The sequence below is a fragment of the Balaenoptera physalus genome (genome assembly GCF_965194825.1).
Source record: "Balaenoptera physalus genome assembly, contig: HAP1_SCAFFOLD_1065, whole genome shotgun sequence".
In the NCBI taxonomy this organism is placed as follows: domain Eukaryota; kingdom Metazoa; phylum Chordata; class Mammalia; order Artiodactyla; family Balaenopteridae; genus Balaenoptera; species Balaenoptera physalus.
Window position 1 is genome coordinate 118179 of NW_028125728.1, and position 144179 is coordinate 262357.

General features: G+C 44.5%; 1 protein-coding gene, 1 long non-coding RNA gene and 2 pseudogenes across 4 annotated transcripts; 1 reads left to right on the forward strand and 3 right to left on the reverse strand.

The window, feature by feature from the left end:
• Positions 1-26019: 26019 nt before the first annotated feature.
• On the reverse strand, positions 26020-36681 carry LOC309653739 (myosin-13-like; the record flags this gene model as incomplete). Its single annotated transcript, XM_082478548.1, has 6 exons — positions 36330-36681; positions 31713-31856; positions 31471-31627; positions 29618-29645; positions 28700-28811; positions 26020-26148 (listed from the first exon to the last, which is right to left on the reverse strand). The coding sequence occupies exons 1-6, from the start codon at positions 36588-36590 to the stop codon at positions 26020-26022; spliced, it is 831 nt and encodes a 276-aa protein (XP_082334674.1). The 5' UTR covers positions 36591-36681.
• LOC309653742 (UBX domain-containing protein 4 pseudogene) lies at positions 32995-34918 on the forward strand (annotated as a pseudogene). The gene has a single exon. The product of its transcript is annotated as a UBX domain-containing protein 4 pseudogene (transcript).
• A 10906-nt stretch (positions 36682-47587) lies between the features above and the next one.
• Positions 47588-53370, reverse strand: LOC309653740. Its single transcript, XR_014259431.1, has 3 exons — positions 53222-53370; positions 49364-49485; positions 47588-48506 (listed from the first exon to the last, which is right to left on the reverse strand). It is a non-coding gene; the product is annotated as an uncharacterized lncRNA (long non-coding RNA).
• A 7069-nt stretch (positions 53371-60439) lies between these two features.
• On the reverse strand, positions 60440-86575 carry LOC309653741 (myosin-8-like; annotated as a pseudogene). The gene is made up of 30 exons: positions 86560-86575; positions 86203-86342; positions 85961-86117; positions 83254-83366; positions 83056-83119; positions 81972-82070; positions 81756-81880; positions 80275-80508; positions 80048-80197; positions 78753-78923; positions 77578-77850; positions 73000-73233; positions 70750-70996; positions 70481-70657; positions 70260-70405; positions 70085-70175; positions 69609-69998; positions 69049-69175; positions 68596-68714; positions 68272-68468; positions 66952-67135; positions 66698-66867; positions 66482-66638; positions 65237-65545; positions 64070-64273; positions 62970-63095; positions 62716-62886; positions 62423-62506; positions 61767-61862; positions 60440-60765 (listed from the first exon to the last, which is right to left on the reverse strand). The product of its transcript is annotated as a myosin-8-like (transcript).
• Positions 86576-144179: the final 57604 nt, after the last annotated feature.

Below are 144179 nucleotides of genomic sequence, written 5' to 3' on the forward strand. Positions count from 1 at the left end.
AGTTGCGGTAAGTGGGGGCGACTCTTCATCGCGGTGCGTAGGCCTCTCACTATCGCGGCCTCTCTTGTTGCGGAGCACAGGCTCCAGAGGCGCAGGCTCAGTGGTTGTGGCTCACGAGCCCAGTTGCTCCGCGGCATGTGGGATCCTCCCAGACCAGGGCTGGAACCCGTGTACCCTGCATTGGCAGGCAGATTCTCCACCACTGCGCCACCAGGGAAGCCCCAGTTCTGCTTTATTTTAAAGGAAGTACCCTTTTCAGGACTCCTAGGCCCCTCGGGTGTGCATCATTTTCCCTCCAAGATCAGTGAGTACCGCCAGACCCATGTGGGCCTGCTGAGCAACATCGAGGCCCAAAGGTCGGTCCCATGGAGGCCCTCTGTGTATGCCGAGTGATGGGCAACACACTGCTCGTTCCTTAAGGAGAGCTACATTTCCACAGCACTGGAACAGCCTCAGGACCACATTTCTAGCCAGTGCGACGTGCCATGGAAGTGCTCGTCATGGCCCCCGTCTGAGCTGCCATGAGAAAACACTCCGCTTAGGATTCTTCGAGGACCTCATACCTGAAGTCACTCTGCTCGAGGAGAAAGTCAGCATCCTACCATGCTGTGTCGCTAACGGGACACTCAGTGTGAGCAGTTGTCTCGAGGAAAGGCCCTGAATTGCCATGCAGAAGCGGAGGCGTGCAGCATTTTCCAGGAGGCCATAGCCGTTGCTCTGCATTATTTTAACGTCAGTACGCTTTGCAGGACATCTAGGAGCATTGCGTGGGCACCCTATTCCCTGCAAGAACACTGAGTACCCTCAGGCCCCCATGGGCCTGCTAAGCCATATCCAGGCCTGTAGCCCTTCGGAGCCACTCTGTGTATGCCGAGTGTAGGGCAACAGACTGCACTCTTTCTTTGGACAGCTTGATTTCCTCAACACTCCCACAGGTCAACAAACACCTTTCTAGCAGGTCCAACATTCCGTGCAAGTCTGCCTCATTGCCCTAGTCTGAGCTGCACTGAGAAAAACCCTCGGCTTCTCATTCCATCTGGGACCCCCTGCCTGAAGTTACCCTGCCTCCAGGAGAATGTCAGCCTGCGATCCGACTGCAACTAAAGCCCAGTTCGTCGTGTAACACTGCAGGCTTTTGAAGAGCCACGGGCCCAGAGGCCTAGCTGGGGCGATCCTTGGTTGAGACAGTTCGCTATTTGCAGAACACCCTGCTTCGAGGAGTTGATTCAGGGAAGGAACCACTGGGTAACCTGTGTCTGTTTGGACTTGTTAGAACGCACAGGGATGTATGCTGCGTGTGCCCGTGGAAATGGGGGCCTGATGGAACTAGCCTTGCTTTCCCATTTTGAAAGGTCCATTCATGCTGCCTTGAAGCTACTTGAAATTGACTGCTGTTGACAGGCCACTAGCCACTGTAGGCATGGCTCTGGGAAGAAAAGGAGTTTTCTCTAGCTAAGCCGGGTGCTTCGATGACCGGGGTGGAGCTCATCCTGCCATGCTCTGGAGCTAAAGGGAAACTCAACGTGAGTACTGGCCTCGAGGTAAGTCCCTGAGTAGCCGCGCAGAAATGGAGGCATGCAGCTCTTTCCCCGAAGTCTTAGTCGCTGTTCTTCTTTATTGTATTTTATTTTTTTAATGTTTTATTGTTTTTTTAAGATTTATTTATTGATTATTGATTGCTATGTTGGGTGTTCGTTTCTGTGCTAGGGCCCTCTCCAGTTGCCGTAAGTGGGGACGACTATTCATCGCGGTGCGTAGGCCTCTCACTATCGCGGCCTCTCTTGTTGTGGAGCACAGGCTCCAGAGGCGCAGGCTCAGTGGTTGTGGCTCACGGGCCCAGTTGCTCCGCGGCATGTGGGATCCTCCCAGATCAGGGCTGAAACCCGTGTACCCTGCATTGGCAGGCAGATTCTCAACCACTGCGCCACCAGGGAAGCCCCTATCCTGCTTTATTTTAAAGGAAGTACCCTTTTCAGGACTCCTAGGCCCCTCGGATGTGCATCATTTTCCCTCCAAGATCAGTGAGTACCTCCAGACCCCTGTGGGCCTGCTGAGCAACATCGAGCCCCAAAGGTCGGTTCCTGGGAGGGCCTCTGTGTATGCCGAGTGATGGGCAACACACTGCTCGTTCCTTAAGGAGAGCTACATTTCCAGAGCACTGGAACAGCCTCAGGACCACATTTCTAGGCAGTGCGACGTGCCATGGAAGTGTTCGACATGGCCCCCGTCTGAGCTGCCATGAGAAAACACTGTGCTTAGAATTCTTCGAGTACCTCGTACCTGAAGTCACTCTACTCGAGGAGAAAGCCAGCATCCTACCATGCTGTGGCGCTAATGGGACACTCAGCGTGAGCACTTGCCTCGAGGTAAGGCCTGAATTGCCGTGCAGAAGCGGAGGCGTGCTGCAGTTTTCAGGAGGCCGTAGCCCCTGCTCAGCTTTAGTTTAAGTATTTATTCATTTGTTTATCTATCTGTCTATCTATTTATTTATTTTTTTATGTAATTTATCATTTTTGTTTTACTGTGTTGGGTGTTCGTTGCTGCATGTGAGCTTTCTCTAGTTGTTTCGAGCGGGGGCTACTCTTCGTTGCGGTGCTCGGGCTTCTCATTGCGGTGGCTCCTCTTGTTGTGGAGCAGAAGCTCTAGGCACGTGGACTTCAGTAGTTGTGGCATGCGGGCTCAGTCATTGTGGCTCCCGGACTCTAGAGCGCAGGCTCAGTCGTTGTGGAGCACGGGCTTAGTTGCTCCGCAGCATGTGAGATCTTGGTGGACCAAGGCTCGAACCCATGTCCCCTGCATCGGCAGGTGGATTCCCAACCACTGCAGCACAAGCGAAGCCCCTGCTCTGCATTATTTTAACGTCAGTCCACTTTGCAAGACATCTAGGAGCCTCGCGTGGGCACCCTATTCCCTGCAAGAACACTGAGTAACCCCAGGCCCCCATGGGCCCGCTATGCCACATCCAGGCCCGTAGCCCTTCGGAGCCACTCTCTGTATGCCGAGTGTAGGGCAACACACTGCACTCTTTCTTGGGAGAGCTTGTTTTCCCCAGCACTCCCACAGGTCGACGAACACTGTTCTAACAGGTCCAACATGCCGTGCAGGTCTGGCTCATTGCCGAAGTCTGAGCTACACTGAGAAAAACCCTCGGCTTCGTATTCCACCTGGGACCCCCTGAGTGAAGTCACCCTGCCTCCAGGAGAAAGTCGGCTTGCATTCCGACTGCAACGAAAGCCCAGTTCCTAGGGTAACACTGCAGGCTTTTGAAGAGCCACGGGCCCGGAGGCCTAGCTGGGGCGATCCTTGGTTGAGGTAGTTCGATATTTGCAGATCACCCTGATTCGTGGAGTTGATTCAGGGAAGGAACCACTGGGTAACCTGTGTCTGTTTGGACTTGTTAGAAAGCACAGGGATGTATGCTGCGTGTGCCCGTGGAAATGGGGGCCTGATGGAACTAGCCCTGCTTTCCCATTTTGAAAGCTCCATTCATGCTTCCTTGAAGCTACTTGAAATTGACTGCTGTTGACAGGCCACTAGCCACTGTAGGCATGGCTCTGGGAAGAAAATGAATTTTCTCTAGCTAAGCCGGGTGCTTCGATGGCCGGGGTGGAACTCATCCTGCCACCCTCTAGATCTAAAGGGAAACTCAACGTGAGTACTGGCCTCGAGGTACGGCCCTGAGTAGCCGTCCAGAATGGGTGGCATGCAGTTGTTTCCATGAGGTCTTAGTCACTGTTTTGCTTTATTTTAAAGGAAGTATCCTTTTCAGGACTCCTAGGCCCCTCGGGTGTACATCATTTTCCCTCCAAGATCAGTGAGTACCTCCAGACCCCTGTGGGCCTGCTGAGCAACATCGAGGCCCAAAGGTCGGTCCCTCGTAGGCCCTCTGTGTATGCCGAGTGATGGGCAGCACACTGCTTGTTCCTTAAGGAGAGCTACATTTCCACAGCACTGGAACAGCCTCAGGACCACATTTCTAGCCAGTGCGACGTTCCATGGAAGTGTTCGTCATGGCCCCCGTCTGAGCTGCCATGAGAAAACACTCCGCTTAGGATTCTTCGAGGACCTCGTACCTGAAATTACTCTGCTCCAGGAGAAAGGCAGCATCCTACCATGCTGTGTCGCTAACGGGACACTCATCGAGAGCACGTGCCTCAAGGTAAGGCCCTGAATTGCCATGCAGAAGCGGAGGCGTGCAGCATTTTCCCTGAGGCCGTAGTCGCTGCTCTGCATTAGTTAATTAATTAAATTATTATTATTATTATTTTGAATGTGTTGGGTCTTCGATGCTGCATGTGAGCTTTCACTAGTTGCAGCGATCGGGGGCTACTCTTCGTTGCGGTGCGTGGGCTTCTCATTGCGGTGGCTTCTCTTGTTGTGGAGCAGAGGCTCTAGGCACACGGACTTCTGTAGTTGTGTCATGCGGGCTCAGTAGTTGTGGCTCCCGGTCTGTAGAGCACAGGCTCAGTTGTTTTGGCACTCGGGCTTAGTTGCTCCGCAGCATGTGAGATCTTGGTGGACCAGGGCTCGAACCCATGTCCCTTGCATCGGCAGGTGGATTCTCAACCACTGCACGATAAGGGAACCCGTGGTCTGCATTATTTTAACGTTAGTCCACTTTGCAGGACATCTAGGAGCCTTGCGTGGGCACCCTATTCCCTGTAAGAACACTGAGTACCCTCAGGCCCCCATGGGCCTGCTAAGCCACATCCAGGCCCGTAGCCCTTTGGAGCCACTCTGTGTATGCCGAGTGTAGGGCAACACACTGCACTCTTTCTTGGGACATCTTGATTTCCCCAGCACTCCCACAGGTGCACGAACACCGTCCTAGCAGGTCCAACGTGCCGTGCAAGTCTGACTCATTGCCCTAGTCTGAGCTGCACTGAGAATAACCCTCGGCTTCGCATTCCATCTGGGACCCCCTGCCTGAAGTCACCCTGCCTCCAGGAGAATGTTGGCTTGCGTTCCAACTGCAACTAAAGCCCAATTTCTTGTGTAACACTGCAGGCTTTTGAAGAGCCTCGGGCCCGAAATCCTAGCTGGGGCTTTCCTTGGTTGAGGCAGTTCTCTTGATGCTGTACCCCCTGCTTCGAGGAGTTGATTCAGTGAAGGAACCCCTGGGTAACCTGTGTCTCTTTGGACTTTTTAGAAAGCACAGGGATGTATGTTGCATGTGCCCATTGAAATGGAGGCCTGATGGAACTAGCCTTGCTTCCCATTTTGAAAGCTCCATTCATGCTGCCTTGAAGCTACTTGAAATTGACTGCTGTTGACAGGCCACTAGCCACTGTAGGCATGGTTCTGGGAAGAAAATTAGTTTTCTCTAGCTAAACCGGGTGCTTCCATGGCTGGGGTGGAGCTCATCCTGCCACGCTCTAGAGCTCAAGGGAAATTCAACGTGAGTACTGGCCTCAAGGTAATGCCCTTAGTAGCCGTGCAGAAAGGGAGTCGTGCAGCTGCTTTCATGATGTCTTCGTCACTCTTCTGCTTTATTTTAGAGGAAGTACCGTTTTCAGTACTCCTAAGCCCCCTGGTTGGCACCCTTTTCCCTACAGATCACTGAGTACCCCCAGACCCCTCTATGTTTGCTGAGCAACAGCCCGGTCATTTGGCCCTTCAGGTGCCCTCTGTGTATGCCGACCATAGGGCCACATGCTACACTCTTCCTTGAGAGATCTAGATTTCCTCAGCACTCCAACAGCTTTAGGAAAACGTTTCTACCCCATCTAACATGCAATGGAATTGTTCCTCATTGCCTTATTTTGAGCTGCAGTGAAAAAGCACTCTGCTAAGCATTCCTTCTAGGACTTCCTACCTGAAGTCACCCTGCCTCCAGGAGAAAGTCGGCTTGCGTTCCAACTGCAGGTAAAGCACATTTCTTCGTGTTACAGTGCAAGCTTTTGGAGCAAGCACAGGCCCAGAGGCCTAACTCAGGCATTCCTTAGTTGAGGCAGTTCGCTACATGCAGAACACGCCGTGTAGAAACGCTGATTCAGGGACGTGCCCAGTGTGTAGCTCGTGTCTCTTTTCACTTGTTAGAAAGCACGTGTAAGTGTGCTGCGTGTCCGCTCGGAAATGGGGGCCTGATGGCAGAAGGCATCTCATCAGAAGTGTCGGGAGTGTGTAGAGACCTTATATTCCTGTTGTGTGTCCTGCAGGCTTCCCATGAAAGACCGGAATCTAGGTCAACTTGGGCAAGCCACTTAACTGGGCCTCAGTTTTCTTTATTTGTAAGGTGGGCACCACAGCGCTTCCCTCCCATATTCATGGCGATAACCTGGCAACAAACGTACACCATGTGGCCCCACTTTGAAATCTTTAAAGAGGTCTGCCAATAAAAGTGTCTGTAGGTTGTACCTTCCCTGCAATGCGACACCTGGTCCAAGGTGGAGAGGTTCAGGAGTGAGCAGTTTGCCCTTGACATGAATGGACATAGCTCAGCCAGCGGCGTCCCTTCACTGAGATCCTGGCTGCCGAGGTCCACACTTTCCATGTATCCAGGCTAGTTTCAGATGGAGACTGAGAGGGAAAATAGGCAGGTGTAAGGATGCAGTCCTCAAATCTTTGGCTTCAAATAATCCATCCCAAACTGCTACCCGAGCCCCCCAGTATCAAAAAGGAAACATGTTATAGACCCAGAAAAATGTGTTTCCCAAAAGGCCTAGGTTTGCCCTCATAGTCATCAGTATCTAAAATAGAAGTAGCAGTACACTTAAAATCTTAAACTTCTATGTATTTAGGGACCAAAGGCATTTTCATCAGAAAGAAAAGGGATTTAATAATGAAAGCACAGAGAGATAAATTGTTTTCAAGCCCCTGATAAGAGAGGGGAGAAATGTCAACCTCATGGGAGTTGCAGAATCAGCAGTTAGGATTTTCGGATGCCAACTCTGGGGGAGAAGAGACTCCAGCCTGTACCCTCCCCGCCCCCCCTCCGCGGTGTGCCTGGTTAGCAGGTGAGTCCTGCAGGCGCGGTGGCCCCTGGGCTGGCCGGAGCGGCAGGATGAGTGCAGGGCTCCCTGAACAGAACAGTTTACCCTCCCTCCCCAGAGACACCTAGAAATGTCCGGAGGGTGGGCTAGCGGCAGGTGGCCAGGGACGCTGCTAAACACACTGCAATGCCCAGGACAAAGCCCACCACAGGGAGCGATTCAGCCCAGAATGTCAGCAGTGCTGAGGATGAGAAACCTATGCACGTGGCAGTGCTGGCCTCCAGGAGAAGCTCAGGAGACAGCGCAACCCCCTTCCTGCCCACAAGGGGGCGATGGTCCTCTCCTGTAGCTCGCTCCAATTTAAGGGCCTTTTGCTGTCCGCTGCTGGTGAGTGACCCGGTGCCCTGGCTTTAGGAGTCGGGGCCTGAGGGCCTCGTTAGCTCCCCGAATTCTGTGCACGCAGAGTGCGCTTCACCCCCGCGCTCCCCGCTGTTGTAGAGCAGGGTCTGCAAAGCCAGGAGGGGGGATTGCTGGATTTGGCGCTAGCAGGCTTGGTCTTGGCGTCACTGGTAATGCGCAGGGTGGTATATGGGGTAGAAAGAGACGAATCAGGCCGATTAGCAGCGAGGTGGCGGCTGCGGTGCGGAGCGCCCCTGAGTCGCGAGGCTCCGGGACCCGCTGGTCAGCAGCAGAGGCGTGACGACGACGCAGCCTCACACCGTGCCCCGCGGCCTGGGCCTTTCGGAGCTGCCCTCTTCAGAGGGCTCTCGCAGGCGCAGACCACCCCATCCCCAAGCCCCAGCACGCTGGCCACTCCGCACTGGACATCGAGGGGCAGTGCGGGGCGTGGTGTCCACGCCAGACTGACGTCCAGGTCAGAGGGGCTCAGCCTGAGGCTGAAAGGAGATGGGTGGATCAGTAGGTTAGTGGCGGTATCTCTTGGGAGGGAAGCACAGGGAATTTTTATTTCTCAGTTATCTTCTGCATTTTAAAAACTTCTGCCATGAGTATGCATTTCTGTAACCCTAACCTTATTAGAGTGGAAGCTTAGCGGGGCAGCTTTGCAAAAGGACCCTGCCTGACTCTTGACCCGCCTGTGTGCCTAAATGCGCATGCAGCTGGGGCTTGGTCAGCAGTGGTGACCTCCTGAAGCTATTTACAACCTGTAAGCGGTGTGTGCTCCTCCACGGGATGCCTCAGTTCTCTGACTCTCAGGTTCTTCTTCTGTGGAGAAAAAGGGCAGATATGTTCTACAAATGTCTACAGTTCCCCGTGGAGAAGGTACCTCTGGGCATGGACATGTGCTGGAGTGGCATGATGCTGGGGTCTGCCCCTCGCAGCTCAATCTCAAAGACTCCAAGCAGAGCTACCTACTTTATATTTTTCTTCCCTTCTGAAGACATTGGCTGGCACTTGGCCTTGGTCCAGGGTGTACGCCTTCCTCAACCTGTCGACTGCAGAGTCCTCACATTGCTCTGGGCTCGGTCCAAGTTTGTGCTTGAGTGGAGGACGGGGCCTTGAGAGGGTCCACACGCCCCTCCTTCCCAGCCACGCACCTTCTTTTCCTTGCCAAGCTCTCCCTTCTCCTACTGTGCCAACGAAGCAGCTGCTTCAACCTCTTCTGTAAGCTGGGCTCTCCCATCTGTCTTCAGTTTTTCCCGTGCTCATAGCTGGTTAGAAACCTGTTGGGGGGTGTTTTTCAGACGAACTTGAGTAACTTGCCCTCGTAGATTAGTTAAGAGCCTGTAGGTGTCGAAGGGATTTGTGGAAAAGACCCAGCAGAGTCTGCGAGAACCCGAGGCGGCTGTGGCTGGAGCCAGGTGAGCCACAGGTTAGGGGCGCCTGGGCCTCATCCTGTGTGAGGGTGGATGCGCTACTGCTGTCCTCTGCCTCGGGCCCTCATCTGTGAAATGGGGGAACAGTGAGGACTGCCCTCCCGAGGTCGTCATGAGGCTTAATGTGTGAACGCACCGACCACTCAGAGCAGCCCTCACCGCAGGGAGGTGTGTGTGTGTGTGTGTGCGTGTGTGTGTGTGTGTGTGTGTATGTGTTTGTGTGTGTGTGTGTGTGCGTGTGTGTGTGTGTGTCATTGTAGCCACCGGGCTTCGCTTTTCTCCACCAGCTCCTTCTTCACGGGGAAGCAAGGAGAGGCATGGGAGGGAGGGAGAAGACTAGAAAAAGAGGCAGAGGGACGTCCCTGGGGAAGCGTTTCTGCCACTCATGCATGGGTGGCCTGGGGTCCAAACTTGGGGTTTTACACCAGGGCGTGTGAGCAAGGGGCTGCGGCCAGGGGCAGAGCATTTACAGACCGCGCGTAGGTCTGGACAGAGCAGGAAGACGCCAAGGCTCTGCTTCCTCCCAGCTGTCAAGGCCCGAGGCAACAGGTCACCCCTTCTGAGTCCCTGAGAAATTGGGAGGTGCTAGTGCAAGGGCACAAAGTTTCAGTTATGCCATATGAAAACAAGTTCTGGAGTTCTGCTGTATAATATGGTGCCTGTAGTTAACAATACTGTATTGTGTGCTTAAAATTTACTGAAGATGGCTCCTATCTTAAGCGTTCTTACCATACACACAAAGAATGATGATAATAGGAATAATAATAAATAAAGGAATGAATAGGTCGGGAGGACACCTTTGGAGTGACACATATGTTTACGGTGTAAATTGTGGTGATGGTTTCATGGGTGTAATCTGTCTCCATACTCACAAAGTTGCATGTATTAATCATGTACAGATTTCTGTATGTCAATGATACCTTCATAAAGTGGTTTAAAACAATAAAATGGGGGGGGAATATAGTCACTCCAAGTACTGAGCACGTTGCCTGTCCCAGTAAATAAGTAAATAAATGTAATTATGGTTTAAGCTTAGCTCAGGACTGAGAGTGGGTCCCACAGGTACTTGGCAGGTGGTGTCTGTGGCCAGCTCCTCCACCCTGGCTCAGCACTGCTTCTGTGAAGCACAAGGGCTCCCCAAACACAGAGACCAGCCCCAGGTGCACACTCGTGACAGAGAAGGTGGGCTGGTCGCAGACACCTTGTTTTGGTTACTTGCTATTCCTTCCCCCACACGCCCTTTCATTGTCCTGGTCCTTACCCTTTAACTCCTGTATGAAGCTGGGTTTGCAGATTTCTGAAGACATTTTGCAGTGTGCAGACCTGTTTCACCTTTGTTCCCCATCCTTGGGTCTGGAGATAAAGGCAGAAGACAGTACTCCATGAAAGCAACAATCACAAACCTCAGGTATGCTCACCCTCAGGTGCCTCAGACTTCAAAGAAATGGCAAACGAGGCATCTCATTTTATACATGGCCCTCTTTAAGTACACTTGTATGTACATAAAATGAAATTGTACTGAAGTAAATCTTATTGCTGAACGTTTGCTTTCCGGAAGACACTTTGGTGTAAAAGTTCCTAAGAAAATTTGTTTTTTTAAAGGACCAAAAGTGGGTGAATGTTTCATGGGTAAAGACCTTTTTCGTAATGAGTGAAGGTGAAATGAGCAGACTGTGCAACTCAGATTCCAGCTGCATCCCCGTCACTACCCTCGGGAGTGTGCCGGAAGGACCCCAGAGAGCTGGCCCGCTGGGATGAGCTTATAGTCTTGGGGCCCCAAACTGGAAGGATGGTCAGCATTCCTGGTGCTCTGGGTTCAGCAAGACCTGACTGAGGTGGGTGGGAGGCGAGTGGGAACACAGTTTTGCCCAGAGCTATCTCCTTGGCCTGTGTTAGATGGGGAACAGAAGGTCAGAGCAGGCCTGGGTGAACCCAAGGTGCTGGCTGAATGTCTTTTTTTTTTCTTTTTTTTAATAAAGGGACTCTCTTTTCTGGTTGTTGGCTGAGTATGTAATGTCCACTCTGGGTCATCTAAGGGCCGAGACCAAGTACTCTGTTCCTGCTGTGATCCGTGCTTCTGCTACCACATGCTGCACAAGGTAGGTACCTCAAAGTCCTAGCTGAATAGCTAATAGAGAGGTCTCACCCTTGCTTCTCCACCTGCATCTTACAGAGGTGGAAAGTAGGAACTGCAGCCCGGCAAGCCATGGACGCAGGTAATCCTAAAACTGCAAAGTCACCTGTGTTGATTCCAGCCAGCTTTTAGTAAGTAAATCTGTGACTCTTGTAAGAAGAGATTTCAGATGTGTACCTTCTACAGAATTCACATTTAGTGAGGGGCATGTGAAAAGGTATACACAATTTTAATCTTTTTATTTTACTAATAACGTATCTTAATGATTGAAAAATAGAAATTCCTGTAAATAAAAAGAAAACCAGAAAGTACTCATACTTTACACACCTAGTGTTCACGATCTAATGGGCCTGCTTCGCCTTCCCCTCTCTCTTCTATCTGAGCCTCCACGATGGACGGGACTCACCTGGTACAAGTGACACGGGGTCGAGCTGGACTGTTGGTTTTCTGCTCCGCCTCTGCTTCCTCTCCGCATCCTGGACTTTAAAGAAGATGAATGAAATGTCTGCTCTGGTTGCTGGCTGTTTCATCTCCAAGTTAACCTCAGTCTGTGGTTGTGGAGGGCCTCAGAAGTCAGGAAGGTCCCCCGCTGCCAACATGGGGAGGGTGGGGCTGGACCCAGCTTCCAGCCCAGCCCTGACACACAGTGCGCTCAGTGGGACATGTTGGCATGCATGCAAGGCTGTAGCGCTGCCAGCTCCCATATGCAATTGAACAGCTACCTGGGCAGCGTAGATGGCCCCTTGGGATGTTTCAGTTCCCTACATCCATGTGATTGAGAAAAGGGCCTCCTCCCTCATAGCCTCTCAGCCTTCCGAGAGGAAATAACCCTGCAGACATTGAGTGTGGCCCTGGCCACAACCAGCATACGGCAGACCGTGGCCCTGCAATACTTTGGCCTTCAGGTTGTTGCAAACCTTTGACATTCATACTCATTAAAAATCAAAGGTATGGGAGCAAGTGGCTTCTCAGCTGGTGTTTTCACTCTGAGGCCACGTGGTCTCCAGGAGCCACGTGCATCCGGGACCCAGTCCCTGCGGCCTCCGGAAAGCCAGCCAACTGTGGATTCCACGGTATAGAATCATCCTTGAGACACTGCTCCGTTGAGTAACAGCTTCCTTACCAACTACCATTTGGTTTCTGTTCTCTCTAAAGGAGAGAGCAGAGACTGGGAAATGAGTAAATGTGTTCTGTGGAGATGGGTGATTAATATAGTCAGAGGGGAGGTGTGACTCCTGGGCTCCCACCTCCCAGGGACACAAATGAAGTCTGTGTGCCTTTAGAGGTACATAGGTAATCAGGGCCAGCCTCTGCTGTGAGGCCCTGATGCCCAAAGCAAGAGTCTTGAGTTTACCACCGACAGCAAAGTTGCTATTTTAGCTAGTGGAAGAGCTTCCTGCCATCAAGGGAGGACAGCAAGAGCCCTGGATGGGTGACCACAGTCACTGACCTTAACTGAACCTCTTCTTTTCTGTTAAAATGGACATTGAGTGGGTGTCGCCTGCAGTTTCTGGAAGCCCTGGATGCAGTGAGAGAGTGTTCCTGTGAATGGGGCCACCCAAAGGCATTTAGCAGGACAAAGGATTGGAGGGAGACCAGATCACACTGCAAGAGAGTGAGCCACCAGAACTGCCAGGTCCAAATCCACTCTTAAACCTGTCTCTTGCAGTTATTAATTTATTTCTATCGTTTAAAAATAATGTTTTATTTTACTTTCGTAAGTGTGTCCAGTCCATTGGAACCAAAAAAGTCATAGCTGATACATCAGAACCAATAATCCCTGAGACTCCCTTGGGTGCCCTACTGGATGGGGCATGGCTGGGAGAGATGAAGACACTGAGTAGGGTCCGAACTTAGGGGAACTGCCAGACTGCTGTGTCTCTGTTCCTTCCCTGTCCCAGGAGAGCGAAATCCCGGAACAATGAAAGGAGAAGCAAAATGGGGAAGAGGTCTTTTGGTGGCTTAACTGTTGTGTTTGTATTTTCCTTTGTTATGTTCCGTTTTGTTAATGTGTGTTTTTACTAGGAAGTTACCCATTTCCTCTAGATTTCTAGTGTGATGCAATAGGTTTCTCATTCTAGTTTTCAACTGAATTGTCACGTATTAACTGACATCCATATTTCATTTGGGTTTCCTTCATTCCAACTTTTTGTCTTCCAGGATGCCATCCAGTGTATCACGTGACATTTAGTCATCATGTCTGTTTAGGCTCTTCTGGGCTTTCACGGTTTCTCAGACTGTCCTTGTTTCTATGACCTTGACATTGGTGAGGAGTACTGGTCAGATATTTTGTTGACTGTCCCGCATTGGAATTTACTTGGTGTTTTTCTCAGGATTGGGCTTGAGTTATGGGTTTTGAGTAAGCAGATCACAGAGGTAAAGTGCTTTCTCATCACTTTGTATCAAGGGAACAGGCTCTCAAGGCAACTTATCACTGTTACTATTAACTTTGGTCACCTGGCTGACCAAATAAGTTTGTCAGATTTCCCCACAAGGAAGTTAAGTTTTTCCCATTTCCGTGTTGTGTGTCTTCTTTAGGAGGAAGCTACTTTGGGAAGCAGCACTTATGGAGACAGGAGTTATCTCCACCTCCACAATCCATGGATGGCTGAGTGTCCACATCAATTATTTGGACTTCCACATAGGAGATTTCTATTCAACCTTATTGATTAAAACAAACAAACAAACAAAACCCTGTGCAGTTACTTATTTTTACCAGCATGGACACCTGTGGACAGTTTTTTTGTTTGTGTGTTTTCTTTGTTTTTTTAACTTTTTGTTATAATCCAGCAGTCCAGATTTTGTTGCTAAGTTCATTCCTACTTTGGCTATTGAGAGCTCTTTCCATTGGCTCCTGTTTTCCTTTGACATCATTCCACTCTGTGGATTTTTTTTCTTGATACTTCCTTATTTTCTGATATAAGATTCAAGATTCTCCTGGCTCATATATTTACTGTGTCAGTCCTAGTGCCAGCCATTATTTCAAAGACTCTGGTTCCTTTTACTAGAGAATGTTATGAAAAAGTTACATATAGGAGCTAAAGGTGCTCAGCTGATAATGCAAGGAAATATATGCATGTATTCCCACCTCTGTGTATTGTTGGGTCTCAGGGAGGGCTGCTCCACAATGGCATATCAATTATTTTGAATTACGGTTCCTTAATAAATGGCTGGTGCAAGAGCGACACTCTCTCTATCTATGTCCTTGAAAGCAGGAAATAAGTCTCTCATGTGAAAGGTGCAAAAGCCTATATGAACAACCCTTGGTACTTCTTTAATTTACTGCCCCAAGCCCAAACTCTGTTTAGATTCTTCACTAATTTAGTATCCCAAGCCTAAGTTTCTTTGGCCTGTAAATTCCCCATAACTTTATTCTGTGATGAAATTAAGCCTCACTTTCTGTTATAGTTGGGGAGGGATCTGTAAAGCACCTTGGTTTTTAAAGCAAAAGTTTGTTACTGGAACAAAGTGTCCCCCCAAAATAGTCTGATGCTCAAGATGTCTGTGTTCCCTTCATGTGATAGTTCAGGGCAGGTGGGGGTCGGGGCCCAGGCTCTGTCCTCCTTGTTTCTCTTCCCTGCTTTCAGGTGGAGGGCTCCAACCAGCAGGGGATGGGGTGACCACATGGCACCGTGCCCTCCATCCTAGGACACAGGCTGGCCAAGGCCCTCACCACCTCCAGCACTTCCATTTGGAGCTACAATGGGTGGGAAGGCTGGGAGGTGCAGGCTGGCTGTGAACAGGAGAAAGGGACGTGGGTTCTGGTGGACAGCTGGGCGGCTCTGCTGTGGCAGGGTCACCCGGAAGCTGGCGCACAGCCTCTGGTCCTGTGAAACATGATTACACATCAGCATGCAGTCTCTGATGCTTTGTGGTTCTGGAAATCCTATAGGAGGTGGTTCAGAGCAGATTAAGGTAATGCTCTCAGTGGAGGTGGTGAAGCCGGAAGGTCTGCCCTTGAGACTGAAGGTGCTAATGTGGGTGTATATACAGGACAAAACCATCTCGTGTGAATGTAGATTAGGCTCGTGTAAGATCAGTGCAGTCATGGGGTTTCCCTGATGGTGTAGTGGTTGATAATCTGCCTGCTGATGCAGGGGACACGGGTTCGAGACCTGGTCCGGGAAAATCCCACATGCCGCAGAGCAGCTATGCCCCTGTGCCACAACTACTGAGCCCCCACGCCTAGAGCCCGTGCTCCGCAACAAGAGAAGCCACCGCAATGAGAAGCCCGCGCACCGCAGTGAAGAGAAGCCCCCTCGCCGCAACTAGAGAAATCCCGTGTGCAGCAATGAAGACCTAACGCAGCCAAAAATAAATAAAGATTTTAAAAATCTTTAAAAAAGGAAAAAATATCAGTGCAGTCGTGTTATGCCTAAAATCTCATATCTTGTGCCTTTCCTCGGGCACACCTTCCTCAGTTCCTGAGGCTACTGTAACTCACATACAGGGCAATGGAGAGTGGGCTATCTAGTGTGAGACCTTCTTTACCCTGTGTGTGAGTCTGCTCGGGGCTGCCATAACAAACACCACAGACCGGGGAGCTTGAACAACAGACCTACCTCCTAGTCCTGGATGCCATCTGAGATCAAGGTGTCTGCAGGCTGGTTTTTCCTTGAGGCTTCTCTTCTTGGTGTGTAGACAGCCATCTTCTCACATGATCTTCTGTGTCCTAATCTCTTCTGGTAGGACATCAGTCTTATTGGATTAGGATCCACCCTAGTGACCTCATTTTACCGTGATCACCTCTTTAAAAACCCCATCTCCGAATACAGCCACATCCTGGGGTCCTGGGGGTTAGGGATTCAGCATGTGAATTTTGGGGGGCACAACTGAGCCCACAGCATCCTGCTTAGGAACTAACGTGCCTGGGTCCTTCCTTCCCTCAAGTCCCATGGGTATCATGCGATAGCTAAGGGAGAGGCCACTCGTGCAGAGTTTGTGTCCCAGTTGGGGAACCCTTCTCTGCTCTCTTTGATCAGGCAGCAGCAGTGCCAGCCCCATCCTGCGGTGAGCAGTTCTGGGGTTTCCTGCCGTGTCTCCTGGCCTGCTGAGGTGCTCAGTATCAGGGAACCAAGAGCCACCAGCCTAGTAGGGATGCCGGGGACTCTCAGGGCCTTGGCAGATGTTTCTCCCAGCTGATACCCTAGCGAAAGTGGGGAAACATTTGGGGATTACATGTGGGAGAGAGTCACAGTCTCGTTTATGCTTCAGAAAGACCACGTTGGGGTGGGATGTGAGACGCACTGTGGGGGCAGGGAGATTTGCCAGGGCCTGATGGAGGAACCAGGCACTAGATCGGGCTTGGGCCAGGGCTGTGGGTGTAGAGGGGAATTAGTGTGAATTTGGAGGAGGGGGTCGCAGGGTATGAGATCAGCTGGTGCACAATTCTCTGGTTGGTTGATGGTGAGGTAACAGGGTGGTGAACAGTATCAATCCTTAGGTGCCAGTAGGTCTGGGGGCTCTTGATCATCAAGTACAGTAGTTAATGTCTTCCATCTGGTAGAAGTCTGTAAAACAACTCAGGAAGCGTGCATCAGATGCTGTTATCCAGGTACTTCAGAGAGGAGCTACAGCAGAGGATATGGGGGGGTGGGTCTGTCCTGGGAAGGCCCCGTAGGGTCCTTCTCGGTTACACCCCGTGTCTGGGCTCAGCAACCAGGGAAGGTGGGGCTGCTCCTGGGTGTGGGGAGCTGCAGGATCCCGGTCCCCTGAGGGCCCTGTTAGCCCCCAAGGTGAGATGGGGGTGCAGTGACTGGACAGAGGCGTCTGGCCTGGGAGAGGGGTCCGGGCTGGAAATGTCACGGGACTCATCACAGGGAGGGAGAGGAAAGACCATGCTGGGGAAGGTGGGTTACAGCAGACTCCACGGATGTGTCTGTGGGCCTGACAGAAGCAACTCAGAGCCAGAAGAAGTGGCCGTCAGGAGCTCAGCTTCATTCTCCTGTTCCTTTGTAAAACTGCTGTGTCAGTTTGAAACACCACCAGGAGACTTCTGGGCCCATTGCTGCCATGGTTTCATCAAAGGGGCCCGGGTGGAAAACAGAACCACTGCAGGCCCCACCCATGTCCCCACTGGGGGTGAATCCGATCAGGGCTCCAGGGCTCACAGACTTGAGGGAACCTCTGTCCTCCGGACTGGTCTTCCTCCTTCCTCTCACCTGCTGGTCAGGAGCCCAGGCACCCCCATCCTGGCTCCATCCCCCAGGGCCTGGATTCTGGGACAGCTTAGAGGTAATGCAAGACCCTCACGCTCCTTTATGTGCCTGGGGGCAAGAATGTCAAAAAAGGTGCAACTGGCTGATTACAGAGGGCTGAGTGGTTGCAGCAGGTATGGTTGGAAAGATGGGGTGTGAGTTTCCAATGTCTTCACAGCCTTCCCAGTGTAAAGATCTGTGCATGTCCTATGGCCAGTGAACTCCCCACACCATCCTCCCAGGAAGCTCAGCCAAGTATTATAAGGGCAGAGGCTCTCCCCTTGCTTATCTGTAACTTCCCACTCCCACAATGAGGAGCTTGGTGCCCACTATCTGCCGTTTACCTATGCATTGCTCCTTTCCAGATTACATGTGCAGAGGTTTTAGAATTGTTAGCTGCTACACCCTGGAAAGAACTCCATAAAATAAAGTCCACTGTTTGTGTACATTTTGCATTTAGTTTAGAGATTGCGTTCATTTCCACAGTTAACTTAGGTCAGCACCTTTTATCCCATCCCCTACAGTGAGATTTTTCCATGCATTTCTAATACAGTTAGATTCGGTCACCTTGAGTATTCCATCCTGTAATACCCCTACACTGTAAATAACTAAATTTGAATAGAGTTTGCCTGACCCCTTGGGCTATACACATCTATGGGCTTAGACAAATGCATAGTGACAGGTATCCATCCTAGAGTGTCACATGGAATACTTCAAATCCCCCACCCCATGATCTGCTTATCATCTATGTAGCTTTGCCTTTCCCAGAATGTCACCAATGGGGTCATACTGTGTGCAGCCTCCTCAGACTGGATTCTTTCACTTAACAATATATACTGGGGATTTATCCATGTCTTTCCATGGGTTGATGGTGCATTCCTTTCTGCTGCTGAGTAGTATTCCATTGCATGTGTATGGGAGGAAAAACAATTTTCACTCTGTCCTTCTATGTTCTTGGTTGAGCCCCACCCCCGCCGTCTAATAAAAGCCAGATTAACAGTAGAAAAACAGAAGTTTAACAGCATGTATACCTCCCGTATACAGGGGAGCTACCCAGAAAAATTGAGTCAGTCCCTGAAATGGCCAAAGCCATCACCTTAAATACCAAATACCATCTTCAGATAAAAACAGACCTTGGGGAAGGGGGGAAGCCATTAGTGGCAGGTTATCATGCAAAGCACAGTAAACAAAGGTATTGTATGCAGATTTAAGTCTGGACTTCTCCGTTGATAAGAGTGACTTGAGATTTAATCATCCTTCTATTTCTGGTGCAAAGAGGGACATTCGGTTACAAATGGAGATTTCCTTATAAATGTCCTTCATAAAAGGTCAGTCTCTACTCAGTTTTTTCTATCTTTCTTTTTTTGAATGAGACTGAAATAATCCTTATGCCAGAGAGACATATATTGGCGTGGTGTATTCTGCTCGCCTTGACATGGATGTCCTCCACTTTGCTTATGCAGTCATCTAGTGAAGGATATCCTGATTTCTTCAGCTTTTTAGCAATTATGAATAGTGCTGCTGTGCATAATTGCATCCTTGTCTGCTTTTAGACATAGATTTTCAAAGCAGTTGCCTATATACTGGACGCATAATTGTTGGACCCCGAGGGGAGGCTTGATTTGTTTTGGAAAAAGCTGCGGAACTGTCTTGCCTCGTGGCTGTGCCTGCACCCCAGCCATGAGGAGGGGTTGCTTCTCACCCTCCAGCAGTCGGTGTTGCCATGGTTTTGTTGGAGTTCAGCCATCCTAGTAGGTGTGCTGTGATGGCTCACGATTTTAATTTGGAAATCCCTAATAGTATATGCTTTTTTGTATAATTTTTGTATGGTTTTTATTATCTGTATATCTTTTTTGGCCAGGTGTGTGTTCAAATCCTTACCCATTTTTAAAATGGGGTTGTTCTAGAGGTCTTTGTCCATTTTGAGTCGAAGTCGTTTACTGGATATGTGGTTTACAAGTATTTTTCTCCCAGTTTGTGGCTTGTCTTTTTTATCTTGGAGAGGCAGCAGTGAGTGGTGGCATGAAGTGAGATCTTCATTCCCTGCCCAGGAATTGAAGCTGGGTAGCCTGGATGAAAACCAGGAATCCTAGCCACCACCCCCGCTAGCTCTTGCCCCCAGCGAAAAATGCATTTCTCATAGAGGTAAAAACTGTAAAAACAGGTACAAAGTTTATTATTAGAGACATAGCACAGCAACAAGTGGGAGAGCACACAGAGAAACAGTTTGTTTAGTTAAGACAGAAGCAAGGCAGAGATGCACACCCGGAGAGAAAGGGTGTGGACACCCTGCCTAATGAGGAGGAGTGCAGTAGAGAGGCGGTTAAGTCACTTATATAGGGCAGTTCTTCCGGGTCTCTGTTCACCTCTGGCCAATTATCTGCTTTCTTTTTCCACACCTGCCCTGCCCTAGGACCCTCCCCAACATGCGTGCGCAACTTTTTTCCAACATGGATTACCACCCAGAGGCCTGTGGGACGACCTTAGCATCACCCATTTTGGGGTGGTGCCCCTTCCTTTATGACCCCCAAGGAACATTTCTGCACATGTGCAATGTTTCCCTTGCCCCAAGGATGAGAAATGTATGAACTCTTGATCTTTTAACAGGGTTTAGTCCCGCTCTGTCCCTCCTATAAAAATGTCCAATGTCTGGTTATTTACCCTATTTCTGTTGCTGGTTTTCATATCGAGGTGCAGACCTCGAAATATAGACAGGAGTCCAGTCATAAATATGTAGTCCTAGAGCCCGTTTGTCTCTTGCTTCAGGAAATGTAAACAGGGGGTTGGTAATGAATGTCCAGCCTGGAGCCCATTTTTTTCTCACCCCAGGAAGTATGAACCAGAGGCCAGTTGTAAATGCATAGGCTGGAGACCATTTATCTCCTGCCTCATTTTGACTTTGTGAATAAGGTCTTTGAGAGTAGAAATCTTTAATTTTATAAAGTCCACCATATTTTTTTCTTTTGTGATTGGCCTTGTATGTTAAAACTCAAAGCTCGTGATCTATAGACGAAACCCAAGGTCATGTAGATTTTCTTCTATGTTTCTCTGTAATTTTCATAGCCTTGCATTTGAAATGTCTGTGAATAAATTTGTGTGAATTTGGCATAAGTTTTACAGTTCGTGTCTAGGGACTTCCCTGGTGGTCCTGTGGCTAAGGCTCCGTGCTCCCAGTGCAGGGGGCCTGGGTTCCATCCCTGGTCAGGGAACTAGATCCCACGTGCCTCAACTAAGAGTTCGCATGCTGCAACTTAAAAAAGAAAAAGGTCCAATGTGACACAGCTAAGACCCAGCGAAGCTAAATAAATAAATATTAAAAAAAAAATAAGTAAAGTCTGTGTCTATAATCATTTCATTTCTTACGGTTTCTAGTTAATTGCTCCTTAACTATTTTGGAGAATTCATGGGTCATTTGGCTCTATTTCAATTTGAATTTCCACAGCAGAACGGATGTAGCAGAAGCCGGGTGTCCTCAGGACCCACTGGGGCTTTGGGACACTGTGAGGTCCGGTTCACGCTGACAGGAGCCAGGTCTCCTCTGGACCTGCTGGGAGGTGACGCTGCTAAAGGAAAAGGTGAGGAAAAGTGGGGGAGAAGCTTCTTGTGTCTAGTTGAGTGCTGATGGTGTCTGTCCTCAGAGGACCCAGGAGAGGAAGGGCTTCATGTGGAACACTGGGTTTTTAGCCAGTTTTTGTGTGGTGTAGACAGACTGCAGTGTTCTTTGGTGTGTGGTGTCCAGTTTTGCCAGCACCATTTATTGAGGGGACTGTTGTTTCCCCAGTGTATGTTCTTGGCTCTTTTCTTGTGAATTAACTTACCGCATAACCGTAGGTTTATTTCTTGGGTCTCTGTCCTGTTCCTCTGGTCTGCGTGCCTGTTTTTGTGCCAATTGCACACTTTTTGGTGACTGTAGCTTCGTAATGTAGTGTGAAGTCAGGGAGGGAGATGCCTCCAACCTGTTCTCCTTTCTCAGACTCCCTTTGGCTATTCAGGGGCCTTTGTGTTTCCACACAAATGATAGGAACGATTGCTATATTTCTGTGAAGAATGCCATTGGAGTTCTGACCAGGCTTGCTTTGCATTTGAACATTGCTTTTGGTAGAATGGACATTTTAACAGTGTTCTTTGCATCCACGAGCACGGGATAGCTTTCCATTCATTTGTGTCTGTTCAGTTTCTTTTATCAGTGTTTTACAGTTTTCAGTGTGCTTTCACATCCTTGGTTCAATTTATTCCCAGGTATTTTTTAGATGCAATTGTAAATGGGATTGTTTTCTTCATTTCTCTTTCTGATGGCACATTATTAGTGTATAGAAAGACAAGTGATTTTTAGGGCTTCCTTTGTGGCTCAGTGGTTAAGAATCTGCCTGCCAATACAGGGAACACGGGTTTGATCCCTGGTCTGGGAAGATCCCACATGCTTCGGAACAACTAAGCCCATGCTCCACAACTACTGAGCCTGTGCTCTGGAGCCCGCGAGCGACAACTGCTGAGGTCGTGTGCCACAACTACTGAAGCCTGCTGTCTTACAGCCCGTGCTCCACAACAAGAGAAGCCACCGCAATGAGAAGCCCGTGCACCGCAACGAAGAGTAGCCCCTGCTTGCCGCAGCTAGAGAAAGTCCGTGTACAGCAACGAAGACCCAATGCAGCCAAAGATAAATAAAGAAATAAATATTTTTAAAAAAATTTATAAAAAAAAAAAAGAGAAGTGATTTTTGTGTACTGACTTTTTACGCTGCAGCTTTACTGAATTCGTTTATTAGTTCTAACAGGGTTTTGGTGGTTTGATGTGGGAAACTAGAATTCAGAAATCCCACTGTTTCTACTACACCCAGGTCAACCACAGCACCCAAGACACAGTGGCTCCTAATATAACCGTCCCATGGTGCCTGTTAATAACGCGTGGACCCTACAAGAATGATGAGCGTCACCACTTTAGGTGAACCGCATCTGGTTAAGGCTTGGCCTCTATTATGAAGTTTGATGTCTTCTCTGCTTTTTTTGGGCATGGTTTTGACCTGGTTCTTTTGAAAAGTAATGTACTCCCCAGTAATTTCAAGTTTATAAAAAAACTATAGGTAGCAGTACAAAACACACCACCTCACATAAACTACTCCAGTGTGTTTTATGCAATACTGGGGTCCTCTCCCAGGGAACCAGCACATAAACACCCAAAGACGAAATTTTATGGTTCCACCTTATAATCCTATCCACGGGCCCACTTCAACATTCACCATCTCCGCAACTCTATGGAAATGTCTTTTCCCATTCTGATCCAGTTTTCTATTTCTGAAACCATTATTGAGACTTTCCCTCATTTTCAAAACCTTTATGGATTTAAAACACACGAGCTAAGTATGATCTGGGTGACCTTTTCTGCATGAGCTCTTTGACTTAGAATGTTTTCAGTGTTCACCCATGTTCTAACACGTATCATCAGTGCTTCATTCATTGTTTTCATTGTGAAAAACTAACATTTACCATTTAAACCATTTTGAGTATACAGTTCTGTGGCATTAACTACATTCACATTGTTGTACAAATATTCTCACCATCCATCTCCTGGACCGATTCATTTTCCACATGGGAAACTCTGTATCAATGTCTCTACATTTTTGCCAAAATTTGTTATTTTTAATTCTCTTGATTATAGGCCTTCTAGTGTTTGTGGAGGGGTATGGCATTGTGGTATTAATATGCATTTCCATCGTGACTAACGATGTTTAACATCTCTTCAAGTGTTTGTTGACCATTTGTATGTCTTATCTGGAGAAGGGTCTTTTCAAGTCCTTTTTCCATTTAAAAAACTGGGTTGTTTGCGGGGGCCTGCAGCTCCGCCGCCCGAGCCGGGTCCCGGCAAGCGATCGTCCTGGCGGCCTTGGCCTCGCTGAGTCCAGCCTGGAGCGGTCTCCGTGCCGCAGGGGCCCGCGCGCCGGAGCATCGCTAGCGGCCTCGCAGGGGCGCCGCTTCCTGCCTCGCGCTCGCAGGAGAGGAGACGCTGGCCACAGGCGTCCGTGCCCGGAGTGCCGAGACCGTGCTGTGCCGCGCGGACGCGGCGCCGGCAGGGCGGGTCTCGCTCGGCATTGGCTGCGGCTCACCTGAGCGCGCCGGCGGTCCGCGCGCCTCTCCCGGAAGTGGGCGTCCCGGCCAGAGCGCACCTGGCGCGGGGCGTCCTGGGGGTCCTCGCCTCCGTTTCCGGCGAGCTGGCGCGGGTCCAGGGAGCCAGCGCGCGGCGGCTGGGAACGACCCCTCCCGTGGGTCCCTGGCACCCCAGCGGCATCCGAGCGCGGAGCGGAGGGCCGCGGGCCGCAGGTAAGGGGACGGGGGCTCATGGGGGTGGGTGGAGGAGGGAACCACGACTCACACCAGAGCTGTTCGGCACAGTCGCTTAGCCCCCTAACCTGGCGGCCGCAGGAAGGGCTCGTCTTTGAGTAGAGGCTTTGAGGACAGGCCCGAGCCTACCCCGTCCAATTTTACAAAACATCTGCTGGTGTAAAGCTCGCTCCCGCGCGGTTTTCCCAAGTAGCCAAGTGCCCCATGTGAGGTATCTGAAAGGAGAACCTGAGAGGGCCCGTAGCCCTGAGAGACTTGCCCTTGGCTTATGGCAAGGCCAAGGGATTTATCCTGCATGGTGATTTCTCCTGCTGAGAACCCCCAAACCCCACTCTGGTCAGCTGGCCCAGCTCTGCTTCCTGCATGTCTGCAGCCCGGGCTGGTCCTTGGCCACCTGCTGGGATGGGAAAGGGAAGGGTCTCAGAATTGCACCTTAGAAACTTGCCAGGGGGCATGGATTGAAAAACATGGGGGCCATCCAGGCAGCAGAGAAGGGAGAAGGGCATCTTGCTGCCCTTTCATTGTGGAATCGGTGGTGCTTCTGCTGAGAGGGGCCTTTCCATGGAGACCGCATGTAGTGTGTTTGGTGTCTTGGAAGTGAAGAATTAGAACCTGTACGATTTGCAAATTATGTGGTCCTTTAATTTAAAAACAAAACCCCTAGAACCTTTGCTTTATAAATTGAGGTCTGAAAATTGAAGGTCTGTTTTGCTTCCACTGTGACACTATATTAAGAAATGTGGATTTATTGAGAAAAGAGTCAGAATAGAGAAGGAAACAGAGAACTCAGAGGTACCACTGTAGTTTGGCAAAGGCTGGGGGGAGTTAATTTGTCAATGCTGCTGGCTTTCAGTAGCCTGCAGCCATTCTCCTCCTGCGGCTGAGGGGGTATAAAGCTGTACTGGGTTGCTCTACTCTTCTTTTGTAGAATTCCAGCTCAGAGCCATCTCTTGATGTATAAGTATTTCGCAGACTAGGTTCCCAGGCAACTCCTGGAGGGCCAGAGGGATTCCTTCCTTCATTATACCTGTCTGTTTGAATGAAAACCAGCAATGACATATTTTTCTTTAAATCTGGTTTATGGTCTATCATCCAAAAACCAGATTAGCTATTTCCTCACTCTCTCAATAGGCTCGAGTTCCTGGAAACTGAAACCTAGAGAGGGTGGAAGAGTGCCCGAGGGAGAACGGGAGAGCCTGGCGGGAACCGTGACTCCTGGGTTTTTAATGAGCTTCCTAAACAGCATGGTCATTAATTGGCAAGTGATGACCTTACGGAGAAACTACTGGTGAAAATGTAAAAGCCTTTTGTTAACAATGTGCCCACCAGGTGCGCATCTTATGGAGTATTTTCATTGCATTTCCAACACCTGGGAGGGTGTTGGGCAGAGGGCAGGTGTTTAATAGATTTATTGAATAAGTTCAATTACATACAATTATATCAATGGAAGGGTCAGCAACACTATGAGGTTAGGGTTAGGGTTAGGGTTAGGGCCAGGGCCAGGGTCAGGGTCAGGGTCAGGGTCTTAGGGTTAGGGTTAAAAATGCAAGTTCTGGGGTTGGGCAGATCTGGGTTCAGACCGTCGTTTACAAACTGTCTTCGTGCAAATCGTGTGTTTTTTTCCTAAGACTCAGCTGCTACCTTTATGAAAGGGGGGTAGAAGTGGTGCTGATCCCAGAGGTTTTGTTGAGGCAAAGCTCTTTTCTCAGTTCCTAGCATGCGTGAGTGCTCAATGCACTCAGTTAATATTATGGTTATTGACCCTGGAGATACTCCCCAAAGCTAAAGGCCAGAGGCCTGACAGGTGTGTTGAGGAGGTGGGTGCCTACTGTGAGCCCCAGGTGGCAGGTAGCCAGAGGAATGGAACGGCTGCTGCAGAGCGGGACTGTTTTCTCCTGCTTTAGACTTTTCTGTATTTTCTAGATTTTCTTAAAAGAACCATGTAGATGGTTTTGTATCCTGAAAACTTCCAACAAAAACTTTAAAGACATTATCCATGCAAACATTTACTCTAAAAAGCTGGAGAATGGAACTGAAGGCCTATTTTGGAGAACTTTCTGTATTCCCATTTCCTGGAATCTTCTGAAATGGAAACAAGTGGGGGAGGGGTGTGATCTGTACTAATTCTCTGAGCTCTTGGGTCTAATCACTGAGCATCCCTGCATCCCAGCTTCCTCCTGAGATCATGGGTACCTCTCAGTTCATAAATTCAACAATTCCTTACTTAAGTAAATAAACACACAAAATACTTACATCAGTGGCCAACAATTCCTCACTGTCATCAATACTGGCCACGGTGACCTCTCCTTGGCTCACAAAGGGGAAGTCAAACGGGTTGGTTGAAATGAGAAGCAGGTCTGTGAAGCAGAAGGATCCCTTTAGCATCTTAGGCACAACTGACTCTGAGTTTTTTTCCAATGTGATCGATTTGGAAGATGAGAATGATAACCAAGGAACTTACCCATAAGTTCCGGCTTCTTGTTTGACATGATTTGGTAAAAAATATGATAGCCTCTCTCACGGGATAACTGAAATGCCGCCCTGGATTTTTCTAAGAGATCTAAGATAACAAAAAACGATGTGATTTTAGGGTCCCCAGGAGATGCCTCTGTGGCCAAATCCAAGGTGCCAGATAGAGTGTTTGGACTCACAGGTTTCAATGTCCGCTGACACCAGCTTTCCTGTGGCTCCAAAGTGAATGTGAATGAACGTCCCCTGTCCAAAGACAGATTGAAAAACACAGTTATTTTCTTTCTATGGTACTGTAGCCAGCTTCTGTTAGGTACTACTGAGGATGGGTGGGCTGTGTAGGCTCACGGAGGAGGTGATGCCAGAAGCATGAGGACCTTCCTCCTCTCTGTTTGCTTGGCATCTGGTCCCCACGCTGGCTCAGCCAAGACTCAGGAAGCTCTGCCCAAAGCACCTGGCCCTGTTCCCACAGCTCTGGGGATGCTTGCAGGCTCCCTCTCAAGTCTCGGTTTGGGACCACCTCACACCTGTCTGTCTCCTTGGTCTTTATCCTGCTCAAACTCTTTGTAACACCTTTGAACTGATAACCTGGTTGGACTATCTGACTTCTTTTTTGCCTCTGGATGTTACTTCTGAGATTTCTTGCCTCAGTTTTCCTTACTACTTACTACATGCAAACATAGCTCCCAGGCCAGGCCTCCTGGCTCCCCAAAGACCCACTCAGCACTTGGGTTCCCCCAATCTTGGGGAGTGAGGGGTGAAATTATATATAGTATATATGTGTGTGTGTATACTCCCTTCTTACATCATCTGCTTAATTGGTCGCTACCACTCTGTGAGCCAACTGGAGGGCAAAAATATTGCCTTGCTTGTTCACCCACAGACCCTGGAATGTAGTACATCCTCAGTAGTATTCTCAGTATTCTCTGAATGAAGCCTAAGAAGAGTTAATGAAGGACCAGTGTAGGTTTATGTGAATTATGTGTTCGCTCTTCAGGAGTTCTAGCTGCTGAATGCAAGTGCCTCTGGGTACTTGCTCTACTGGCCAGTGAAATTAGATAGGAGACTGGATACTTGTTTATTTGCCAGTGTCGGAAGTAAATGCCTCTTTGGTTGAGCTAATCCTAAGTGAAACATTGAAGGATGGGACATATCCTTCAGTATCTTCAGTTTCAACTTCTTCCCAATTTTTGAGCTCTGCTGCCTCCACCAGGTTTTCCCTCCTCCCAGCACCTCCTGACTTGGAGAAGGTCAGATCTGCTAACTAACTTCACACTAAGGTTTTCATGGCTAATAAGTCAGTGGATACTGTTCAATGGACTTATGTATTTTAAAATGCTTCCACCTGAAGAGACCAATTTTAGCATAGAGAAGTCATTTTGTACTTGTGGAATTTGAATCTTGAATCCTTGTGACTTCAGGAGGCTCTGAGGTGATGCTGATTAGTTAGGGAAGGACAGCTAAATCTTCCTTCGGCTGGGAATAAGACAAAATGTTCTTTGAAGGGTTATCAGAATATCCCGGTTGGGCAGCTTGATCTGAAGCGCTTGGGGGTAGACTAAGGCCAGGTATATCCTAGTTTATGTGGCCATTTTTCATATTCAGCATTGGAGGAGAGGGTTTTCTTTCTGGGGGTCATTGACAATTGGACTGAGTCTTAACGAATCTCAAAGAGTTGTCATTCCTCACGGTCTTGGCATTTCCAAAGGCCTCCAGGAGGGGGTTGGCCTGGATGATCTGGTCTTCCAGGGTTCCCTAATAATATGTGAGAAGAGGAAAAGAGAGGACTTTGGACGTCTTCTGGAGTAACTTCCCAGTGACTCAAAAGTGTGGATGCTCTGGGAAGGTCCCAGGGAGAGATGTCGCCCAGCTCAGGCTGGTGAGGTACAGTTGTGCTGAGTACCCACAGGCCCATCCCCACCCCACCCAAGGAGGCTTCAAGGTCCCATCGTAGAAGGAGTCTTAGCACAGCATCAAAGTGGCTTCTGGCCACACCAGATTCCAGGTTGGAGCCCTACCCGCTACCTCTCAATCTCCCAGATGGCCTTTCTTCTCTGATAATATTTTATTATAAATTATGGATTTGTAAAATATAGACCTCTGTTCCTGCATGCACCAGGACCCATTTATACAGATATTCGGGTTCAGAAGTAGAAACAGACTGTGAGCAATGAAAGTGACCCATATGATAGAAACAGTGGTTCTCAAAAAAATGTTTAAGTTGCATAAAATATTTTGTGAGAATTATTACGTAGAAATCCACTTATAGAAAGCAGAATTTTTACCTTTTCCCCTTCCCCACATGATTGCTTGCCTTTCTGACTTCAGAGCTGTTTGGAAACTACTGTCCAGCCCAGTGGTTCTCAAAAGTGTGATCCCTGGACAGGGCATGAACAATGGGAACATGACAGAAATGCAACATGCCAGGATTTTGAATGTGAGACAGGAATTTCAGTCAGAAATTCTGGGCCTGGGGACCAGCAATCCGTTGTTAACGATCCCTCCTGGTGATTCTGACGTGCACTCCAGTTTGAGAACCACTAGCCTAAACCATTCCTTAGCCAAAGGAGGATGTGGAGTTGTTCAAGGTCACTCGGCTGTTGCTGATGGAGCTGGTGCTAGAGCCCGAGTCCAAAAGGTGGAGCCATTTCCTGCTTTGCCCCGTAAACACCCCCTGGGGCAGGACCTCGTGCTGTGCATCTCTGCTGAGCACAAAGCCCTGCGGACACTTGGGGCTCACCTGGGGTTTCAGTTATACTCATTCCAGCAAGCCTTCCAGGTGCAGGAAGCTGCTCACCTGCATCTTGCCCGGCCGCTGCGCCTTCCTCTTCTCCCCAGTGACCGCAATTGCTGCAAAGTACTGGATCACACGCTTGGTGTTCACTGTCTTCCCAGCCCCGGATTCTCCGCTGTTGATTTAAAAGTAACTGAGAGGGACTTCCCTGGTGGTCCAGTGGTAAAGAACCTGCCTTGCAATGCAAGGGACGCGGGTTCAATCCCTGGTCAGGGAACTAAGATCCCACATGCCGCGGGGCAACCGAGCCCGCACGCCATAACTACTGAGCTTGCGCGCCTCAATTAGAGCCCACGTGCCACAAACTACAGAGCCCACGTGCTCTGGTGCCCGCGTGCCACAACTACAGAGCCCACGCACTCTGGAGCCTGTGTGCCACAACTAGAGAAGAGAAAACCCGCCTGCCACAACTAGAGAGAAGCCTGTACACCACAGCGAAGAGCCCGTGTGCCCCAACAAAAGATCCCGAGTGCTGCAACTAAGACCCGACACACCCAAAAATAAATAAAATATAATAAAGTAAAATAAAATAAAATAAAGTGTGATACACAGACATAGAGAACAGACTTGTAATTGCCAAGGGGACCAAGGAAAGGGGGAATGGAGGACAAATGGATTGAGAGTTTGGGATGAGTAGATGCAAACTATTAGATATAGAATGCATAACCAACAAGGTCCTACTGCATTGCACAGGGAACTATATTCAATACCTTGTGATAAAACAAAATGGAAAAGAATATGAAAAGGAATATATGTGTATAACTGAATCACTTTGCTGTACAGCAGACATTAATACAACATTGTAAATCAAGTATACTTCAATAAAATAATTTTTTTTTTAAAAAGTAAGTGAGCTAAAGGAGAGCAGAAGGAATGGACAGCCCCTTCCAAGTCATCATGGCAACAACACAGGTTACTCACGCAATGAGGACGGACTGGTTGTCTCGATCTAGAAATGCAGAAGGAAGCAGGACAGAATAAATAAACAACATACAGGCAGGATATACAAATCAGGCAACATTGGGGGTAGACAGAGCCCATGAGTTCTAGTTCTGGCTTTGCCATTAACTAGTGGTGTGATGATTTGGGCATGTCGAATCTTCTTTGAGACAATTTGTGCAGATTTCCCAAATGCTGGATGTGTAATGTGGGCAGCATGAGAAGTGAACGGTGAGTCCCACAGTGTGGAACTTATTCGTGTTCACAGATCTTTACCTCCTCAATAGCACTTTCTTATCTCCCTTTTCAACAAAGAAAGCAAGTCTCAGACTTAGAACTTGTAAGAAGCCACAGCTTCTAATTAGAATTTATGGACACTGATTTGTTGTCATTGCCTTTTTCTTTCACCTTTACTTTCTACTTCTGGACAGTGACCGTGATTTTCCATTTACAAGAGTGTTATATGTTGAATTGTGTTCCCTCCAACAAACTAATATGTTGAGGCCCTAACTAACCCCCAGTACCTCAAAATGTGACCTTATTTGGAAATAGGGTCATTGCAGATGTAATTAGTGAAGATGAGGTCATACTGGAGTAGGTGGGCCCCTAATCCAATATGACTGGTGTCCTTATAAAAAGAGAAATTTGGAGACAGATGAGAACACAATGTGAAGATGAAAGTGCAGATCAAGGTGATGATTCTATAAGCCAAGGGATGGCAAGGATGGCCAGCAAACCACCGGAAGCTGGGAGAGTGGCCTGGACCACATTTTCCCTCTCGGCCCTCAGAGGGAACCAACCCTGCTGACACCTTGATCTCAGACTTCCAGGTTCCAGAGCTGTGACACAATGCATTTCTGTTGCTTAGGCCACCCAGTGTGTAGTACTTGGTTACGGCAGTCCTAAGAAACTAATACTAATAGTGATATTATTCTTCCTTTTTTTAAAAAATAGTTTTCCTCCAGATCAAAGGGCAGATTTGTTCGGTTCCTATTTTATTTTTATTTTTGGCCACGCCACGTGGCATGTGGGATCTTAGTTCCCTGACCAGGTATCGAATCCGTGTCCCCTGCAGTGGAAGCACAGAGTCTTAACCATTGGACCGCCAGGGAATTCCCTATTCTTCCTTTTTGAAATGGACGGAACTTCAGTCACTATAAGGAAAGATTTTAAATATGCAGAAATGGCCAGGATTGCGAATGTGACATTGGAATGGCTGAAGTTTGGGCCACATTGTCCTGGATGACTTTTAAGCATCTTCAGATCTCAGATGCTTGCTTCTACTTCTTCTCTCTGCACCAAGTCAAATCAGGTGAAAGTTGAACAGACTGAAGTGATGTTAGGCATGACAAGGGTGACAGTATTACCACATCTCTGCTATTTCATCTGCTATTCTAGAAATTTAAGGAGGAGAAAGAGGGAGCCTGAGAAAACAGGTGAAGGGAAGTTGCTGTGCCAATTTCTCCAACTTTGCATTCCTAAGTGGCTACTAATATAGTCTCTCTTCCAAGTGTGTTCCTGTTGGGGGTTTCTTTGGAGGTGGGGGCAGCACATCTCCTTGTGCTTCACATCCACCCCCAGAGAAGCATGTACTTAGTGTGGCTTCAGTCCCAAGCTCTGGCTTAAGAACCGTGACTGGTAATGGAAGATACTGCGCCCCTGGCTTTCCATCCTGACATCCTCTGAATCTATTGAGGTCACTTTGGTCATTGCACCGTTTGGATGACCAAAGCCTATGAAGAGCTCGAGTAATTAACTAAGAACCAGTGCAGTTAAAGGACTTGAATACTTCATTAAAACTATTTTTTTAAATATGGATTAAAGAAATTACTCACCAGTCAACATGAACTGATAGGCGTTGTCAGAGATGGAGAAGATGTGGGGCGGGGCCTCCTGGTGCTTTTTGCCTCTGTGGGCCGTCACCACCTCAGGGTTGTACACCGGCAGCCACTGGTAGGGGTTGACGGTGACACAGAAGAGGCCTGAGTAGGTCTGAGAAAATCAGAAAATTCAAGCTATGGATCTTGACTTTACTAAGAGAAGGAAATGGAATAAAGAGAGGTTGAAGGGTACTCACGTAAATCATCCAGGCTGCGTAACGCTCTTTGAGGTTGTACAGCACTCCTGGCTCGTGTAGGTGGGTCATCATGGCCATGTCCTCGATCTTGTCAAATTTGGGAGGGTTCATGGGGAAGACTTGGTCACTGTTCGGAGTGAGTGTCTGGATATTGAGAGGAAAAATCACATGATGAGTGGGAGAGCCGATGTGGTGACCTACCAGTGGGGTGAAAATGGTGAGATATTGTGGTGAGATTACCCCATTACCGTGGTTAACTTTATGGATCATTTCTGTGCCCAGAGATGATCCGTAAATAACTGTTCTTGATAAATCGAAGACTGGTCAAACTGTATAACCAATTCTGGTCTGATGCCCCAAGTCAGCATGCCATTCTGTGTGCCAGAAGAGGGTTACAGGTGTGCAAAGTTATAGAGCCCTTCAGCCTCAGGGTGGCCAGGTGGAACTCAGGATGGCCAAGGCCACAGCAGCTTGCCTCTGTTTACCCCATTTGCTATGAGTGCTGCAATGACATCAAGCTTGGAAGATTGGAAAAAACTCTTCCAGTGTATTCTGTAAATCTCCACCTCAATACCTCTGCTCATGTGGGTCCCTTTGTCTGGAATATATCTACATTGAAATTACATCTAGCAACCTTCAAAGCTCTTCTGAAGTGCCACCTCTTCCATGACCTGTTTCTGCTCTCCCCTGTCTTTTCAAGGCTTCCAGAATTCCTTGCACCGCTGCCCTAATAGTTAAAACATTTGGACTTGAAGCATGGTCCATGCCTGAACAGTATTTTGAGACTATTACCTAATTTTCCCCTCTCTGTTTTCCCTCCCCTTTAAGCATACAACTGGCACTCCATTACTCAGGAAAGGTAGAAAATAGGGCATAAAAGCGAGAGAGCCTGTAAGCCTTTCTAGCGTTTGTTTTCCAAAAGCCCGAATCCTCAGAAGAGCTTTGAGGGTTTTACCGAAAAGATAAAAGGGAGGAGATTTGTTGATATAGACCAAATCTCTTGAGGAAAGGAAGCCCTTCTGCCCCACCGCCCTAAACTAGAGAGAGAGGGACATCCAAAATAGCATAAGGGAGATGGAAAAATCTGTGTGTCCTGAAGGTTCAGAAACTGGGGAGCTCCTTCCACTTCCGGGACTGCAGGGCCTGCGGCCTCCCGGGCTCCCGCACGCACCGACTTGCCAACGAGACAAAGGACAGGGGCGCGCTGCCAACGGCGACGCGTGGCGTCATGCGTCGCGGGGCGCGCCTCGGCCTGCGCGCTTGCACACGTCCTGGGAGCCGCTGACGGGCCTGCGCGCCGGTGCGGAGCCGGAGGCGGGCCGCGGGGGCCCAAAGACGGAGAGGGCGGGGCCGGCTCCGGGACCGAGGCGGCAACACGCCGAGCGAGCGCCTGTGCCCGAGGGCAGCGATGCTGTGGTTCCAGGGCGCCATTCCGGCCACCATCGCGTCGGCCAAGAGGAGCGGCGCGGTCTTCGTGGTGTTCGTGGCAGGTGATGATGAACAGGCTACACAGATGGCTGCAAGTTGGGAAGATGAGAAAGTGACAGAAGCATCTTCAAACAGTTTTGTTGCTGTGAAAATCGATACCAAAAGTGAAGCCTGCCTACAGTTTTCACAGATCTATCCTGTAGTGTGTGTTCCATCCAGTTTCTTTATTGGAGACAGTGGAATTCCCTTGGAAGTAATAGCAGGAAGTGTTCCTGCAGATGAACTTGTTACCAGAATCCACAAAGTCCGGCAGATGCACTCGTTAAAAGGTGAAATTTCAGTGGCAAATAGTGGCCAGTGAGAAAGTTCAGTCTCTACTCCATCCACCTCATTTGATCAGAACAACACTTCTGAAAACTGTCAGTCCAGAAATGTAGAGCTCTGTGAGACACCACCCGCTTCTGATACAAAGTCAGATTCTGCAACAGGAGGAGAAATTTCAGGCCAGGCCACTGTGTCTCCAGAGCCTGGTGGATGTTCAAATCAGAGACCTACAGAGGAGCTCACCGTCAGAGTGGAAAGAATAACCAAACAACTTGAAGAAAAGAGAGAAGAGAAAAGGAAAGAGGAAGAACAGAGAGAGATTAAGGAGGAAATTGAGAGGAGGAAAACTGGAAAAGAAATGTTGGATTATAAAAGAAAGCAAGAAGAAGAATTAACAAAAAGAGTGTTAGAGGAAAGGAACAGAGAAAAGGCAGAAGATAGGGAAGCTCGAGAGCGTATAAAACAGAAGATTGCACTGGACCGTGCAGAGAGAGCTGCTCATTTTGCAAAGACAAAGGAAGAAGTAGAAGCTGCTAAAGCTGCTGCCCTGCTGGCCAAACAGGCAGAAATGGAAGTCAAGAGAGACTCTTCCACAACAGAAAGAAGCAGTGTTGCGAGAATTCAATTCCGTCTTCCTGATGGTTCTTCCTTCACAAATCAGTTCCCTTCTGATGCTCCTCTAGAAGAAGCAAGGCAGTTTGCTGCACAGACTGTTGGCAACACTTACGGTAATTTTTCATTAGCAACAATGTTTCCCAGGAGGGAATTTACCAAAGAAGATTATAAAAAGAAATTACTGGATTTGGAACTTGCCCCAAGTGCTTCAGTGGTACTGTTGCCAGCAGGAAGACCAACTACATCCATGGTACATTCTTCCAGTGGCGACTTTTGGACATTCTTGGGGACAGTACTTTACCCATTCCTTGCCATCTGGAGATTGATTAGCAACTTCTTATTTGGTAATCCTCCTCCTGCACAGACCTCGGTGAGAGCAGCATCATTGGAATCCTCAAACCTTGCATCCTCTAGCAACTCAGAAAAAAGGGAACCAGTCAGAAAAAGAGTGCTGGAGAAACGGGGGGAAGACTTGAAAAAGGAGGGCAAGATATACAGATTGAGGACTCAAGACGATGGTGAAGATGAAAACAACACTTGGAATGGAAATTCTACTCAACAGATGCAGTGTGACAAGGACAATATGTGCAGTAATCATTGTTTCTCTTATGATTTAATTCAACTGAAATTCTACTGGAGAAGTGGGACTGCTTTATGTTTTCCAACTCATCTACAAAGTGTCTCTTTATTCCTGCTTAGTGGGTTAAAGTTGTTTAACCTCAGATAAGTCAAGAGATAAAATAACTGGCTGCTAGGTCCTTGTATATGGTAACCAACTGCTAGAAGCCTAAAATAGCAAAAGGTCTGCGACAGCCTCCCTGTATCAGCTTTCTTGTTTAGTATTTCATATGCCCATTAGCCCTGTGCTCTCAGATGATATGTTTTGTTTAGGGCTGTTTTGCTCCAGAAATCCTCAGCCCACACAAAGTAACTGGTGTGTCACTGAATAATTTGATCTTGAGTCAGAGCGTTTTAACTAGCCAATCAGATGATAATTTGGGTTTAACTTTTCTCTTCTTGCTCATCAGCTGCAAGCAAAATCTTGTAGTTTTTAATCTTACTTAAACACTGGATAAAAAAATCTTTTCCAAAAAAAAAAAAAAAAAGAAACTGGGGCTTGTTTCTTAGCAATCCTTCAGGGGGGCAGTGACACCCCATGTGGTATTACTGAAAATGTGGCATGGCTCTGGGGAGGGGACCCCAATAGTAACTCCAGAAAATTTATTTCCGGCCCTGTGAAAAGAGGCTGACACCAGAGGTTAAGTTTAATAATAACAATCATCATCGTCATCATCGTCATCGTCATCTGTCTTGTATGCTTGAATTTGTGAACTGCGATTCATACCTACCATGTACTCTTTTTTTAAAAAATTATTTTATTTATTTATTTTTGGCTGCGTTGGGTCTTCCTTACTGCGCACGGGCTTTTCTCTAGTTGTGGCGAGTGGGGGCTACTCTTCGTTGCGGTGCACGGTCTTCTCATTGTCATGGCTTCTCTTGTTGCAGAGCACAGGCTCTAGGCACACGGGCTTCAGTAGTTGTGGCGCACGGGCTGAGTAGTTGTGGCTCGCGGTCTCTAGAGTGCAGGCTCAGTAGTTGTGGCGCACAGGCTTAGTTGCTCCGTGGCATGTGGGATCTTCTGGGACCGGGGATTGACCCCGTGTCCCCTGCATCGGCAGGCGGATTCTTAACCTCTGTGCCACCAGGGAAGTCCCCATACCCACCATGTACTCTTGATTCCTACACTAGATGATAAACTTTGGGGAAGCGGGACTGAGATTTGCTCATATTTACAGAGTGATAGACACTGTGACCTAGACATGGTGCGTGTCCAGTAAGGATTGAATTGAATGGTGCTCTGTAATTCTCTGCATTAAATTAGGCATTGCCTCTGGAGCTCCCTCTGTAAGTCACTCTGCAGCCTAGAGAGGTCTATTTGGTATATTCGCCCATCCAGCAGCAATCTGTATCAATCTCTCCCTTAAACAGTCCAAACTCTTCCACCACCACCTTCCCCTTTCTCCAAAGCAAACATCATAAAAACTCTCAAAGCCCAAGTCCTCGAAGGAAAGAGCCAGAGGAAAGGTATGTGCCATGGCAGTTTTTACCTGCGACTTCACTCAGAGTAGATCAATGTGAGTCTTGTTCTATCTTCAGATTCCTATGGGCCAGCATGCAATTTCTACTATTCTACTCCAAAGGCAAAGGGGGATGCCCATGTTAGCAAGGACATCTGAGATCAACACTTACCCGGTTGTCGAGGGTCTCGACTGTGACTTTGTCATTTTCCTTGCTCTGGATCATACCTTTCACATAAAATTCCTTATCATCCACTGCAAAGCAAGCTTTCTTAGAATCAAATGGGCGATTTTGAGCCTCGATTCTCTCCTTCTCTGATTTCCACAGGTAGGGAGCTGCTTCTCCAAAAATGGCCATCTCTGCATCAGAGCTCATGACTGCAGGGGCTGGGAAGACCAGGGCTGCTGAGTCTGGAGCTTTGGGGAGCTCCATCCTGTTATTTCCATTCAGACAGGGGGCCAGATTCAAAAGTTCCTGGGATTAACCTACGTTCTGAGGAATCCAGGACCTGGTATAGGGGCCTAGAGTGGGAAAGTGGGGGTGAGCTAAAGGAGATATCTTACTCCAAGAAAAAAGTTTGAGGGGACATCTCTTAGTCCAGGTCCAGGTGTGGAAGTCTAAACCAATTAGAGGAAGCCAAGCTGAGCCTAATAAAGGAGGCCTCAGAAAATACTTCCTTAATTACACATCACATTTGAGCCTCATGATCTCGGTGTCATTCCCAAATCTTAAGGGTGTCTGAAAAGAATTACTGGAATGTTGATAATTCCTAGTAGAAAGTTCAGATAGCCCAGTGAAAAGGAATGACTTGAACATAAAGTACTGCCACACTTGTTTAGCCAATTACAGGCAACAAGGTGATAGGAGACATTATGGCCTAGTGCAATGGTTCCAAACTTTAATATGCGCCAGAATTACCTGGAGAGCTTGTTAAAACACAGATTTCTGGGCCTCACCCCCAGAGCTTCTGATTCAGTAGGTATGGGATGGGGCCTGAGAATATGCATTTCTAGCAAGTTCTTAGGCAATGCTGGTGGTGCATTCATCAGCTGATGGTGAATTCATCATTGTGGTCCAGGGACCACACTCTGAGAACTGCTGGTGTAGGGCCTTCTGACTCCAAGAGTGGTCCTTGAACACGTTGCATCAGCATCACCGAGGAGTTGTTAGACATTCAGAATCTCAGAACCACCCCGCATTACAAAACCAGAATCTGCACTTTAACAAGATCTCCAGGTGATTTCTAGGCATAGTAGAGTTGAGAAGTACTGGGCTTAAGGCAGGGGTCTCCGAACTTTAGTTATGTGTAGCAGTGTCGGGGTGTGACAAACAGTGTTTAATTAAATACCTGCTTTAGAACTCACTGCTTAGCGTGTGTGTGTGTGCATGTGCGTGTATGGTGTGTTTATGTATCTTTCTGCCTCTCTCTCTCTGTCCACCCTCCCGCTCATCCCTCCCGTCACATCTTTCCAAACCATCCCCTTTCACAGACCTTCTCTTTATGTGTTTTCCTTGCTTAGAAGCTAGAAAAATTTGGCTTAAAGTCCCGGCACTGAACTTGGTCAAACCACTTAACTTCTTTGGGCCACTAATTTCACTTAAAATGAAGAAGCAAGCCTAGCTCATTTCTAAGGCCCCTGCAGGTTGTGTGACTTTTCTGGTTCCTTTTCCTCATCTGCATTTGCTTTTCCTGTTCCCTCTGGACCTCTTCCCGTATCCTTCCTGACCCTCTACTTCTTTTCCCCACACCTCTTCCCCTTCTCCCTTTCTTTCTCTGCTTTTTCCTTTCCATACATTCTTCTGTAAGTGACCATAAAATGGAGTTCAATTACACACATGTATCCCCATATCTCTCTTAAGAAATAGGTCATATGTTTTGAATAAAGCCTTTTATGTTTCCTATTAAAAGTGGGAAAATTGAACATTTTATGGTTGTCTCTTGGAACTTCCCCCGCCCTCAATCTTACACTTTATGAAATTACTCTTCATTGGTAACTGACTGTTGTTTCAATATCCCTCCTTGAGATTCTAGGGGGATCTAGTCCTACAGAAAGAGGAGCAACTGCTTCCCTCTGGATCTTATTCAGGATAAGTTGCATTTCGATGTTACTTTGGCCAGTGGTTCTGCTGAACCATCTGTGTGCTCGTGGTTAAGTTTTCATAGTTAAGAGATTGGAACTCAATGTAGCACCGCAAAGAGGACCTCTGGCTTGCAGGCTTCATGCGGTTTAAATTTTCTCAGTTACTGCCTGGTGGAGAGGAAGAATTCATCCATATTGTTTCCTCATCTGTGAAGATAGTCCCTACTTTTGTGGCTTAAGTGAGTTTTACGACAGCAGCAGTTCTCAAGCTTTGTTTTCTCAGAACCCCTTCACACTCATAAAAACCATTGAGAACCCAGTGAGTTTGGTTTATGCAGGTCATATCTACCAATATTTATGGTATTAGAAGTCAAAATTGAGAAAATCTAATTCATTTAAAGTTCCTATCAAATTCATTGCATGTTAACATTAATGACATATTTTTATGAAAATGACTATCTTTTCCAAAACAAAAAAATTAGTGGCAAGAGTACCGTTGTTTTTCATTTTTGCAACTCACTTTAATGTCTGCTGAGTAGAAGATGGATGGGTTTTCATGCTCGCTTCTGTATTCTGTCTGTTGCTGTAAGGTTTTTTGTTTTTTTGTTTTTTGTTTTTTGGTTAAAGTAGATATAGAAAATCTTTCACAGATATATAATTTGGAAAAGGAAAGAGTATTTTAATTGCCCTTTCACATAATTGTGGAAATTCTTTTTAGATACTATACCAAAACTTGACACGTGGTAGTTTCTGTGGTAGTTCCTTAAAGGCTAGTTGCAATGTGGAATCTGAAACCATATCAACAAACATTATGATCTGTTGGTCTGTGTTGAACTTTGAATGAAACTTTTACCCATGTGTAAACATCATACATTGATCATTTGGAAAATATTGTTCAATGAATTATACAGAACTTCCAAATATTGACACGTTTCATTATACAGTATAAAAAATCACAATCATTAATATCAGTACTGATCTCATTAGAAAATTCAAATATTAGGACGTTGTCAAGCTAATGATAGTAGATACAAGTCTTACAAAATTTTAAGTTTTGCTTGAAAACTCAACTATATCATTAGTAAAAATTACTGTCAGTAGTTTTCCTTGAAAGGATAAACACACTTCACTGCTTTTTGAGAAACTGTGTGCCAGATATACAAGTCTGAGAAACAATAGTTTGTCCGCTAGTCATTCTTTCAAGTAAAAATGGTGCTTCATGAATCAAGTGGCTGGTTCATCTTGCAACTCAGACAACTGCACATGTGTTTTTCCTTGAGACAAATGTCAAAATCCAGTGTGCAAAGGGAGTGCTTTTCATGAACTTCCTGTTTGATCATGTAGAATATTAGAAAGATGTGGATAAATTTGAGATGTAGTCAAATAAAACTTTCCATTGCTGCAAATTTTAGGTCATTTCTCGATGAAGCTGGCTTTTTAAAAAAATTATTTATTTATTTATATTTATTTTTGGCTGCGTTGGGTCTTTGTTGCGCATGCAGGCTTTCTCTAGTTGCGGTGAGTGCTACTCTTTGTTGCGGAGTGCGGGCTTCTAATTGCGGTGGCTTCTCTTGTTGTGGAGCATGGGCTCTAGGCATGCGGGCTTCGGTAGTTGTGGCACACGGGCTCAGTTGCTCCGCAGCATGTGGGATCTTCCCGGAGCAGGGCTCGAACCCGTGTCCCCTGCATTGGCAGGCGGATTCTTAGCCACTGTGCCACCAGGGAAGTCCTGAAGCTGGCTTTTTAAATTAAAAAAAATTCTTTTTCACTGTCAGTGTATGGCTGTGAAGAATACTATGACTATTTGTACAGCTTGGTGACATGTCTTGATTTGTAATAAAGTGTCAGATCGTCTATCCATCCTTGCTTTTGCATCATTAAGTCAACACAGTGAAGAAAGCACATGGCATCTGGGTATTATGAAAATTGTTTTGACCTCATGTACCTCTTGAAAAGTTCTTAGGAATCTCCAAGGATCCATGGGCCACAGTTTGAGAATGGTTGCACTATAGTGTGAGGGAATCTCATCAGGCTGCAAGTGTATGATCTGATGTCATTTAGCTTGACTTAGTGTTCAGCCTGCTACCCAAAGTGTTGAAAGTTGATCCACATCAAACTCATCTGCAACAGAATCTCTGTGGTTGGGACTGAGGAAACTGAATTGTTCTCAAGGGCCTCAAACACAGTGATGTTTGGGAGCATTATTTTGCTTTTATAAAGCCACTCTTTCCAAAACCATGGCATAGTCCCAATGGTCAAATACAAAATGATTTTAGGCAACTCTTTCTTAATTTTAATAGTTATATTAAAGTCTATTACCTTATTTTAGCAAAATGTAAGATGCCATCGATTGTAAGATAACCTATTTTGTGTCCCACTAATAAAGGAAAACACCCTGCTAATTACAGTACTCCTTTCATTGATTATAAGATGCATCCCAAGTTTAGAGATAATATTTTGTGAAAATGTGAAGAAAGTTAGAATAAAGTAGAATAATATGTTCTAACGACTTAGAGACAGTGAAATATCTGTTTATAGTAGTGATATAAAGCAGTGTTTCTCAAACTTTGGTGGGCCTAGGAATCCAGCTGGGAATCTTGTTGAAATAGATATTCTGATTCAGCAGATCTGGAGTAGAGTTTGAGATTTTGAATATCTAAATGTCTCAGCTGATGCTGAGATAGACGGTCCAGACTTTCATAGCAAGCAAATAGGGTAACTGAAAAACACATCTAAGAAGAAAAAGGAATCAAGGTAAATCAAAATATTAAGTGAATTAGCAGTACTGGTCTTAAGTGGGTATTGCAAAATTTGTGATAGTAGTATAAGAATGAAGTCTGAAGTTGGGGAAAGACTACAGTGACTCATGGTCAAACTATACCTTTAGGTCTCTTAGAAAAACAAGACTTTCCGTCTGGGATTCAAGTCACTGCGTGTGTTGAGGTGAAGATTTTTCTTCTTCCACCCACAGCTCTAACCATGACTCAGAATCCAGTATCTCCTACTTTTACTGCTTAGATGATGCATGAGTTGTATCAGCGATATTCTTGCAAATGTGTTGTCCAGACTACTCAAATGCCTTCAGGATGACTTTTTTCCCTTTTGAAAATTTTAGAAAATCATTTGGGGTAGTTTCTGCAGGCCAAAGATACTTCTTGCTTTAAACTGAAATCTGGCTCTCTGTGACTTCAGGATGTTTGATCCTCCTTTCGGCTCTTGGTAACAACAGAAAGAGTTCAAACCTTCTCCCCACAAGACAACTTTTCACCCACTTGATGGCTGCTCTGGGTTCTCCTTGGCTTTTTTTTTTTTTTTTTTTTTTTTAATGTGGAGCATTTTTCAAGTCTTTATTGAATTTGTTACAGTATTGCTTCTGTTTTATGTTTTGGTTTTTTGGCTGCAAGGCATGTAGGATCTTAGCTCCCAGACCAGGGATTGAGCCTGGAAGGCGAAGTCTTAACCACTGTACCTCCAGGGAAGTCCCTCAGCTTCTTCTTTTCCAGGCTAAGTAGCCCCAGTGCTGTCTTCATCTGTTTCTTCCGTGATGTGCTTCTGCATCTCCTTTACCATCACAGTGAGCTCACTCCTGTTAATCTCTTAAGTGTGACATCCAGACCACATGTTGTCCTCCATCAGCATGTGCCCTCACCTCTCCTGACCTAGGTGTCATGCCCTCTGGCAGCCTCCTCACACCGATGGCTCACCACTCACTGTCAAGCAAAGCCCCTCAACGCACGCTGTGTGCGTCCGGTTGCTAAGTCAGATCTTGTCCCCATATTTATACAACTGTACTCTGGGACCGAGGGCTAAAACCATGTATTCTTGGCTGATAAAACTTTCCCTTGTTAGGTCTCATCCAACTCTCTTGGCATGACTCATCGTGTCCCTGGAAACTCTACCCCCAGAAAGTCCTCTAATTATCTGCTTCTTGATTTTGAGAGCTTGACCTGCTTCCAGCCCTACACAGCTGTGTCCCTCCAACCATCCCCTCTGTTCCTGTCTTTAGGGGTCTTCCAATGGGGATGGCCATCCCAGTCTCCCTGACCTCCAGCACCACCTTCTGAGTGCTCCCCAACACCTCTTACTGCTGTCAGTGCACTATGACACTGCTCTCAACTTTCAGCCCTCTCCTGGGAACTTCTCAGCTACTGCATCTTGTCAGCAATGGTGTGGTCATGACTTAATTATACTTTGGTTTCCTTGGTCCTAATTCATCTAGAATTACTTCCAATAAACACAAATCTTGAGGTGGGGGAGTAATTTTTTTTTATTACTACAGTGGACATAGGTTTGAATCCATTTCTCCTTATTCTCTCAGCATCATTTGTGAGTAAAGACACAGCTGAGGGGATTCACGGGTGTGGCCTCTGCTCAAAAAACAGCAAAGTTAGACTTGTGTGAAGACTGAATCTTGAGCCTACGAACATCATGTTTGGGGCCAACCTAAGTATATTGACCTGGAGCTTGTGTGTCAAAGTTCTGCAGTGTGTTTTATTCCTGTTAGTGTGATGAGCAAATTTGGGAAGCCCTGCTTCCTTAGCTGCATATTTTGTAATCTGCCTTTAGAGATACTTAAGTAATGGATTTTAATTTCATCAGTTTCAGATTCCTATGAGTGTGGCAAGAATGAGAATGTGTAAAACACTGTTTGCTAATTTCAATTATTGTATTCCCAATCAAGATGAAAGTGACTCTTACCTTCTTGGTTTCCAAAGCAATGGTTAGTGTCCTTCAGGAATGAAGTGGCTTCTGAGAGTGATTCCAGAAATCAAAACTATACAAAACAAAGAACAAATGAACTATGAAGAGTTTAAATAAATCTAGAAATTGTACTTTTCTAAGTTTAGCTACATTTAAATAGTACACAGTGGATGATGTGGGATGGAAATATATTTTCCATTTTTCCCTTCGGTTAAGTCATCATTCTTTAAATAATTGGGTAATTACAGCACTGATTAACAATTTTTTTGAGTATCTTCTGTGTGTGCAAAGTACCATGTCAGCTCCTTAAGGGGGTATAAAAAAGGATAAAGACAGGCTCTACCCTAAAGGAATGCAAAATTTAGGAACAGTTAAGAGAAATGCTCAAATAAATCTTTGAACAAGGAAGAATAATACAAATTCTGTAAGCGTCTAAATGAAGTGTTATGGGGACTTAGAGAGATGATGCTTCCGGCTGAGGGTAGGGGGCCGTGAGGGGTCAAAAAAGAAAGGAGGGAGGGAGGGGAATGATCCGGATTGTAACTTGGATGCTTTTAGACCAGAAGTTGAATTCTTTGGCAATGAGAGAAAAGTTGTGAATTATGGGCAAGACTTCTTTAAGAGGTCTAGGAAGGGCACTCTCTTAAATATCCTATATTCTCTTGGAGAAGATGAAGGTAGGGTAGCTGATAACTTATTTGGGACTAAGGAATCTCAGTCCAGAAGTTTATAACCTACATGAAGATCTCAGGATACCATAAGAGTCTGAATAATTTTCAATATCAAATTTAACTTAAACTTCCCATTTACCACACAGTACTTTTATGGAACCTGGGGAACATGTCGTGAAATACCATTTAGGCAGGAAGAGACATTTCAACACTTGCTTTCCTACTTTGGTCGCGTACTCTTGGTCTCTTCCTTTTATGAGTCTCTAATAATCTCCAGCTATATCCTAAAATTCTCACAACTTACTCAGGAAAAGATTAAATGATTAAGTATCATATTCTGAATCCTTGGTTCAAACGAAATCACACTTGGAGGCAGAACCTCGGTTTTCTAATGCCAGCTCTGTAAAGTAGCTGTTGTAATTTCCTTGAGCTTTGGTTTCCTTCTGTAAATGAGACAGATGGACCAGAAAATACCCAAGATTTCTCTTAACCCTGTGAATGTATGACAGAAGGTATTCTGGTGAAGATGGTGGCCAGAAATCAAAGCATCGCAAGCTCCTAAAGCTATAGAATCCCTCTGAGGGATGCTCCTGCAGTGTCAGACATGACCCAGCCCAAAGTCCACAAGGCATGCCATGCATGAGCAGTCTGGAAACTGGTCATTAATAAGCAAACTAGGATGCATTCTGAGATGGATAAAATGCATGGGAGAATTTCTTCCCGCAATCATCTCCCAGAAATCCTGACACAAGAAAAAAATTTACATAACCAACCACAAAAATTTCAAATACTACTTCAAGGCAATCACAGAAGAGATATCACAAATTAGCATGTTTATTTGTTAACTGCAATTATAATACTGACCTAAACAATTAGAGGGGTAAGTACGTATTATATTCGTTTTATATCCTGCAGGTTAGTTTTTTTTTTTTTTGGTGTCATAATTGCTTATATTCTTGTCTTTTTACTCTTTGTAGAAGCTTCTTGAAAGGCCTCGCCATCTTGTCTCCCATATTGCCCGTAACACAGCTCCTTACGCTTAGTAGGCCCTCAGCAAAGGCAGCTGTGTTGCCTTCTCTCCTCTCCAGGTAACCTGATCAGGTATAATCACAGCTACATGGAGCAAAAAAGCGGGCACTTGTGAGCACTTACCTTGCGATGTTGTGGTCGAAGCAGTTTCGAAACTGTGGCCCCCCCCAGCTCCCTTTATACTCCCAAATGCGCAAGCCCAGCACTCTAACGTGGCTGTATTGGGGGATCACCATTTACTCCTTAGATGTAAATGCATCGTAGCCCTGATCTTTCACTCTTGTTAAGTTACTTGGATAAATGACCAGCGGAGGCTGTATAATGCCAAGTCAGCTGCGTAGGGATTTTGACGTTGGACACAGATCTTTGAGACTTAGAGAGTCCTAGAGGCTGAGCAGAACTGGGGCAGAGTGTGCTAAGAAGGTCAGTGAAGGGCAGAGCCACAGGGTGAATTGTCAAGCGATGGATGATCAATAGCATGGATACTAAGTACGTCTCCTTTACCCAGCATCGTAAACATGAGGTGGTGTGCGCCTCTTCTCAGAAATCTCCGGAAAACGTAAGATTGGCCATTTAACACATCCATTCTTTTTTTTAAAACGTTATTTTTTAATTGAAGTATATTTGATTTACAATGTTGTGTTAGTTTCAGGTGTACAGCAAAGAGATTCATGTATGTATATACACACACACACACACACACACACACACACACATATATATCTATATATTCTTTTTCAGATTCATTTCCCTTATAGGTTATTACAAAATACTGAGTATATAGTTCCCTGTGCTATACAGTAGGTCCTTGTTGTTTTTCTATTTTATATATAGTAGTGTGTATGTGTTAATCCCAAACTCCTAATTTATCCCCCACCTCCCTTTCCCCTTAGGTAACCATAAATTTGTTTTCTATATCTGTAGGTCTACTTCTGTTTTGTAAATAAGTTCATTTCTATCATTTTTTTTTTTTAGATTCCACATATAAGCGATATCGTATATTTGTCTTTGTCTGGCTTACTTCACTTAGTGTGATAATCTCTAGGTTCATCTAACCCATCTATTCTTATCCATTAATTTATTTTGTTAAAAAATCCATTATAGATGGAAAACTTTCTAAAATGTATTATATATTATCTTGATTTATTTAATCTAGTATCTTGAATAGACTTCAACTTTTCCTTGATCACTCAGGGGCCTGGGAGGTGATGTAATAAAATTGTCAGGGATATTATAGTTTCTTCGCGGATTTTACCCTGCACTAATTGTTCCTAGGTTGCAATGAATTTTTGTGTCACCTTTCTAGTTTTTATATCTACACCTTCACGGCAAGGTACTCAGCTGTATTCTGTCTGTGGTTAGTGTGTTTGCCTCTGTGAGCCCAATCTTCCTTTTTCTAATCTGCTATAGAATGGGAAACAGATGAGCAAGCTAAAGGAAAAAACAAACAAAAAAAAGGAGTCATAAGTTCCATGGGAAGTTCTAGAAGTTCTAATGGAAATACATGGTCTTTGTGACAACTCTTATGGTTGCTCGGGGTTGTTTTTTGGCTGAAACATAAGTAATATTTGAGTATGTAGGAATTACCATACATTTTAGAAGTTAGAGCCATTTACAGCAATACAGCCTGACTTGTTTATGTTGTATATAATCAATGTGTACTGAATTATACTCAATATTTTGTAATAACCTATAATGGAATATAATCTGAAAACAATATAACTGAGTCACTTTTCCGTACACCTGAAACTAACACAATATTGTAAATCAACTATACTTCAATTAAAAAGAAAAAAGATTCTCTAGTCTTCCAGTGGGTACTCTCATATAGGTGAGGCATTTCCAAGGACAGTTTGCATTAGTCAAAATGAAATTGTGGACAAAGGAGAAACAGATAGGAATAGGACTTCCACGTAGCATTTTCCAAAATAGATTTGACAGAATGCTGATTCTGAGAGAAACTGTGAAATAAAAGGTGCCGTGGCTAAATGAGTTCAGGAAATGTGGCCAACTCTATTCCCTGTTGCTGGAGATTCACCATAAATACTAGCATGTTAAGGGGCCTGAGAAGCCTTTCAGTAAAAAAATATGAAGAATTTTTTGTACCTGGTGATCTGATGTTGGAACACCATCTTACTCCCTGCTTGAGAAAACAAGAGGAGAAGGCTGAAGGCTGCAATCCACAGAGAACTTGTCTCATTCTTAGTACCATTTGGCCCAGAAGAAAGCAACAGAAAGTGATCAGGCATAAACACAGCTGCTTTTATCCAAGGGACAGTCTTTGGTATGTAACAGATGCTCAGTAGATTTTGTTCCTGTGTATAAATGAATAAGGACGATTCATGGGGAATCTGTGTTGAAAGAGGGCTGAAGTGATAAGGCAGAAAAGAATGGAATCAGACTCAGTCTCACTTAATAGTAATAGTTTATATTTATTAAGAACTCACTACGTGCCAGGCTTTATCCATATTGGCTCACTTAAGCATCATAATAGTGTTGTGGGGTAGGTGCTAACATCATTCCCATTTTATGGCTGAAGAAATTTGGGCCACTGAGAGTTTAAATAAACTGCCTAAGGCCACACAACTAGTAAGTGGCAGAAATGGGATTCAAATCCTCTCTGGCTCTAGAGCCAATGCCTATAACCTTTCACTTTTGCAAGCCCATCACTTTTGAGTGCTGGCAATGGGGAAAGGAGATATGAAATAGGGACATTGCTCCAAAGGAGGAGATAATGGACATGGGAAGAGAGTACATAGACACGAAAAGATAAATTACTTTTCGAAGGTTAAGTGCCAAGATGAGTGAGATGCACAGTGGACTAGATGTATGGACAAGGTATTTAAAACCCGTAAGGTATGTTGTTTATGTAAAATATTCTCAGAATTGTTATTAATGATAATGATACTGCTTTGGAGGAGAGAAGAGATCTGAAGAGGATGGTGACTGTGGAGATAATAATAATAATAAAAAATAATAATAATAATGCTTTTTGTAGTTCTTTCCAGTTTACATAGCACTTTTGTATATTTTATTATGTTTATTTTTCTCTGCAAGCCTTAGGGGGTTATACTGTTTATATTCTTATTATTCCCATTGTCCATATGGGGAACTGAGGCCTAAGGGAGTTAAGTGATTGACCAAAAGGCCCCACAGCTAGTAGGCAATGGAGCCAGAATTGGAATCCCAGGTTGCTGATTCCAAAGCCTCGCCTTTTCCTCTATCCTCTACTCTCTCTTAAAGGAGGCAGATTTTAAGAGTACAGGAAGGAGGTTCCAGGCTTAGGGAACGTAGGGATTGTGGTTAGAAACAAGACTTCCCAGGGTGTGTTTCAGGAAGGTGGAATGGGCAAGCCTGGATGGAAGGGTTGGGGGTAACACGGAGGTGAGGCTGGAGAAGTGGGCTGGGCTTGTCTGTGATGGGCTCCCAATGCCCATGGAAGGAGTCAGGACATTATTCTGAGATCATTGGGGAACCTTTCAAGGCTTTAAGCAGAAAAGTGAACATGTGTGTGTGTGTGTGTAGACACACACATATATCTGAAGATTAGTATAGAACTGATGGTGGGATATAATGGAGAGCGAGAACCTGAGGTCCTAGAACCACTTAGCAACTATTTAGAAAATCTTGGTGTACAACTTGCCAAGATGATTATACAGGCTCTGATATGATTTATGGGAGTAGGTGGGCAGTTAGAATTAACCCCTGGATGACCCTATAAATTCAGATCTGTGTTAAAATTCTCCATAGCACCAGAGGGCTGGCTTTCCCAGTGATTGTCCCCTGGTATCTCCGGGTCCATCCCGTAGGTTCAAGAAGAGTATTGTGTGGGCTTGAAGTTGTCTGCCTCACTGTCCCGTTTAGGCCTGGCAAAAAGAGAACCCCAGGAGGTGAAAGGAATATGTTTCTCTCATTTAAGACCTCTCTGAGCTCTACACTTATTATTATTATTTTTAACATTTATTTATTTATTTAGGCTGCTCCAGGTCTTAGTTGCGGCATGTGAGATCTTCGTTGTGGCATGCACGTGGGATCTAGTTCCCCGACCAGGGATCGAACCCGGGCCCCCTGCATTGGGAGCGCGGAGTGTTACCCACTGGACCACTGGGAAGTCCTCTAGACTTATTTTTCGAGGCCCTATCCCACATTAATATATTACAATCCTCTCAACATAATATTAAACATGCAAGTAATATCTATTTGCATTGAATATAAAAATAATCATGGTGTAAAATGAAGAGGGCCTTGATTAAGCAGTACAGAAATGAGATGTAAAAGGAAAGAGAAAACCCAAGGGATACCCTGAAGGCAGGATCCACAAGACTTTGATGATGCCGAGTTTGAGGAGGAAAAAGGAATCAGAGGATCCTACCTTTCATCCAGCCCTCACTGCAGCCTAGAAATCTAAGGGCATGATACCTGCCCAGGAGAAATAGTGAAGGGGGGGAAATAGGAATTTCGATTTTGGACAGATTGAGATTGAGATGATGGTGATATCCAGCTAAGTAGGTAGAGATAAGGATTCAAAGTTTACATACAGGAGACATTAAGACTGAAGATGTAGGTCTGTGAGTATGAGGGTGTCACCTGTATGCAGTTGACAGTTGAACTTATTAAGGAAGCTGGGTTCTCAGAGAAAGGCTGCATGTTGAGGAGGTGAGAGGCGGAAATGAAGACAAAAAGAGTGGGAAAAAAAAAGGTTATTCTTCAGGTAAACAAATACCTGAGTGAGATCTTGCTGGAGTCAAAAGAGCCACGTGGATCCATATTTTACTTCTGTCATTTACTGCCATAAATGACAAGTCCCATCACCTCTCTTCGCAGCTGTGATGTTTTCTCCTTCCGCTGCAAAATCAGAAACATAATTCTGTTTCTGCCCAAGTCATGAGGATAGTGTGGGGATCAAATGAGATACTGTCAAGATGTGGCTGTCTCCGCAGGCAGTCTCTTTCCAGCCAGTGCCAAACAGTATGCTTCAATCTGTATCAACCTTGACACAGACCTTGGCAAATAATCCTCTAGCACAAAAAACATAGGTGAGCAATGCAGGCTTTACTGAAGATTTTGTAGAGCAGACTAGAAGAGGATTATATTACATCCCCTAAAGTATTAGTTTCCATCAGCAATGACTTCCACGAAGTCCATTTTCCGTCACACTGATGCAGGTGGTTGATTTCCTTTCTTCCCCTGAGGTGTCTGCCCGACCCCTACGGGTACTCAGTTGTTCCTCTGTTACATGGGGCCGTTTAGCTCTGCCATTGACCTGCATGCCTACTCCTCTGGTTACTCAACAAAATAAAAGTCCTCAAGTAAAGAACACCAGTTTTATCCTTAGCAAGTTTGGTGATCACCTATTTTTACTCACATATTCCCTTTGGGAGCTTCATCTTTATCCCACCACTATGCCCTGTAGTCCCCAGCTCACACCCCACACCATCATTCCATCTCTCCCAACCCTGAGAGGAGTTCTGCCAATGAGGGTTTTCTCCAGTCTTGTTACAAAATCATTTTGTCAACTCTAAAGTGATGTGAACTTCATTATTAGTGTCAGAAGAAGTCAAGGGAGGTGGTATCTTCGAGAGGGTGGTATTTTCAAGAGAGAGGATATAGTAAAAAGCTCTACAGAGAAGATGGAGAAAAGGAGGACCATGAAAAGGGCATTGGGTCAGTGAGAGAGGTGATCCTGACATTAATGTCAGCAGGAGGGTGGGGGTGGAAGCTTTGAAGGCAAGGATTAAGGAGTGAGCAGGTGTTAAGGAGGAGGAAAAAGTTTTCCTGATTTCCCTGGGAGCAAATCTCTCCACCAATCACTATATAAGGCACATTCAGAGGAAATGCAGATTTGGATGGAGAAAGCAGCAGCAGGGCCAAATAGAGAGGCCCAGGAAACAAGTGTAATCAAGTTCATTCCGCAGAGGGCTACTTGAGAAGAAAGGGCAGTTAATTGTGCTGCTAGGAGGATCATCCCTTACCCGTTACAACTATCTAAGAGCTATGTAACAGATGAAATTTCCAAAAGCAGCAAGAAGTTCCCCAGCCAGAAACAGAAATTTCTGGGCAAAAGTCACAGGACAGGTATATTAGTGAATGATACAAATTTATATTTAATCGCCTAATTAAAAATATTGAGTGAGAATATTAGATCCAGAACTAGAGGGGAACCTTGAACATTACCTAATCTAACCCTGATGTTACAGAATCAGAAACTGAGGTTCTGGACAGGTTACCTAATTAATGCTAATTAATTAGACAGACCCCCTTCCCATTCTACTCTCAGATCCAAGAGCGCTAGTTCAGAACTCTTTCAAGTGCAATACATAAACTTCCATACTGCTTGCATTTCTACACTACAATTTTGCAAAGCAAGAAGTTGATGGGGGATTGTCCAGAGAAATATTTAAACTGATTTTCCTTCAATCAATGAGGACATAGATTTATCAGTTTTACAGGTTGGAAAACTGAGGCTTGGCAAGATTAAGTGACTAGTCATACAGCTAGTAAGTGGCAGAATGGGAGCTAGAACAAGTCTGGTTTGAATCCAAGTCCAGTTTGTGTTTTCACTACAAGACAGCTGTTTCTGGCTTTGCAAGATCCTGTTAAGACACTAACGCTCTCAGAATTATACATGCTTCTCAGAATTACACGCAAACGAGGCATCCTTCTCTGAAAATATCATGGAGAGAGTGTGTGCATGGCCTGGGAACATTGTGTTCAGAGAAGAACTTCTACCAGTTAGGTCTGTCCAGTAAACTGGAGACTTTCTTATCTGGCCTCATAATCTTGACTGATGCCTGTGAGACTTAGGGTCCATGTCATTTGCCCTTTTTTGTCTAGTAGTTGTATTTTTTTTGTTGGTTTCTTCAGTGCTTAAAGCCTCATTAGAACTAAGAAACGCGTGATCAATTACTTTTAATTTCAACTGTTGGGGTATGAAACAACATAGCCTAAAAAAAAAAAAAAAAGATTTTATGCCCTTGGCTAGGCATAGCCCAAATGCATATTTACATTTTTAAGAGCTGCATGATAATGTAGTGACTAAGAGTGGACTTTGAGAGTCAGAATACTGAGGTTCAAATCCTGACTTCACTATTTAAACTATTTGAATTTGCGCAACTTATTCTACTTTTCTGAGCCTCAGTTTCTTCATCTGTAAAATGGGGATAATAACAATACCTAACTCATGGGGTTCTTGTGACAACTGAGTTAATAAATGCATGATAGGCTACTTTTTGAAAGTGACATGGAGTGGGTGAGGCCATGTCAACAGCAGAGCCTGAGACTTAGAAGCCAGGAACTTTCTCTAGAGAATGTACCAACCATTGCCTGTGCCAGAGGGCTCTGGAAGCCAGGACAGCATCTTCTATGTTGTTCTTTCATCTCTTTTTTGTTGCTGTTTGGTAAGGCCCATCAGCTGACCACAGCCTCACTACTGTCCATCCAGCCCTCCCATTCTACCCACTACATATAGCCAATTTCCTCTCCAGATGGCCCAGAACACTCCTAAGTCACCGCCACCCCCCACCCCCCACCCCCTCATTCCACACACTCACAACAATAAAACAAGACGAGGAAGATGGAGCCTAGATACCTCAAAGCAGGGTGACCAACCTTCCTAATTTGCTTGGAATTGAAGAGATTCCTGAGACTTCAGTTTTAAAATCAGGACAATCCTGGGCAAACCCAGATAAATTTATCACCCTACCCAAAAGGTGGTTGGGGGTATGATGGCAAAATCCTCAAACTTGACCAAGATGGGGCTAGATGGAACCAGCTTGAGATCTCTCACAAAACCAGGATGGTGATGAAATTCACATATGGAATTGCTAATTTTGAAGCTGTAATGCACAGAGCCGGTAACAGGGAGCATGCACGTATTCAATTGTTTATTCATCAAACATTCATTGAGGGCTTACTACATGCTGGGAAGATTTTAAGCACTAGGGAACAGAACAGGCAAAGTCTCTGCCCTCATGGAAACTCTATTCTAGTGTGTGTGTATGTGGGGACAGACAACAAACAAACAGATATCAAATGTCAATTAGTGATAAATTCTCTGAAGGAAAGGAAAATTAGGATAAGGAAACAGTGGCTGTGTGGGTTTGAAATGGATCAGTCAGGATAAGTTTCTCTAAAGAGATGATATTTGAGCACTTAGAGGAAGAGCAAGCCAGGAGAATATCAACGGGGCACAGTATTCCAGGCAGAGGAAACAAATGCAAAGGCTCTGGGAGGGGAACTTGCCTGCACAGGAACAGAATAAAGGCCAGTAGGGCAGGGATGAACGGAGCCAGGGATACAGTAGCAAGGAATGACGTGGCAGAAGCGGCTAGGGGCCAGATGCTTAGAGCCTTGCAAACTAAGGTAAGGATTTAGGGTTTTAAATGCCAGCTGTTATTATAAAGGTAACGCTATTCTTCCATATACTCTGCTGAGCGTTGGCTCTGTTATCTGCTGTTTTTCTACTCAGCTTTGCTTTACTCTGTCAAACAAAACGTTTAGCTGCTCTTCATTTAGCAAATGGCTTATAAAGACACCATTCCAGGCATTGGGGATTAGAAGTTGGTTCTCTCAAACAGCTTACCATCTAGTTCGGGGAGGGTGGGTGGATCACAGTATTGAAAACACGTGAAAAAATCAGCAGCCGTGGACTTCCAAGGAAACAGCCGGTAACTACCGAGAAGAAAGGCGGTTTCAATTTCCCAGAGAGGTGAGGAGTTGCTTCCGGTGCGCCCCGGGGCATCATGGGAGGGGTGCGCCACCGGGGAAGGAAAGGCTGGAAGTGATTCCGCCGGGGTTGGGACCAGCCTGGAGACGGTGAGGGGCCCTGGCCGGTGAGTGTACGTTTGGAGTTCGTGAGAGAGCCAGGCGTTTCTCTTCAGCTCCGCGATTCCAGAGCTTAACTGTGCGTGTGGTGGGAGGGTGTGAAGCCGGAAGTGGCGAGGGAATTCGAACCCCCGGCTCTTGACGTGACTGGGCCGCAAGGAAATTTCTGAAAAGTCTCAAGTCGCCAAATTCCATTTGAAGTTTTTCAGTACGTTTGTAGGCGTTTTATTACATTGCATATACATGTACTTATGTAATATATAGGGCTAAATCCATTTTTGGGTACTAAAAACTGTGGATATCAATAGAATTATTTTTCAGAATATACCGGAAAAAAATATGATTCTGTTGCTCCAAAGATACCACCTTTCCCAAACATCCTCTTAACAACATTTTTCATACTTTGAGGGCTCCCCCTGTGTTGTACCTCAGTTTCCCTGAGAGAGAGCCATAAGCCGTTGTTTCTGTGAGGAGCTGAGAAAATAGCCCGCCCCCTTGGGAAGGTCAGGCTACTATAATATAAGAAAAGCCCTGTTTTGGGTGTGTTCCCCAAGGGGAATGTTTTTCTCCTTCATCAGCGAAGAGGCTTTCTTTTTCTCTCGTGGGCTCCGGAAGCAGCATCTTGGTGGTGCTTGGAGCCAGGAGGGAGGAATCAGGCTGGTAAATTCCATCCTTAAGGAAGTAAGGTTCTTTGCATCTGCCCACAGCTGATTCTTCAGCTTCCCACTTAGGAAAATGGGACCGACTAAGTCCGCAGTGAAGGTGCCTGGGGCCACTGGTGTCAATGTAACATGTGCCCAAACCTCTGTCACAGCCAGGAGGCAGAATTTAAGTTTGCTCACCGACAGCTGCTGTGTTAGCCCTGGAATGGTAATGCTTACGGAAAACTTGGCTGAAAGGCAACAGCTTTCAGTAGTTGTGCTAATGGTCTCGTCCATCAAATGACCCTCTCCTCTGCACCTTTCTCTTGTCAGTTATACCCATGTCTTTGATGAGAATTGGATATGAAGTCCTCTTAAGAAGCACGTTCCTTTTATTTATTGTATTTAAAAAATAGGAGCCTTTAAAAAAATTCCCAAAGTGAGGTACACATTGTAGAAAGATTGAAAAACATAATCAAACATACTGAAGGAAAAATTTAAATCACTCCTAAGATTTTAGCATAGAAGTAATCTCTACCGGAATTTGGATTAAGTCCTTTTACACTTTTTTTTATGTTTGTAAACACATACACAGTTTTTTTTTTTTTTTTTAAACACGTGCTTTAAACAAATACACAGTTAGGGTATCAGCCTGTAAGCATGGTTTTGTATTCTGCCTTTGCAACTTAACAGATTATGGGAAATTTTACCATGATATTAACTCTTCTTCTACATCATGATTTTTAATAGTTACATATCGTTCCATCCTATGACTGTACTCAGTTTTCTATTTTGGGGCACTTAGGGTGAACTAAATTTTTTTTCTTTTAAATACTCCTGTAAACATATGTGTGCATATGTTTATGCATATCTTGACGATATTTATAGAATAGACTTTCTGGGCAAAGGGTATGACTGTTTTAAGGTTTGCAGTAGTACAATGCCTGTTATTACAGTCTCCACAGTAGTGATGTGGCATAAGAAAACAATAAGTATTCTCTAATGATCATTACGGAGCCCAAGCTCATATTGCTTGCCGCACAACAGGTCAACAAATCGAGAGACGAGTGGTTGGGGCAAGGAATAGTGACTTTATTCGGAAAGCCAGCAGACCGAGAAGATGGTGGGCTAGGGTCCTCAGGTAAGATGGGCTAGAACCATCTTCCCCGAGGTAGAATTCAGGCTTTTTTTATACTAAAAGGGGAGAGAGTGTTGTTCCCTGTTGCAAACTTGGTGTCGGAATCCTTTGTTCTTGTAGCTGTCCACTTAGGTCAGGTCATGGTGTTCCTGTAAACCTTCAACAAGACAAACGTTATTCTCTGTTCTGCAACTTTTTATCTCTCTATGAATGGAAAAATGTTACACCTGTAAAGGCCAGAGCCTTGAGAATTGGCTATCCTGTATATTTCAGGCTATAGGCAACATTAAGTTGTAGCAAAAACAAAGTACAAAGGTTAAAGTAAAAGAAACAGATCTGATATGGTGTCAGTTTTGTTATTCCCTAGTACATGAGCATACTGATTATCAGGTGTCGTAAATATGCAATAGTCAGTGCAACATGACTGCAAAATAAAATGGCAAATACTGCAAAATTTTCAGAATTTAATGAAGTTGATGAAAGTGGTATTAGAAACCTGCTTGAATTTTGCAAAGCCACTGGCCAGGGTGATGCAGCAGCACTGAATTAGTTAATAATTATAAAACTCTGAACATGGACAAAGATGATCCAATAAGTGCTTCAAGGGAGTGACTTTAGGATCAAAGGATTAGGAAGACCCTTAAAATATCAATGAAGACATCATACAGTTTTTGCAAAAAAGGACATTCTTTATGATTGCATTGCAAAAGTTAAACATAAAGGGTGCCACATCATACAAGATTGTGAGAAGGATGTTCCTTTCCTCCCAACTCCAACATTGATTCATTCTTTGTTCTAAGAATTAACAGAGATGCAGTTATAATGTAAATCTTGTGAAGTATAAGAGAAAATAAATTTATTTCAGTAGTTCTGGCTTGATTTTTATGATAAAATCCCAATCAGACTTTTTCCCCACAATTTACTGTGTAATTTTGGACTTCATTTTAATTAATTTAGATTCACCTTAAGTGGTTGTTTTCTGAGGTACATGATTGTTGATGTAGAAAATCCCAAAGAATTTACCCCCAAACTCAGAACTATGAAGTGAGTTCAGTAGGGTTTCAGGGTATAACATAAACATACAAAAATCAGTTGTATTTCTTTAGGCTGTATGCTAGCAGTGAACATGTGGACACCAAAATTAGAAATACAGGGACTTCCCTGGTGGCGCAGTGGTTAAAAATCTGCCTGCCAATGCAGGGGACACAGGTTTGATCCCTGGTCCGGGAAGATCCCACATGCCATGGAGCAACTCAGGTCGTGCACCACAACAACTGAGCCTATGCTCTAGAGCCCGAGAGCCACAAGTACTGAAGCCCGTGTGCCTAGAGCCCGTGTTCCACAACAAGAGAAGCCACTGCAGTGAAAAGCCTGCGCATCGCAATGAAGAGTAGCCCCCGCTCGCTGCAACTAGAGAAAGCCTGCGTGCAGCAACAAAGGACCAATGCAGCCAAAAAAACAAACAAACAAACAAAAAATACAATACAATATACAATTACTTAAAAACAAAAAGAAAGAAAAAGAAGAATTTAGGTGTAAATCTAACAAAACATGTACAGGACTTGTATGCTGGAAACTGTAAAACAAGGAAGACAGAAATTGAAGAGGATCTGAATAAATGGAAAAACATACTTTATTCACGAATTGGAAGAATCAACATAGTAAGTAAGCTGATTTTCCCCAAACTGGTAAATAGATTTAATGTAATTCCTATCAAAAATTATAACTCTGGCTTTAAAGTTGGACATACAGTATCCTAATTATTATTTTCCCAAAGCACTATAATTGTAGTATTTCCCCCAATAAAAATTTTAACAGTTTTATGGGGATATAATTGATGTATAACGAACTGTACATATTTAAAGAGTCTCGACATATGTAGACACTGTGACACCATCATCTGAATCAAGATAATGAACATGTCCATCACCCGCAAAGTTTCCTCCTGGTCCTTTGTAATACATCCTACTGTCCTTCTGTGCCTCCCATAAATCCTGCCTCTCTGTCCCTAGGCAACCACTAGTCAGCTTTCAGTCACTATAGATTCATTTTTTTCCCCTACAATTTTATATAAATGGAATAATAGAGTCTACAGTTTTTTGGTCTGGCTACTTTCCATCAGCATTATTATTTTGAGATCCATCCATGTTTTTGTGTGTGTTAATAGTTTATTTTCATCATTTTTTTTTAAACAATTTATTTATTATTTTATTTATTTATTGTTTCTGGCTGCGTTGGGTCTTCGTTGCCGCGGGCGGGCTTTTCTCTGGTTGCGGCGAGCGGAGGCTACTCTTCGTTGCGGTGTGCGGGCTTCTCATTGCGGTGGCTTCTCTTGTTGTGGAGCACGGGCTCTAGGTGCGTGGGCTTCAGTAGTTGTGGCTCTCGGGCTCTAGAGCACAGGCTCAGTAGTTGTGGTGCATGGACTTAGTTGCTCCACGGCATGTGGGATCTTCCTGGACCAGGGCTCGAACCCGTGTCCCCTACATTGGCAGGCGGATTCTTAACCACTGCGCCACCAGGGAAGCCCAATAGTTTATTTTTATCATTTTGTAGTATTACATTATATGGATTTACCACAATGTGTTTATCCATTCACCTGTTAATGGCCATTTGGGTGGTTTTCAGTTTGGGGCTATTACAGATAAATATGCTGTGAATATTTGTGTGGACATACGTTTTCATTTCTCTTGAGTAAATACCTAGAAGTGGAACGACTGGAACAAATGGGTAATTTCCTAACTTTTTAAGAGGCTGCCAAACTATTTTCCAAAATGGTTATGCTGTTTTACATGACCACTAGCCGGTGTGAGAGGTCCAGTACCTCCACCTCTTGGCCAACACTTGGACTTTTAGTCATTGTAATAGGTGTGTTGTGATATCTCATTATGTTTTAATTATTAGTCCCCTAATGATTCATGATGAGCATTTTTCATGTGCTCTGTGTATATCTTCTTTGGTGAAATGTTTGTTTAAATCTTTTGGCTCTTTAAAAATTGGGTGATTTGTTTTCTTTTTAGTGAAGATATAGATTTCTGTATGTATTCTGGACACAAGTCCTTTATCAGGGGTATACTTTGCAAATACTTTTTCTCAGTCAGTGGCTTGTCCTTTCATTCTGTTTAACAGTGTTTTTCAAAGTGCAGAAACTGAATTTTGATGAAATCCAGTTTATCAATTTTTTCTCTCATGGCTTGTGCTTTTGGTGTTGGCATCTAAGAAATCTTTGTGTAAACCAAGGTCACAAAGATTTACTCTTACGTTTACTTCTAGAAGTTTTTGTGATTCTACTTTTGGTTTCCTCTTTGATCCAAACTTTAATTTAGGAGAGTATTTTGAATTTTTTTGTTTTAAACTGTTATTAATTTTAGACATTTTTGCGATTGAGGCCTGTGCAGTTTATACTGTAAAGGAGTGAGGCTGATAGGGGTTGGGAGGCAAGGGAGTGTGGATGGTAGAAGGTGGAAGTGGGACAGGAGTGCATAAAGTACAATTTTTGTCTAGATTGCATTTTTGTTCTACTGCTTCCTCTCTTTCTAGATACCAAACTCCTCATGTTTATACTGCACTAAATCTTTCTTGTTTTATTCTTCCTCTTTTCATATGTCCTCTCTCTCTCTCTCTCTCACCCACTCATCCATCCAATGTGTCAGAAAACCCTATGTGCGCTACCTTCACAGTACATCTAGAATCCATCTGCTTCTCGTCATCTCCCAGTGCCTATCTCTCTGGTCTAAGCCACTGTCATTTTTTATCTTTTATTTTGCAGTAGGCTCCTAACTGGTCTCACAGTTTCTACCTCTGCCTCCTTCACTGTATTCTCAATGCAGCAGAGTGATTCTTTTTTTTTTTTTTTTAAAGACTTATTTATTTATTCATTTTGGCTGTGTTGGGTCTTCTTTGCTGCGCACGGGCTTTCTCTAGTTGCAGCGAGAGGGGGCTACTCTCCCTTGCGGTGCAGAGGCTTCTCATTGCGGTGGCTTCTCTTGTTGCGGAGCACGGGCTCTAGGTGTGAGGGCTTCAGTAGTTGCAGCATGCGGGCTCAGTAGTTGTGGCTTGCGGGCTCTAGAGCACAGGCTTAGTAGTTGTGGTGCATGGGCTTAGTTGCTCCGTGGCATGTGGGATCTTCCAGGACCAGGGCTCGAACCAGTGTCCCCTGCATTGGCAGGCAGATTCTCAACCACTGCGCCACCAGGGAAGTCCCCAGAGTGATTCTTTTAAAATGTGTGTTAATATCACTCCTCTGCTCAAAACACTCCAAAGATTTCCCATCTCACTCTGAGTGAAGAAAAAAGTCCTCAGGTGGCCCTGAAGCCCTACATGATCCCTGGGGCCCCAGGTTCCTCTCTTATGCTGTAACTATCTTGCTCATTCTCCTCTAGCCCTGCTGGCCTCCTTCCTGTCCCTGGGACATGCCAAACTGCCCCTGCCTCAGGGACTTTGCATTTTCTTTTGTTCCCTCTGCCTGGAATACTCTTGCTTCCTTCAGGTCTCAGCTCAAATGTGTTTTTCTTAGAGAGGCCTTGCTTGACTCCTCTCCACAAAGTACTAACTGCCTCCCTCTTACTTTTTTTATTTCTCATGAGCACTTACCTGACACATTACACAGCTTCTTATTTTTTTTGTAGATCTTTTAACAAAAATTTTATGTTGGAGTGTAGTTGATTAACAATGATGTGTTAGTTACAGGCGTACAGCAGAGTGATTCATTTATACCCATACAAGTATCCATTCTTTTTCAGATTCTTTTCCCGTTTAGGTTATTACAGAATACTGAGCCGAGTTCCCTGTGCTATACAGTAGGTTCTTGTTGATTATCTAGTTTAAATATAGTAGACACAGCTTCTTATTTGTTGACTGCCTTTCTTTCCTTGCAGAATATAAGTTCCCAGAGGGAGGGAACTATGCTTTGTTCACTGCTATTCCCATAGTACTGAGAGCAGTGCCCGGCGCATAGTAGATGCTCAGTAACCACCTGTGGAGTGGGTGCATGAGTGTGTCCTGTCTGAAGGGGTAACCTCAGTGAGTGGTTTCCTTAGTAATTTGTAACAGTCTAGAGAGATTTAATAAAATTAAGTCCAGTAAAAGGTAATTGTGTGTGTGTGTGGTGGAGCTGGAGATGGGAACGGGGTGGTGAGGGAGGTACAGATATTGAATGTTCCACAAAGCCATATATAATGTTAGAATAATAATAGCTAGGTGAGAACTGTGTTTGAGAGTAAATAATTTTGGAAGTAAATGAGTCTGGTTCAGTTTATCAGTTCACTGTAGTTTTTATTTATTCAACATGAAGAGAAAAACATCACAAAGCAAGTGACCCAAAATAGCACATTTTGTGCATTTCTTCAGCCCCTTGGCAGCATCAGGCAGATGTGTTCTCTCTGCACTGACTTGTGTGTGAATCTCCCGGCTCTTCACCCGCAGCTTGTTGACCTGGGACTCGGCAATGTCAGCCCGTTCCTCGGCCTCCTCCAGCTTGTGCTGGAGCTTGCGGAATTTGGCAAGATTAGCATTGGATTGTTCCTCCTAAGAATAAAGATGTGAGAGTTAGACTTGGTGGTTCTCATTGCACTTGTCACAAACAGGATTATTTCCTCAACTCAGATATTTCCTTCTAACGGTTTGTCATATCTGATTTCAAATCCAGACAGAACTTGTAACTTCAGTTACATTTTTTACTCTAAAGAATGAAAGAAGAAGTAGTTTTGAAATGGAAGAGACGAGCTCATTATGTCAAACCCATGTATACGTGAAGTCTATTTACGATGTATGGACTGAGTGGAAAGGAGGAAGAGACCCATGTGCGCTCGCTCACAGAGGTTAGACAGTAAATGTAAGGTCAAATTCTAACTTCGGGAAAATCCCAGTTGAAATGTTTTTGCCATATATTTTGACTCTGGTATACAGAGACGCTGCGGGTCGGGGGATGGGGATAGGAAGAAAGTATGCCCTTTGTTGGTTGCACTTACTACCATTCGTGCCTCTCCCTTTCGTGTTCCCTTTTCTTACCTCTTACCCACTACATTGTGTCTGGAAGAGTGGGGAACAACCAGGAAAAGTGAAGCTGGAGAATCTTCCAACACATCCTAATTTGCTACAGCGAATGTGCAGGGATAAGTCCCTGCTGATGACAGTGGTAGTGAGGGAAGGAGTCAGCTGGGGTAAAAGATTTCTGTTTGGCTTTTGGGAACAATTGATTTTGTGCATTTCTAGAGGGAGAGGAATATTTATCATGGTGTTAGATTTTCTGCTGGATATTCTTTGCAGCTATCAAGTAAGGTGGGTTATTTGGAATTTTCTTTTTTCCCCCCAACCCCTACAAATTGCTTAATAATAAAAATATCTCGTCCTGTGGTCTTATTCTATAATTAGGATTTGGGAGTAAATTCATATTTATATCCTCTCTCTTAAAATAAGAATGACATATTCTTACTTGGTCTCTTTCTTTCTCATTAACACATTCTCTTAATATACTTTCTACCCCCAACGAAGTTTCCTTCTTCCCTCAAGGGCTTAAAGATACTTACAGCCTCCTCAGCTTGTCTCTTGTATGATTTCACCTTTGCCTGTAATTTATCTACCAGGTCTTGCAGCCTGAGAACATTCTTGCGGTCTTCCTCAGTCTGGAAGTTTGAAAAAAATGGTCTGCATTGAATCCAACAAAATCAACCCACTACAGGTGGTGAAGTAAATCACTTTGATATGATGGCAGGTGGGCCTGGGGTAAATGTGGTCAACTCTGAGGCTTCCTTCATAGTATTAACAGTAGCCACTCTTGTTAAATGTCCACTGTGTGCAGGCACTATATTGGAGAGTTATACATGTCTCTAATCCTTACCTCTCTACTCTGGTGAGTAGATGTTTTTATTCTATTTTACAGGTGATGAATTAAGGTTGAGAGTGTTAGGTAACCTATCCGAGTTTAAAAAGTAAGAGGCCAAACTAGGACTAATACCAGTTTATCTGTCTTTGAAACCTGTATTCTTTCCTCACTTACACGATTTTCTAAAGGCCTTCCTGATTTTCCTAGCTTAGGAAAGGGTCTGTGATAGGTGATTGTGTCATTTGCCCCTTATGTATATCAAGTTAACATGTAGCTATTTGTGAGTACCACATAGTCACCAGGTTTTCAATTTCCCTTTGTGCAGGAAGTCTGGATATTCTAGAAAGCTCTTCCCCTTACCTGGTAGGTGAGTTCCTTTACTCTTCTCTCGTGTTTCCGCAAACCTTTAACAGCCTCAGCATTACGTTTCTGCTCACTTTCAACCTACCTCTCCTTCAAGCTCACGTACCTACAATCAAGAAAGATACTTATATAGTCAGTTTTGGGGGATGTTAATTAACTCAGGACCTACTGACGATATTGGGTGGCTGTCCCCAGCCACAGGATAAGGATGGGAGTCAACATACAAGAAGAGAGAAGGATGGGGGAGTGCCGTTTTCACTTCCCGGATTCAGAGAGATTGAGAGACCCACCCTGGCCTCCAGCTTCTGGATGTGCTTCTTGCTGCCCTTCAGGGCCAGCTGCTCAGCCTCGTCCAGGAGGTGCTGCAGGTCCTTCACCGTCTGCTCCAGGTTCTTCTTCATCCGCTCCAGGTGGGCGCTGGTGTCCTGCTCCTTCTTCAGCTCCTCTGCCATCATGGCCGCCTAATTAGTAAATAAACCAGTATAATAAACCTGGTAATGGCAGGTAACACACAGTGTCGTTAAACAAATGCTCATTTGCTCACGTCAGTGATGGCCTTCTCGGCCTTCTCTTCTGCATTGCGCGATTCTTGAATTACTTCTTCCACTTCACTCTGGAGTTGCGAAACATCATTTTCCAATTTTTTCTTGGTGTTGATCAGGCTGGTGTTCTGTTAAAAGGAGTGGAAATTTACAAGACCTGCAGTTTGCACACTTGGGATTTTACAAATGTCTTACTCGTTGCTTATGCAGGGGACTAATGGCAACATTTCACTGAACTTTAAATATTTGTTCAGTGCAAAATGTTAATCATTTGCAAGGTTGGTTACCCCGCCCCGCCACTGCCCCAATGTCCATCTGATTTATGCATAAGGACATGGAGGTTCAAGAATGTCTATATTAGTTAATTGCTCTTTCAATTATATGTCAACGAGACATCGCTAGTGTTCTGTCCTTAAAAGGTTGGAAATATTAGAAAAGAGTCGATTCTTTTTGTGAGAGCCTGGCACTGAGAGTTTCTCAGTTAGAAGGAATCTATTCTCTGTTAGCTTGAATGGTTTGCTCCCTTGGGGAATACTGAATTACTCTTACGAAACATTTTCTTAAAATTTCAACCCAGTGGTTCTCTAAGGGAAGCAATATCACCTCAGTGGGTATTTGGAAATGTATGGGGGTGGATATTTGTGGTTGTCAGAATAACTAGGGCGTGCTACTGCATTTAACGCCCGGGCTGGTCAGCGATGCTGAGTGTCCTGCAAGGCACAGGGACTGTGAACATAGCAGTGCTGAACGCTGAAGCGCTCCTGATGGGAAACGCTACGCGGAACATTTTCAGATTTTGGAGTCAACAGATATCTTTATTCAAGTTTATTCCACACCATGGTTTTCAAAATAATCTAGTCAAATCTTTTTAAGTAAAAAAAGGAATACCCCTGCCCCGTTTTGGTAGAAAATCTTAAAAAGAACACACAGCAAAAAATCATCTATAATCGCATCACTTCTAGGTAATTGCAATTAATATTTTAAAGCATCTCCCCCATCCTTTTAAATATACACATATTTATAAAAATAGCGTACTTCCATATTATAATTCTGATTCGTCACTTTACAGTACACCAGCATTTGTTTGATGTGAGGGTCCCACCTGGGTGTGCAGGAGCTGGACGCGCTCGCTGGTGCCCAGGAGCTCCTGCTCTGCCATCTTCCTGCTCCACTCCGTCTGCTCCAGGGTGTCCGGCAGCTCCTCGATCTCGGCCTGCAGCAGGTTGGCTCTGCGCTCCACGATCGCCAGCTGCTCCTTCAGGTCCTCTTGGCCCCGGAGAGCATCATCCACGTGGAGCTGGGTATCCTGTTAAGTTAATAAAAAGGCTTAGACACTCTGAAGAGGATGTGAACATCCCAGGAGATGAACTGGAAGAATGGGTTGGTGCCAGGAACGGGAAATGACAGGCCTGTCATTTGAAGGAGCATGAAAATGGGGATGTCACCTGCTTAGGTGAGAGAGGATTATCAGGAGACTGATTCTTGTTGTGTTTTATGCCATCAACTTGTTATTTTTCATGTGTGAGTCACCAGTATCTATAATTTATGGAGCATTTTCCATATGCTGTACCCAGCACTTGACATCTGTCTTCTCGCTTCATCCTCACAAGTAACCCTATGAGGTGGGTAGTTTCATTCTTAATTAGTAGAAGAAACAGAGGTTCTGAGAGGTTATAATAACTTGCCTAAAATCAGGCAGCTAGTAAGTGACAAAACTAAGACTCGACCTCAGGCCTATTGGTGCCAAAGTCTTTTAATTTCTCTCATATCATAGCTTATCTCTGGGCTTCTGTTTGTTCTTTTATAGAACGTTTCTTTAAAAATAATATATTCGGACTTCCCTGGTGGTGCGGTGGTTAAGAATCTGCCTACCAATGCAGGACACATGGGTTCGAGCCCTGGTCCGGGAAGATCCCACATGCCACGGAGCAACTAAGCCCGTGTGCCACAACTACTGAGCCTGCGCTCTAGAGCCCATGCTCCGCGACAAGAGAAGCCACCGCAATGAGAAGCCCACACACTGCAAGGAAGAGTAGACCCTGCTCGACGCAACTAGAGAAAGCCTGCGTGCAGCAACAAAGACCCAATGCAGCCAAAAATAAATAAATATATATTCTATGTGTATTTATTTTTAGCTACCTCCATACTATGAACTGTATAATTTGTTAAAAGAAAAAAAAAAAGGATGGTGTAACAAGAAGGTGTTGTGATGCATGGGAGACGGGTCACTTCCCTGACTTGTCTGGGCTGTTAATGTGGACCCATCTACCTTCAGGATCCCTTGGGTGTTCCTGTAGTTCCTCAAGCTCTCTGCTGCCAAGCGGTTGGCGTGGTTCAGCTGGATTTCCATTTCATTCAGATCTCCTTCCATCTTCTTCTTGACTCTCAGGGCATCATTCCTGCTCCTGATCTCAGCACCCAGTGTGCTCTGCATGGTCTCCATGACTCTAATGTGGTTCCTCTTCAGCTGGTCAATTTCCTCATCTTTTTCAGCAATTTTCTTATCAACTTCAGACTTGACTTGGTTCAACTCCAGCTGGATACGCAGGATCTTTCCCTCTTCATGTTCAAGAGGTGCCTTAACAAAACAGTGATCAATTAATTAATAATCAATTAATAATGGAAAATGAATATTTGGAGGGTATTCCCTTGTGAGCCAAACTCTTACTAATATCAGTTTGTCTAATATTACAAAGTATAATAAAACAGCTCTAGGACCCTACTAGGTAAATCATCCTTTAATTTATTCAGTCATAGACTTTATTGGGCAACTCTGTAATAAGGGTGCTTTGTAAAGTATAAAGTGCTATACAAATATTATTCATATGAGTAGTAACAAAAATTATATGATTAAACTTATGTGTAGTAAACAGGAATTCTCTCCCGTTCTATAAATTAAAACGTTCATGTGATTCCTGTTGTAGAAATTCTCAGTTTTAAAACATATCCATATTTTTGATTACAAAATATGTGTCCATTGTGGAATGTGGGGTAATTTATAAAAACAAAACCTTCCTATTTTGCCTCCACTTAGAGGCACAATTTTAATGTGGTATATTTTTTTCTAGTTTTTTTCCTATTTATATATATTTATACATGATAAAGTTCTATTGTATATGCAGATGTGTGTCTTGCTTTAAAAATTATCCTCTACCATAAATATTTCCCCATATTAACTACATTTAATGGCTGTAGAAAATTGCATCATATGGATGTTCTATAGTTTGCTTTACCTTGTTTTTGGATTGGACATCTTGTGTGTAAGCTTTGCCTACATTTAGGATAATTTTCTTGGGATAGATTCTTAGAAATAGAACTGATAGGTCATATTATTACATTTTTAAGACTTTTGATAACTATTGCCAAATTGCCCTTCATAAAGGTTATATGAGTTCAGATTCTCACCTGCTCTGTAATAATGGATCCATCTCATAGTACCATTGCCCAATGAAAACAGTGGTGTTTCCACCAATGTTTATCTTTGATTTTCCCCCCACAACATCAATATGCATACCTCTGCTTCCTCTAAGGCAGCCTGAATTTCACATTTCTCTTGTTCCACTTGCTTCTTTATTTTCTCCAGTGCATGGATTTGCTTCCCTCCCTCAGCAATCTGCCCAGTGAGGTCCGAAATCTCCTCTGTGGGTGAACAGAAGGGAGAAGTGGTCAGACTGATATAACATGGAAAGGTCTTTCCAGGGCCATATAGGGTAGGGAAGTTCAAGAGCACTCATGCTGCAAGTTCTTATTTTCTCTCTTTAGCATTTCAAGTTGTTCCAGGGATTCCTCGTAGGCATTCTTGACCTTGAACAGCTCAGTACTGAGAGACCGGGACTCCCTCTGGGAGGCCTCAAGTTCAGCCTGGGTTTCCTCATACTTCTGTTTCCATTCTGATAGGACCTGAAAAGCGGTAAACTGTCAGCTAATGGAAGGAGAAAAGGAGACTAAGTAAAACATCGGTGGAGTTTGAGCAGGTTGGGCCACCTTGTCAAAGTTCCTTTGCTTCTTATCGAGAGCCGCGCAGGCAGCATTAGACCGCTCCACATTAAGCATGAGGTCCTCCGCCTCATTCTGGAGCCGCTGCTTGGTCTTCTCAAGGGAAGCGCATTTGGCGTTCACGGCTTCTACGTGTCCCTCGGCTTCCTGCAGACGCTGGGCCAGCTTCTTCCTGAAAAGTTAGCCAGGCAGTTAAGGAGAGAGGTCAGGAACAGGGGCAAGTGCTAAACTCCTCAGCCCCCTTTCATAGTCCTTTTTCTACAATGTCAAGTAGCATGGTTTTCAAAACTGTGGTAGCCAGAACTGCTTTCCAGATGGATTAAACTGTGAAAAGGTCCAAAGTGGTGAACAACTGGACTCAAGTCCTTTTTGTTTTTGAATTGTTAGAGGCCATTGTTGGAGCTGACATTGTATGTATCTTACAGTATATGATTTCAGGATTTTCAGGGCTTCTGATTGAGTATGGTATGGAGAATGATTAGCCAGGGCAGTTCTATTGATTGATTTATATCTCATCTCATTCCAAAAAGGATTTGAGACTAACTAGATATTTTATTGGTCACAGATATACTGGGCATATTCTTTTGCTTTCTCAGACTTTACATTTTATTTTATATACTTTTCTTCCTAGAGAAAAATAGCCAGTTTCTTCTAATAATATATATTTGGTCAGTCTCACCTGAGAGAGGAATGGATAAATAAATCAGGATAATTCATGTAGTCGAAGCAAAGGCAGGGTTTTTCTTTTTATTCCTTCTGAATTGTCTACATTCTTGCTTTACTCCCAATTGTGTGCCAACTATACATGCCTAAGGTACACAAAAACCTTTAGCCGTAATGCTCTAGAAGATCTACCTGAAGGTCTCCTTTGGTCTGTACCCAGACTAAGACTTTACTTTATTCAGACTAACCCTGAACATTATGCACAGTTCAGATGGCCTCCAACATGAGTTTTAAGAGATCTGTCTTTGTACTACAATACTTAAGAAGGTGGTCTCTGGAATCAGAATGTCTGGTTCTAATCCCAGCTGTACTATTTATTAATCATATGCTCTTGTGTTAGTTGGTTAACCTCTCACAGTCTCAATTTCCTCATCTGTAAAACAGGGATACGAATAATAATGCAATGTAATGTTGCTATGAAAACGAAATGAGTTAATAATAGGATAGTATTTGACACAGTATGCACTTAGGGTAGCTTCTGCTTTTGTTATGTTATCATCATCATCACAGCTGTTTCTGGGAGTTGCTGAGTTGGGCAGCTGGGAAACCATGTCATGTCCCTCCTCTAGAGTTCACAGTACACACTTGGCCTCCTCCAGCTCCTCTGTGTGCTGGATGGCATCCGTCTCGTATTTGGTTCTCCACTGGGCCACCTCGCTGTTGGCCTTGGACAGCACCCTCTGCAGCTCGGCCTTGGCTTCCTGCTCCTCCTCATACTGTCCCCGCAGCAGGTCACAGTCGTGGCGGGAGGACTGCAGGGCGTGGGCCAGGGCGTTCTTGGCCTGTGGAAGTATGAGTTCAGTGACTTAAATTCATTTCTTCAGTGATATTTAATTTATACACTTAAAGGAGAACCTAACTGAATATGTTTAGATTTGATCAGTCGAGAATACTTTTGGTAAAACTTACTTTAGTTTCTTCCTCTAGCTGACATTTCAGCTCCTCAATCTGCTGCGTAGATGCTTGTTTGGTTCTTGAAAGCTGAGAGACCAAAGCATCTTTCTCATCCAATTGTCGGGAATATTCACCTAAGAATTACCGAAGTAAAGGAATTTGTTCATGGCATAAACAAACAAGGCTAAAGTTTGTATATATAATTATATGTATATGACAAATATATACTTTATCTAATTATAAATATTGTTACAGAATTGGCTAGATTAAAAAGCAGCATTGCTATTGTAGTGTAACAAATAAACTAGTCTGCTGATTCTTTCTTGCTTTTTTTTATTTCTTCTAACCCGCTCAGCAAATTCCTATAGTTGATTACTCCCCTCTAATATGGGAGTATTGCTGTTAATTCAGAACCCCCGGGATTGCTTTTGTCTAGTACATAATTGCGGGACTGAGGGAAACCTCTACCTGCTTCCGTCTGCAGGCGTGCTCTCTGAGCCGTCAGGTCATTGATCAGCCGCTGCTGCTCTTCCTCCTTTGTCTTAAGTTCACTCACTTGATCTTCTAGAGTGCGGCACATCTTTTCAAGGTTTCCCTACAGCACATGTACCCGTGAAAGATGAGACATTGAATACAGTGAAAAAAAAAAAAAAGTTACCACTGGATTCTTAAAATATTTTTAGAGTGAATAAATTTATGTCAAGTGTGAGTAGAAACTTCTGGCACCAACTCTATGGAACATGCTAGGATTCAAGTATGACGGGTGCATAATCTCCCTAAAGTGCTCATTGTTGGAACTCATTCATTTATCCCAGTGATACTTGACACTGATACTTAAAGTAGATTTGGAAATAATCTTAACAAATTATATCCAGTATTTTAAAAAAAATGAAATAAAATGGAATAGATTAGAATACAAAATTTTAGATCAGTGCTATAAACTGCCTACAAACAGTGTTTAATGCCAGAGAACAATGAGGGTTCTTACAGGTTATTAACTATGCTCATTTAAAGACAGTATTGGGTACCTTGGCTTTGGAAATGGTCTCTGAATTACTGCTAAGGTCGTCAGTCTCCATCTTCAGCTCACTCTTCTCCTTCTCCAGCTTCTGCTTGACCCTCTGCAGGTTGTCAATCTGCTCCCCCAGCTCGGCCACACTGTCCGCGTGCTTCTTCCTCAGCGCGGCCGCCGTGGCCTCGTGCTGCAGGGCGGCCTCCTCCAGGTCCCTGCGCATTTTCTGGAGCTCGGCCTCCCGCTTCTTCTTCATCTCAGTCTGGGCCGAAGTGGCCCCTCCGGCCTCTTCCAGCCGCTCGCTGATCTCCTCCAGCTCCCGGGAGAGGTCCGAGCGCTGCTTCTCTGCTTTGGCGCGGGAGGCCCGCTCCGCCTCGATCTCCTCCTCCAGCTCCTCGATGCGGGCCTGGCAGTGACACAGCACATTAACATGAACTCATTTCAATTTCAGTTTTTTTGGGTGCAGAAACAAATGGAGGTGAGATGACTCACCTGCAACTCTTTGATTTTCTTCTGTAGTTGAATTTCTACTGCCTGCTCATCTTCAATTTTGCTTAGCAGATTGCTGATTTCAAATTCTTTCCTTTAGACAGAAGAACAAGGCGTATTAGTACCCATACGAATTGAAAGATGATGTTGCATAGAATCTTTTTTCTGGAGTTCCTACTTTTTAAGTTTCTCATCAAGTTGCTGTTTGTCATTTTCTATATCTACTATGGATTCTTGGGCCAATTTTAGGTCACCCTCCACTTTCCTCTTGGCTCTTTCTAGATCCGTTCGAAGTTTCTTTTCTTGTTCTAGAGACCCTTCAAGCTAATGAGAAAATAAACTTTGTTAAAAATTGAAAGTATATTAAAAAAAACTTTCAAATGGGTATTAAAAACACACATCATCCACTTGCTGCTCTAGCTTGGCTTTAGCTTTGTTCAGGGTGTTCACTTTGTCCTCTTCTGCCTGCAGGTCATCCAGGGTCCGCTGATGGGCCTCCTGGAGGGCCTTCTTCTCCTTGGTCAGCTTAGCTATGACTTCGTCCAGGCCTGCCATCTCTTCTGTGAGGTTTTTCACCTAGAAAGGTTAAGGAAGAGATTATCTCTGCTCTAAAGCAGCTTAGTTAGATGGCAGAGTCTCTATATGCTGTATACAAATATATTTCATACCTTGTTCTCTGTGGCATGTTTCTCCTTCTCAACCTTGGCCAGTGTCAGCTCAAGGTCATCTATGTCTTTCTTCAGTTCTGAACATTCGTCCTCCAATTTCCTCTTCTTGGCCGTCAGCTCAGCATTGATCTATCTCTTCCTCATCCTCAGCTCTCTCAGTCACTTCCTTGATCTTTGCCACCAGCTGGATTTTGTTTTTAATCAGTTGCTCACACCTCTCCTCTGCATCAGCCAAGGCATCAGCTTCCTGTGGAGAGATTTGCTGAGCTGTTTAGAGAATTGTTACTTATTTTGAACTTGTTCTTTGCACAAAGTTGTAGTGTTTACTGAATGCTAATGAATTTTTCAGTATGAATATAAATTAATTGAACATCATTCCATTGTCTGGAGAAATGTAGCTAATTAGATATGGCACTATAGATTTAGAAGCAAATTAGGCTGAAAAATGACTGGATTGAAGCAATTGACTATTTTAAAAAGTATTGTGTAGAAGAGTGGAAGGACCAAAGGAAGCCTGGGTTCTTGTCCCAAATTTGCCTCCATATGTATGACCTTGTGCAAATTGATTTACTCCTCTTACCCTCAATTATCTCATGTAATTAAGAGGATTGGAATAAATGATTGCTAAGAGCATTTCAACTATAATATTCAAAGAATTTTGACTTAGTCAAATTGGTTAGTTTTGGTTTTGATCATTCCCTACTTGCCTCAAACAACTAGTTGCTACATTGAATTTTAAAAAGGAAAACTACGTAAGATTATGCCTATAAATACATTTCCATGAAGCATTTTTCATGTACTCAAAACCTCCCTGATAGACCATAACAGTGCTGTATAATTGTCCAAGGTTTCCATTTCCATTTTAAGAATTACCTATTAGTCTCAAAATGAATATTAGACTATATAAGAACTTGTAATTTTGAGAAACTACATAACTCAATGAGGTTTTTATAAATGATTAAAGGACTCATAAAAATCAGTTCAGCCACGACCTTATTACTCTGGGCTGGGGAATTTCTTTAACTTCTCAGTGTTTGTTTATATCTTAAGTTTTTAAAATGCTTAAACTTTTGATAATGAGGCCTTCCAGGGTTCCTTTGCTTTTATTTTTTTATTTTTATTTTTTTAATTTTTATTTATTTTTATGGCTGTGTTGGGTCTTCGTTTCTGTGCGAGGGCTTTCTCTAGTTGCGGCAAGCGGGGGCCACTCTTCATCGCGGTGCACGGGCCTCTCACTATCGCGGCCTCTCTTGTTGCGGAGCACAGGCTCCAGACGCGCAGGCTCAGTAATTGTGGCTCACGGGCCCAGTTGCTCCGCGGCATGTGGGATCTTCCCAGACCCCGGGCTCGAACCCGTGTCCCCTGCATTGGCAGGCGGATTCTCAACCACTGCGCCACCAGGGAAGCCCCGCTTTTATTTTTAATAGTCATACACTCAGTATATATTTACTCACTGACTAATGATAATACCTATGAAAAGAGGTTAAGATGAAGAGGCTGTGATTGGGAAAATGTAACCTTCATATAAGTGAACTTGTCAGAAGGAAAAGTTGAAAGTAGTTTAAACATTTTAAGAAAACTATCCTTTTTTTTTTACAGATTTCTTCATGACATTGTTGGGCTTGTTGGACCAAGAAAATGGGAGGTTGTATTTGGCCAGAGTGCTGATGCCAAGCCTACCCCCACTCTGATTACAACTTCTTCTTTAACCAATAAACAGAGGCCTTGAGAACTCAGGATCAGTATCAAAGGAAGAATCACAGCGGTCACTAGCTCTGTCTTCCACCGTGGTAGTTCAGTTTAAGTAACTGCAAATGAATTTATTGAGCTAAATCCTGGGGGTTGAGGAAAAGAGATACAGAGAGAAATAAGAATAACTGTCTTTTATGAGTTTAAGTACAATCTCATACACTTGTATTCAGGAAACAGGGCTCTTAAGACTGGGATGAAGCAGGCAAGGCAGATGAGTAAAATGACTGAGATTTGGGGGCTTGCCTTTAAACTGCTTCCTTCATGCCTATTAAATTTGTGATACTGTTAAATAAATTCTTCAATCTCCCATTTTCCATTTGCAATTTGGAAGTAGTTGGTGCCTTACTTCTTCACAGGAATATTGAAAGTTAAGTGAAATACTGAAAAAAGCAACTAGAAATTTTCTTTTTCAAGAAAAGGCCATTTGTAAATCCAGAGTGCATGTGAATTCCAGAAAAGCTTCCATGACATGGTGCATTCAGCACACAGAGTACTCACAGATTGAACCTGGAGCTGCAGCTCATTTTTCTCTTTCAAGAGAGTCACCATTTTTTCCTCCAGTTCCTTTCTTTTTGCCTCTGACTTGGCAAGTTCATCTTTGGTTTTCTGGAACTCTTCCTTCATGGTGGCCATCTCCTTCTCTGTCTTCGCACTCTTCAGCAGGGGCTTGATCTTGAAGAAGAGTTTCATCCAGGGCCAGTGCTTGACGTTCATGAAGGCATGTACATTATACTGGATGCAGAAAAGGACTTCTCTGAAATGACCGAAAAGTATCAGTGTAGATTGATCCATTAGAGACAATGTTATTGTTAGTATTATTTTTTTTACATACAAACTCCCCTTTTAATGACCCCCCCCACATGTAAATGATGTGTCAAATTCTGTATATTTTATATGCAGGACACACATACACACACGCCCTCACACTCAGAGCGGTCCTCAGTATGACCACTTTGCTAATGTGCACTGCTCATACTGAACGATTGTGTGTTCTCAAGTCCCTGTCACATTAGCAAAGAAGCTGACTTTAGAGGAAGAATACTTTGTATATATGAGCAACACGTACCATTTTAAGAACATTTGAGAAATCACAATATTAGTGACTTGGGAGTGGGTGTGGCAGGTGTAAGTTAATTGTGCTGCTTGGCCTTCGGCACACTGACGTGACCTGTGAAAGGGCATGGCTTGCTTTCCTAATTGCCCACCTAAATTGAGCTTATGGTTTATCCTGTTTTCCTTGAAACCTCTCCTCTTATTTTAATTGCTGCCGAATTATCTACTCCATAAACAACTTTTGTTAGTTTCTTCACATAATAGACTGGCTTTTCTCAAGTCCTTTCAAATGCCTACTTCTTACCTGCTCAGTTAGATTGTTAATGTCTGAAGAGCATTTAGCTACAAAATTTGTTTTATTTAAATAACATTTTAAAATAGTAATAAAAGATATTCCTGCACACTGTAGCAATAGACTGGCAAGGTTTACCTGCCTTATAACAATGTGTGTGCCTCTTCAAGCTTGTTAAAATGGAGATTCTATTTCTGTAGGTCCAATTTATAAGAACCATATCTCTGAGAAGGCAGATATCATGACATAAACCATAATGTTGACACATGGAAAAGACTTGGGAACACTTATACCACAGAAGTAAATAAGTACAGATGAGCAAAATGAATGCAAAACGTGTGTGTAAGGACAGGGAATGCAGTAGTGCTGGGTGGATGGGTTGGATGAGGTTAATTAGAGGAAGCGGAAATGGAAGTCTTGAATTGGTAAAGAGATAAATTAGGCTGAGAGGGGAGGGCTTGTACAAACAGGAGAGAAGGAGATAAGCAAATTGTTTAGCCTGGCTGGAAAAGGCTGTGCGGTGGGAGATGATAGATGAGGTAGGGAATAGAGAGTGGCCTTGACAGACACACAGGCAACTTGGATTTGATGTGGGAGACCGTGGGGAACTGCAAACAGATACGGCATGATGAAAATAGTGCTTACTGCAAATGATTCCTGCTGCTGTATGTGAGATGAGTGAAAGGGAGAAACTGAGGGAGGAGAGAAGTTTTGAAGGGAATCCCAGTGTGAGGGGTTAAGCAGAGGCTGATGTGTTGTAAGAGTGAGTTCCGAACTGGGTGAGAAGTGCATGTTAAACACAAAATGAAAGAGTTACTGAGTAAGGAAGACCGATGTAAAGTCTCTAAGAGACCTTACAGTCCTTATCCTCTGCATGGTTACCTCCTTTGCAACATCTTCTGATATTCTACCCTCATTAGGAATCCCCTACAGATGGCTTGAGTTCTTGTTATAATCTGGACCAACTTTTCATCTCTCATTTCTTCCAGAAGACCCAGCAGGCCAGCTTTGAAGAAAACCTGGAGAGAGGGAAAGTTCCAAATCATCCCCAGACTACAGGAGGTACAGCCATGGCAGAGGACTTGGATCAGGTGTAAGTAATAGCCATACCTCTGTATGTCCAAATTTGTACTGGGTGTGATCAATATCAATAGAGGCAAGAAGTTTCTCAGAAGCCTTCTTGCTGTCAATGAACTGTCCATCTGGAATAGCACTTGCATTTAAAGCTCTGTATCTGTTCAGTCGAAGAAAAGAAGAATGATTAGGAAGGTGTGATCATATATGAAAACCGAACGACACCAAAAAAAGTCAGTAAAAAGAGAAAAAGCAAAAGTAGAAAATCCAGCTGTCCTTTTAGGTTCAGGTAGTGAAACAATATGATTTTTCCACAAGCTAATGCATGCTTCCGTCCTATTTTTAAGAAATGCCACCTTCTCTAGCCTGTATTCTGTTCTTGCACCACAAGACTATATTATTTGACTTAATTTCGTAGTATTGATGAAGCAGGATACATAAAAACAATGAACAGAGGACAACAGTGAAAATGATTAATTAGTCACAGCATTCAGTGAAATATGACAGAGGGAGACTGGCCTTTGTTTAAAATCCCCATATAAGATTCGGCTTGGGAACCCCTTCCTGCAGATGCGGATGGCCTCCAGCACACCGTTGCACCTCAGCTGGTGCAGGACAAGATCATGCTCCATGGCGCCTAAAAATAAATCAGAGTACTTACTACTGGGCACTGAATTTTCAAACTTGTGCCTGTTTGATTATTTCATGCTCTTAGATCTTACCAGGAGTTTGGTTTCATTGGGAATGATACACCGTACGAAGTGAGGGTGTGTGCTCCTCAGATTGGTCATCAGTTTATTTAAATATTCCTAGAAAACCAGGTAGAAGGGACTTGATGAGAAAGTTCTATTTCAGATTGCCTTTTTTGGTAATTATATGGAACGAACCTAGGCACTTTCTTAACTATATTAGGTAAAAGTCTATGAGGCTTCAGCTGCTCTGTGTTTTAAAGGTCTCAAGAGTTCTAGCCTGCCAAATAACTGAAAGGCTAAAGTGCTGGGAAGAAATGCAGCTCTCCCTGGTATTCATTTATGACACCTAGGATCTATCCTGTAAACAAACTGCAAATTCAGTAGCCTTGACACACAGCAAGTATTCTTGACCGGGAATCAGAAGACAAAAGACTACAGTCTCGCTTTGTCACTAATGAGCTCCTTGACTCTATAAAATCCCTTTTCTCTTTCTGGGCCTCATCTGAAAATAGTTGAGATTACCTCTAAGGCCTCTTTCATCTCTCTCTGCGCTAATATTTTTCACAGTAGTAGTTTACAGTGGTAACCTAGGTTAGCCACTGTCCAATGTTTGCCATTCCTTCCTTGAGTGTATTATTCCCTGGGACCTGTAACCTCTTGTTTTTTGGTTTTTGTTTTTGGAAGAGTCTAAAATCATAAGACTACATGACCTTGTGTGAGTGGATCTTGGGTACCTGAGAATGATCACAGTCTGAAGCATATGGGGGGAGTTATTCCAAAAATAGAGTAACTGATTATGACAGACAGTGGTGTTTTACTCCACCACAGAAAACTAGCAAGTAGCTATTTCTCAGTATTTCTTAGGTATATTCGTTGAGAAGGCAGAGGTGCTTTATTTTTCATATCTCAGTTAACTATTAGGAAATAAAGTGAGTAATGTGAGTTTCTAATCTTGCAATTATGTACAAGGATAAGTTGATGAAACAAGGGCATATTTGGTGAAATAATGCAAATTGGTAGTGAGAAAAAAAGAACAGGGCTGTTTTCTTGTTTAGGTCATACATAGTATCTGCATTTTAGTTTTAAAAAGAACGAGACTTAGCCATAGAAATCCTGACAAAGCAACCATTAGACCAGATGCTCCATATGTTCCCCTTTAGAAGAGCCAGTTTTTAAGCCATCTAAGAGAATCACATTATTTGTAGTAATGTTATTATTACTGTTATTCTTAAGAGAGATTTTTCTATCTTAATCATCAATCTAAATCACTAGGTTTGGCTTTAGATAATTTTCAGCTATTACAAAAAATTAAATCCACCTCAGAGGACAAAGATGTGATTTGGTGGAAGGATGTCCTAAAGGGTGTGTCTCAGGCTCAATTCTCAAAGGGGAACTCAGGAACATTGTCAAAGGGCAACATTAGTGGAATAAAGATACGGCTTTCCACAGGGAGACCTTTGAAGTCCAGCTGTGCTTCCTTAAAAATCGGCCTTATTATATAGCGAGAAAGCTTCGAAGGGCATTTTGGAATTCCTGAATACATTAGATGAGCATAATAAGGAATAAGAGGTAAAACATTCAGCCCTACAAGAGGAGTATTGCTTTGGCTGTACCCTGACAAGAAGGAATATTTGAAGTAATTCCTGTTAACATTCCATTCCCTCCTAATTTATTCTAAATCCTTTATTCTTATCCTAATTATGATAAGTCATAGAAACTGAACAGATTTTTCGAATTAAATTTGTACTTCACCCTGAAAAGGGCTAACACAGTCTGGAAAGAAGAGCCCTTCTTCTTAGCACCTTTCTTTGCGCCGCTGTCTAAGATAAAAAGAAAACCCATCAACGAAAGTAGAGTCCCAGAGGCTGGAATGGTATGTGAACGTTCTGTGGGGAGAGGTTAATTTAGATCAGGGGCACAGAAAGTACCAGCTTCAGCACTAGCATATGTGGAAAAGAGACTGGCCAGAGTCTTCACTGCAGACATCTGGTACAGCCCAACCACACTGCCGTTCAGGGGGTCCTTGTTCTTGTCCAGCCAGCCGGCGATGTTGTAATCCACGGTGCCCGCGTAGTGAACCAGCGAGAAGTGGGCCTCGGCCCTGCCCTTGACCACTTTGGGCTTCTGGAAGTTGGCACACTTGCCCAGGTGCTGGTCATACAGCTTGTTCTTGAAGGAGGTGTCTGTGGCCTTGGGGAACATGCACTCCTCTTCCAGGATGGAGAAGATACCCAGTGGCTGAATTCACAAAAGTAGACATTGGTGTCAACCTATCTGGTCTCAAAAGATATAGACATAGTGGCTGTCGTTTGATTGAATTATGAGCACTCCTAATTAAATATATTTATAAAGTAAACCAGGGTCATAGCTCAAAGAGGTCCTTTTGTTATCACTAGAATGACTTTTCCACCATTCTTTCTCACATTCAATCCATAGCATTATTTTCAATTTAAAGAATAGCTGGATATAAACTCCAAATGTCAGCACTGCATAAGTGGGGGCGACTTATTAAAATGTTCTGTGATTATGTGATTACCACATTTTCCCCTGTTTGGTGAATTAATCTATTGTCAGAGTTTCATTTTTCTATGAAAAGGACTTACTGACTTAGAATGATGTTTACTTTATATGCAATAACTTAACGGTATAAATAATGCAAACCTTATTTAAGACATTTTGTGCATTTAATCCCTTAAAGATAGATTATGAAGAAGCATAGCAATTTGACTCTTGACTTCCAAACAGGTTACCTTTGATATAAGCCCTAGCTGTGTGACCTGTGCATTAATTTTGATTTAGAAAATAGTTATTTCTATTGTTGACATCTTGGATCATAGTGGAGATAGATTTAGAACAAATGAGGTAGTTCTTCTAGTGAAGCAGACCATCTCAATAGAGATGCTGCTTTAAACTTGGATCTGAGTCAGTGTTAGAACAGAACTTGTTACGACAAAATGAAGCTAAACACTCTCTGATTCTTCTTACGTAAAAGTTGAAAAGAGAAAGTCATTTCTAAAGTAATTTTCTAACTTGTTCTGATATCAGTCTATTTAAGATTACAGTAATACATTCTGGAGTTGCTTAAGGCACTTGGGAAAGTTATCCTTTCAGTTCGGGTTTCCTTTAGAAGTCAAACAGACCTTCTCGATGAGCTCAATGCAGGCGGCCAGGTCCATCCCGAAGTCGATGAACTCCCACTCGATGCCCTCCTTCTTGTACTCCTCCTGCTCCAGCACGAACATGTGGTGGTTGAAACACTGTTGCAGTTTCTCGTTGGTGAAGTTGATGCACAGCTGCTCCAGGGTGTTGAACTGCACAAAACCAAATTTCCAACATTAAGTGGATTTTTATAGCAGTAGAATTCATTACTGAAAAATCTTTTATTGAAAATATGTGGAATACAATAACGAAATAAAGTTTAAACTGATTGTTGTCTCTTCAGAAATCCCAGGGAAAAAATAATCATTTTTGACATGAACCCTTTTCATGATTTCTGAGCATTATTTAAAGGCACAGCTGTCAATCACACAGCAAGAGTTCTGGTAGAATCTACCTCTTTCCACCTCTGAAGATTGCATGGGCAAAAATGTGCATTAAAAGTATAACCATGATCCTATGAGTTATGGTTCAGATTTAAGGGTGAAAGTAATTCATTACAAAGCCTCACTTCTTTTACCCCCCCCCCCCATTCAAGATAAAGGTCACATTTTCACTTTTGGCGTCACCTTATTAAGGAAAGCTTTTCTTAAGACCTTTAGTTGATGTGCAGAGTGAAATTAATAGGCTAATTGCTCTTCTATTCATATCAAACATTTGGTAAATCCTCATTGTCAGGTCTGTGAAAGTGGGGACCTGATGTGGTATAGAAATTGAAGATCTGATGGAGTCTTTATAATAATTGACACCCTCATTTTATAGATGATAAAGCTGATGCCCCAGAGGGGAAATGGTGTGTGTCAGATGAATCTGGAAGAGGGAAGACTATGAACTGTCACTACGCTTCTACCTCTAGGCCGTTTCTCCTCCATGGGAGGTACCTTGTGTATGGACCAAACGTTACATAGCCAGGTTCCTGTCGTGGCTTTGCCTTATATGGCTGGAGGATCTTTAGCAAGTGTTTTGATTTTCTTGCATCTGTTTCTCCACATGTAATTAGAAGTAATATTAGTTACTCCTTCATGGGTTGTTGTGAAGATTAAATGAGGTAAGATTTTGAAGTGCCTAGTAGAGAAGCCAGAAATACAGGCTTCGTGATAAATGTTAGCTACTATTATTACTTCTGTTATTATCCAGTTACCTCCTAGCTGTTTCGTTCTAGATGCCATGCTGGAGAGAGCAATGTAGACACTACAAGTGTAAATGAATAATAATACTCAGTATATCAAAACCCAAATTGCCTTTCTCCCACTTTTTATTAATATGAAGATAAACTCACATCAAAGATCTCAAAGCCAGCAATGTCCAAGACCCCGATGAAAAACTGCCTGGGCTGCTTGGTGTCCAGCTGCTGGTTGATGCGGGTGACCATCCACAGGAACATCTTCTCATAGATGGCTTTGGCCAGAGCGCCCACTGCATTGTACACCTTCATAGACAGAGTAATGTTTGTTGGCACTATGAAAGGCCTGGGATGTGTGTGATTCATTGAGGTTGTGCGCTTACCTGCTGCACAGTCTGGCCTTTGGTGACGTATTCATTGCCGACCTTGACCCTGGGATAGCAAAGGGCTTTGAGTAGATCAGCAGAGTTCAGACCCTGGAGATAGGCAGCTTTGTCAGCAACTGCAGAGACACAATTCAAGGAATGTTGTTTAACAGCAGATACTTCTTCAAGGTAGTCTTTCCATTTTCCTCCATCCATTTTCGTTATTATATAAATAAAAAGCTTTAAATAATTCTATAGAAGATCAGGTGAGGCTCACTGTATATTAGAGCATGTACTTGCTAATAAATGGTCAGTCAGTTACACTGGCCTTTGGTGATTTGTTGCAAGCAACTCCTGAGAAATTTAACAATAAAAATATGTCCAGTGTTTATGGAAATAATTTATGTAACACAAAAGCCAGAGTCCCTGCTCTTAAGACACAGTAGGTGGGGGTGGAAGGTAAGATAAATACACCTTATCTCAATTTAGCTCCTCTCAATTTAACCTCAACGAATTAGTTTCTTTATCTGAAAATGTGAGGATTAAATTTTAGTGCATGATTCCTACAGAGTCCCCTTCAAAAATTTTGTCAGTGACTATGATGTAAATGAGGGAGAGAGAATGTCGAGCCAGGGTGGTCAGGAAAGGCTTAAAGGAGCAGATAACTTTAGCTTCCGTGGTAGATCCTGTAAGTTCCATGTTCTTTCCATACATAGAGTATATGATATTTCTTTCTCAGTTTCTTTTTTATCTTACTTGTTACCTAGATTGTCTGAGGGTTAAATGTAGACAACACACACACACATGTGCACAGATGTCCTCCAACCCCAGCTCTGTGTTTGGGCGAGACCCTGTATCCCTCCACTAGGTTTACCCAGCTGGTGCTGAAATAGACCAATATGTCAAGTTATCCTATATACCTTCTCGCCATTGCTAAGTCAAAGCAAGCTCATGGTTCTGTCTCATTCCCTCTCTAATGATCTGGCCCCAGGTTGTGCTTTTTAGATGTATCCTTGCAAGTGGCTATTAGGGTTCATTTGGGCTGCATAGAAAGATGGAGATATGGAGATGTGAGGAGGGAAAGGGGGTGAGGAAAGCATGCAGTGTGTGTAAATGTGTACCTGCCCCTCAGAAGTCCAGCTACAAAGGAAATGTGAGTTTAGAATAACCTTTTTTTTTTCTTGCTGTATTCTCTAATTTAAACCCAGATGGAGGTTCATTTGGTACCTTCGGTGCCATCTGGCTCCGCTTGCTCCTCACGCTGCTTTTGCTTGAATTTCATGTTTCCATAATGCATCACAGCCCCTGTGAGCTTGTAGATGGACACTTTCTCCTCAGGAGTAAAGCCAGGATGTCAATGGCACTCTGCCAGGAGAAATGACAGGACAAAGTTAGGGCAGAAGAGACTTAACATATTTTGGAGAATTTACTCTATATTCTAAGGTAACCACACTTATAGTGTGGTTGCTATTGTCATTTCCATACATAATGGATTTTTAAAAAGTGAGTGTGTGTCTTACATCAGTGGCCATTAGCTCTTCTTGGTCATCAATGCTAGTGACTGTGATCTCCCCTTGACTGACGAAGGCATAGTCATATGGGTTGGTGGTGATCAGGAGCATTTCTGGATACATAGAATTCAGGGTGTATGTTTTACATTAGAAGTTGTTAACAAAAATATTAACTTTTGTCTGTGAACTTAAATTCATCCTTACCAATCAGATCTGCCTTCTTATTGGAAGTGATCTGATAAAAAATATGGTAGCTTCTTTCTGCCTTTAACTGGAAAGTAACTCTAGACTTTTCTAGAAGATCTGGAAAGAGAGGGAAATAGACATTGAATTAGAAAAAAATATCAATGCTGCTGAGATATTAAATGAACTGCAGTGTCTTTGGCTAAAATTGGGGACATGACGTTCGGCTCCATTGAGATTTCAACGTGATGATGGATCCTGTTGGTACTACATGTAAGAATTCCAAATACGTATGGCAATTACCCAAGGTTCTCACCATCTAAGAGCAGAGAGTGAAGTATGCATGCTCTAGTAAAAATCAACTTTGCATATGGATGACCTGCGACCTCTGTATTATAGTTGATCCTTAATATCCCCTCCTTCCTCAGATCACCTTAGATTCTTTGGTGAGGGACTTACCTTGGAAACACCTACCAAAGCTCAGATTGGGCTTCCCTCGTGGTGCAGTGGTTGAGAATCCGCCTGCCAATGCAGGGGACACGGGTTTGAGCCCTGGTCTGGGAAGATCCCACATGCCCTGGAGCAACTGGGCCCGTGAGCCACAACTACTGAGCCTGCGCGTCTGGAGCCTGTGCTCCGCAACAAGAGAGGCCGCGATAGTGAGAGGCCTGCGCACCACGATGAAGAGTGGCCCCCGCTCGCCGCAACTAGAGAAAGCCCTTGCACAGAAACGAAGGCCCAACACAGCCAAAAATAAATAAATAAATAAATAAATTTATTAAAAAAAAAAAAAAGTTCAGATCAAGAGCAAATCACAGAAATGTATTGTAAGCCTATAGGTAACTCATAGGAGTCCATAGATAGTCCTACTGTTTTTCCTGGAGAAAATGTCATAGTTGCTTCTGAGGCAGGAATTGCAGAATGTGTTATAGAGCCATCAGTCTGAGACTGAGGTAAATAGAGCACGCAGCGATTATGGATAAGTTTGGCATTAGCTCACGGGCAACACCGCCAGCAGGCTCAGTGCTCAACAAGTGTTGCAAAATATCCCTGCAAATGACATCACTTGTTTCTCTGTTTGATTTTCAATGGTCCTGTTACTCACATGTTTCAATATCAGCAGAAGCCAGTTTCCCTGTGGTACCGAAGTGGATCCTGATGAATTTACCCTTGCAAGTGAAAAAGATGATGTTATATACAAAACTGTTAGCACACGAGTAACAAGAGGTTGAGTTAATAACTCAGACATGCCTTTTCGGGCATTTAAGACCTGAGAACACCCTTCTGTGACCCAGAGACTCACAAAGCGAGAGGAGTTGTCATTCCTCACAGTCTTGGCGTTGCCAAAAGCCTCCAGCAGGGGGTTGGCACTGATGATTTGATCTTCCAGAGTCCCCTGCAAAGGCAAGAACAGTCCTCACATCTGGGGCTTCCTGCACGCCCTGCCAGTCTTGATTCTGCAATTGTTGCAAAGTACTGGGTCACACACTTCGTGTTCACAGTCTTTCCTGCCCCAGATTCTCCACTGTCAAAGAGAAACCAGAGAAGAGATCAGAACTACAGCTCACATTGTCGACATCCAAGACAATCATCACAAACCAGAGAAGAAGAAAAAAATCACATACGTGATCAGGATGGACTGGTTCTCACGTTCTGTAAAAAAGAAATCAAGACCATCAGTTTTTAAAGATAGTACACATTCAGTACAAAGATTATTGACTCTGTAAAGATTAATCAGTTTATCCTTTTTAACATTTTGAAGATGTTGCCTGTGATCTTGGTTTTGTGTGTAGCTCCCAGATAGTACTTGCCTCTTGGAGTAAAACTTATGAAAATGAGAGGCAAAGAATCATCTGTTTCTTCTTAAAATATTATTAATTTTAAAACCTATGGGAATTTTCAAACGTATACAGAGGTAGAGGCAATAATGTATAAAGAGCTCCTATGTACACATCATACAGTTTCAACAGTTATTATTTGGCCAACTTTGTATAACCTGTACACCCATCCTAAACTCACTTGGTTATTTTAAAGAAAATTCCAGGCATCATATAATTTCATCTGTAACTACTTCAGTAAGAATCCTACAATTCTGAAGTTTCATTTAACAGATGAAGAAACAAACCCAGAGAGAAATAAGTGACTTTTCCAATAGTTACATAGCTTATCAAGATGTTTAGGTCTATTTGACTTCCAGTTTATATATTTTTCTGCTACCTGGCCTCCTCCTGGTTTTTCATATGAATTTGACAGCTGGTAATACCAAAAAAAGAAGGGATCTGGAACTGTAAATGTTGGCGTTCATTTACTTTTATTTTCCTTTTTATTTTATACACGTTTCTAAGTAATAAAAATAAAAATTGTCACTAGTTATATGACTGATATGTTGGATATATACCAATTTTCTGATTTGTTAAATCTTTAATTCTATACTGATACAGATTTTAGAGCATTCTCAAATCTAAAAAAATCTATTCAGAGAAATAGATGCTAATTTGGGTGCTTATTTAGATGTGGATATAGACTTTAGAGAACTTCAAAGCTCTATTCAGGGAAGTAGAGACAGATTTTGGAACATATTCAGATTGATTTCTTTTTCCAATAGAAGAAAATACAAGAAAGATCATATCACATCTAGTGGGAGCATAGATAAGAAAACAATGTTCTAGTCTCTAACCTCGTCAAATGCCACAGTTTGGGGTGGTTTTTATACAAAAATCATGTTTGGAGATAAGTAATCTTGAATTTGGAGCAGCCCCAAAACTTGGGGGAGTGGGGACCTCTGTAGGGGTGGTGGTGTACAGAGCAGTGTAAATGCAACTGCTAAGTGTTAAAACCTCTGGAATGAGCCCACATTTGGATAATTTCTGGAAGGTAGCTAGCTTCTGCTGACAACTAAACAACAGTTTCCTGGCATGATATCCTTGTAGAACTGCTGGCCAATTTGTAATGGAAGATTCCTATTTTATCCCTTTCTCTTCCCTCTTCTCCTTTAAAAGACAATTTAAAAACAGTGCAAAAAAACAAACAATCAAATAAAAAAAACAAAAAGGAACAAAATCTTCTCCAGTTTCTAATATCTCATGGAAGAACAGGAAACTCAGGAATTTAGAATATTTCCAAAGGCAACACATTTGGTGTGTGCCGATAAAAGGTTTTCATGCTGTATTTGGGCCTACAGTTCGCATCAGAGCCATTTGTTTATGCTTTGATAAGACAGGAATAACAGACTTTGATATAATTTTTAAAAAATATTTTCGGGACTTCCCTGGTGGTCCAGTAGTTAAGACTTTGCCTTCCAACGCAGGGGTTGCAGATTTGATCCCTGGTCAGGGAGCTAAGATCCCATGTGCCTCGCAGCCAAAAAACCAAAACATAAAACAGAAGCAATATTGTGACAAATTCAATAAAGACTTAAAAAAAAATTGTCCACGTCAAAAAAAAAAAATCTTAAAGTATTTTCAAAGAAAGAGGGATTTCTATTTTCTTCTATTCTTGTAGGAAAATCCTTCAAAATCTTTGAGAGGAAAGTCATAGCTCTTTCTTTACTCCTGTTCTACCCCAAAGGCTAGTGATATTAGCTGTGTCTTTTAAAGATAAAGAATTCACAAAGCTTTCCCGCTATGGCTGGTAACTATTTTCCTTGATTGCTGTGGATGTGGATATTTTTTAAAAATCTACTTGAACTTTTTTTCTGTCCAAATCAGAAAGTAAAAAATGTGAGAAAGCAACAACAAATATGTTTACAGAGGTCTACTAATTATTTCAACTAGGCTTCTGGCTACCAGCTGGGTTAGCTTGGGTAGGTCAATGAATTCAGTGAGCTTCACTTTACTCATCTATAGAATGGCTGCAGGGAAGAATATGTGATATTACAGCTCTGAAAGCTTCTTGAAAGCAGTGAAGCCCCATGTGGCTGCAATGTATTATTGTAATCAAAGCCCAAAGTCTGTTTGTTCGTTAAAGATTCTATTTCCACATTTCTGTAAATAGATGCATCACTCACTCACCAGTCATCATGAACTGATAGGCGTTGTCAGAGACGGAGAAGATGCGGGGCGGGGCCTCCTGGCGCTTTTTGCCTCGGTAGGCAGCCCCCACCTCGGGGTTGTACACCGGCAGCCACTTGTAGGGGTTGACGGTGACACAGAAGAGGCCCGAGCAGGTCTGAGAAAATCAGAATATTCAACGTGTGAGATTTGTTTTTACTTGGAGAGATAGGTGGAATAAAGAGAGGTTGAAGGGCGCTCACACAGATCATCCAGGCTGCGTAACGTTCTTTGAGGTTGTACAGCACTGCTGGCTCGTGCAGGTGGGTCATCACGACCATGTCCTCAACCTTGTCATATTTGGGAGGGTTCATGGGGAAGACTTGGTCTTCTCTGACAGAGTCTGGCAAGTAAAGTAAGAGACAAGTTTGTATTAATGGTTGGAGGTAGGATTTATGTTTATCTGCTTTAATTATAAGACTACAGTTGTGGACACTTTCCATTATATTATTCGGTGTCTTTTAAATAAAGGCATGAAAATACATTCATCTTAGCGTTTGATGGTAAGAAAATCTGTTTCCTCTGATGAGCTAGAATACGTACTACTCTTTAAAAAGTACTTTTTTCCTCCCACATTTCCTTGTCCCAGGTTTATTTATCAGTTTATTTCATTTTACTTAAATGGGTTTAATTTTTCATTTTCCTGGCCATTTATTACAAGAAACTTCAATTTGGGGGACAGTAATGGGGATATTAATACATTGTTTATCTAAGTAGATAGTAATTGTTTTGATAGGAGAAGTTAGTTTTTGTTTCTCCCAAGTTTGGGGATTTAGACTGGGAAGTGAGAAATTGAAGGGAAATGCTGGAGGCCAAGCCTAGTGGCTTTAAAGTCCTGTGGGTAGTTGGGAAAGGGAGAAATGAGGTCACTGCTGAGAATTTCTTCTACCTTCCAAATCTGATGTCTGTTAATGGACCAGAAGGGTGTCTGTATTGGCAGTAGGCTTAGAGATTCTGAGCAACGAAGGCTTCAACTTGAAGCGAGGAGGTGGAGGAATAAAGCGGGGAGTATTTTCTCCTTATGTTTTTACTTACTGCTCCACGTTCTGTCTTTACAGTTACTTTCCCTCCTTCTTTGCTTTGTATGATGCTCTTCACATAGGATTCCTTGGGCTCCGCCACAAAGACTGATGATTTAGCATTGAAGGGCCTGTTTTGGGCTTCAATCCGCTCCTTTTCCGATTTTCGAAGGTAGGGAGCAGCTTCGCCAAAAGCAGCCATCTCACCGTCCAAACTCGCACTCATGGCTGCGATTTATTTAGAGAGAATTTTGCCTTGGGGAAAAAATGAAGGAGAGGAGAAATAGAAACCGGAAGTTATGCATGTGAGCTAGGATTTGAAATGAAAGAAATGTTGAGGCTCCATTGCCTGCCTGGGCTGTAACTATTCTTCCAAGCTGTTGCTCACCAGTGTTCTCATACAGTAACCCTAGCACTGGGCTGGTTTGGCATGAGACTGCAGTTTGAGGCTTCATTTTTAGGGCTTTGAAAATTTCCTTCCCAGATGGTGTATCTTGATCTTCAGGGCTAGGGCATCTACAACTGAGTGAGAACGGAATCCTTGCATGTTTTATTCTCTAAACTGTAACAATATCTATAGCTAAGACTGTTGTTGATGGATTGTTTTATAGCAACTGTCATTCTTTAATCCCCACTTTTCCTTCTGCATAATGTTTGCATCTGCCATTTGCTAGGACAGTCATAGAGTTAGGAGGGAAGGTTTGTTTTGTGCAAATGGAGATTGATATCTTCCAAGCTATCGAAAACATCTTTGCCTTTTAGATGGCCATTTTTTCTCTCACAAGCCAAATAATTATTTTTAATGTCTACTTAATGTTAATATTTGGTGTTATATCTCTTGGTGGGTCATTAAAAAAACCCATAATAAATTCTTATCATTCTAGGTTTTTTGGGTTTTTTTGTCATTTGGCTTGTTACCAAGAGACTTAGCATTGCCTTAATTCCAAAATCTCTTTTAACATTCTCCTTTTGGCATGAGAGATTTCAACTGTCAGTTAACAGATCTAACCACAGAGAAATGAGAGCTTCAGCACGAAGAAGTTTCTTCATCCCACATAAATTCCACAGGCTTCTTTTCTTTCCATCCAGAAAAAGAAAAGAGACAAAAATTTAAGAGTTCATCGCATGTATGTGAGCCATTGTCCTCCGTCGATAGATATGTCTCTCAGTGTTGGTGTGTTACTTCGGTTGGGTCTTTCCTTTGCTCTCAGGCAGTGAATTACTTGGGGGGAGGGCCAGGATCTCTTCTAAATTAGGTATGATATTTAGCCCTCTGTGGGTGTAATACTTGTGATTTTTTAAACGAACAATAACAAACCTTTCTAAAAACTACAGTGAATCATGAAAAGGTAGCTAAAATACTATGGTTTTAACAAGATGTTTGTTTTTGTTTACATTTTTAGATTAAGAATTTTTCTGGGTATTTAAAAATTATTGGTAAAATGTATAAGTATTCAATGCTTGTCAGGAGGGGGAGGTTGGCATGGAATAGTCCATTGCCCCTGGACAGTTCTAAGTGCAGCTGAGAACTCACTGTCAAAATTCATTCTTTCCTAAATGGTCCTTTAATCCTGGAATTCAGGTGAGGGTGGTCTCTGAGAATAAGACATTCTGAAAAAATGATTTCCCAGCATTTATAAGCAGACGTTTGGAAGCACAATCTATTTACATAACTGCAAAAATATGGAAATGGTGTACAGTGAAGAGCTGCCCCCAGCTTCGTTAGCCTAAATGAATCCCCTCTGTCATCAATGAATGAATAAAGCAGAGTCTTACCTCTGGCTTCCAAATGAAGATGCAGGTTCAGAAGCGTCTAACACTGTAAAACAACAAGTTTCTTATTAGTGAAGCTCTGAAATTCCAGAGCTTAAGGTAGTTACAGAATTAAAGTATTTCCCTGGTCTGAAACTTGGCTGTATGAAAATAAAGTCAAAGTTGGGAGGAACAGTCTCATGCTCAGAGATGGGCCACGGGGTAAGCTGTTTCTGCCCCCGGGGTCCTTCAGGTCCCAAGGCCCCCACCACTTACCTCTGGGTTCTTGGTGGAGACGAAGCAGGAGGGCTCCTTCGTGCTTATGTAGGGGCTGATGTGCTGATGCTGCAGCTACCTCCTCTTTGTTAGAGCAAGACATTCGGCAGCATGAACCCTCAGAATAACTTGTACTGACGTTTGTCATATTTGGATATAATTAGAAGTATTCATATCACTTTGAGTATGTGAACCAATCTCCTATAAATAATTTGACAGCGACCAATTTGCTGGCAGAGATTGCTTTCTAGTGTGCTGGGAAGGTAATCTTTGACAGTGCCTGGTGGGGCCTCCTAAGAGCTATATTCATTTTGGCAAACTCTCTCGCACATGCCTGTGGTGACCCAGTGATCGCATACTCAGCGACACATTGCTTTCAGGGCCCTATAACCACTTTTCCTTCTTTGGTACCACAGGAACCCCCACCTCCTCCACACCCTTGGGCTGCTGCCAAGGCTCCCCCTTGGAGTCTGGGCTCGGGCAGCAGGGCCAAGTTGAGAGGAGATGCTATCCTGAGTCTCTACCGTCGGGTCAGTGCCCATCCACCCAACACTGAAAAAAATGATTATTTGTTACAAAATTATATGTATTCATTGTAGGAAAAAATACAGATAAGCAAAGAGAAAAAAGCTCTATGATCCCAATATGCAGAGATAAGATATAGACATATAAGTACATATATGTCTTACAGCCTACTTTAAAAATTATATCACAGGTAATTTTCATACCACTAATGAAATTTACACCCTTATTCTTTCTTTCTTAAATTAATTAATTAATTAATTAATTTTGGCTGCGTTGGGTCTTCGTTGCTGCGCGCAGGCTTTCTCTAGTTGCGGCGAGTGGGGGCTACTCTTCGTTGCGGAGCACGGGCTCTAGGTGCGCGGGCCTCACTAGCTGTGGCATGTGGGCTCAGTAGCTGTGGCTTGCGGGCTGTAGAGCGCAGGCTCTGTAGCTGTGGTGCACAGGCTTAGCTGCTCCGTGGCTTGTGGGATCTTCCCGGACCAGGGCTCGAACCTGTGTGCCCTGCATTAGCAGGCGTACTCTTAACCACTGCGCCACCAGGGAAGTCCCTACACCCTTATTCTTTAGACAAATTATATTATGATCATTCTTTTAAAATTAGAATCTTTTCTTTTTTTAATGGCTAGGGATATTGAGGTATAATTTATATACAGCAAAATTGACTCTTTTTAGCTGACGGTTATATGAAAGTTTTTCTGCTGCTATTTAAAAATTTTTTTTTTTTTAATGCTATTCTTGTCTGCTTACATTCTTTTTTTTTTGTATGTATGTATGTATGGCTGTGTTGGGTCTTCGTTTCTGTGCAAGGGCTTTCTCTAGTTGCGGCGAGTGGGGGCCACTCTTCATCGCGGTGCGCGGGCCTCTCACCATCGCGGCCTCTCGTTGCCGAGCACAGGCTCCAGACGCGCAAGCTCAGTAATTGTGGCTCACGGGCCCAGTTGCTCCGCGGCATGTGGGATCCTCCCAGACCAGGGCTCGAACCCGCGTCCCCTGCATTGGCAGGTAGACTCTCAACCACTGTGCCACCAGGGAAGTCCCTACACCCTTATTCTTTAGACAAATTATATTATGATCATTCTTTTAAAATTAGAATCTTTTCTTTTTTTAATGGCTAGGGATATTGAGGTATAATTTATATACAGCAAAATTGACTCTTTTTTGCTGACGGTTATATGAAAGTTTTTCTGCTGCTATTTAAAAAAATTTTTTTAATTTACAATAAAATTCACTTCTTTTGTTTTATAGTTCTATGAGTTTTTGCATGTGCACTCTTTCTTGTAACCACTGGCATAGACAGGATGCAGAACTTCATTTCTGTGAGTTTCGATAAACATGTGCTGTTGTGCAACCTCTTGCGTTCTATTTATACGAAAAATTAAAGCCTTATAGATTAGACTAAAATTAATTGGATTGCATCTAATGTCTCATCAAATATGATATTTGATGTATACTTTATATCTGGTTTTCTAATCATTGTAATCATAAATGTGAATTAAACTATTCCATTCGTAGATATAAGGCCAAGAGAATTGAAAGCATACGCTTATACAAAGACTTGCACATAAATGTTCATAACAGCATTATCCATAATAGCTAAGTGGAAACAACCCACATGTCCATCAACAGACAAATGGATAAATAAAAGTGGTATATCCATACAGTGGTATATTATTCAGCCATGAAAAGGAATGAAGTACTGATACATGATACAACATGGATGAACCTTGAAAACACTAATGCTAAGTAAACGAAGCTGGATGCAATGTGTTCATATTTGAATAACAAGAACAGGCAAATCCACAGAGACAAAAAGTAGATTAGTGGTTGCCAGACAATGGTCTGGAGAGGAGAGATTGGGGAATGACCGCTAATGGGGTTTCTTTTTGAGGTGATGAAAATGTTCTGGAATTAGATAGTGGTTATGGTTGCATAACTTTGTGAATCTACTAAAACCACTGAATTGTTCATTCAAATGGTGAATGTTATAGTATGTGAATTATATCTAAAAAAATGCATTGGATTTTACAAGTGTTTTTTCTGTATCTATTGAAATTATATTTTTTTCTCCTCTCACTTGTTAATATAATGAACTGTGTTAGATTTCCTCACTTTTACTGTTCTGCAATTCATGAAATAAAACCTATTGATTTAATGTTTAATTTCCTGCTGCTTTAAGTTTACGCATTTTTTTTTAAATGTGGGATTTCTGCATCTGAGTTCATGCGGGACTAGGCCATAGTTGTCTTTTCTTGTGCTATCCTTTTCTGGTTTTGATATAGGATTGTGCTAGTTTTGTAAAATGAGTGCCTCCCATTTGTTTCTATTTTCTTCAACAGTGTGTTTAGGATGTGAATAATCTGTTCTATGAAGGCTTGGAACAGTTCCTTCAGGAAACTCTTTCTGCCTGTAGCCTCTTTGGAGGAGAAATCTTTCACTCTTAATTTAAGGTTTTTCATGACTATTGATTAGTTTGTTCAGAGTTTCTACCTTTTTTTTTTTTTTTTTTTTGCCCATTTGGAGAATTTATATTTTCCTAGAAAATTGCCCATTTCATGTGGGTTTTTAGATTTTTTTTGTGCCTATCTTTTTATAGTTAAAAAAACTCCTGTGTAGGCATCTATTCCTTTTAATTTTTTTAACATATTTTAATTTTGTTCTTTTTATTTTAAACCGTATTTGCCAAAGTTTTGTCTTTTGTGTTGGTCTTTTTAATTTAGATTTAGCAAATAAGGTTTTTTCTCTTTTATTATTTTCTGCTTTTAATCTTATTCATTCCTTTATTTCTTAGGTTTATTATATCGGTCTTTAATCTAGCATCTTGAACTGAAAGCTAACTTCATTTATTTTCATTCTTTTTATGATCTTGCATGTTTATTTATGGTTATAAATTTTTCTTTGGTTACTACTTTGGCTAAATCCCATGGGTTGATATGTAGTACCCTTGTATGATTGTCCTTCAATTATAATTATTTTAAAGCTTCTATTTCCATTCCAACTCCCAAATTATCTAAAGTATTTTTTTTTTTTTTAATTTCCAGATGTATAAATTTGGGCTTTGGGGAGAGGATTCTCTTTTAGCTGATAGTTCTTTTTATCGTATGTGTGTGTGTGTGTGTTAGATTCTTCTATTGATATTTGCCTTTTAATATGTCATTATATTGTACATTAGTCATTTCCAATTCTGTTTGCAGTTAATTTTGAAAATATTGATTCAAGTTTATCTATCCACAGAGGATCTGATTGATTGAAGATGATGAAGGACGGTTTTGGGATGCAGAATTTTCTAAATCCTCCTGGAAGTCTGGCAACGTCTCCCTCCAGCCACAAGGCCCTGCCCCACACCCTGCAACAACCAATCTGGAAAACCAGACTTCAACCTCTGCAACAATAGGCCCCAAGGGTCAGGACGTGGCCAGTGACTCACAGCTTCGTCATTTTCAGTCTTTTCCATGTAGAACCAAATGCGGGGAAAGCCAAATATATTCCCCTAAGTAATCACTTAGGACACCCCTCTTCCTATCAGCTTGTCTCCAGCCTCCCCCATCACAAGCTCTGGGCAGGACATGCCTTCCTTTTTTTGCCACCAGAAAGTGTCCCCACTCTTATGTGTGCCTGAGTCTCAGCCTGATGTGAGGGGTGTTGGCTGACTCCCGTGCTCTATAGACAAGTTCTGAGTAAATAGTGTCTGTTCTCATTTGGGGGGGTGTCTTTTTTCATATATACAGAGCTTAGTATGACAGGAAGCAAATAAAACTCATGATAATGTTTCCCATATTATTTAAAAAACACATTTATTAATCACCATTTTTTAAGTTGAGACATAATTCACGTACCATAAAATTCACCCTTTGAAAAGTGTAGAATTTAGTGTTTTATAGTCTATTCACAAAATTGTGCAACCATCGGCACTAATACCAGAACATTTCATCACCTCAGAAAGTCTGAAAACTCTAGGTAGGATTCAAGTCTCATGGTTTTCTTCTCTTTCCTTCGATTTGCCTGCTTAGAGTAAACAGTGTCTCTGAGAGAGAATACTAGCAGCTGAGTTCTTGGCAATTTGTCCCCAAGTGAGTGGGGACTTGCTTTTTCTCCTGAAACGGTAACTCTGTTTCCACCACTTGAAGTGAGTGCTCTAAGTGTATCCAGGAGGGAGTCAAGGCTCTGAGCACTAGTCCTGTCATCTGGCATCTCTGTGAGGATCGTGGAGTAGGGCAAGCGCTAATACAGCAACCTTCTCCTTTCCAACATTTACACCGACGTGCTCCAGACTCCATGAAGGCAGTGATGGTAAAGAGGGCACATGAGAGGTTATATTTCTCTCCCCTCAGCCATGGTCTTGACGAGGCTGTGACTCACTCCATAAGCGAGTCTGCGATGCAGTGAGCTCTGTCGTGTGATGGACACAAGTGGAGGGATGAGCAAGAGCAGAAGTTCAAGGCCTGGTAGGGGAGGAGGTGTGTGGACGGGTAAGTTCAATACGTCCAGGGTCAGAGGTGCTGGCTAGAGGGCTGTGCAGGGCTGAGGGGGCAGGAGAAAGAGAAGAAACCCTTCAGCAGGACTGGCCCAGAGGGCAGAGTGGAGCCAATTTTGCTTTTTTTTTTTTTTAATCCAATTTTTAATCTGTTTTCTCAGAATACAATTGACAATTTTGAAAACTCTAAAAAGTCAAAACAAAATACTCCCCTTCATTCTTGTTCCAAACCAGCCATTTTCCCCCTGTATAGGTAACTTTGTTCAGAAACTGGCAGCACTTTACAGAAAGCATTTTTCCCTTAATTGGTGCATTGAAGAGGATATAGTAGGTAGAGGAAAACTTAGGATACTAAGGCCATATTTGAAGCTCTGGAGAGGCCTGAACCATCGAGAGTCTCCTATTAGTCTGTGAGCAGGGAAGACAGGAGGAAGCTACAGGAGACACAATGATAGTCAAAGTGGTGAGGTCCCAGGAAACGAGGAGGGAAAGAGGGACCTCAACCCACAGGAAAGGTCAGTCGGGGATCATCTTATCGTTTGGCAGCCCCGAGACCACTGGCTTGTGAAGTTGAGCCCGTCTGTCCTCATATCTGGTCATGAATGCATGGTATGTGTCGAGGTTAGGGAGGCAGCAACTGCGGACCCCAAGTTTGATATACACTCTGTTCACTCACACAAAATGGTGGACATTGCATCAAGGCTCTCTGACTTTTTAATGACTAATTCACCTGTAGCTTTTATTTATTGGGTTTTGTTATGTTCAGACATGTCATGTCAACTCATTTAATCACTCAACTCTCTTGAGAGGTTATTAAAGTATTTTCCACATGAGAACAGGGAGTTTTTTATTGGGGAATACTTTGCCTGTAGTCACTGCTGATAAGTGGAGGAACATGTATATTGCCTGCCTTGTGCTAAGTCTGTAGATTTAACTGAAAGCATTGGGGAGAAGGGATATTTATGAATTCCCAAGTACACATTTTTGAATTGCCAGTCAGCTCACAATTAACATTCTGTTGTGGACTGTGCAGGTTATTTCACACCACCCTGCATGTGATGCTCCTTTATCATGAAAGTCACTCTGTATTCAGAGTGTGCCCAGTTCTGTGATGCATCTGAAAAACATACGCCAAGTCAGCCCAGAGGAACATTGGACTTGACATCAAACAGGGTTTGAGCTTTTGATACACACAGCTGCCTTTTCTCAGTACTGTCGCCCTCGACCATCACCTCTGGACATTTGGGGACATGGGGCAGCTTGAACCAGAATGTCCAGCATGTTTTTAGGAATCAGTGACTTTCAAGTCAGGTGACTGTGAACTTCATCCAGAATTGGGGTAATGTCAATTGCAGGTTTCTTTGAGTGAAATGTCTCTGGAATCTTGTTGAAGTCAATGTAGAACAATCCCTCCAATAGTGCCACAATTCTGTGAACGTATCAATCTTATTAATCTAACCTTCTGCATATTCCTTGGCCTTAGAGGAAACGATGGCTCTGTTGTTACTGGTGCTAAACTTCAACGCAGCACCCACTGTTTCAGTCCCTCCCTTTCGGCGCTTTTCCTCATCTTGATCTCGCCAACATCCCACCCATTTTATTTTTCGTTTGTTTTACCCTTAAAGATATATTCTAATTGTCAATATCCTATAATATGTTTCCAATTACTGGTATATTCCTCCATTTCATACCTTTTCTCTGTGTTAAAGATCAATATTTTAAACATGTTCACAGACGGTAGCTTCAAGAAGAACCCATTTAGGTGAAGGTCAACAGTAAGTTTATGGGGATGAACCCCGCTGTCCACATTAGAGACATGATCTTAGGGTAAGAGGAATTCAGCACAACCACCTGACTGAAAGTGGACTTAAACGCTGGCCCCACAGAGGTTTTTGAATACTTTGCATTTGGAACCATATTGTCCCAAAGGCAAACTGTACCTTGAGTTTCAAAAGGGCAGTTGCTTAAATGTAACTCATGTATATAGTGTTTGAAAAACAAAGAAGACCTAAAACTTAATCAGAAAACAATGGCAGTGAGAGGCTACGAAATAGAAAAATCTATGTGAATTCAGCAAAGTGAGGCTCTATGTGAATGTAAGTAACATGGGGGGTAGTTAGTGGAGACCATCACTGAGGGAGCATCCTAGAATTCATGTGTAGAGAACTAAAGAAATGAATTTTATGTGAGCAAACTTTTAACAGTCTTTCCTTTCCTTATCAGTAGCAGAGACTTCACACTGGAGAAGAGCCCACTGAATGTAACAAATATGAGGCGATTCACATAGAACTGAACTTTCACGCCACATGAGTGGCTTCTCACAGGACAGAAACCCTATGCTTGCAATCAATTCGGAAGAGCCTTCAGCCTTTATTCATCATTGAATTCACATAAGCTAATTTATACTGGAGTGAAACCATGCAGGTCTCATCAATGTGGGAAGGCGTTCAGGCAATGCTGTAACCTTAGATGACGTGAGAAAACTCACGCTGAAGTGAACCCCTATATAGGTTATAAATGTGGAAGATAGTTTAGCTGGAGCCTCACATTTAAATACACCGGAAACTCACATTGGAGAGAAACCTTAATGTGATAAATGTGGGACACACTTCAGCAGAGCCTTAACTTTTATTCACACTGATGAACTCACAAGGTGAGAAGCCCTCTCTCTCGAAACACTGTAAAATCTGGTGCTTCAATTATTTTATTCCTTTTATGTTTTCACTTAATGTGCCCCTCATAACTTAAAATTGAATTATAAATAAATTTAATTTTTCACAAGAGTCCTAGTCCTGGAGAATTTGTGGACCCTGCCATGAAAATCCCAAGAACTCAATCAGCCCGGGGTTTATTCCTTCATCAGTATTTTTTAGCCAAAATGTTTTTTTCCCCACCAAGAACAGATAGATATGTCAGGACCGAGAAGTTGGAAGATCATTCCATAAACACAAAAATGTAAAACAACTATACCCCAATAAATAAAATAAGGTAAGATAAAATAAAATAAATCATTGCAGACATGGAGAGTTCCATTTTCAGATTTGGAGAGGGTAGGGGCTGCATGATAAGGTCTGGCTCTTCAGATAAATTGCTTTTACTTTGTTGGCCTAAAAACATTCATTATAACCCTAAAGTCCACTGACGTCTAATGGGTGAAAGAATGTTATTGTAGGGGTCTATAAAGCATGGGATGTTGCCTGCAACCTTTGTGTGTCTGTGTTCCTGTCTGTGTACATGCACACGCACACACACAAACATGCACGCAAGGGAGAGAGCATATAGCATCCACCTGATCCTAAAGAGAAAATATGAGTCTGGAATCAATGGCATAAATGTGTCATCAGGAGAAAGAGCATCTAAGTTACCTTATTCATTAATGTATCAAATTTTCAATTACTAACAAATATTTACTGAAAGCTTCCAGGATTTCAGAACTCGGCTTGTTATGAGGACTAAGTTGTAAATATTACAATGTTCCTATCTTCATAGAACTCTACAGAATAACGCAGTCAATTCAAATATACTGCAAAATAAAATTTCTGATATTAAAAATCAACTATACATAAGGGTTTACAAATCGTGTAAGTACAAAATGTTTGCTACTAATTTACAAAGAAAAGTTGCCACTTTATAAAATAAAATTGAGATTTATAACAGTGTCATTATAGAACTTTGGAAGGCCAAAAATTGTCAAAAAGACTGGGTTATTAAAAAATATTTTACAAAATTCTGAACCTTTGAAAAGCTATTCTGCAAGATTTGGGAAGAATAAAGATAGATTTCCATTTCTAACAGCCAAGATAATTGTTCAAAATATTATGAAATGAGTATTTTTAAATTAATTGTTCAATTACAAAATACACTTTTGAAAATCAATAATGGTTTTTATTAGAATACAAAAACTGCTGCACATGCCTATTAAAATACATTTAGCATCCATTTTATTCGAGATTCAGTGGGGCAACATTTTATTTATTCATTTATCTTCTTCCAGTTTTACTGAGATATAACTGACATAGAGCACAGTGTAACTTTACAGTGTACAATGATTTGACTTACATATGTTATGAAATGATTATCACACTAAATTTAGCGAACATTCAACATCTCATATAGACACAAAATTAGAGAAATAGAAAAAGGTGTTTTTCTTGTGATGGGAACCCTTAGAATTTATTCTCTTAACCACTTTTATGTATAGGAGACAGCAGTGTTAATTATCTTTATCATGTGCTATGTTGCATCCCTAGTACTTCATCTCTCTTATGGCTGGACGCTTGCAGTTTGGGCCACCTTTATCCAGTCCCACCTCTTCCCATGCCCTGCCTCTGGCGACCACAAATCAGACTGTTATTGGATGAGTTTGTTTGCTTGTTGGTTGGCTGTTGAAATATAACTGATCTACAACACTATGTTATTTCTTGTTACACAACAGAGTAATTTGGAATTTCTATACATTTCAAAAGGAGCACCGGGTCCTCTGCATGGGGAGGGGCCAGGGCACTGGCGCCTCTGAGGCCCTGGGCCCCGCTGCCAAGCTCAGGGACAGGCCCCTGTCTGCGGCGGAAGAGGTAGCCTCCAGGGGCCAGAGGAGATTCTGGGATCGCGCCCCTTCTCTCCGTCCTCCGACCCCAAGTTCCCGCGGCGGCGGCTGAGACCCCGGGCCGGGGTGTGCGCCGAGGGAGGGAAGCGGGTGCGGTTCCGGCCCCGCTGGGCTGAGCCCGGCCGGCGGGAAGCCCTCTGCCGGGCCGAGGAGCCGCTGTACCGCCCGTGGTGCTCCCATGACTGCCGCTTCCCCTGAGCCCGGAGGAGCGGGACCGTCTCCTGGGCCTGTAGGCCGCCCCGCTCCTCTCCTCGCCGCCTCCAGGGCTCCCGCCACGCATCCAGCACCTGCGACGTCAGCGAGTGGGCCAGGCGCTCGTGCGGGGATGGGGGGATGGGCCCAGCCGCGATCGCCGCCCCACCCAGGAGCCCTGCCGTGTGCTCCGCCCACCCAGCGGTCGCTCCTTCCCGGACCTGCCGGCCGAGCTGCAGGCGGAGGCAGGGAGACAAGGAAGCCAGAGGCGCCGTCGGGTGTCTCCCGGCCGGTCTGGGGACACCGGGCCGCTTCCATTTCTGGCTCCAGCGGCTTCCTGGTCTGTAGCCTCTGAGCCGGAGGACGCAGCGCTGGGCCGCTTCGCTGTCTGCACGCTGCGCGCACGGCCGGCACTGGAACAACAACGCGGGGGTCAACTACACACTGCACCCCGCGTGCTACTTCTTTGATCTTTGTCTCTGGTGTGAAAGGGCCCAGATTTCCCATCCTGGGCGAAAGAAATGTTCTTTATAAATATTTTGTAGACGGTGTTCTGTCCCCTGCCAAAATAAGATGTTAGGTGACTTGAAGTGTCAGAGTCATCCGCTGGTGTTGGCCGTGAGGCTGAAGAACAGGTCACGGCCCCAACCCCCTTTGGGTGCACAGAACCCGCAACAGCTGCCAGACTCCGCTGGCCATTAGCCCTCAGAGAAGCTGGACCCTTAGCGGCTGGACTCCAAGCCAGGGGTGGGGCTGGAAAGGCGGCTTTCTGTCCTTCTGGGAGCCACAGAAGTTAGTGGTGAATTGATGGATGAGGAACTGTGCCCAGCGAGTAACTATTGCTCAGAACTCTTTGGGCCCCTGCACGCGGCCGGACAGGGAGCACAGGGACAGGACAGTGTCACTCACTGCTGGTGGCTGGGGACGCCAGCACGAGGGGACCATACATGAGCACAGGCGGGCACCCTGGGGGAGGAATTTATCCCCTCACATCTTGGGCAGATTTTGGTAATTTGTTTTTTGTTTTGATTTTAGTTTTCATATTTTCTGGCGCAGGGCTAGTACAATCAATTCGTTTTGGAATGCTGGTCTCTAAGGAGGGATGTTTGCACTGTAACTCGAGAGAACAGGCCATTGCCTCCTACCTCCCATCTACCAAATTCCACACCCAGCTTGTGCTGGTAGGAACTGCAAGCTAAGTATGGTTTTTATATTTTTAAATGGTTGAAAATAATTCATAAAAAGACTATTTGCAACACACGAAAATTATATAGCATTCAAATTTCCTTGTCTATAAATAATGTTTTATTGAATCACAGTTATACTCCTTTATTTACATTTTACTGTAGCTGCTTTTTGGCTACAATGACTGAGCTGAGTAGAAACGACAGACATCATATGGCGAATCTAAAATATTTACTCTCTGGTCCTTTACACAAGTTTGCCAACCCCTATTCTAGAAAAGTGGGGAAAAAAATTTGTTTTGAAACATGTATGCTGGGATTTATACTTTTAAAACAGTTAAACTTTTAGCGAATTTTGTCCCTGGAAACAAACTTAGGTAGAAGTAAATATGTTACGTTACTCTCAGTAATCTCAGTTATAACAAACACTAATTCACAATTATTCCTGCACTGAGGAAGGGAATCCACCTGCAGATTTTTTCATTTTCATCTAAGAAATAATCACAAATTAGTGTAACTAAAACCTAGCACCCATCTGAATCAGCATCAACTGCAAAAACTGCTAGATATTTCTGAGCCTCAAAATAGGACATTGTAAGCCATAAAAGTATTTACTTTACATTTTGCTTTGGTGACATCTCTTGACTGTGGCAGTGTTGTTTACTAAAGTTAATTGATCATGGAGAATTTCATCAAGAATCATTTTCTAGTAGAAAACTATCAAGAGTTAATGCACTATAATTCACACTAGAGTAAAATAAACTAGAAAACAATCACATTGATGAAGCAATGAATATGTAATTTACATAAGAATATAAAAAGATGTAACAACAAAAAAATCACTTATTACCTTATTTTCTGTTATTAAATATAAAAACATATTATGCATCTTCCAGGTATTCTTGCATGTGGTAAGCCATTTCTTTCTTAAAAGGGCATTATTGCATAATGAAACACATAGGTAAATGCATTTTTAGATTTTTATTTTGTATTTAGGAAAACACTTAAGTTCAAATTTACCAATAGTGAATATAATCGCATTGACACTATATACACTACAGAACACACTGGGAAATTCTGGATTTTATGATAATAATGTGTTATTCTGGATTGTTTTAGATTATCAAAAAAAAATAGAAAGAAATTAAGAGTCCAATATAAAGAGCAAGATAGCAATCCTCTTGTCTGTTATCCTTTAAAATGGTAACCGGTTGAATTTTGAATAAAATGGATGATGGAAGGAATTTTAAGAGGCATGTGCAGCAGAATTTTTATCATTGTAAGAATCGTTACTGATTTTCAAACGTATAGTTTTGAATTCTAACAATTTTAAAAGTACTTATTTTGGAATATAGAGAACAGCAAACCTGGATCTTAAGACAGGAAATCTAGCTTTGCTCTCCCCAATTCATGCAGACTAGCTTTTCCAAAATTGAGAATTTTGTAAAATATTTTTACTAACCAGTCTTTCTAAAAATATATAACCTTTCAAAGTTCCAGAATTGAGACTGTTTTAAATGTCAATTTTATTTTATGAAGTGCCAACTTTTTATTGTAGACTGGTAGTGATATTTTGTAACTATACAATGTATGAACATGTCTTTTTTTTAAATGTCAGAAATTTTATTTTGCAATTTATTCTTATTGCCTGCATTAGAATACAGAGTTCTAGGAAGAGAAATGCGTTGTGTTATTTATAGTTTAATCATCATAACAATCCAAGTTCTGAAATGTTGGAAGTTCTCATTAAATATTTAATAACGGAAAAGTTGATAAATGAATGAACAAGGTGATTTAGCTTATTTCTCTCCTGCATGAATCCTTTATGCCAATAATTCCTGAGTCGCATTTTCCCTTTATGATCAAATAGTTGCTACAGTGTCCCTCCCTTGCATGGGTGTGTGTGTGTGCACTCAGATGCACGTACACACAGTAATGTTGCAACTATCATCTTGGGCTTTAAAAAAAAATTTTTTTTAAAGATTTTTTTTTTTTTGATGTTGACCATTTTTAAAGTATTTTATTGAATTTGTTACAATATTGTTACTGTTTTATATTTTGGTTTTTGAGCTGCGAGCCATGTGAGATCTTAGCTCCCCGACCAGGGATCGAACCCGCACTCCCTGCATTGGAAGGTGAAGTCTTAACCTCTGGAATGCTAGGAAAGTCCCCATGATGGGCTTTATAGGCCCTAGAATACCATTTCTCAACCCATTAGACTTCAATGGACCTCAGGGCTATAACGAATGTTTTGGCCAACAAAGAAAGAGAAATTGAACTGAAAAAGGGCCAGAACTCATCATGCAGCCTGTATGCTCTCCCTAGCTAGCCTTCTTGAAGGTTTAATTGACAAAATAGACATTGTCTCTATGCTGATCTTTCTCCCGGAATTTTTTTTTTTTTTTTTTAATCATCACCTTTTGTGACCAGGATTCTTTCTTTATTTATTTATGGCTGTGTTGGGTCTTCGTTTCTGTGCGAAGGCTTTCTCTAGTTGCGGCAAGTGGGGGCCACTCTTCATCGCGGTGCGCGGGCCTCTCATTTTCGCGGCCTCTCTTGTTGCGGAGCACAGGCTCCAGACGTGCAGGCTCAGTAATTGTGGCTTACGGGCCTAGCTGCTCTGCAGCATGTGGCATCTTCCCAGACCAGGGCTCGAACCCGTGTCCCCTGCATTGGCAGGCAGATTCTCAACCTCTGCGCCACCAGGGAAGCCTCGGAACTTTTTTTAGTACCATTTTTCTAGATCAAAGAGTAAAGCTTTAAACGTAGACTTACCAATGGCTCTCTGAGGGATCTCCTTTGTGTTTAAATGATTTAGTATATGCACCCCTTATTGTTCGAATACATACTTAAAGTACAACTCTTTTTATGTCTGCAAAGATCATTCGCCTTCTCAGTCCTGAAGATATCTATCTGTTCTTCTTGGACAAAACAAACAAAGAAACCCTTGGCTACAAAATGCTAAGTAGGGATTAAACCACCGTCTGACTCTGAATTCTTGAGTTCTTCCTGTCCGTGTACCCACAATTATTCACCTTTGTTTAAATATAATTAATATATAATTCTTTTTTAAAGTCATGTGGGAAATAGTAAATGAAAGTTAAGTAATAGAATTAATTGAAACAGCAGAGTTTAATCACAAAGTATGTGTGTATTTATCCTTGAAGCCATTCATCCTGAACGTGTATACACATATTTGGACGCTAATGTAAGAGTTAACACACATCATACTATGTTTTACATTTTCAGTTAACATTCAACGTTGTTTCCTGATTGATCCCAGTCTTTGTAATTATGATTATAATTTTATAAAGACAGAAGGTGTCTAACTGATCAACAGTGACAGAGTATTAACAGAAAATGGGCCCATTCTTACTCATCCCAATATTTCATGATTTTGAATGACACATACCCACTCAGTAGTGCTTACATATTTGCAAATACTGATCTACTGAAGCAGGTTTGCTTCGTTTCTTCTTACTTGATACTGAATATTGCTTTCAGCACTTCTCAAAACCCTTCACCATCTACATCTTTATATTGTATAGTTAATAAAAAGACAATTGCTGAAGGACTTAATTATTGTCTCAATTGCATGCTAACACATTCTTTATAGACTGTTTCCCCAGTATGAGTTTTCTGATGTGACTAGCAAGTGAAAGATTTTCCACATTGTCTTTAGAATTGGCATCTCCTCAGTGTGAGCACTTTCTTGTTCACTCAGGAATAAGGAATCAGTGAAGAATGTCCTTCCTTCATTACACTAAGACTATTTTTTCAGTGTGAACCCTCTCATGTCCAATGACGAATGTGACTCTAGCATTCATTTCATCGGATTTCTTCTACAGCAGTGATTAGATGGTGTACCCCTAGAGGGCTCTCCTCGTAGTAAACCTTGGGCTGTCTTCTCTACTGTGTCAGGGATGAAGCCCACTCTGAGTTCTCTGTGCATTCTGAGGCTGGAGCTTCACCTGAAGGCTCTTCCACCACGATTCCAGGGTCAGGGTTTCTCTCCACATGACTTTCCTGGTGGTTTAAAAGGGATCATTTCTGGCTGAAGGCTCCATATCATTGATTACAGACACAGGGTTTCTACTCTGTATAAATTCTCTGGTGTTTATAAAAGTGGGAGCTCTGGGTAAAGGCTGCACCACATGGATTCCAGACGTAGGGTGTCTCTCCTGTCAGTTTTCTAGTGCGTGTAAACGTGAGAGCTGCGTTTAAAGGCTCTTCCACATTCATCGCATTTGTAGGGTTTCTCATCAGTGTGAATTCTCCCCGATGACTAAGGTTATGGCTTTGACTAAATGCTTTCTCACATAAATGATATTCATTGTGGTTTCTCTCCTGTGTGAATGTGCTCATGACATCGAAGTGTTGGATGGTCACTGAAAGCTCTTCCACAGTCATTCCAAACATAGGGCTTCTCTCCCGTGTGAGTTTATTGGTGTGAATAAAAGTCAGCTCTCTGCTGTATTATCTTTATAAGGTTCGTCTTCTCCAGTGTGAGCTGTTGGTGTATAAATGCGAGGCTTCAGATGAATTATTTCCCACGTTCAGGACATTTGCAAGAGTGACTCCAGGGTGCACTCTCTCATGTTGTCTAAGGTTGGAGGGTGACTAAAAACCTTCCACATCCTGAGATCTGTATGGTTTCTCTCTAGTATAATTAGCTTATGCCAATTCAGTGATGAATAATGGCTGAAGTCTCTCCCATTTGGGCTGAAAGTATAACACATGTGGATTTAAGGTTGTTGTATGTGAAATGTCCTCATATTCATTGCATTCAGTGGGCTCTTCTCCAGCATGAAATCCCTGCTATTGACAAGGAAAAGGAGGCTGTTAAAAATTACTCACATAATATTTATTCAGTCATTTCTCTACATGTGAATTCTAGGCGTCTCCCTCAGTGATGGTCTTCATTGAAAATCTCCCCATGTTACTCACATTCACAGGTCGTGTTACTTTGCTGAATTCACACAGATTTTCTATCTGGTAAACCCTCACTGGTCCTAGCTTTCTGATGAAGTTTTAGGTCTTCTTTATGTTTCAAACACTATATCCACGAGCTATGTTTAATCACTCACCTTTTCACTGAAGCCCAGGTTAGAGTTGGACATGTAATGTCAAATGACATGGGTCCTCAGATTGCTCCATCCTCCATTACATGGATAGAAAACCTCCTGGCCACATGTCCAAAGCCACGGAGGGCAGAGCTAGGGTTGAGGCTCTGATGTCGCTGATTCCCACATGGGGAGGAACCAAGGTGACTGAGGGCAAGGGCATCTGGTGGGGCAGGGGGTGCAACAGGGAAGGTGGGGTGCTAAAGGCCTGGAATGGGTGTTGGAGAACAAATGTTGGTGCCTTTCACCAAGTATTATTAAATGAGAGTTTTGCGAGAGGTGTCCTTGCTGTGGAGACAAGACTCTCCAGGAGACCATGGTAAGGGTTGCCTGGGAATTAGTGTTAATCCTAGGAACTGAATATTAATAAAATAATAACTTTGAACAGTAAGTCAAGTCAAAGTATAACACCCCATAATTTGCATTGTTTTCTGCAAAATGGGGATATTATATCCTCCTTACATGCCGAGTAGCCAATGCAGCCTTATTTTTGACCATGGGAGGAAAAAGTGTTCCTTCTGTCTGCACATGACTGTGGGTTAGGTGGGAGGGGTCACTCCCAGCTGAGTGGTTGGGGATTCATGCCTGGTGTATCTAACAATACTTTGAAAGGCTGGGTTCTGAAGGCTGTTTTCTTTTTCCTCAGATTTATCTGATTGATTTTCGGATTGTCCCTGCATAAGGGTGCAGAGGAGGGCAGGTGGTGGCAGAGTTCCTGATAATGAAACAACAGGTGAGAAAACAAACTTACTTTGATTCCTGAATTGATCCATCTTTTGCCAAATGGTCAGGTTTCTACTTTGGGTCCGGATTTTCTAAGTGCACCCAGGAAATATTAACGCCAGTTATGTTCACCACCCTGTTAGGGATATGGCAGGTCAGGGACCAATGAAGAAATACTCTCTTTCCCAACATTTACTTTCACTTGTTCCAGCCTCCATTAAGCTGTGACCTCACAGAAGACGGGAGAGGTTTTTTCCTTCTCTTTTTTTAAAGGTCATCCCTTGGGCACAGCGACCTCCTTCATCATGTCACTGGCTGCAGTGGACTTAGGAATGCGGTGAACACAGGGGCTAGAGAATGACTCAGAGCAGAAATCTCTAGGCCAGTGGGGAGCAGGCGTTTCATCAGGTGAGTCCTGTGTCATAGGTGCTGGTGTGAGTGGGGGTTTGGTGAGAGATAGCAATAAAGAATCATTTATTTTTCCTAATTTTAAAAAGATTAACTTTCTACAGAGTACTCATAAACATTTTGATAGCTTCAAAAAGATAAACGTAAGCTCCTTAACAAAGTTGTTCACATAACCCTTTTCCTTTGTGTTCTTAACCTTCATTCAAATTAGAAAGTTGAATTCAATGTCTGCAGATTCTTATTTTCTTAATTTGGACTGTGTATGGAGGAGAAGGGGCACAGTACAGAGAACAAAATGTAGAGCACTGGACAGCAAATGACAGTCTGGGGAGCTCCAAGACCTCACTCCGCCAGAGTGACATGAATAAAACAACCAGGATCTGCCTGAATGAGCTGGGGTTCTAGCCCAGGGAACCCCAGAAGTGGCAATAATGGGCTTTCTGATCCCACCATTGTCAGCCCTGGTAAGTGTTCTTATTAGACCCGGGGGATGTGTGTGTATGTGCTGTGTGTGTGTCTTTCTTCTCCTGGCACCCCTGGACTTGCCGAGTGTGCATCAGTGTTTCATGAAAGCCATGGCCATGTGGTGCTAAAGTTATAAGACCCTCTCAGTCTTGTATCTTCCTGCGTTGGATACATAAAATTTCTCTAATAGGTCCAGATGCAAATGTTCAGCTGTCTCCTTGGCTCCTACCTGCAATGGCATGGGGATGTCTTTTCCTTGGGAAAGCAGCTCTAGGCTCATGGAGAGAAGAGCGGCACACGTGTAGGGTGGGCAGAGATAATTGGAGCAAGCAAGTGAATTGCTAAGGTCTCCTGATAAGGAGGTAAGAGGCTGGGCACTAAGGGAACCCAGGTCTGCAGAGTCAGGGTTCCGACTGCAGAATTCTCCACATTAGCGTGAGGAGCGCGTCTCCTTCGCGGCAGCCTCCTGCCCAAATCTTCCCAGCCTTGTCGGCTGCTGGGGTCCCGTCGTGCCGTGCCGAGCCGAACCGGCAGGTAGCTACTAGGCGGACGCCCCGAGACGAACTCGAGCGTTTGGGCGGTCGGAGCTGATCCCTCGCCGCCCAGCGATCAGAATCCATCCCGCTGACGTTCGAGCCCGTTGTCGGGAGCCACTAGGCGGCCGCTTTTATATTGTCCCTTCCCTCCTGAGCTTCGGTGACCTTCGCGAGGGATGTGACTCGCCCGCCAGGCGCGGGGCAGAGTTCCGGGAGGCCGCTGACGTTGGCGGCGACCATCCCGGTGATGCGGAGTGGTGAGCGCGTCCTGCTCTCACCGGAGACTGAATGTGGAGAGCAGTGTGTTGTGGGGCCGGCGCTGAGCTCCCTCGGGTGGTTGTGGGGAGGTCTGCGCCGGTCGACCAGCACTCCCTGGTGCCCCTTGGCCCGCTGAGACTTCCCATCCTGCTATGTGTGACCAGGAGAGGATGTCCGTGCACGACGTCGTCCTCCGTGTGTCACGATCCGTCGGTGCGTCCTCGCCGGCTTGGGGACCCGGGTCCATCCCGGTGCAGTCGAGGCGGTGGGGCTGCTCACCGTGGGCCACTTCAGTTTCTCCGTGTTCCACGCGAGGCGGTCACGGGGGCGAATCTTGCCCCGAGGCAGGGGCACGGGACGCTTGCCAAGAGACGTGATCCACCCGGCAGATTGAACCGGCGTCTACGCGGGGAGCTCCCGTCCCCACCCCTTGGTCACCTCGTCAGCGTGGCGCTTGCGTTTGTGCAGGTCTCCTCGCCGCGGACTGTCGTGGGCAAGCGGGAAGGGTGCTCGTGGAGGGCCGGCAGTCCCTCCTAGGCTTCGGTGGTCGTAGGTCGTAGTCGTTTCTCTTTGGGAAACAGGGACCGCCCGGGGCCTCCGGTGATGGTCGTGAGCAGACACGAGCCTGGCCGCGGTCCTGGGTGGGCGTGGTTGTCGGTAGCTTCTCTGAAGAAGCTCTGCAGACAGGGAAAGGCGTACAGATGCACGGGCGGACGGGAGGATCCCCCAGGGCGAGAAATGGGACCGATGGTGGCATGGGTCGAGGACGGGTGTCAGGGGAGCGGCGGTGTGCCTTCGCCGGTGTGCGATCTGGATCCTTCCTGTTGAGGTTCACACCAGTTACACGTGACTTGGAGTCTGCAGCGCAAGGTCGACCAGATGGCCGGATTTCGGTATTGGGGTAAGAAGAAAATTTAATGAATTAAATTTTTTTTTGTTGTGAGATTCACTACAATGTGAACATTAGTGAAATGAGAAATCCTGATGTTTACAGTAAATCGACATTACTGTAATAACTACTATCATTTGCAATTTTTTCACAAAATGCTGATTTATGAAATTTAAAATATATTTAGTACAATTTTTTGTGATACAAGTCTGCTAATGAGAAAACTGGAATTCTTTTGCAAGGGGGATGCCATTTAGCTTATTAGAGATTCCTATCATCAAAATTTAAGTTGTTAATCCTGACTTATAAGGAGATTTTGCATGGTTTACATATTTCATATTTGAAAATTCTTTTCACACATATATATACTACCAAATACTGCAGTTCATGAGCATATGATTTTAATTGAGCATATTCATTGCTTGGAAGGAATTTATAAAATTCCGTTAGATTCTTCTATTGATATTTGCCTTTTAATATGTTATTATATTGTACATTAGTCATTTCTAATTCTGTTTGCAGTTAATTTTAAAAACATTGATTCAAGTTTATCTATCCACAGAGGATCTGATTGATTGAAGATGGTGAAGGAGCGTTTTGGGATGCAGAATTTTCTAAATCCACCTGGAAGTCTGGGAACCTCTCCCTCCAGCCACAAGGCCCTGCCCCACACCCTGCAACAACCAATATGGAAAACCAGACTTCAACCTCTGCAACAATAGGCCCCAAGGGTCAGGACTTGGTCAGTGACTCACAGCTTCGTCATTTTCAGTCTTTTCCATGTAGAACCAAATGCGGGGAAAGCCAAATATATTCCCCTAAGTAATCACTTAGGACGCCCCTCTTCCTATCAGCTTGTCTCCAGCCTCCCCCATCACAAGCTCTGGGCAGGACATGCCTTCCTTTTTTTGCCACCAGAAAGTGTCCCCACTCTTATGTGGGCCTGAGTCTCAGCCTGATGTGAGGGGTGTTGGCTGACTCCCGTGCTCTATAGACAAGTTCTGAGTAAATAGTGATTGTTCTCATTTGGGGGGGGGGGCGCTGTGTGTTTCTTTTTTCATATCCCAGAGCTTAGTAGGGCAGGAAGCAAATAAAACTCATGATAATGATCCCCATGTTATTTTAAAAATCACATTTATTAATCACTATTTTTTAAGTTGAGACACAATTCACGTACCATAAAATTCACCCTTTGAAAAGTGTAGAATTTAGTGATTTATAATCTATTCACAAAGTTGTGCAACCATCGGCACTAATACCAGAACATTTCATCACCTCAAAAAGAAACCCCATTCCCATTAGTCCATTCTATTCCACCTATGCTCAGGCCGTGGCTACCACAAATCTGCTTTCTGTCTCTACAGATATGCCTACTCTCAATATTTCATGTGACTGGAATCATAAAATATGTGCCCTTTATGTCTGGCTTCTTATACTGAATATCATGCTTTTGAGGCTCATGTTTTAGTATGTATCAGTACTGTACTCCTTCGTTTGGCCTAAGAATTTTTCTTTTTAAGTGATAAGATTTTACGTACATTCACATGCCATCTGGATTTGTTTTTCTAAAAAATATATTTTCAATTTTAACCATTTAAAGTCTACAGTTGACTAACATTAAGTACCACTTCCCTGCCTGACCCCAACTTACCCGACTCACCTGGAGCTGTCAGTAGGCCCAGAGGACACAAGCCCAGCCATGCTGCCCTTCCTTGGAACTCCCAACGTCATCCAAACTGACCATGACCCCACTATTAGTGTCCCTCATTGTAGCAAAGAGAACTCCGGACACGGAGAGACTCTAGTGAAGAGGGCAGCTGCCCCCAGGCAAGTTGTTGTGCTTGGGACAAGGAAGCAGTGCCCTGGGACCTGTAGTCACCCAGGGGCCCAATTAGGTACAGTGCTGGTCTCCTGAGGGCGTATTATGCTGAGGTCCCCGCCAGGCCCCTATGGAGGAGAACCAGTGAACATTTGGGGACATCTCTTGTCATTCTTTTCTCCCTTCCTTCCTTTCTTTCTCTTTTTCTCTTTCCACCTGGAAGAGGTAAAGCTTGACAAGAAAAAACTAAATGACTCTCTAGACCATACATATTTCAGGGTTGCCTCATGCACCTGTCCTTATTTTCTCCATAAAAACCCTCTAAGGAACTAAGATGTGCTACTTGTTCCATGCACGCTCACCTGTGTGCCTGCCCCACACAGTCCTCCATCTTCCCTTCCCTCTTCCAACACTTCACTCCCCTGTAGGGGCTTAGGCAAGGGCAAAGATTGCTGTGAGTTCCAGCATGATGTCTGCCTCACCCCCTTCATGACTGTCTTGCTGACTCAATAGCCTGTGTTCTGGCTGCTCGGGAATCCCTCGTCTGTCCTCTGCTCAGGGACACTGCTCATCTTTAGCAACACCCACCTGTATTCCTCACTGTTCAGGCCCTGGGAAATCGGCTGTCCTGACCTGGGACAGCTTGAAATATAAGAAACTGCTACCTTCTACCGCTGGGGTCAGAAGGCTGGGTGTGTGGTCCAAGGCTCTCGGAGGTGTTTTGCATCCTCCCAGAATCTCCTCTCACCTCCCTAAGAAAGTCAACTACCAGGACAGCTCCAACCAACACCCTCCATTAGATGCTGAGCTGTCAATATTTCCAGCCCAGAAAGTCCACAGCCTGTGCTTTGCAACAGGGAAAACCCTCCCCTCTACCTCCAGTCCATCCAAGTCGTCCCCTGTTCCTCAGCTCGCACAGCCCACAGCCGGTTTCTGAGTCTGTTCAGCAGGCGAGGTCCCATAGGTGTCAGGTCCCGAGTCTCTTCCAGCCACCATGTTCCACCCAACGCTACATGATGAGTCCACGGTCCGCTGGGAGTGCAGGGGCCCCTCCCATGTACCTCTTCTGGCACTGTTGCTGGATCTCCTTCCTCCTTATATCAGGGCAAGGAGCTTGGTTTCTCTGGGCCTGTGAGTGGGGAAGGGTAGGAGCGGACGAGTGGCCTAGAGAGTCCAGTCCATTCTGCATCCTGTGGGCCCATGACCCTGGTGGGTGGAAGCAGAGGGTGTAATGAGACAGCGAGGCTCTTGGCCTGCTTGGTGGCTCGGGATTTAGGGCACATTCAAGCGGAGGATGAACCTACTGGAGAATGTTGGTCAACAAACAGTTTCTGCATGTGTAGGAGCTGAACCAGTTCACCAAGCTCTCTCAAAACTAACATCCATTTATAAACACCCTTCTGGCAACAGGGGAAGGGCAGACGATGTTCCAGGAAACTCCTCCCTAACCTCCTGGGAACATTCTGACAGGGTCTTTGAATATGCAACAAATGTGTGCTTTGGTTAAGAAGACATTGGATGATTTGAAGGTACATTTTGGAAATGTAGAAAACTAAAGTACTTCAAAATTAAAATCCTATTTTATGATTTAGAATCTACTGTACTTAGATGACTGATAAATTGTTTAATGAAACCATTGGTAAAAATAAAAGCTGAGAGTTGAACAGTGTTAACATTACTTTCTATTTTCATAATTTTTACATGACAGTCTAAAACTGTGGCATGCTTAACTATTTGTCCACCTATCTCTCCTTCTCCCTCTCTCCATAGTTTTAAGATGTTTGTCACTATTTGGTAGGTGCCGATGCTTCTGTAACATGCACACTTCATTGTGTAGGAGAAGTGGTAACGTTTGTTCACAGGAGTGTAAGTGAGGAGGTGATGCGCGGGCGGGCTGGGCCACTGTAATGTGGTGAAAGAAGGGCAGGCATTGTCCAGGGGAGCTGGGCCCTGGCCCCTAGGCTCCTGCTTTTATCCAGACATCTGGGGCGCCCTGATTCACTCTTGACCCAGTAAACAGGAGGCCTAGAAAAGCTCTGTGAGCAGCCCTGGCCAGGATCCCTTCACGTACTTCTCTCCATTTACATCGTGGGCATGGAGTTCCCTCAAAGATCTTCTAAGTTCTCAGTTCTTCTGATTTGTATAATCTTCGCTTTTCTTCTTGCCAAGGATGTCACTAACTAAATCAGCCTATGTATGATTAATATGAACATATATTATTGATATATTAATCAATATTATTAATCAAAATAATATTTAACATTTTATTTACATTGTATGTACATATATTTATGTAGTATTCTTTTATTATAATAAATTAAATTAATAAATATAAATAAACTATTAATATGAATATATATTACACCTGCGAGTCAGGATTTACCGCCTGGGTGCTCAACTCTGCCCACTGAGCCACACTGTGTGCCTGAAAAAATGAAGACTTCAGGGCAAAGTGAAATGTGAGGGGGAGGCAGGCAGAGAAGACCCAACCTGCAGTCACAGTGAAGAATGAGGTGTGTTCTCAAGACCAGCTTGAAGCGCACACTCTTAGTGAGGGGAGTGGATGCAAACACCTTTTCCTGCCCCGTGCACCCCGTCTGGAGTGGGGGTGGGGAGGAAGTGTCCTCCAGGCATTTCTTCTCCGGCTCCTTCCACCGGACCCACTCTCCTCCCCAGTCTCTGCTGTGACACTTGTGTTTTGCCACATGGAGGTGAATTTACCCCTCTGCCACTGTTCTCCTCCCTCCTGTCTCTGTTTTCTTTCCCCTCCTTGAGCCTCTCAGGCCTGCTATCAGCCAGGCTGGGGCCCTTCATTGCAGCCAGCGTGCTGTCCTTGCCCCATCTTCCTCCTTTCAGAGCTGGGATAACTGGGTACCTGCTGTCACTGGAGACTTTCCCTGCTGTTAGTCTCCCCCCGCCAGGTGCTCGGATGTGCAGGACAACTAAAGACCCCTCTGACTTTCCCCGGGTGTGCATGCTAGCACCGACTGGAGGTTGCTAAGGCTTGCCACCTAAGCACAGGCTGTGCGTTGGTTTAAGACATAACCCAAAAATGCAATAAGAAAAAATCTCCCCTGATAAGATTGGCATGACTAAATATATTCAGAACTTCATTGAGCCTATTCTCATACACTCAATTTATTACAGCTTTAGAGGTTTCTAACTTCTACTCAGATTTGTAAAGATTGGTCACTGGGAAATTTATTAGCAGTCATTGTTTTCCAGATGGCAGAGTAAACAGGGACTAAAGGTAGAAACACCTGCAAAATACCTAACATGGTCAAAATTGTCCGACTACTTTTACAATGTTATTGTTTAACCATCCAGACAAATGAGAAATGCCAGAGAAAAGTCAAATATAGATGTGTTTTCGTTCAGTCAAAAAGATGACAGTGAGAGGTGAGGTGAGGAAGCTGGCCCAGTGTGGGTGGTAGGACCAGGAAGTTGAGACCTTATGCAGGCAGCTGTGGCGGCAGCTCTACCACGTTCTCCATGGGGCTGGTCTCTGAGCCCCCTAGACGGGCAGCTTTTCTTGGTAAACTCAGTGTCATGATATCAGCCATTCATCAGGCACTTCTTTGGCTTCACACGTGAGCAGGACCCTTGTAGCTGCAAGGTTTACAAATTAGAGCCTCTGCAGTCACTAGTCTGTGCTCTGTGCTCTCCTCAACTGAGGCTTCTTCTGGTGTCTATCACAGCACCTATACCACGTCCTGAGTGTCCAGGCTTACAGTGGCTCTGCTTGAGACTGGGCTGTGACATTTCTGTGTCTAGCATGTAGCAGGCAGTGCATGAACATTTACTGGGGACAAAGAGGCTAAGCTACACAAGCTTCTACTCCTAAGCTGATTCTCACAGCTTGTGACTGCAGCTGAGCTCCAGAGACCTCACTGCCTGTGATGGGCGCTAAAGCTCTCACAGCTTGTTTCATCTGCGTGTTCTTTTCCCCCTGATAATATGACCCTTTTAGCTTCTCCTCCTAGAGGTTTGCATAGACCGAGTGGGAAGGACCAAAGTTGTTCCAGTCTTGTGTCAGGCTGTTAAAGCTCAACTACACTGAAAGCTCATGAGAGGTACAGTATCACGTGGGGGTGACTTTCAACAAGAGTTGTCACAGTGCCACTAACCTCAACAAGCTTATTCACTTTTTGTATAAAGGTTTTAGTCCAATACTCTGCTCAAAAAGTGCAGAATGCACATTGTGTGATGTTTAAGCCCGTTGCTCTTGCTCTAGGGCAAGATTTCTCAACCTGGGGATTACAGACATTCTGAGCTGGATGACTTTTTGCTGTGGGAGCTGTCCTGTGTGTTGTGGGATGTTGAGCAGCACCTCTGGCCTCTACCCGCTAGCATCTCCTCAGGCGTGACAACCCAAAGTGTCCCCGGATGTAGCCACTTGTCCTCTGGGGATGGGGCATTGGGGAAAAATTGCCCCAGCTGAAAATTTTTTCTCAAGTGGCACCAGTAGATTGCAAGGAAAACCAAAACAACAGCTACAAAAACAACAACAACAAATGACTCACCAAGACTTGCCCAGTGATGGAATTATGACAAACTAAAGAATAGGCTTTCATTGTGTAGTAGCTTCAGGCTATTTTTGGATCCTTCTGTGCAGATCGGACTCAAAGTCCTCCATTCCTTAGTGGTATTTGGCGCAAGGCCCAAAGATGCCTTTACCTCAAGTGTGTTTAATGCTACGTTTGTTTAATATATTACCCCAGATCTGCCCCTCTGTGTGCCTGCATCAACAGCGTGTATCTACTTAGATTATACAATGTGAGAAAACAGAATCCTCATTATTTCAATAGCCCTCAAGGTAACAACTCACAATGAACCTAAACTAATTTTACTGATAATAGTGAGACTTTGCTCCAGAATATGTAGTAAATATTAGGAAACAATCTATTTTACAGGAATAATTCAAAATGCAGTTAAAGAAACTTAATCATCATGACTGTTTACCACCAGAATCAGGTAGTGTAGCATGTTAGGTGGTGCAGCAAGGTGAAGATGACAAGCCAAATATCTCTAACATGTTCCCCACTTACTCATCTCTAAAATATGGGGCACCACTCAGGGTGCACACGGATGTGCCACCCACACCTCTGGCCCAGAAAACACTCACTACTCAACTGCTGGAGTGCCATCAACAGGTATCTTCCAGCCAAGATCCCCTCAGGCAGCCTCACCCATGCACGGGTCCCTCTCAGGGTTGCCACGCCCAATGGTCAAGTGCAGAGGGGCACTTACAACACCTGTGATGGCCACATATGCTTCAGAGCCCGAATGGGTTGAGCCAAGGCTTCCTCAGGGCTGGACACCTGAAACTATGTCATCTGCCCATACCTGCTCCCTCTGTGCCCTGTCACGGAGGTTGACACCTAACTTGCACCCTGCTTGCCAAAATCGATCTTAACATTCCCTTCCAGAGAAACTGACTTGTGACAGGAGGAAAGCAATGACGAGAAGTATTTGGGAGCTAGGCTGCTCCGCGTTGAGGCAGTCACAAGGACCCTCCACGGGCTAGGTGGAGAACCCATAGTGTCTGAAAGAGCTGACGGTCCAGGTGTGCAAACTCTCACAGGGGAGAGGGTGGTAATTGCCAGTCACCATCGAAGCCAGCAGAGGAGCTTCCGGGTAGAAAGAAGGCAGAGAAAGCTGAACCCCCCACCCAGACCCAGGATTTCGATAAAAGATATTTTCACATATTGAGATATGGGGAAGTCGTCTGGCTTATACATGAGTTAACTTGAATGTTACGCAAACTAGAACAACCTGCGTGTGGCCTATCAAACATACATTGTGCTTCTGCTTTAATTGTTAAAGAAAAGAGTGCATTGACCAGAAGTAAAGAATGTGCATGTTAAAAATAAAGATGAAATGCCTCCCTTCCTGGGACGCCAGTGCTGAAGCTCCTTCAATAATAAGCCTCACTTCCCAGGTGCCAAGGCCATGCTGACTTGCTGTGTATGGGCTGATCTGTGTTTTGTTTGTTTGTTTTGTTTTTGTTTTTGTTTTCTCCCCTGAAGCCTTAAAGGAATGTATCCCTGAGTTGTTTAATGTTCTTTGCTCTGACAATATATAAAACTGTAGTGAAAACCATGCTTCCATGGGACAGTTCCTCAGAGCTATCTGCGGGGTTGTCTTCCAGGCTATAGTCCACAGTTTGGCTCAAATAAGATGCTTCTCTGTTCCTATTGTAGATTGTTTATTGATTATTTTCATCAACAATTTATCAGTTACTCACCTGTGATGGGAAGAGAGATGGGGGCTGTCACATACATGAGATGGGGAGAGTGATGGGGGCTGACAGGCAACTGTGATGGGGAGACAACTGGGGGCTGTCACTCACCTGTGATGGGGAGAGAGATGGGGACTGTCAAACACCTGTGATGGGGAGAGAGGTGGGTGCTGTCACATACCTGTCATGTGGAGAGTGCTGGGGGCTGTCACGCACCTGTGATGGGGAGAGAGCTGGGGGCTGTCACACACCACCTGTGATGGGGAGAGAGATGGGGACTGTCAAACACCTGTGATGCGGAGAAAGCTGGTGGCTGTTACATACCTGTGATGGGGAGAGAGTTGGGGGCTGTCAGGCACTTGTGATGGGGAGAGAGCTGTGGGCTGTCACATACCTGGGATGCGCAGACAGCTAGTGGCTGTCACATACCTGTGATAGCGAGACAGCTGGGGGCTGTCACATACCTGTGATGGGGAGAGAGTTGGGGGCTGTCAGACACCTGTGATGCGGAGACAGCTGGGGGCTGTCACATACCTGAGATGGGGAGAGAGCTGGGGGCTGTCACTCATCTGTGATGCGGAGAGAGCTGGGGGCTGTCACACAAAAGTGATGTGGAGAGAGCTTGGGGCTGTCACTCACCTGTGATGGGGAGAGAGTTGGGGGCTGTCAAGCACTTGTGATGCGGAGACAGGTGTGGGCTGTCACATACCTGTGATGGGGAGTCAGCTGGGGGCTGTCACTCACCTGTGATGGGGAGAGAGCTGGGGGCTTTCACACACTTGTGATGGGGATAGAGATGGGGACTGTCAAACACCTGTGATGGGGAGAGAGCTGGCGGCTGTCACATACCTGGGATGCGCAGATAGCTAGTGGCTTTCACATACCTGTGATAGCGAGACAGCTGGGGGCTGTCACACACCTGTGATGGGGAGAAAGCTGAGGGCTGTCACTCACCTGTGATGAGGGGAGAGCTGGGGGCTGTCACACACCTGTGATTGGGAGAGAGATGGGGACTTTCAAACACCTGTGATGGGGAGAGCGCTGGGGGCTATCACATACCTATAATGCGGAGAGAGCTGGTGGCTGTCACATACCTGTGATGTGGAGACAGCTGGGGGCTGTCACTCACCTGTGATGGGGAGAGAGCTGGGGGCTTCACACACCTGTGATGGGTAGTGAGCTGGGGGCTGTCAAACACCTGTGATGGGGAGAGAGCTGGGGCTCACACATACCTGTGATGTGGAGACAGATGGGGGCTGTCACATACCTGTGATGGGGAGAGAGTTGGGGGCTCTCAGGCACCTGTGATGTGGAGACAGCTGGAGGCTGTGACATACCTGTGATGGGGAGAGTGCTGGGGGCTGTCACTCACCTGTGATGGGGAGAGAGCTGGTGGCTGTCACACATCTGTGATTGGGAGAGAGATGGGGACTCTCAAACATCTGTGATGGGGAGAGAGCTGGGGACTCACAGTTACGTGTGATGCGGAGACATCTAGTGGCTGTCACATACCTGTGATGTGGAGACAGCTGGGGGCTGTCACATACCTGTGATGGGGAGAGAGTTGGGGGCTGTCACTCACCTGTGATGGGGAGAGATATGGGGACTGTCACATACCTGTGATGCGGAGACAGCTAGTGGCTGTCAAATACCTGTGATGTGGAGACTGCAGGGGGATGTCACATACCTGTGATGGGGAGAGAGCAGAGGGCGGTTACTCACCTGTGATGGGGGGAGAGCTGGGGGCTGTCACCCACCTGTGATTGGGAGAGAGATGGGGACTTTCAAACACCTGTGATGGGGAGAGAGCTGGGGCCTGTCACATACCTATGATGCGGAGACAGGTGTGGGCTGTCACATACCTGTGATGGGGAGACAGCTGGGGGCTGTCACTTACTTGTGATGGGGAGAGACTTGGGGGCTTTAAGGCACCTGTGATCCGGAGACAGCTGGGGGCTGTCACATACCTGTGATGGGGACAGAGTTGGGGGCTGTCATATACCTGTGATGGGGATAGAGTTGGGGGCTGTCAGGCACCTGTGATGCAGAGACAGGTGTGGGCTGTCACATACCTGTGATGGGGAGAGAGGTGGGGGCTGTCACACAACTGTGAAGGGGAGAGAGATGGGGACTGTCACATACCTCTAATGCTGAGACAGCTAGGGGCTCTCACACACCTGTGATGGGGATAGAGCTGGGGGCTGTCACATACCTGAGATGGGGAGAGAGTTGGGGGCTGTCACTCACCTGTGATGGGGAGAGAGCTGGGGGCTTCACACACCTGTGATGGGTAGAGAGCTGGGGGCTGTCACTTACTTGTGATGGGGAGAGAGCTGGGGGCTGTCACACACCTGTGATGGGGGGAGAGCTTGGGGCTGTCACACACCTGTATTTGGGAGAGAGATGGGGACTTTCAAACACCTGTGATGGGTAGAGAGCTGTGGGCTGTCACATACCTGGGATGCGCAGACAGCTAGTGGCTGTCACATACCTGTGATAGCGAGACAGCTGGGGGCTATCACGTACCTGAGATGGGGAGAGAGCTGGAGGCTGTCACTCACCTGTGATGGGGAGAGAGCTGGGGGCTGTCACACAACTGTGATGGGGAGAGTGCTGGGGGCTGTCACACAAAAGTGATGTGGAGAGAGCTTGGGGCTGTCACTCACCTGTGATGGGGACAGAGTTGGGGGCTGTTAAGCACTTGTGATGCGGAGACAGCTGGGGGCTGTCACATACCTGTGATGGGGAGAGTGCTGGGGGCTGTCACTCACCTGTGATGGGGAGAGAGCTGGTGGCTGTCACACACCTGTGATGGGGAGAGTGCTGGGGGCTGTCACACACCTGCGATGGGGAGAGAGCTGGGGCTGTCACTCATCTGTGATTGGGAGGGAGCTGGGGGCTGTAACACACCTGTGAAGGGGAGAGAGATGAGGACTGTCACACACCTGTGATGGGGAGAGAGCTGGGGCTCACACATACTTGTGATGCGGAGACAACTAGTGGCTGTCACATACCTGTGATGTGGAGACAGCTGGGGGCTGTCACATACCTGTGATGGGGAGAGAGATGGGGACTGTCACATACCGGTGATGCGGAGACAGCTAGTGGCTGTCAAATACCTGTGATGGGGAGAGAGCAGAGGGCGGTTACTCACCTGTGATGGGGGGAGAGCTGGGGGCTGTCACCCACCTGTGATTGGGAGAGAGATGGGGACTTTCAAACACCTGTGATGGGGAGAGAGCTGGGGGCTGTCACATACCTGTGATGGGGAGAGAGTTGGGGGCTGTCAGGCATCTATGATGCAGAGACAGGTGTGGGCTGTCACATACCTGTGATGGGGAGAAAGCTGGGGGCTGTCACTTACTTGTGATGGGGAGAGACTTGGGGGTTTTCACAAACCTGTGATGGGGAGACAAATTGGGACTGTCAAACACCTGTGATTGGGAGAGAATTGGCGCCTGTCACATACCTGGAATGCGGAGACACCTAGTGGCTGTCACATACCTGTGATAGCGAGACAGCTAGGGATAGGGTTAGGGTTTAGGTTTAGGGTTAGGGTTACTGTTGGGTTAGGGTTAGGGTTAAGGTAGGGTTAGGGTTGGGTTAGGTTTAGGGTTACGGTTAGGGTTTAGGGTTAGGGTGTCCAGCCTTACGTCCCATTCAGCTGTGAGTGTAGATGTGGTCAGTCCAGTTGCATCACAGCCCCTGATTGAATTTTGTAAGAATTCCTCTCTCTCTCACTGTCTTTCTTTTTTTATAATTAATTTTTATAGTGGGGTGTAGCTGATTTGCAATGTTGTGTTTCTTGGTGCTGTACATCCACCTGAGTCACTTACAGAGAGACATCAATAAATTCTTTTCTAGTTTCTAGTAGTCAGATAGATGTTTTTTCTGTGAATAGAGTGTGCTGAGTCCAGTTCCTTGAACAATGAGTATGTCTTGGCGATTACATTATTGGCGTATGGAACGGTATCTGTGCCAATTTCAACCTCCTGGTTTATGCATCACCGCACCACACTTTTCCCCTTAAGCAGCCATCAGTGTGTTTTGTAAATGTGTGATGGTGTTCGGTTTGTAATTCAGTTCATGGTTGGCGATTTTTAGATTCCCTTTATAAGTGATACCTTATGATAAGTTTCTCTTGCTGTCTAACTTATTTCACTCTCAATGACCATACATAAGTCCCCCTGAGTTGGTGCAACTGGCCTCATTTCATTGATTTCAGGGCTGAGTAATATTCCGTTGTGCTTAAGTACCAAATTTTCTTTCACCATTTTTTCCTTCCAAGGACTATTAAGTTGTACCCAAGTCGAGGCTGTTGTAAACATAGCAGCAGTAAACGGGGTGCCTGCGTCCTGTGGATTTTTGGTTTTTCCAACATATAGGCCCATGAGTGGAAGCGCCCTATGCTTTGTAGCTCTGTTTTTTAGATGTTTTAGGAAACACAGCACACTTCTCCAGAGTGGCCGTTGGCAATTTACATTCCCCCCTTCAGCGTAACAAGGCTCCCTTTTCTCCTCTCCTTGTCCTGCATATCTGGTTTTTACCCTTTGTGAGGATGGTCCTTTTTTCTGATTCGAAGTGATACCTCTTTGTAGTGTTGATTTGCATTGCCCGCTTCTTTGGTTGGCCAAAAAGGGCGTATGCGTTTTTCCTGAATATATTCTGGAAGTTCAATTTGAGAGACAGCTTTTTTTGTTTAATTGATTAATTAATTTATTTATTTTTGGCTGTGTTGGGTCTTCGTTTCTGTGTGAAGGCTTTCTCTAGTTGTGGCAAGCGGGGGCCACTCTTCATCGCGGTGCGTGGGCCTCTCACTCTCGCGGCCTCTCTTGTTGCGGAGCACAGGCTCCAGACGTGCAGGCTCAATAGTTGTGGCTCACGGGCCTAGTTGCTCCGCGGCATGTGGGATCTTCCCAGGTCAGGGCTCGAACCCGTGTCCCCTGCATTAGCAGGCAGATTCTCAACCACTGCGCCACCAGGGAAGCCCCTTGAATAGTTTTGTATTTAAAATTTGTCTGTGGGGACTTCCCTGGTGACGCAGTGGTTAAGAGTCCGCCTGCCAATGCAGGGGACACGGGCTCGAGCCCTGGTCCGGGAAGATCCCACATGCCGCAGAGCAACCGAGCCTGCGCGGCACAACTACTGAAGCCTGCGCGCCTAGAGCCCATGCTCGCCCACAAGAGAAGCCACCGCAATGAGAAGCCCGTGCACCGCAACGAAGAGTAGCCCCGCTCGACGCAACTAGAGAAAGCCCACATGCAGCAACGAAGACCCAACGCAGCCAAACATAAATTAGAAACTACAATCAAATTTGCCTCTGAATAACTTTGAGTGAATTTGGTATAAGTTGTAAAGTTTGCATCTACATTCACTTCATTCCAAATGGTTTCCAATTAATTGTTCCTTAACTACTTTTAGAAAGCTTTTGGGATAGAGACTCCATTTTAGTTTGAATGTCCAGTTTAATGGATTCAGCAGTCCTGTCAGTAGGGCACGCTGCCTCCAGTGACCTGTGAGGGAGGCGCGGCCTGCACTTCCTGCACTGACCACAGGGTGGCGCCGAGTTCGCCTCTCTGACCCACAGCGCATGCTCGTTCCCTGCGAACTCGATTGTGAGGTCAGCTGGGAGCAGTTGAGCCTCCTCAGGCGCGGGGGCGGGGGCGGAGGCCTTCCGGTAGGACGCCCGGCTCAGTGTCTCTGCTGAGAGGAGCTCGGTCTCCGTCTCCTTAGGACTCGCTGGGGTTTCGGCTTCAGGACAAAGTGGGGCTGCGTCCACGCTGACTAGGGAACTAGGTTTCCTGAGGACCCAGGTGATGCCTGAGGAAAAGGTGAAGAGACGGTGAGGAAAAGTGGGGAGAAGCTTCCTGTGGGCGACTGACCGTTGAGGGGGTCCGTCTTCGTGTGAGCGAGGGAGGGCTTGGCGTGGAAAGCTGGGTGTTTGTTCAGGTTTGTGTGCAGGGTAGCCAGCGTGAGTTATGGGGCGTCCAGTTTTCCCAGCACCATTTATGGTGGGGAGTGTCGTGCTCCTTGGTGTGTCCTTGGTCCCTGTGTCATAAATTCACCGACCCCGTCCGTGGGGGTTGAAGTCTGGTCTCTCTGTCCTGTTCCTCTGGTCCCTGTGCCCGTTTTGAGCCAGTTCCACACTGTTTTGGTGACTGTAGCTTCTCAGCAGAGTGTGACGTCAGGGAGGGAGATGCCTCCAGCCCGTTCTCTTTTTTCAGGGTTTCTTTGGCTATTTGGGGTCCTTTGTGGTTCCCCACAGATATTAGGAGGATTTGCTCTATTTGGGGGGAAAATACCATGGAATTTTGGGAGGGATTGCATTCACTGTGTCCACTGCTTTGGGTAGCATGGATATTTTAACAACATTAATTGTTCCATTCCATGAGAACAGGATATCTTTCCATTTATTGGTGTGTTTTTCAATGTCTTCATCAATGTCTTAAAGTTTTCAGTGTGCAGGTCTTTCACCTCCTTGGTTGACTTTATTCCCAGGTATTTTGTTCTTTTTGATGCAGTTGTAAATAGGGTTGCTTTCTTTCTCTTTCTGATGGTTCATTATTAGTGTTTAGAAATGCAACTGATTTCTGTGTATTGATTTTGCAACTTTACTGAATTTATTTATTAGTTCTAATAGTGTTTTTGTGGCATGAAGTGGAAAATTGGAATTCAAAAATCCCACTGTTTCTACCATATCCAGGTCGTCCACAACACGGAGGACAGCGGCTCCTAATATAACCTTCCCACGGTGCCTCTAAATGACATGTGGACTTTGGGTGAACTGGATCTGGGTAAGGCTTGGCTTCTATCTGGAAGTTTGATGTTTTCTCTGCTTTTCTGGCATGCTATTGACATACATGATGTTTTGAAAAGTAATTGACTTTCCAGTAATTTCAAACATACAACTTTACATACATAAAAACAAGTCTTGTACCTTGATTAAATATACTCCTAAATATTGATGTTGACATTATTACAAATGGAATTGTTCTCATAAATTCTTTTTCAGATTATTTTTTGCCAGCGTATGCATATAAGATAGATTTTCATGAATTGATATTTTGTTCTATAACTTTGCTTATTAATTAGTTGATTAGCTCAAATAATTTCTTTGCTGATTATAGGTAGTTTTATATATGAGATGATGTGACCTATGTTCTGTGAAGAGACACGGTTTTAATTTTTCCATTCACCCATGGAGGCCTTTTATTTCTTTCCTCAAGATTCTGGGTAGAACTTCCAGTACACTATTGAGTAACGGTGATGAAGGCCAGCTTCCTGGCCTTGTTCCTGATTTCAGGAGTAAATCTTTCAGTCTTTAACATTGAGCACGATGTTTGCTGTGGCTTTTTGTACTACTCTTTTCCATATTGAACAAATTTCCTTTTATTCCTGCTTTCTTGAGTGTTTTTCATGAAATAACACTGGATTTTCATTGTAGATTTTTTGCATGAATTGATATGGTTATGTGTTTTTACTTCACACCATTATTGTGGTTGAATACATTGCTTACTTTTAATATGTTGAGCAACCTGAAATTCCTGGTGTAGAGATACTTGCTTATGGCATTATCCATTTAAAGTTCTGTTGGTTTCATGTTGCTATTATTGTGTGATAGATTTTTACATTCATATTTGTAAGTTGTACTGGGGTAGTTTTCTTGTTTTTTTCCTCTATTTTTAAAATCTTTTTTAAAATAGTGGTTTTATTTCATTCTAATTATTTATTTATTTTGGCCACGTCCCATGGCTTGTGGGATCTTAGTTCCCCAGTCAGGGATCGAACCCGAGCCCTTGGCAGTGAAAGCACAGAGTCCTAACCACTGGGCCACCAGGGAATTCCCCAGTTTTCTTTTTCAAGATGTATTTGTATAATCTGATTAGACTTGGCTTGGTGTAAGTGGTTTGGAGGGTTAGCATTAGGGCTGGGGCTGGTGTGAGGGTTGGGGCTGTGTATGGTTTATGGTTGCTGTGATGGTTTAAGTTTTAGGGTTAATGAGTTATTTATGGGTATGGTTAATGAATATATTTTATGGTTTGCTTATGGTTATGGTTTGGCTTATTGGTTAAGGTTTATGGTTTTGGTCTCAGGGTGTTAGGGTTCTGTGTTAGAGTGGGTGTTAGGGTATGGGTGAGAATTGGGGTACAGGTAGGATGCGGGTAGAGCATGGGTTAGGGTAAGGTACAGGTTTAGGGTACGGGTTAGGCTAAGGTTAGGTCAGGGCTTAGGGTCAGGATCAGAGTTTAGGGTTAGGGTCCATGTCAGGATTAGCGTCAAGGTTGAGCGAGGCCATTGTTTTCTGCTCCTCCAGTTCTGGATTCTCATTGATAGATGAATGAAATGTCTGCTCTGGTCACCCACTGTTTCAAATTGAGCTCAGCCTTAGTCAAGGGTTCTTAGGGCCTCAGAGGTCATGCAGGGTTTCCCTCCACCCTCCCTCCTGGGAAGGGTGATGCAGGCCCCACTCTCTGTGTGCAGCCCCAGGTCCAGCATGGCCCTGACATGCAGGATACTAAGTAGACGTGATGTAAGACTTGGTGCATCAGTCTGCCAGCCCCCAGGTGCTGCCTTTTTTTTTTTTCTTAATTAATTAATTAATTAATTAATTTGGGGCTGTGTTGGGTCTGCATTGCTGCACGGAGGCTTTCTCTAGTTGCGGCGAGTGGGGGCTTCTCATTGCGGTGGCTTCTCTTGTTGCAGAGCACAGGCTCTAAGCGCGTGGGCTTCAGCAGTTGTGGCTCGCGGGTTCTAGAGCACAGGCTCAGTAGTTGTGGTGCACGGGCTTAGTTGCTCCACAGCATGTGGGATCTTCCCGGACCAGGGCTCAAACCCGTGTCCCCTGCATTGGCAGGTGGATTCTTAACCACTGCGCCACCAGGGAAGTCTGGTGTTGCGTTCGTGAGGGCTGGTGGGGCCCTCTTGGGACTGGACGGATCCTTTGTTCCATCTGCACGGGTGTCCAAGCAGCTCTCAGAACAGCCCTTGGCCTCTGAGCATCCAGGCAGGCACCCACGTTCCTCCAGCTCAGGTTAGCCTTGGCCCCTCCATCCCCGTGGCCAATTACTGAGCTGATTGTGTCTTTACTCTTTAAAATTAAATCACTCTCTCCAGGTGGGCGAGAAGTTTACTTGTGAACTTGGTTAGGGTTAGGGGCTAGGGGTTAAGGGTTAGGGGTTAGGGTCAGGGTTAGGGCTAGGGCTAGGGGTTAGGGTTAGGCTTAGGGTTGGGTTAGGGTTAGGGGTTAGGTTTAGGGTTAGGGTTAGTGTTGGGTTAGGGTTAGGGTTAAGGTAGGGTTAGGGTTGGGTTAGGGTTAGGGTTTAGGGTTAGGGTGTCCAGCCTTACGTCCCATTCAGCTGTGAGTGTAGATGTGGTCAGTCCAGTTGCATCACAGCCCCTGATTGAATTTTGTAAGAATTCCTCTCTCTCTCACTGTCTTTCTTTTTTTATAATTAATTTTTATAGTGGGGTGTAGCTGATTTGCAATGTTGTGTTTCTTGGTGCTGTACATCCACCTGAGTCACTTACAGAGAGACATCAATAAATTCTTTTCTAGTTTCTAGTAGTCAGATAGATGTTTTTTCTGTGAATAGAGTGTGCTGAGTCCAGTTCCTTGAACAATGAGTATGTCTTGGCGATTACATTATTGGCGTATGGAACGGTATCTGTGCCAATTTCAACCTCCTGCTTTATGCATCACCGCACCACACTTTTCCCCTTAAGCAGCCATCAGTGTGTTTTGTAAATGTGTGATGGTGTTCGGTTTGTAATTCAGTTCATGGTTGGCGATTTTTAGATTCCCTTTATAAGTGATACCTTATGATAAGTTTCTCTTGCTGTCTAACTTATTTCACTCTCAATGACCATACATAAGTCCCCCTGAGTTGCTGCAACTGGCCTCATTTCATTGATTTCAGGGCTGAGTAATATTCCTTTGTGCTTAAGTACCAAATTTTCTTTCACCATTTTTTCCTTCCAAGGACTATTAAGTTGTACCCAAGTCGAGGCTGTTGTAAACATAGCAGCAGTAAACGGGGTGCCTGCGTCCTGTGGATTTTTGGTTTTTCCAACATATAGGCCCATGAGTGGAAGCGCCCTATGCTTTGTAGCTCTGTTTTTTAGATGTTTTAGGAAACACAGCACACTTCTCCAGAGTGGCCGTTGGCAATTTACATTCCCCCCTTCAGCGTAACAAGGCTCCCTTTTCTCCTCTCCTTGTCCTGCATATCTGGTTTTTACCCTTTGTGAGGATGGTCCTTTTTTCTGATTCGAAGTGATACCTCTTTGTAGTGTTGATTTGCATTGCCCGCTTCTTTGGTTGGCCAAAAAGGGCGTAAGCGTTTTTCCTGAATATATTCTGGAAGTTCAATTTGAGAGACAGCTTTTTTTGTTTAATTGATTAATTAATTAATTTATTTTTGGCTGTGTTGGGTCTTCGTTTCTGTGTGAAGGCTTTCTCTAGTTGTGGCAAGCGGGGGCCACTCTTCATCGCGGTGCGCGGGCCTCTCACTCTCGCGGCCTCTCTTGTTGCGGAGCACAGGCTCCAGACGTGCAGGCTCAATAGTTGTGGCTCACGGGCCTAGTTGCTCTGCGGCATGTGGGATCTTCCCAGGTCAGGGCTCGAACCCGTGTCCCCTGCATTAGCAGGCAGATTCTCAACCACTGCGCCACCAGGGAAGCCCCTTGAATAGTTTTGTATTTAAAATTTGTCTGTGGGGACTTCCCTGGTGACGCAGTGGTTAAGAGTCCGCCTGCCAATGCAGGGGACACGGGCTCGAGCCCTGGTCCGGGAAGATCCCACATGCCGCAGAGCACCCGAGCCTGCGCGGCACAACTACTGAAGCCTGCGTGCCTAGAGCCCATGCTCGCCCACAAGAGAAGCCACGGCAGTGAGAAGCCCGTGCACCGCAACGAAGAGTAGCCCCGCTCGACGCAACTAGAGAAAGCCCACATGCAGCAACGAAGACCCAACGCAGCCAAACATAAATTAGAAACTACAATCAAATTTGCCTCTGAATAACTTTGAGTGAATTTGGTATAAGTTGTAAAGTTTGCATCTACATTCACTTCATTCCAAATGGTTTCCAATTAATTGTTCCTTAACTACTTTTAGAAAGCTTTTGGGATAGAGACTCCATTTTAGTTTGAATGTCCAGTTTAATGGATTCAGCAGTCCTGTCAGTAGGGCACGCTGCCTCCAGTGACCTGTGAGGGAGGTGCGGCCTGCACTTCCTGCACTGACCACAGGGTGGCGCCGAGTTCGCCTCTCTGACCCACAGCGCATGCTCCTTCCCTGCGAACTCGATTGTGAGGTCAGCTGAGAGCAGTTGAGCCTCCTCAGGCGCGGGGGCGGGGGCGGAGGCCTTCCGGTACGACGCCCGGCTCAGTGTCTCTGCTGAGAGGAGCTCGGTCTCCGTCTCCTTAGGACTCGCTGGGGTTTCGGCTTCAGGACAAAGTGGGGCTGCGTCCACGCTGACTAGGGAACTAGGTTTCCTGAGGACCCAGGTGATGCCTGAGGAAAAGGTGAAGAGACGGTGAGGAAAAGTGGGGAGAAGCTTCCTGTGGGCGACTGACCGTTGAGGGGGTCCGTCTTCGTGTGAGCGAGGGAGGGCTTGGCGTGGAAAGCTGGGTTTTTGTTCAGGTTTGTGTGCAGGTTAGCCAGCATGAGTTATGGGGCGTCCAGTTTTCCCAGCACCATTTATGGTGGGGAGTGTCGTGCTCCTTGGTGTGTCCTTGGTCCCTGTGTCATAAATTCACCGACCCCGTCCGTGGGGGTTGAATTCTGGTCTCTCTGTCCTGTTCCTCTGGTCCCTGTGCCCGTTTTGAGCCAGTTCCACACTGTTTTGGTGACTGTAGCTTCTCAGCAGAGTGTGACGTCAGGGAGGGAGATGCCTCCAGCCCGTTCTCTTTTTTCAGGGTTTCTTTGGCTATTTGGGGTCCTTTGTGGTTCCCCACAGATATTAGGAGGATTTGCTCTATTTGGGGGGAAAATACCATGGAATTTTGGGAGGGATTGCATTCACTGTGTCCACTGCTTTGGGTAGCATGGATATTTTAACAACACTAATTGTTCCATTCCATGAGAACAGGATATCTTTCCATTTATTGGTGTGTTTTTCAATGTCTTCATCAATGTCTTAAAGTTTTCAGTGTGCAGGTCTTTCACCTCCTTGGTTGACTTTATTCCCAGGTATTTTGTTCTTTTTGATGCAGTTGTAAATAGGGTTGCTTTCTTTCTCTTTCTGATGGTTCATTATTAGTGTTTAGAAATGCAACTGATTTCTGTGTATTGATTTTGCAACTTTACTGAATTTATTTATTAGTTCTAATAGTGTTTTTGTGGCATGAAGTGGAAAATTGGAATTCAAAAATCCCACTGTTTCTACCATATCCAGGTCGTCCACAACACGGAGGACAGCGGCTCCTAATATAACCTTCCCACGGTGCCTCTAAATGACATGTGGACTTTGGGTGAACTGGATCTGGGTAAGGCTTGGCTTCTATCTGGAAGTTTGATGTTTTCTCTGCTTTTCTGGCATGCTATTGACATACATGATGTTTTGAAAAGTAATTGACTTTCCAGTAATTTCAAATATACAACTTTACATACATAAAAACAAGTCTTGTACCTTGATTAAATATACTCCTAAATATTGATGTTGACATTATTACAAATGGAATTGTTCTCATAAATTCTTTTTCAGATTATTTTTTGCCAGCGTATGCATATAAGATAGATTTTCATGAATTGATATTTTGTTCTATAACTTTGCTTATTAATTAGTTGATTAGCTCAAATAATTTCTTTGCTGATTATAGGTAGTTTTATATATGAGATGATGTGACCTATGTTCTGTGAAGAGACACGGTTTTAATTTTTCCATTCACCCATGGATGCCTTTTATTTCTTTCCTCAAGATTCTGGGTAGAACTTCCAGTACACTATTGAGTAACGGTGATGAAGGCCAGCTTCCTGGCCTTGTTCCTGATTTCAGGAGTAAATCTTTCAGTCTTTAACATTGAGCACGATGTTTGCTGTGGCTTTTTGTACTACTCTTTTCCATATTGAACAAATTTCCTTTTATTCCTGCTTTCTTGAGTGTTTTTCATGAAATAACACTGGATTTTCATTGTAGATTTTTTGCATGAATTGATATGGTTATGTGTTTTTACTTCACACCATTATTGTGGTTGAATACATTGCTTACTTTTAATATGTTGAGCAACCTGAAATTCCTGGTGTAGAGATACTTGCTTATGGCATTATCCGTTTAAAGTTCTGTTGGTTTCATGTTGCTATTATTGTGTGATAGATTTTTACATTCATATTTGTAAGTTGTACTGGGGTAGTTTTCTTGTTTTTTTCCTCTATTTTTAAAATCTTTTTTAAAATAGTGGTTTTATTTCATTCTAATTATTTATTTATTTTGGCCACGTCCCATGGCTTGTGGGATCTTAGTTCCCCAGTCAGGGATCGAACCCGAGCCCTTGGCAGTGAAAGCACAGAGTCCTAACCACTGGGCCACCAGAGAATTCCCCAGTTTTCTTTGTCAAGATGTATTTGTATAATCTGATTAGACTTGGCTTGGTGTAAGTGGTTTGGAGGGTTAGCATTAGGGCTGGGGCTGGTGTGAGGGTTGGGGCTGTGTATGGTTTATGGTTGCTGTGATGGTTTAAGTTTTAGGGTTAATGAGTTATTTATGGGTATGGTTAATGAATATATTTTATGGTTTGCTTATGGTTATGGTTTGGCTTATTGGTTAAGGTTTATGGTTTTGGTCTCAGGGTGTTAGGGTTCTGTGTTAGAGTGGGTGTTAGGGTATGGGTGAGAATTGGGGTACAGGTAGGATGCGGGTAGAGCATGGGTTAGGGTAAGGTACAGGTTTAGGGTACGGGTTAGGCTAAGGTTAGGTCAGGGCGTAGGGTCAGGATCAGAGTTTAGGGTTAGGGTCCATGTCAGGATTAGCGTCAAGGTTGAGCGAGGCCATTGTTTTCTGCTCCTCCAGTTCTGGATTCTCATTGATAGATGAATGAAATGTCTGCTCTGGTCACCCACTGTTTCAAATTGAGCTCAGCCTTAGTCAAGGGTTCTTAGGGCCTCAGAGGTCATGCAGGGTTTCCCTCCACCCTCCCTCCTGGGAAGGGTGATGCAGGCCCCACTCTGTGTGGGCAGCCCCAGGTCCAGCATGGCCCTGACATGCAGGATACTAAGTAGACGTGATGTAAGACTTGGTGCATCAGTCTGCCAGCCCCCAGGTGCTGCCTTTTTTTTTTTTCTTAATTAATTAATTAATTAATTAATTTGGGGCTGTGTTGGGTCTGCATTGCTGCACGGAGGCTTTCTCTAGTTGCGGCGAGTGGGGGCTTCTCATTGCGGTGGCTTCTCTTGTTGCAGAGCACAGGCTCTAAGCGCGTGGGCTTTAGCAGTTGTGGCTCGCGGGTTCTAGAGCGCAGGCTCAGTAGTTGTGGTGCACGGGCTTAGTTGCTCCACAGCATTTGGGATCTTCCCGGACCAGGGCTCAAACCCGTGTCCCCTGCATTGGCAGGTGGATTCTTAACCACTGCGCCACCAGGGAAGTCTGGTGTTGCGTTCGTGAGGGCTGGTGGGGCCCTCTTGGGACTGGACGGATCCTTTGTTCCATCTGCACGGGTGTCCAAGCAGCTCTCAGAACAGCCCTTGGCCTCTGAGCATCCAGGCAGGCACCCACGTTCCTCCAGCTCAGGTTAGCCTTGGCCCCTCCATCCCCATGGCCAATTACTGAGCTGATTGTGTCTTTACTCTTTAAAATTAAATCACTCTCTCCAGGTGGGCGAGAAGTTTACTTGTGAACTTGGTTAGGGTTAGGGGCTAGGGGTTAAGGGTTAGGGGTTAGGGTCAGGGTTAGGGCTAGGGCTAGGGGTTAGGGTTAGGCTTAGGGTTGGGTTAGGGTTAGGGGTTAGGTTTAGGGTTAGGGTTAGTGTTGGGTTAGGGTTAGGGTTAAGGTAGGGTTAGGGTTGGGTTAGGGTTAGGGTTTAGGGTTAGGGTGTCCAGCCTTACGTCCCATTCAGCTGTGAGTGTAGATGTGGTCAGTCCAGTTGCATCACAGCCCCTGATTGAATTTTGTAAGAATTCCTCTCTCTCTCACTGTCTTTCTTTTTTTATAATTAATTTTTATAGTGGGGTGTAGCTGATTTGCAATGTTGTGTTTCTTGGTGCTGTACATCCACCTGAGTCACTTACAGAGAGACATCAATAAATTCTTTTCTAGTTTCTAGTAGTCAGATAGATATTTTTTCTGTGAATACAGTTTGCTGAGTCCAGTTCTTTGAACAATGAGTATGTCTTGGCGATTACATTATTGGCGTATGGAACGGTATCTGTGCCAATTTCAACCTCCTGCTTTATGCATCACCGCACCACACTTTTCCCCTTAAGCAGCCATCAGTGTGTTTTGTAAATGTGTGATGGTGTTCGGTTTGTAATTCAGTTCATGGTTGGCGATTTTTAGATTCCCTTTATAAGTGATATCTTATGATAAGTTTCTCTTGCTGTCTAACTTATTTCACTCTCAATGACCAAACATAAGTCCCCCTGAGTTGCTGCAACTGGCCTCATTTCATTGATTTCAGGGCTGAGTAATATTCCGTTGTGCTTAAGTACCAAATTTTCTTTCACCATTTTTTCCTTCCAAGGACTATTAAGTTGTACCCAAGTCGAGGCTGTTGTAAACATAGCAGCAGTAAACGGGGTGCCTGCGTCCTGTGGATTTTTGGTTTTTCCAACATATAGGCCCATGAGTGGAAGCGCCCTATGCTTTGTAGCTCTGTTTTTTAGATGTTTTAGGAAACACAGCACACTTCTCCAGAGTGGCCGTTGGCAATTTACATTCCCCCCTTCAGCGTAACAAGGCTCCCTTTTCTCCTCTCCTTGTCCTGCATATCTGGTTTTTACCCTTTGTGAGGATGGTCCTTTTTTCTGATTCGAAGTGATACCTCTTTGTAGTGTTGATTTGCATTGCCCGCTTCTTTGGTTGGCCAAAAAGGGCGTAAGCGTTTTTCCTGAATATATTCTGGAAGTTCAATTTGAGAGACAGCTTTTTTTGTTTAATTGACTAATTAATTAATTTATTTTTGGCTGTGTTGGGTCTTCGTTTCTGTGTGAAGGCTTTCTCTAGTTGTGGCAAGCGAGGGCCACTCTTCATCGCGGTGCGCGGGCCTCTCACTATCGCGGCCTCTCTTGTTGCGGAGCACAGGCTCCAGACGTGCAGGCTCAATAGTTGTGGCTCACGGGCCTAGTTGCTCCGCGGCATGTGGGATCTTCCCAGGTCAGGGCTCGAACCCGTGTTCCCTGCATTAGCAGGCAGATTCTCAACCACTGCGCCACCAGGGAAACCCCTTGAATAGTTTTGTATTTAAAATTTGTCTGTGGGGACTTCCCTGGTGACGCAGTGGTTAAGAGTCCGCCTGCCAATGCAGGGGACACGGGCTCGAGCCCTGGTCCGGGAAGATCCCACATGCCGCAGAGCAACCGAGCCTGCGCGGCACAACTACTGAAGCCTGCGTGCCTAGAGCCCATGCTCGCCCACAAGAGAAGCCACCGCAATGAGAAGCCCGTGCACCGCAACGAAGAGTAGCCCCGCTCGACGCAACTAGAGAAAGCCCACATGCAGCAACGAAGACCCAACGCAGCCAAACATAAATTAGAAACTACAATCAAATTTGCCTCTGAATAACTTTGAGTGAATTTGCTATAAGTTGTAAAGTTTGCATCTACATTCACTTTATTCCAAATGGTTTCCAATTAATTGTTCCTTAACTACTTTTAGAAAGCTTTTGGGATAGAGACTCCATTTTAGTTTGAATGTCCAGTTTAATGGATTCAGCAGTCCTGTCAGTAGGGCACGCTGCCTCCAGTGACCTGTGAGGGAGGCGCGGCCTGCACTTCCTGCACTGACCACAGGGTGGCGCCGAGTTCGCCTCTCTGACCCACAGCGCATGCTCGTTCCCTGCGAACTCGATTGTGAGGTCAGCTGAGAGCAGTTGAGCCTCCTCAGGCGCGGGGGCGGGGGCGGAGGCCTTCCGGTAGGACGCCCGGCTCAGTGTCTCTGCTGAGAGGAGCTCGGTCTCCGTCTCCTTAGGACTCGCTGGGGTTTCGGCTTCAGGACAAAGTGGGGCTGCGTCCACGCTGACTAGGGAACTAGGTTTCCTGAGGACCCAGGTGATGCCTGAGGAAAAGGTGAAGAGACGGTGAGGAAAAGTGGGGAGAAGCTTCCTGTGGGCGACTGACCGTTGAGGGGGTCCGTCTTCGTGTGAGCGAGGGAGGGCTTGGCGTGGAAAGCTGGGTGTTTGTTCAGGTTTGTGTGCAGGGTAGCCAGCGTGAGTTATGGGGCGTCCAGTTTTCCCAGCACCATTTATGGTGGGGAGTGTCGTGCTCCTTGGTGTGTCCTTGGTCCCTGTGTCATAAATTCACCGACCCCGTCCGTGGGGGTTGAAGTCTGGTCTCTCTGTCCTGTTCCTCTGGTCCCTGTGCCCGTTTTGAGCCAGTTCCACACTGTTTTGGTGACTGTAGCTTCTCAGCAGAGTGTGACGTCAGGGAGGGAGATGCCTCCAGCCCGTTCTCTTTTTTCAGGGTTTCTTTGGCTATTTGGGGTCCTTTGTGGTTCCCCACAGATATTAGGAGGATTTGCTCTATTTGGGGGGAAAATACCATGGAATTTTGGGAGGGATTGCATTCACTGTGTCCACTGCTTTGGGTAGCATGGATATTTTAACAACATTAATTGTTCCATTCCATGAGAACAGGATATCTTTCCATTTATTGGTGTGTTTTTCAATGTCTTCATCAATGTCTTAAAGTTTTCAGTGTGCAGGTCTTTCACCTCCTTGGTTGACTTTATTCCCAGGTATTTTGTTCTTTTTGATGCAGTTGTAAATAGGGTTGCTTTCTTTCTCTTTCTGATGGTTCATTATTAGTGTTTAGAAATGCAACTGATTTCTGTGTATTGATTTTGCAACTTTACTGAATTTATTTATTAGTTCTTATAGTGTTTTTGTGGCATGAAGTGGAAAATTGGAATTCAAAAATCCCACTGTTTCTACCATATCCAGGTCGTCCACAACACGGAGGACAGCGGCTCCTAATATAACCTTCCCACGGTGCCTCTAAATGACATGTGGACTTTGGGTGAACTGGATCTGGGTAAGGCTTGGCTTCTATCTGGAAGTTTGATGTTTTCTCTGCTTTTCTGGCATGCTATTGACATACATGATGTTTTGAAAAGTAATTGACTTTCCAGTAATTTCAAACATACAACTTTACATACATAAAAACAAGTCTTGTACCTTGATTAAATATACTCCTAAATATTGATGTTGACATTATTACAAATGGAATTGTTCTCATAAATTCTTTTTCAGATTATTTTTTGCCAGCGTATGCATATAAGATAGATTTTCATGAATTGATATTTTGTTCTATAACTTTGCTTATTAATTAGTTGATTAGCTCAAATAATTTCTTTGCTGATTATAGGTAGTTTTATATATGAGATGATGTGACCTATGTTCTGTGACGAGACACGGTTTTAATTTTTCCATTCACCCATGGATGCCTTTTATTTCTTTCCTCAAGATTCTGGGTAGAACTTCCAGTACACTATTGAGTAATGTTGATGAAGGCCAGCTTCCTGGCCTTGTTCCTGATTTCAGGAGTAAATGTTTCAGTCTTTCACATTGAGCACGATGTTTGCTGTGGCTTTTTGTACTACTCTTTTCCATATTGAAAAATTTCCTTTTATTCCTGCTTTCTTGAGTGTTTTTCATGAAATAACACTGGATTTTCATTGTAGTTTTTTTGCATGAATTGATATGGTTATGTGTTTTTACTTCACACCATTATTGTGGTTGAATACATTGCTTACTTTTAATATGTTGAGCAACCTGAAATTCCTGGTGTAGAGATACTTGCTTATGGCATTATCCATTTAAAGTTCTGTTGGTTTCATGTTGCTATTATTGTGTGATAGATTTTTACATTCATATTTGTAAGTTGTACTGGGGTAGTTTTCTTGTTTTTTTCCTCTATTTTTAAAATCTTTTTTAAAATAGTGGTTTTATTTCATTCTAATTATTTATTTATTTTGGCCACGTCCCATGGCTTGTGGGATCTTAGTTCCCCAGTCAGGGATCGAACCCGATCCCTTGGCAGTGAAAGCACAGAGTCCTAACCACTGGGCCACCAGAGAATTCCCCAGTTTTCTTTGTCAAGATGTATTTGTATAATCTGATTAGACTTGGCTTGGTGTAAGTGGTTTGGAGGGTTAGCATTAGGGCTGGGGCTGGTGTGAGGGTTGGGGCTGTGTATGGTTTATGGTTGCTGTGATGGTTTAAGTTTTAGGGTTAATGAGTTATTTATGGGTATGGTTAATGAATATATTTTATGGTTTGCTTATGGTTATGGTTTGGCTTATTGGTTAAGGTTTATGGTTTTGGTCTCAGGGTGTTAGGGTTCTGTGTTAGAGTGGGTGTTAGGGTATGGGTGAGAATTGGGGTACAGGTAGGATGCGGGTAGAGCATGGGTTAGGGTAAGGTACAGGTTTAGGGTACGGGTTAGGCTAAGGTTAGGTCAGGGCGTAGGGTCAGGATCAGAGTTTAGGGTTAGGGTCCATGTCAGGATTAGCGTCAAGGTTGAGTGAGGCCATTGTTTTCTGCTCCTCCAGTTCTGGATTCTCATTGATAGATGAATGAAATGTCTGCTCTGGTCACCCACTGTTTCAAATTGAGCTCAGCCTTAGTCAAGGGTTCTTAGGGCCTCAGAGGTCATGCAGGGTTTCCCTCCACCCTCCCTCCTGGGAAGGGTGATGCAGGCCCCACTCTGTGTGGGCAGCCCCAGGTCCAGCATGGCCCTGACATGCAGGATACTAAGTAGACGTGATGTAAGACTTGGTGCATCAGTCTGCCAGCCCCCAGGTGCTGCCTTTTTTTTTTTTTCTTAATTAATTAATTAATTAATTAATTAATTTGGGGCTGTGTTGGGTCTGCATTGCTGCACGGAGGCTTTCTCTAGTTGCGGCGAGTGGGGGCTTCTCATTGCGGTGGCTTCTCTTGTTGCAGAGCACAGGCTCTAAGCGCGTGGGCTTCAGCAGTTGTGGCTCGCGGGTTCTAGAGCGCAGGCTCAGTAGTTGTGGTGCACGGGCTTAGTTGCTCCACAGCATGTGGGATCTTCCCGGACATCTTTAGGGCCTCAGAGGTAATTTGAGGGCCTTAGTAAGAGACATTTTGGGTCATTAGTGACATTGTCTGGACCTTAGTGCCGTCTTCAGTACATCATGTATGGGCCGCATCAGGGCATTAATGAGGGACAGCTCATGTTATTAGGGACCGTGTCAGGGCCTTTGTTAGGGACTGTGTCAGGGCCTTTGTTAGCGAAAGAATGAGGCCATTAGTTAAAGACAGACTCAGAGCCTTAGATAGAGACAGCCTCAATCCTTAGTGAGGGAGAGCGTCAGGGCCTCAGTTAAAGATAAGTTGAGGGCCTTTGTTAAGGACAGCCTCCAGGCCTCATTTAGGGACAGGGTCATGGCCTCGGGACTAATTTCAGGGCCTTAGTTAGGGACAGCATCAGGGATTTAGTTAGCATAAGATGCAAGACATTAGCTAGGGACAAGGTGAAGTCAAGGTCTAGCGATAGTGTCAGGAAATGAGCTAGGGATAGTGTCAAGACCTTAGTTACTGAGAGTATCAGGGCCTTATTTAGAACCAGTGTCAGGGCTTCAGGTAGGGCCAGCATCAGAGGCTGACTTAGGGAGAGCGACAAGTACTGAGTGAGGCCTAGCATCAGGGCCTTAGCTGGGGACCCTGTCAGGTCATGACTTAGTAGCAGCATCAGGGCCTTGGCTGAATAAGCATTAGGGTATCTTTAGACATGATCAGGGCCTGAGTTAGTCACAGTGTCAAGGCCTCAGGGATAGTTTGAGGGCCTGAGTTAGGGACAGCGACAGGGCTTTCTTAGGGACGGTGTCAGGACCTTGGTTAGAGATGGGTCAGGATATTAGCTCAGGATAGTGTCAGGGTTTTAGTTATTGCCGGCAGCAGGGCCTATATTAGAGATAGACTCCAGGCCTTAGTTAGGGACAGTGTCAGGGCCTTAGTTAGGACTAGTCAGGGCCTTAGTTATCGAGAGCATTAGGGTTTCAGTTAGGATAAGAAGCAGGACATTAGCTCCAGACACAGTCAGGTTCCAGGCCAGGGAAAGTGTCAGGAAATGAGCTAGGGATAGCGTGAAGGCCTTAGTTATTGAGAGCATCAGGGCCTTAGTTAGGACCAGCGTCAGGGCCTTAATCAGGACCAGTGTCAGGGCTTCACGTACGGACAGTGTCAGAGCCTAACTAAGGTACAGCAACAGGGCCTAAGTGAGGCCTATCTTTAGGGCCTGAGTTAGGGACAGTGTCAGGGCATGACTTAGGAGCAGTATAAGGGCCTCTGTAGGATCAGCATTAGGGTATTCGTTAAAGACATCAGGGCCTCTGTTAGGGACAGCCTCAGGGCCTCACTTAGGGACAGCATCAGGGCTTACTTTGGGACAGTTTCAGGACCTTGGTAAGACATGGGTCAGGATATTAGCTCAGGATAATGTCAGGACTTTAGATATTGACGGCAGCAGGGCCTTAGTTAGAGACAGCGCCAGGGCCTGAGTTAGGACTAACGTCAGAGCCTTTGTTAGGTACAGTGTCAGAGACTGAGTGAGGATTAGTGTCAGGACCTTAGGGACAGTGTCAGGGACTGAGGTGTAGTGTCAGGGCCTTAGTTAGGGACAGCGTCAGGGATTTATTTAGCATAGGAGGCTCGACATTACCTAAAGACAAGGTTAGGTTAAGGTCTAGGGATAGTGTCAGGACATGACCTAGGGATAGTGTCAAGACCTTAGTTACTTAGGGCATCAGGGCCTAATTTAGGACCAGTGTCAGGGCTTCAGGTAGGGATAGCGTCAGAGCCTGACGTAGGGAGAGCGACAGGGCCTGAGTGAGGCCTAGCGTCAGGACCTTACCTAGGGACAGTGTCAGGGCATGACTTAGGAGCAGCATAAGGGCCTCTGTAGGATCAGCATTCGGGTCTTCGTTAAAGACATTCTCAGGGCCTCTTTTAGGGACAGCCTCAGGGCCTCACTTAGGGACAGCGTCAGGGCTTACTTTGGGACAGTTTCAGGACCTTAGTAAGACATGGGTGAGGATATTAGCTCAGGATAATGTCAGGACTTTAGATATTGACGGCAGCAGGGCCTTAGTTAGACACAGTGTCAGGGCCTGCGTTAGGACTAGCATCAGAGCCTCTGTTAGGTACCGTGTCAGGGCCTGAGTTAGGAATAGTGTTAGGGCATTAGTTAGGGACAGTTCTGGGCCAGATTTAGGACGAGCATCTAGGCCTTAGTTAGGGACAGTGTCACGGCCTTGGGACTAAATTCAGGGCCTGAGTTAGGCACAGCATAAGGGCTTCAGTTAGCATAAGAGGCAGGACATTTGCTAGGGACAGGGTTAGGGTAAAGTCTAGGGATCGTGTTAGGAAATGACCTAGGGATAGTGTCAAGACCTTAGTCACTGAGAGTATCAGGGCCTTATTTAGAACCAGTATCATGGCTTCAGGTAGGGACAGCGTCAGTGCCTGACTCTGGGAGAGCGACAGGGCCTGAGTGAGGCCTAGAGTCAGGCCCTTAGCTGGGGACACTGTCAGGGCATTACTTAGGAGCAGCATCAGGGCCTTTGTTGCATCAGCATTAGGGTCTTAGTTAAAGACATGATCAGGGCCTGAGTTAGTCACAGTGTCAAGGCCTCAGTTAGGCATAGCTTCAGGGACTGAGTTACGGACAGCCTCGGGTCTTCACTTAAAGACAGCAACAGGGCTTTCTTAGGGACGGTGTCAGGACCTTGGTTAGAAATGGGTCAGGATATTAGCTCAGGATAGTGTCCGGATTTTAGTTATTGCCGGCAGCAGGGCCTATATTAGGGACAGTTTCCGGGCCTTAGTTAGAGACAGTGTCAGGGCCTTAGTTAGGACTAGTCTGGGCCTTAGTTATCGAGAGCATTATGGCTTCAGTGAGGATAAGGGGCAGGACATTAGCTTGGGACAGAGTCAGGTTCCAGGCCAGGGATAGTGTCAGGATATGAGCTAGGGATAGCGTGAAGACCTTAGTTATTGAGAGCATCAGGGCCTTAGTTAGGACCAGTGTCAAGGTTTTATGTAGGGACAGCGTCAGAGCCTAACTAAGGTAAGGCAACAGGGCCTAAGTGAGGCCTATCTTTAGGGCCTGAGTGAGTGACAGTGTCAGGGCATGACTTAGGAGCAGTATAAGGGCCTCTGTAGGATCAGCATTAGGGTCTTCGTTAAAGACATTATCAGGGCCTCTGTTAGGGACCGCCTCAGGGCCTCGCTTAGGGACAGCGTCAGGGCTTACTTTGGGACAGTTTCAGGACCTTGGTAAGACGTGGGTCAGGATATTAGCTCAGGATAATGTCAGGACTTTAGATATTGACTGCAGCAGGGCCTTAGAGACAGTGTCTCAGCCTGACTTAGAACTAGCATCAGAGCCTTTGTTAGGTACAGTGTCAGGGACTGAGTTAGGTGTAGTGTCAGGGCCTTAGTTAGGGACAGTGTCAGGGCCTGAGTTAGGACGAGCCTCCAGGCCTCAGTTAGGGCCAGGGTCACGGCCTCTGCACTAATTTTAGGGCCTTAGTTAGGAACAGCATCAGGGATTTATTTAGCATAAGAAGCTCAACATTAGTTAAAGACAAGGTTAGGTTAAGGTCTAGGGATTGTGTCAGGACATGACCTAGGTACAGTGTCAAGACCTTAGTTACTTAGGGCATCAGGGCCTAATTTAGGACCAGTGTCAGGGCTTCAGGTAGGGACAGCCTCAGAGCCTGACTTAAGGAGAGCTACAGGGCTTGAGTGAGGCCTAGCGTCAGGGCCTTAGCTAGGGATAGTCTCAGGGCATGACTTAGGAGCAGCATAAGGGCCTCTGTAGGATCAGCCTCAGGGGCTTTGTTAAAGACATTATCAGGGCCTCACTTAGGGACAGCTTCAGGGCTTACTTAGGGATAGTTTCAGGACCTTGGTAAGAGATGGGTCCGGAAATTAACTCAAGATAGTGTCAGGACATTAGATATTGATGGCAGCAGGGCCTTAGTTAGGGACAGTGTCAAGGCCTTAGTTAGTACTAGCATCTGGGCCTCTGTTAGGTACAGTGTCAGGGCCTTAGTTAGGGACAGTGTCACGGCCTTGGGACTAAATTCAGGGCTTGAGGTAGTCACAGCATAAGGGCTTTAGTTAGCATAAGAGGCAGGACATTTGCTAGCGACAGGGTTAGGATAAAGTTTAGGGATCGTGTCAGGAAATGACCTAGGGATAGTGTCAAGAGCTTAGTTATAGTATCAGGGCCTTATTTAGGACCAGAGTCAGGGCTTCAGGTAGGGACAGCGTCAGTGCCTGACCCTGGGAGAGTGACAGGGCCTGAGTGAGGCCTAGCGTCAGGCCCTTAGCTGGGGACACTGTCAGGGCATGACTTAGGAGCAGCATCACGGCCTTTGTTACATCAGCATTAGGGTGTTAGTTAAAGACATGATCAGGGCCTGAGTTAGTCACAGCGTCAAGGCCTCAGTTAGGCATAGCTTTAGGGTCTGAGTTACGGACAGCCTCAGGTCTTCACTTAAAGACAGCGACAGGGCTTTCTTAGGGACGGTGTCAGGACCTTGGTTAGAAATGGGTCAGGATATTAGCTCAGGATAGTGTCCGGATTTTAGTTATTGCTGGCAGCAGGACCTATATTAGGGACAGATTCCAGACCTTAGTTAGAGATAGTGTAAGGGCCTTAGTTAGGACTAGTCTGGGCCTTAGTTAGGGAGAGCATTACGGCTTCGGTGAGGATACGGGGCAGGACATTAGCTCGGGACAGAGTTAGGTTCCAGGCCAGGGATAGTGTCAGGATATGAGCTAGGGATAGCGTGAAGACCTTAGTTATTGAGAGCATCAGGGCCTTAGTTAGGACCAGCGTCAGGGCCTTCATCAGGACCAGTGTCAAGGTTTTATGTAGGGACAGCGTCAGAGCCTAACTAAGGTAAGGCAACAGGGCCTAAGTGAGGCCTATCTTTAGGGCCTGAGTGAGTGACAGTGTCAGGGCATGACTTAGGAGCAGCATAAGGGCCTCTGTAGGATCAGCCTTAGGGTCTTTGTTAAAGACATTATCAGGGCCTCTGTTAGGGACAGCCTCAGGGTCTCACTTAGGGACAGCGCCAGGGGCTTAGTTTGGGACAGTTTCAGGACCTTGGTAAGATCAGGGTCAGGGTATTAGCTCAGGATAATGTCAGGACTTAAATATTGACGGCAGCAGGGCCTTAGTTAGAGACAGTGTCAGGGCCTGAGTTAGGATTTGCATCAGAGCCTTTGTTAGGTACAGTGTCAGGGACTGAGTTAGGAGTAGTGTAAGGGCCTTAGTTAGGCTTGAGACTCCAGGACCTTCCCTGAGTTCCAAAGGGCAGATTCGAATAGTTGCTAATCAGGGAAGGGAGGGGATGCAGAGACAAGGGAGGAAGAGTCAAGAAACAGTAGTGCAGCCTTGGGGCAGGATCCTGGTTTTGCCTCAAGGGATAAACTTAAGAGTATCTTTGGGTGCTTTACCAACCTAAAACCCCCACAAAATAGAAGATTTTCGTGTTCTTCATTCCAGAGAAGCTCATCAAGAGACCATCTGAGGCCAGATTAAAGTGAGTTAAGGCCCTGTGCACACACTAATCCTTAGGATCGACTGTGTCCTTAAACCATTTCTGTAAAACTCCTCACCAGATCCTCCTGCATTGGGACGCACGGTTTTTGAGGGCATGAGTTTTCTGTCTCCCCCTTTGGCTGCCAAAGCAGTAAAGCTATTCTTTTCTACTTCCTCCAAACCTCTCTCTCTGAGATTCGATTTGGCACTGGTGCACAGAGGTCGAGTTTTCGACATCAAATTTAGTACCCAGTGTGGGACTGACTTGGGGATGGCCCCTGTGGGTCCCCTGACTTGATTGGACACTGAGATTTTCTCCACGCCAGCCTCTTTCGAGAGAGTGTAGGGTTGGAGAATTCCTTTAGAGGCCAGACCACGTGGGACCCTTGCCTGGGAAGGCCAAGCCCTAGTCATCCCAGCAGTTAGAACTCTGGGGCAGGAGTAGATGGTGGAAGAGGGACCACCCTAGCAGCTGCCGAGGCCGTCTTTGCCTTGAGGACATTCCTCTCTTCCTCCTGCCTGGACTGCCCCGAATGTCCTACTCCAAGGGATTATTTTGGGGAACCAGAAAAACAGCATTTGGGATGTTGCAGCACCTCAGCCAGCATGTGGTAACTCCCCTGACAGGCACTCTGAGGTCCTTTTAGCCCTGTACATTTGGGGGAACCTTGGTTCCCATTTGGGTGACTTTTCATTCTAGGAAATCTCATTTGGAAGGTGCACCACTTGGACAGAGGTCACAGGCTAAGTTGAGATTTGGAAGCTGATTTGAGTCTTGTGCTGTTTGGTTTTTGGTTTCTGTTTGGTTTCTGGTTCCTTTGGTTTGAGGCTTCCATTGGTGGTGTGGATTTTGTTTGTTCTTAGCCCGCATTTGAGTGTTCTATGGTTCAGACATAAGAAGTGCTTCTTCTTCAGTTCCATCTGATAGCCAATGGGCAAAATCCTGGCAGACTGGTCAACCTATAGTTGTAAACCTAAGACTAAGAAAAGAATGAAATTCTATTGTAATTTTGTCTGGCCAGTGTATGGATACATTCTTGAAAAATGCAGAAAGGTGGTCTTTGAATGGTAGCCTAAATGACTATACTATCCTTCAGCTAGTTATTTTGACACAGGAAGAGAAAGACAGAAGTTCTGTATGTTCAAGCATTTATGAAGCTATGTAATAAAGAAAGTGAGCAGCTAGGTAACAGGCTGATGGTACAAAGAGAAAAGAAAGTCACTTTGCACTAGAGCTGGTTGTGTCTAAATGTGGAAAAAAAATAAGGGGCAACATAAGATGGATACAGAAGTGATGAACATTTGTGAAAAGGGAACACTGAGGAAAGAGTTGTGCATGACCGGGATTTTCTAAGATGGATTATGTTGGAAGTGGGTTAGGGCAAGCCTGGATTTGGTTTCTCCCTCCAAAGTTTTCTTGGAATGCTGTTTTTGATTGTGGACAGCTTGTGAGTTTCTTTGCCTGTGTCTGTGATCTGTATTTTTGTTTGAAATCTCTTTACTTTGGTTCAGTGAATGAGTGTTGTTTGGCCAATTCTAACAGTTCTTTTGATCTCCAGCTAACTTGAAGATGCTTTAGAAGGCCCTTGAGCCATCTCAGAGAGAAATGTTTGATTAGTATGTTAAATTACATGGAATTCCTAAAAATCTAGTATGTCCTGGTAAAATTTGATCAGTCATAATTCTAGTTATTTTTAAATGTTGTACGTCACAGCAATAATGGTTTCTTTTGTCATTTACATTGTGATCAAATGTTTAACCATGACCTTTTAAGTCTTTATGTGATTTATAGATAGTTACTGTTGTGCTCTAACACTTTGCAAAACAGCTTCATCTTCAAGAAGATGTATGTGAAGGACCTTTTGGCAAGCACAGGTCTCTGATAAATTTCATATCATAATGCCAAACTGGGTAAGAAATGAAAAATCTTAATGGAGAATCGGATGGCTTCATAAAAAGTTAACAAA